The sequence below is a fragment of the Pyrus communis genome, chromosome 8 (genome assembly GCF_963583255.1).
Source record: "Pyrus communis chromosome 8, drPyrComm1.1, whole genome shotgun sequence".
In the NCBI taxonomy this organism is placed as follows: domain Eukaryota; kingdom Viridiplantae; phylum Streptophyta; class Magnoliopsida; order Rosales; family Rosaceae; genus Pyrus; species Pyrus communis.
The window spans coordinates 23,379,699-23,504,103 of NC_084810.1; the positions used below are offsets into that span (position 1 = coordinate 23,379,699).

The following is a 124,405-nucleotide window of genomic DNA, read 5'->3' on the forward strand; positions in this document are numbered from 1 at the left end:
GCGTCCTATATCAACCACTGATATAGGTAAGGGTTTTGTTTTTCAATAATTTGATTTGAAGTGTTCAAAGGGCGACCTCATTCCAAAAAAACTTCTCACTGTGAGAGGAACGGAAAAGAACGTCTATCGTTTGCAACCTTACTTTTACTGTGCTGCTTTCACTAACTAATTAACTGATCCCCAAATAAAGTTACAAACACTCAATTAATTACACGTTTGTAAGATGCATAGATCAACAACCAATCTGTATTGTGTTGCTTGATCAAATAAAAATTCATCTAATTATCAATCTCATCCATCTCTTTATGCGAAATTCCGAAAATACAACATAACTATATCGATTCTATTGAATGTAGAGAAAGAGTAACAATTGAAATTAAACGTTTGGTCACAAAGTAGATACAAATTAATAACCAAATATCATGATAGAGTGATAACATAAACTTTTTTTTTCTTTTTTTGACGAGAAATGATAGCGGTATTTCATTGATCACCACAAACAAATGCATGGGTGCCAATTTGGTACATTGCTTTAGAGACTAGCAAATATCTAGAGTAAATTTGCATAAACAAGCAATTAATTAAAACCCTACCATAGAATGATAGATGCGACAAACCTATACTAGTGCACACACCGATCTTTGTGATGTGTGAGGCCACACAATGTCATCATTGGAGAGCAAGGCCATATAAAATCATTGCTGAAAGGCAAGACCACATAAAATCATTGATGAAAGGCGAGATCACATAGAATCATTGATGAAAGGCGAGATCACATAGAATCATAGCTCAAAGGCGAAACCATATCAAGCCGTCGCTCAAAGGTAAGACCATATCACCCGCTAACGCGGTACAAACAAAACCTACCATTATCTGAGAAGAGAATCCATCGAACCAGGGCACAACCAAACTTACACTAATCCGCTAATGGTAGAGTGATAACAGAAACTTAAAGTACTTCCTTGAGTGAAACACAGAATGAAGCTTTGTGCTAATGTTGTCAATCTAAACGCCATATGCGTGCTTCTAGTGGTTAAACCATATAGTCTCAATCTTTCAATGATGTTTTAAAAGGTGGCATTATTTTTGTTTTTGAGGGAGAAGTAGGATTAAGTTCAAGTTCCAAGGAGAATGCAAAAATAAGTGTATAGTTTATGTCAATTCTGTTTTTTCTTTTGGTTTATTAGTAGAGAGATTAATGCAAAGGAAACCATAATTACCCAACTATATTATACAACACAAAGCTAAAGGTTTACAAATGTAAATCCTTGAAGAACCAAAAGTCTGGATTCCACCAATTTGGGAGAAATCTCAAGGAGTTATTTGATTAAAGACTGAACTGATGAGATTACATAGACAGCCAAAAAGCTTATACAGACACTAAAAGGAAAACCCTAGAGCTCTTTCAAATTTAAAGGTGTGCTATCCACACACCCTATTTTACTTCTCACACACCCCTTGATAATTTCTGTCCGTTGATCTTCTTCAATTCACTCGATCCGATGGTCGAAAATTAAAAATGTGTGTGAGAAGTAAAATGAGGTGTGTGGATATCACACTCCAATTTAAAAAAGATAATACAAACAGTAATTAAAAGGTCCGATTTTTATTACATAATTTCAAATGTTGTTTTAAAATCCTAAACGATATGACTAAAATCCATCATACGTTATGCATAATAAACCAAAGGTCATCGTCCTCCTCTCTAAAAGCCCATAGATGCACCTTCCCACATTGAACAAATCTCTCCTTTCTCAGTCTGTTTCCAACCATATGTTATGCAAAACCCATGATTTTCCAACTCGCGTAGGGTTAATCTTTCTTGCACAAGCGAAGGCCCCATGAAAAGTACTTCAAGTTTCTTGGTAATGTCTACACCACATAAGTATTCAGTTGTCGGGAGTAGCGTTATAGGCCAAAAATCTTGGAGTAGGATTATCTCTCCTCCTAATATCTCTCCCCTTTCCTCTTCTTTTATTTGAACGATTACGGTTTAACCACGTAAACATCTTATATTGATTTTTTTATAGAGACAATAAGACAAAAAGTAATATGTGAGAGGAGGGGAGGGCAGGAGATGAGAATAGGAGGGGAGATAATCTTACTCCGAAAATCTTAGCTTATATTGTCGCAACCGGATACCCTCCAGATCCATATATCATGAGTCTGCTGAGCAAACGATCCGGGTCGTTGAAATTTGATTCAACGGCTACAAATAGGGAGCCCTCTAAAAGTTATAATAATTATAGCTGTTAAATCAAATTTCAACGGTACGGATTGCCTACTCAACAAGCTCATGATATATGGATCCGGTTCCTACATCGTCTGCAGAAAATGTCACCTCACCGATGTACCTCCACTGTTGGGGACGCATCCCACAACCATTTAGTGCGTTGCAAATAGCTTGAGGGATGTGAGTCATCTTCTAAGTTAGGAGAGAAAAGTTACGTCTTGTGAAATCGAGTATAGGATGTATTTTTTTGTACCAGTGCCTTAAGGAAGAATCGCTAGAATAAAAGTTACGTCTTCTTGTGTAAGCTTTATTTATAGTAAACCGTAAAAAGAGAGAAATTTGTTACTCAATTAATACAAAATCTAATAAGAAAGAATTGTTAAAATAAAAAATAATCTTAACTCCAAATTACTTAAGATTTACCCAATCACACATGTGCTAAATATTAATTAAAAAAAACGATAGTTACAACAAACATATCTAATTTCCTGATTGCTTGAACTTCGTATCATGCATTTACAAACTTTCCTAATTACGGCAGACATCTAATATAATTACTCAAACTTTTCTAATTACATCAAGCATACCAAGGAAGACATCTAATAAAATCAAGACTTCGATTTGAACTAGGGCAAAAAGGGATTGTAATTGTTTGCTTGTGCATCAACCAGGGCAATTACTTTTACAATCATTTACTTGTATAATAAGTGCTCCACATCATTCAATATGTGTTGTTCATATTTTTTTACTTACTGTTGCTACATGTAAAAGGACTTGGGACATGTGAGTATGCACAGAGTAGTCTCGCATCAAAAAGTTAAAGAATCTTGTTTTGGAGGTGAAAATCTCAACTTCATTTTCTTTATTATTAACCTCAATACCAGGAAAGAAAAAAAAGAAAAGAAGAAAGAATAACTCGACAGCCCCAAACCCGGCACATAAAAACGTAAATCCGTGACGACATGATCCGACCCATTTCCACCTTTCAGTTCAAGAAGCTGTCAATTGAATTCTCCATTGAGCAAAACATGTCAGTCTATTTAATTGGCCGGGGTTGATATAACTGCATTCCATCCACCTTTACTTTAGTATGTGTAGTTGGAGATGACATAGAAGGCAGAAACTAACAGTGCATGGTAAAGTAACGATAATGAACGTGGGCCAACGTTTGGTTGGCTATTTCTTATATTTTGTCCAAGTGAGAGTGGAAGATAAAAATAAATGATTTAGGTAATTGAGTTACAAATTTCCTCGTAAATTAAATAATTAAATAGCTTCTTTCGTATCATGTTGGTCCAAACTATTTCGTAGTGATAGTGCTATCCAATCTTCAATGTAATCAAAACTAACAAATCCAAATTCAGATTATCATTTTCGTTGATAAATAAAATTTTACTTCTCGAACATGATGCAAGAACGATATATATTGTGAGTGTTTGGAACCTCTAGGTAGAATCATCTTACATGACTGAGATACAAGATATAACGGGCACAAGCTTTACCCTATCGCCCGATTGATGTTCACATTTTCGATTTCTTTCCTCTACTTCTTACAAAGATCCAAATGAAGATGTGATTACAACATTGTGCTACCCGGCACCTATCAACAATCATTTCACATTTCAAACTAAACATTATGCAACCCATGGCAGGAATTTTCTTTTCCTTAGCTAATTATAAAAGGGAGCAAATTCTATGCCCAAAGGGCAAGGATGGACATAGAGGTAGAGCCAAGAACAAGAGCGATGTACGATGTTTTTCGCATCCATGAATTGGAGCTCATCATCTTGTTGTGGAAGAAATCCAGAGCTATGAGATCGACCAGAGCCATGTAGATAAGTATGCCCGAGGAGAACGACCCTAACAAACCCTCCAAGATTAGGGCATTAGGGTTACTATCATCGTAACCTGTCACCGAGAACAAGATCATACCCAATACTATCCCCATTGGTGTTGTCACTGCAAACATGAAGCACATGTAGGCTGTTGTCCCGAACTTAAATCCTGCCTGCAACGAAGCACATGAAGCGCATGTTATGTAAGAGCACTTTCTTTGTTTGTCAAAAACATATAGAGAAGTCTTTACTTTATGAGAAATACTTATATGACACATGTAGCGTTTCGTGTCAATGAAATAAAAACACATATACATTTTAATTGATGTCTTCATTTTATTTACACGAGACGTTAACGTGGGTGCATGACGATGTTAGCCATGTCATATCATGTAAGTTGTTATCCTATTTTACTAGGAGGAATAGAATGCATGTCCAAGACAGATTTTTCATCTCTACGTGTGATAAACACTTTAGTTTGTTACGAATTTTATAAGCCACGTGTTCTAGGGACTGAGATTTTGCGCACTACATGAATATTCCTCGAATCATATGATAGCTATTTGCTTTGTTATTTTTGTGCATGCAGGTGATAATGTATAATATCGTTTGTGTACTTTATAAACCCACTTTTATATTACACTAAACTTCTGCTTTTAGTTGGTGCTTGATTTTGCAGCATTATCTAAAGTTACATTGTTTTTTAAAATAATTTAATAACTTATACCAATATCATCTGAATTTTAAGCCATTTAGCAAATCTACAAACGAAAAAAAAAAAAAAAAAAAAGAAAGAAAGTACGTGCCACCTCCATTAAAATAAAAGTTATTGCTCTATGTCACGTACTAATTCGATAAATCGTTCCGTTAAAAAAGTTGCAAGTGCTTCACACGCGACCACTAAACAAAAAATTGTGTCAATTTTTCGGACATAAAAATATTCATCAAAACATTCACGTACAAATAATGTGCAAATTTTCGAACAAAAAACAAATAAAGCTTACCCATACGAGCACATTGATTTGAAACATTTACTTCGCATATTGAATATGTCAGTTTCAGAATTAAAATCAATTTTTAAACCAACTGAATTTTAATCACAACGGAGCATACTAGAATTTTCAAACAATAATGACCTAGAACTCTAACAGTATGATCAGTCAAATGAGATATTTTTTAGTGTATAAACTACGACATGATGCATTAAGTATCCGACCAATTATTTTGTGGTGTACTGGGGCATTTTTCCGATATATTGAAAATTTCTCCGATCCACAAATGAAAATCAGAGACCCGTAAACTTAGAGAAAGTAACAAACAACAAAATCTGTGTCGTCAATTTTTGTATCTAAAATCATTTCATTTTTCTGATTAGCATGGATATGTTCATTAATTAATTAAGTAAAAAAAATCAAATTATTAAGATATTTGTTAATAAATTTACCTGAGCAATGCATCCCCCGAGTCCCATCCCTTCGAAAATCTGATGAAACGACAGCGCAGCGACCAGCGGCCGGATGGTGCACTGGTTCTGCGACATCCCCATCGTCACCCCAATTATCACCGAGTGGAAAATAATCCCGATTTCCAACACCTGCGAAACAAGCCGCTGCTTCATCCGGATCAACATTTCCTCACTACCCCCACCATTATTACTCCCCACACCCACCGCCACCGCCACCTCCGTATCCATCGACAATTTGCTATTCTTACCATTCAAATTGCTATTCTTCCCCACCAATTCATCCCGCGTCCCCACCGGCACGACCTCGTATCCGCCGTGACCGTGGCCGCCGCCGGCGGAGTGGGATTCCATGTGTGAGGTGGCCGTGAGGTCGACGAGGAGGGCAATGATGGCGCCGACCATGGTGACGAGCCCTGAGAAAGGGTAGTCCTTCCAGGGATGGTGGGAGGACACGTGGCAGTCGTTGAGGGCTAGGAAGGCGTCGGGGAGAACGTGGACGAGGGAGGTGGAGAGGATGACGCCGGCGGCGAAGCACTTGATGACGAGCGTTGCTTTGTCGTACGCTGGCTTGCCTTGGAAGTAGCGGGAGAGGAGGACGGGGGACGATATGCCGATGACGCTGGTGACGAAGATGACGGAGATTGAGATTAGCTTGAGGTGAGCGGCGGCGCGTCCGTCCCGGCAGGAGAGGGACCGAGCCGTGTCCGATACGCAAGAGGCCATTTTCCTGTATAACCAACAAGCAAAATACAACTGACTCTGAGGCCTCTTTAATTTGTGGACTTGTTGTCTGGTTGGAAGATGGACAGAGAGAGGGAGAGAGATGCTTGTGGGTTTAAATAGTGTGGGACCGGGTTGTGGGGCCGTGGGACTCCGTGAGGAGAAAATTTTCAAAGTAAGAAATACGGAATAAGAGGCTAAACTCTACGTGTTATTATAAATATTTTTTTTTAAGTGTTTAATTAATTGTACAATAACATGTGGTATTTTACTCTGTGTTCGAACACATTGAGAAATTCTCAGACTATAAAAGGAGAGATTTTTTAATGTGTCAAAAACACGGTCCGATACCCGATTTTTATAATACAATTGGTTAGAAACTTGAAAAACAAAGTTTCAACTAATTATATTACGGTAATACTAGGAGACTAAATTTGTAAACAAATTTGGGAGCATTTTTGCTTACCATCATTTAGTGTGGTGTATGCTCACCACCCTATTAATTACCTTTAGATGAATTTGAATTTTAAGATTCACGTAGTAAATAAGCACAAATCTCAAAATTCAAACTCATCTAACAGTAATAAATAGGGTGGTAAGCATACACCACACTAAATTGTAGTGAGCAAAAATGCACTCGACAAATTTAGCAAACTAAATTATTTATCATCAATAAGAATGAACACGTTTATCAACGCTTAAATAAGAATAGGGTAATACTAGGGAGACCAAATTTAGAGATAAAATGTGCAAACTAATTAATGTGTCACTAATGGAAATGAGTACATTTATCAAGGTTTAAGTAATAAACTAATCATCAATTTTCATGATCTTTTCCAAAATTTATCTAAAAATTTAATCTCTCTAACATTACCTATTATATTATGACATTTGTTATTCCACACTGCTCTTAGCAAACCAAAAATTTTCCCTCGTACGAGAGGACGTGGCCATTTACACGATGGATGGTGGCATGCGGCGGTATTGGATATCCGTGAGTTTCCATTGTTGTGAAGTGTGATGCGTGTGTGTTTCCACTTCCAAATTTTTTTAGGAGGAAAGTTAATTGCTTTTGAATACTAAGGGGAAAAAGGAAAAAAAAAAGTTGGCTACTTTTCTTCTTGTGTAGATCGATCGATGGTGAATTTAAATATTTTGATGCGAGTTAAATGTTAATCATTGGCTTTTGAAAATTTGTATATGAAGTTAGGAACTATATGGTTTAGTTTAGAAGGTAAATCAACATAAATATAAACTGGCGAACAATATTTGGTTACTAAAAAAATGAGTATAAACTCGTTTCAAAGTTTCTTAAAATTGTTCGTTGTCAATTTATAGAACTTTGTATTTATAATCAGAACCATCTATATTATAAATTACCCTATAAAGGTCGCATTTGCAAAAAATAATTAAGACTAATGTCGTTTAGTCAACAAACTGTTTAAAAACAAATGAACGGAATTGGTAAAAGTATTACAAACCGTCTATATATTTGCTACAATAGATTGACTAAATGACCTTAGTTTTAATTTATTTTTTGCAGATATGATCTTTACAGTGTGATTCATAGTATGAACGATTCTGATCATAGACACAAAGCTCTATGATTAAAACACTAAGAGTTTTGAGTAGGAATTCCTACTTATCTTTGAATAGCCAAGTATTGTTCTAAACTAGCAGCGCATGGAGAGATCTAAGATCTTTTAAACACATTACGCAATATTTTTGTATCTAAGATAGGGCATATTTTAAGGTTACTTTGTCCGGCTCTGTGGTTGTGCGATGAAAGTAGTGTTGTTTTCTCGACACGACCCTGACATGTGGTGTGTTTTGTGTTCAATGGAGGATCTCATTAAGACTTTAACCTTGTGGAGTCCCAAAGTAAAAGATCCAAATGAGGGCAACGCCCAAAATTTTTTATTTTTTCATTGAGGCATTTAATCAGGTATTTGGTGGGTATGTCGTTATCTTCCTAGTTCTATCAAGAACTTACAAGACCTGATGCTGAACATCATCTGCCAAGTCTTATCCCAAGACTTGTTGAGCATCACTTGTCAAGGACCGCCAAATTCTGCCTAAGAGACATTTCACTGAACGATTTATGGGCACTCTCAAGTCTCATACCAGATGGCCCCAGAGCCCTCCGGCAACATCAATTTCCCAACTTCTGCAAGTCTTGGAACCTACAAAACCCCTTGATCTGCCACGGCTTATGTATACATTTGCTCAATTTTTGTTGGCTAGTGTGAAAGTACGCCTGATCACTAGACTTTACATGTGAATAAATTATTTTTAGGAAGTTTTAACGAAAGGTCTGCGGTACTGTTTACTTTAACGAAAAATCATATTTTTACATTAAAATGTCAAACTTGATACTATTCATTTTACCCTTTATTTTGTCCTTATCGTTAAAACTCAAAGTTTTGAAACATTTTTCATTAGTTTTCCTTTATTTCTAATGGTATTGCTTAATGAGTAATGCTGATTAAATTTATTGACTAAATTTGCTGATCAAATGATATGTCACCAGTAAAAAATAAGTACGTTAAGTAATAATCAAATCATTAATTTCCATATAATTTAGTTTACAAAATTTAGTTAACAAATTTAATCGCTTTAGCATTATCCTAATTAGTGTCCATCTAACCCAGTGTAAGTAACTTAACTTTCACAGCGAATACATCTCAATTAGTAACTTTTTCTTCCCGACAGAGATGCATCATTTTAAATAGGATGGTCATGTATGAATTCCATTAATCTGTTGAATGAAGACGCTTTCACTCTTCCACAACCAAAATTAATACAACATTTTAAAGTGGTGGGGTTCTAATTTTATTGCTTTCACCAATTCAAGTAGGGAGTAGGATTCTCTCTTTTTTTTTTTTTTTTTTTCCTAAATTCCTTCATTTTCAGTTTTCTTCTATTTGAACGGTCACAATTAAACCACGTTAATATTTTATGTTGATTTCTGTAATAAAAGAGAAAGAAAAAGAGGAAAATGATTGATAAGGGGAGTGGAGGGAAGAACAATCTAACTCCATTTCGGTCAATTGATGCCACCTCAGTTATGATAATTGATAAACCATAGCACTCTGTAGGAATTTATTAGAACGTATATTCACTTTAATCTCCTTATTCACCTGCCTGCATTGATACTAAATATATATAGACGGTTTAAATTTAGATCTATTTTACCCTGAAGTTAACTACTAGCCTACTAGGCTCAATACTAAAGGTAGGCAATGGCTCATTGAGCCTCTAATTGTGAGTTTTATCTCAAAAAGCATCGGTACATTTAGAAGTGAACCATGAAATTGAAAGAATTATTTCATAAAGAGATAACAGAAGATATTCAATGCAGTTTTAGTTTTAGGCTTGAAGAAGCAAGAGGGCTGATTGGCTCGAGTCCAGCAAGTACTAACCAAGGCCCAACAATTCCAGTTCAGCTAGTCTGGCCTGGCCTAAAATGGTGGGTTGGGTTCCTTTCTGAAAGACCTTGGAGGTTAGAGTGAACATAGTTTGTATCAATGCTGGGTCAGTTGTTTAAGCATATGATCGACCCCCAAACCCAATTCTTGGTCAAATTGTAGCACTAAAATTCCCAACAACGGGTTTGCCCCTCTCCATTTCTTGGAGTCGTGCTAATGTCAGTCCCGTGTATCTTCACCAGGAATGTTATTCTAGTTGTTGATTTTTGTGGCACAAACATAGGGCCACAATCATTAGTGAATGTGTTTGCGTCCTGAACAACTGCGGCTAGCATAATCATTTTTCTTGTGATTTTATCAACATTTGTGTATCTCATCCAAGTGTGTGTCTCATATGAGTTTGCAAACATATATACATATACATATATATATATATATAGTGGTGGATTCAGAAATTTTTCTACGAGAGGTCAATGTATAAACATTTTTTGAATGACAAAAGAAACCTTACAAGATACAATTTTCCATCACGAGTTTTTATCTTAAGAAATTATCACATCAATGATAGCAACAAAACAATCTCGCATGATGATAATAGAAGTTTCTCATTAATTAAGCTGTAAAACTTGAAATGGTGGAAATTTGCTCCAAAAAGTTGAGATTTAGAGAACTTTAGGGAATGTTAATCATCAATTAACGTATTTAAAAACTTAATAAAAAATGCGGATATGTCAATACAGTGTCTTGAGAGTTAAGAGGTTATGATATATAACAACCAGATGTAAGAATATGAATATGAGATTAGATATTTTGGCATCGGCTGTTTGAGTCCAATTAGGAAAGCCTTATTAGAAGATGTAGGTTAATTCTTGTTGATAAAGAATTTTGTTGAAGCATTGGGACTGAGATATGATAGGAAACATAAGTTGTTTTCTATATGGATTCTAATAGGGAGTCTTCATTAAATTATGAGAAGGTTATATGTATCTGTATATATTGTGATCTCTACTCTCACAGAATTACGCTCTTTTGGAACTAAGCACTATTCTTAATTTGAGCATAAGGTATTCTGACAAGGAGGAGAAGAGTTACTGCCCATTTTTTTATTCAAGCATTCATGGTTCGTCGACTGAAAACTCTTCAGGTTAGTATATTGCAGCATTCATCTGGGTTGAGGTGTTGTGCTTTGCTCGGTTGTGATTCTTGTAACTGAATCTTGGTTGTGGTGTTAAGGTTTACACCACAAACCCAGGAGACTAACCAATCAGATAAAGAAAAAAGAATGCTGCAACATTGCACAATGCACAACAACTTGCTCAAGGAAGCAGCAACGTGCAGCACAAACAAGCCCATGCGCCATTGATCCGCCAGTGTGTATATAGGCTCAATCGGCAATGGATTTCGACTTTTCAACCATTGAATATTTAAGTCATTATTCATAGATTATTCTTAAAAAAGTTCTTCAAAATCGAAAATCATTTGACCACTTAATTAGAAGGTAGTCATTTTAGTGTTTATTGAAAAAACTATGTTCACCTATTTTTACATTCCACCAAGTTGACTTAACGATTTTGATGATTGTTTTAGGATGTTCTACGAATTAAGAGAGGAATATTCAATGGTTGGATCGTCAAAATCCATTGTAGATTTGGCCCCACAAGGTGTCCCTCAATGTAATGGGATATATAAAAACCAAGGAAAATACTATTGTACCATTCCATGCATAATTTTGTTATTGAACAAATGATATTATCCACACTAAGGGGGTGGGGGAGTGGCTAAACCTCACAATGGATTAGCAATAATGTAGTTCAAATTCGTCTTTGGTGAGACTCGAATTTAAGACCTCTCACTTACAAATGAAAAGTTGTACCACTAGATCGTGGTACAAAGTGGCATCTTCCATGCATAATTGAAAGAAAATATCATAAAAGAAAAATCAAGGTCATTAAAGTAGTGCGGGCGAGTTAGCTCTTGGAGGAAGGTGGAAGAAATTGTTGAAACGAAAGCTTTAAAGGAAAGTAGTTTACTTGCTTAGTGTTTGCGCTAAGGGATGACCATTACAACATTATATAGATATTTAATAGATTAAAATTTTTGCTCTTTTTTTTTTTTTTCTCTCACTCACATGTTATCAAAACATGTCTCTAATCTAAACAACATATTAATAGAACTCTCTTTGTGAACAAAAAAACAATGAAATACAATTATAACCTTTAATACATAACTGAAAAAAAATATTAAAAAAAATGTAGCTTTTAAAGTAATTTCATACAAACAAATTTTTGCTTTTTTTTCTTTTTCTTTTCTAAACCTCACAACCATGTCACTCAATCACTACCTCCAAATTCTCTCTCTCTCTCTCTCTCTCTCTCTCTCTCTCTCTCTCTCTCTCTCTCTCTCTCTCTCTCTCTCTCTCTCTCTCTCTCTCCCTCTCCTTAACTGCCAACCCCTTTTGTTTGATGTCCACCCACCAGTTAAAAACTAATAATTCCTCCCATCAAAAAATTAAAAAAAAAATATTTGAAAAAATAAAATCATTTCTCCTCCCTCCCACGAGAAAAACTTGTGTGGGGCTTGGCATGTCACTGGACTTTGCTAAGTGGCACTACAATCCACTAAAAAATCACCACGTGACAAGTCTTAAATATAATTTTTTTCTCATTCTTTTATATTTAAAATTCTCATAATTATTTTTTTCACTAATGAATATGCATCAATTTAATGGCTTATATTTTGTTCGTCCCCCCCCCCCCCACCCCCCCTTCTTTTCCCAAATATTCCCTCCAGTTTATGTTGCAGGGCATGCATGCCTTCTTTAACTTCCCAAACAATCTCATTGTGTAATATTATTTGATTTATCTCTTTGAATATGCTCTTTACGAAGAGTGAACCCTTTCCTCATAGCATAAGCATTGCGTACTTGAAAGGCTTCAATGTCAAAATTCACCACCATTCTAATTTTTACATCTTAAAACTCCATTGTCTCAATAGCAACCTACCAATTAAAAAAAAAAAAAAAGGACTACCACATTAATAAAATACTCATAGTAAAGAATGGAAAAAACTATTGTACAAATATGTGGGTAATTCGTATCAACATATTAACCATAACATTGATTAACATTTGAGCCCAAATATTAGATTAACATGTTAACGAAAACAAATAAAAAATTAGGCTAACCCTAATACACCTATATATATGGGTTATTCATGTCAAGTTCACATGATCAAATCAAGTATTGTATAAATAACGAAAAAACTTAAAGATTATTGATTGATTTCCATAACAAAAGTTGGAGAAAGTGATTTTGTTTAGGGTACATAATTTTTTCTGAAGAACAGTGAGAGAAAAAAGTTGGAGAGACAAAGAAGTGGGAGAGAGAAGAAAGTGAAAGAGTCCTGCAACATAAATTGGAGGGAATATTTGGGATGGATAATCGTATCTTGCCATCAATTGTCCATTTTTTTTAAAAAAAAAAAGAAAGAAAACAAAAAAAATATCCATTAGATTGATGTATATTAATTAGTGAGAAATATAATTATGAGAATCCTAAATATAAAAGAATGGGAAAAAAAATTACATTTAAGACTTGTTACATGGCGATTTTTTAGTGGCTTGTAGTGCCACTTAGCAAAATCCAGTGGTAAGCCAAGCCTCACACAAGTTTTTCTCCACTCCCACACTCTCTGTCCTTCTCTCATCCATATATATATATATATATATATATATATATATATATATTAATTTTATATATTTACACACTCATAATGTGTGTGCTTCATCTTGTATAGATACCTACATATATATATATATATATATGCATGTATGGTAGAACTCAAGCTCTAATTAGTTAGCAAATTAATATGGTTGTAACCGTTTTTTTATTTTTTATTTTATTTTTATAATTCCAAAATCTAACCTATCATCCAGCCCTATATACATACATACATACATACATATATATATATTTAAATATATTTACACAGTCATAATGTGTGTGCTTCATCTTGTATAGATACATACATATATGCATGTATGGTAGAACTCAAACTCTAATTAGTTAGTAAATTAATATGGTCGTAACCCATTTATTTTTTTTATAATTCCAAAATCTAACCTATCATCCAACCCTATATATATATATATATATTTTTTTTTTTTTAAATTTTTTATATTTACACAGTCATAATGTGGGTGCTTCATCTTGTATAGATACATACATATATATATATATATATATATATATATATATATGCATGTATGGTAGAACTCAAGCTCTAATTAGTTAGTCAACTAATATAATCGTAACCGTTTATTTTTTATAATTCCAAAATCTAACCTATCATCCAACCCTACGATCCAAACTATTTACCTTTTAATTGTTGTTGCAAGATCATTCCTGCGAAATTCAATCAAATAAAAAGTTGTTTAGTCACTTTGCTATGATTATATATATATGTATGTTTGTATGTGTGCGTGTATATAAATATTAACACAATATCTCCATAAATAATGAATTATTCATGATCATAATGGAATAGCGAATTAGTTTTGTTTTTTTTTTTTCATGAATGAAACTGAAATGAGGACCTACAAATTGAACGATTCAACTCTTATAATTACATGTCATTTTGTACTATGGTATACTTATATTCTTTTCACTTGTAACCGAGAGGTCTTAGGTTTGATTGGTGAATTCGAACTACATTATTATGTATAAAAAATGTTAAACAAAACCCTTAAATTGTTGAGTTATTCAAATCGAACTGTTTGTATTAATTTATTATACTAATTTACTAACAGCTAAGTGCTTGAGCGTGCTTCCCTCCCCCTCCTCAAAAACAAAAGGGATCCTGCCGCATTTAGTAAAAACGAGATGGGTTATAACTCATATATCATTCCTAAATCACATCTTCGAAATTTAGGTTTTTAATTAGACCCATATATAATTTACGGATACGTGGGTGATGTATGAATGATAATCTCTTACGTTTTTGCTGTAGTGCAGAGTGATTACCTTGATGAAACTCCTTCAGTTAGGACTTGGGAGTCGGGACATCCTATGGCAACAGAGAGTGGGTCGCCAACTTTTTGTTGTATCTCGTTTAATAGTCTACGAAATGGAATTTAGTTCTTCCACGTGTATAAACATTTGTTCATCTAAATGTAAAACTCTATGAACTTGAGAGAAATGATGTACAAGGTAGCGACATGGCAGCTCAATTACACCATGCATATATAAACTCAACAGCTTGATTATGGATTAACACGTCAACTGTAGTACAGCTAACCGCAGGGCGGCTCGAAGTTTAGTCATCGGTCCAATTACACTTGGTTTGATCATGATCATATTGTCCTACTGGAGAAATTTCCTTCCAAAAAGTGGCAAGTTTTTCAAAGAAACAGTACATGCATTACTCGTATGATGAGCACAGTTTTTGGCTTATCTTAGATCATAGAATTGGCTTTATGTTCAAATTCATGATTCCCGATTCACGATTCAACGTGGTCCAAGAGGCTGTTTTTTGTCAACTACTGTGAATACAACGTTGCTCAATCCTTTTGTTCTCGTAGACTAGCTAGAGAGCTTCAGAAGATAAGTGTTGAAAACTGGAGATGGGGAATGTGGATGCAAATTTATTTCTCCTTGTTTTTGGACAAAATTGTACCTATAAAACAAATAACACATTAGTTCAAGGCCAAGAATCTCATGCGTCCACAATGAATTTCGCCGGGGGGGGGGGGGGGTGTGCTTTGGCCGAAGGACCTCCGATGCCAAAATTTGAATTTAAAGAGAAAAAGTGTTTAGAGAATTTTGAGTATTTAGCAAGAGTGTAGACCTAGGTTTTTAGAGAAAATGGGGTAGTATATATAGGGCATGGGGGGAGAAGGTGGCCGGCCCTTTGTGGTGTTTTTGAGTGTATTTTGTAGTTAATTGGTAGTTTAATTAGCCATTAATAGATTAATTAGGTAATAAATCTATTAATTGGCTAATTTACATAATTTAAAAGGAATATTTTGGGGGTTACCTTGTGGAGAAGATAGATGAAATAGGTTTTGAATAAATACCTATTTTGGGAACTTTTGACTTGATTATGGGATGATTGTCTACTGCTCGCGTGTGGGAATTCCAGTGCTACTCAAGGGTAATTTTGTCATTTCTGCCCAAAAATCCACGTGTCGTCTCTTGATTATTTTTGGCTCCATAGGGAAATCTTGGGATTTCTCCGCATATTGTCAAAAAGTCTCTCATGACATATTACGAACTTGGATATTTTATATCAGATGGTTCGGTTGAGTAATGAGCATGTCACGCCCCAATCCAGACCTACGTCCAGAATCGACACGTGACGTCACCAAGTACCCGTATATCTAGCATACCCTGTCTTCGAGATATGGACAAAGCACAATTCAAGATTCGAATTGCGTAGTAATTTTCGTATACTTTATGGCTGCATCTAACCTCCTCGTTAAACTGTCTACGTACCTCAAATAAGGATCAAGTCATTCGTAGTTCACTATTTGTTAAACTTTGAACTCTTCGTAAAACACTTTCTAGCATAAAATACAGAGTATCACACTGCACATCAACCATAAGCCAAACAAAGAGTTATCATCTTGCCATTCACACACACATATGCTTTCCAACACCATTCAACAATCACATCAATCAATAACACATACAATACACCAAAATGCAGGGCTAGAGCAACACAGTTCGACCAAAGCCTACATCTCTGAAGAATGGGATTTCAGACCACTCAACGAAATCCAACAATATCAAGTTCCGGACCACTCAATGGAATCCAAACCAAGATACTATTCCTAACCACTCAACGGAATCATGGAGTATAAGGGATTATGGACCTCTCAACAAAATTCGAGTAGATACAATTCCAGACCACTTAACGGAATCACAGAGTGCAATGGATATCGGGGCACTCAATGAAATCCAGGGCATGATAAGATTCTGGACCACTCAACGGAATCGCAGAGTATGAGGGATTCTAGACCACTCAACGGAATGCAGACGGAGCAGGGAACTGGACCACTCAATGAAACCCCAACGGGACCCAGTTCCGGATCACTCAACAGAATCGAGCGGAAGTAAAACAAAACAACGACTCGAAGAAACAAGACATAAATCAATTTACTTAATTTACAAAGGCTCAACGAAACAACAAATGAAAAAAAAGCACAAATTACACAATTTAGAACAGTAAACAAAACAACAAATGAAATAATGAACAGGATATGAAACAAGCTTCGAAGCAACAAAACTCATGGCATTGGGTTAACGATCCACTACTAGCCCTCACATTTCATCACATCATACCAATCTTGCAAATCAAACCACATTTCATTTATGCCCATCAAATCATATTACATCAACAATTTAACAAGCACTTCAAATCACATTTCACAAATATCATCAATACACAAGTCAAATCACATTTACTAAACAGAGTTCAATAGCTATATATATATATATATATATATATATATATATATATATAATACATTTTTATCTTCTAAAACAATATCTAAAATTTCAGAACGATCCAACGGTCAGATTTCCACCATCTTTGCCAAATGCTAAAATTAGGAGGCAGTCAACATTTAGTTTTACAAACTTAGAAATTCAATTCGGGAAGATCCATAGGTCAGATTCCTGATCCTTAAGTTCCTAAGGTCCTCTAATATTACATATAATAACATATTAAAGTTTGGTAATGATCTAACGGCCAGATTGTCGTTTGCTACATTAATCAAGTGGCGGACCTAAATGGAACTAGGTTCAAACATTGGAATTTCATCAATCGGATGTCAAATATTGAATTGGGGTATCAAATCTAGTCTAGAAGGGTCAAGTGTGTCCTCGGGCCACGCGTTGCCATATGTGGTGTTCGACCGCCCCGACTTGCCGAAAAATTCACCTAACTCCAAAAATTACCAAATTTTACAAGAATGTAGAGCACAACAAGGGGAAAAACTTTCATGCTTGGGCCGAAGTCCAATTCGGCTGAGAAACACATGAAAGCACCCTCGATATGCCGAAAACTCTTGAAATTGTTGCACTTCGATTTGCCTTCTTTGGTACTCCACCGCCCCCAAACTTGTTTAGGCCTTGTTCCTATGTTCAAGGAGAGTCAATTATGGGTGGTGGTCGAAGATGGTAGTTGTAGGAACGACGGATCGTCGCCATGACACCTACGAAGCCCACGACTTCGATTCTTATGAAACGGTAGCCAAGATGGCTCGAACTTGAGTAAGAAATGAAGAGGGAAGGTCGGCGACTCATTTGGAGGTGATGGCCTGAAGTGATTTGCCGTAAAATCCTCTGAAAAAGTGATGGGAGGGAGAAGAGGAAACGGGGTCGGGTCGCAGAGACGAACTGGGTCAAAAAGGGGTCCAGGTTTCATCCTTCTCTCTTCCCCTCATTTCCTTCATTTTTTTCCCCCCTGATTGGTCTGTTTCCCTCATTTTCTCTCCTTGCCTTTCCATCACAGCCACACATGTGGTTTCACATATCTTTACTCCAACAAATCTGGAGCCTTCCAGATAATAGTCAAATGACTATTTTACCCTCAACTTTATTTGTTTATAACTTCTTTGTTATAACTTCAAATTACATTCCGTTTGTGCTCATGCATCCGTATCGACAAGTATTATCCAAATATGTAAAGAAATCTAGAAAATCATGAAAGGATCAAATACATCCATGGAGAATTCCATTTAGTCCATTAAGGGTGTTTTTGTCATTTTACTTATCGAAAAAAAAAATTATATGCTGTAAATACAGACACATCGAAACTAAAAATACGAAATACGTAATTTTAAATAGTGAAATCCGGAGACAGGGTTTTCACAGAATATTGTTCGGCTCATTGTAATAGCCATTCTTTCTAACTTAAACGGTAAATTACAAAAAGTTATCTCAACTATAGATCGAATCATAATCTCATACATCATATTTTAAACATTGCAATGTCATACCTTAACTTATGAATTCGTTGCAATGTCAGACATCTGTTAAATTTTTTATCAATTTGACTGTTAAATAATGATGTGGTAGGGGCCACTCATTTGCCAAATGGAATAAAATAAAAATAAAATAATGATGTTTTATTTAACAATTTAAATTCATTAAAAACAAATAAAAAACTCTCTTCTTTTTCCCAGACCCTGTTCGTCCTCCCCTCATCTCCGACCGGCGCTGGAACGCATCCAACCAGATACTCCCCGACGGATGCGTCATCGTCTTCGAAGGAAGAAAAGCCTTCTCCAACGAGTTCTACTTCCGGTTCTTGGCGGAGACCGACGACCATGCCAAGGAAAACAATCTTTACCCATCGTTGTACCTTTTGCCCGACGGCAACCTCTCCATCTGCGTAAACAACCAGTCATTACAATAGCAACCAGATCGTTAAGGAACTCCCGGGTATGCCCGTCACCGTCAAGTAGAACTACTCGGTACGAAGTCCTTCGTCCTCCTCCCGCTCAAATGAACGGGCTCCCAAATCATTTGCCAGCAATTTTTCCCTCTCAAAAACTGTTGATAAATTGGGAAATTTGGAGATTTCAGCCCCAGGTATGAAGGGGTTCTGCGGAGAAAGGAGGGGAGGAAGAAGGGGTTTCGGGAAAAGGGAAGAAGAGAGATTTTTTTTGTTTTTTTAATTAATTTAAATTGTTAAATAAAAACTATTAATTTATTATTAATTAATTATTATTTTATTCCCTCAAATTAATTAATTGTTATTTTATTCCATGGCAAATGAGTAGGCCATGTTTCTGACACGTCATCATTTAACAATCAAATTGACAAAAAATTTAACGAGGTGAGACATTGCAACGAATTCATAAGTTGAGGTATGACATTGTAATGTTTAAAACATGAAATATAAAATTGTGATTCGATCAATAATTAAGATAATTTTATGTAATTTACTCTAACTTAAATTACCAATACCGCTCAACTTCTTGCATTTACATTATCATAATTTTTTCTTTTTGATGGAAAGATCAAGTACTTCAATAAGAGATCATAATATCTTTGTTCAAAATAAATGATAGCCACAAAGGACCATCCCCCACCCAAATTATTAACTTCGAATACGACGAAGCAAAACCTCGTCAGTGCATGCACTGCATGGTTACATTAAACACTAAATATTTTCTATGTATATCTGTTAACTATCGGTCTCAATTTCTAATCAACTATTAAAACAAGACTTCCAACAAATAAATTATCCAATCTTATCACTGATGGAAAGTTGAAAAAAAATCATCTAATCATTGTTTTAACTCAACAGTTTGATTAGGGATTTTTCAATTAACAAGAATATTAAAGTCATGAATTATCCCCACCACTTCTGTTTAAAAAAAAAAAGCATGTCATCTAAATTTATTTATATGACAAATTACTTTTGTTTGCATTATGACCCTTGACGATCGTTTGAACTAAATTATGAGGTAGCAATAGAAAGGATCGATGTTTTTGCATTCTGCTTTGTTTTTTTTCAGGAGGATATCGTCATTGAAACTACTTAATTAATTAATCAATAATCATCACGATTAGAGAACTTCACTGCACCTAATCACCATGCACTACCTGACAATAACTGGTGCCACCATTGTCCTTCACTTAATGCAAGTTTTTCTATCAGGTTGAAAACAAAGTCTGAGAAAAACTGAATTCTACTGAACATGATGTTATAGCTTAGCAGGCTTTCCGTGATTTACTTTTCCATGCCGGCTGGACAGCTTTTTTACTCTGTCATCTTTCTTTCTAGTCCATGAGAAAGTGGAAGAACAGGGACAATGTGCCTCTCGATCTGTCAAACCCTACTGTTACCATACATTATCCTCATCTTAATTAAAAACCAGCATAAGAGGCTAATACACGTATATGCATCCTAATTAGTTCAAACCCTAATTTATTAAAGGGTTTTTGATCTTTAATTCTTGAAAAATATTAAAATTTAATAAAAACCTAGTATTAGATTAGATATTATTTTTAGTTAATTTAATGTGTACTTAATTTAAATTCATATCATATTTTTGTTTTAATATTTAATAGATATCTTATTTAATGTCATTACTTTAAATTTTATATTTATTATTATACACATTTTAATTCATTAATTTTATTTAACTTCTTCTAATTAGTGTACCTAAACGTCCGTATCATAATATATTTTACTAAATTAGTGTACCGAAATATCCGTATCTAAATATATTGTACTACCTAAATACATTGTAGTGAATTAGTGGCACATAAGAAAATATGCAAAAACGTAAGTGTACCGAAAATTCCGTACCTAAATATATGATACTAAACTAGTGGACCAAAATGTTCATACCTAAGGCCATCTCCAACCGAGGGCTGGCCAAATGGCTCGTTTTAGCTCTCTGGCCCTTCAATATATTAATATTTTAATGAACAGTACATGGTCATATTTGCCTCTGTCTCCAACCGAGGGCCAAAGGGCCATAGGCTCGTTTTAGCCCTGTCACAAAAAACCGTCTCCAACAGAGGGTCAAAGGCTAAACATAATTTATTATTTAGATTTAAAAACTACAACAACTTAAATTTAAAAACTACAACTTATATTTAAAAACTACAACTTAAATTTAAAAACTACAAATTAAATTTAAAAACAACGTTAACTTGAATTTAAAAACTACAACAACTTAAATTTAATATCCATAATCAACATCATCTTTATCATCCGCCATTGTAGGAGTATAGTCAGAGGTAAACAACTGCTGCCAGGTCATAATTTCTTCTTCTTTTTTTTCCTATCAAAATAAGCCTCACTCATTAGAGTGTAATTCGAAGTATTCCTTTCCATATTCTTATTATCCATCTCTTCTTGTATTTATTTGTCCCGTTCTTCATGCCTACTTTTCCTTTCTTCTGCCTCAAAGGCATTTTTCTCCGCCATTAATCGCAATGAGGCCGCCACTTCATATTGAGCGGCATAATCATCATTTGCCTTACCCTTTTCCTTCAACCTTCGCGCCTTGTTTCGTCCCATAGCCCTAGGTATGGAACCTTCACCCAAAGACAGATTTTCTACCCTTGTTTGTTGAATGGTCGGAGATCCATCTTTATCCATATCTACAACTGAGGATGCAGTTCCGAACATCGGCGTAGTAGCTCTATGTGGTGGACCTTCAAATAACACCCACTCTTTCAAGCTACTCTCCATATACAATTCCTCCGCTTGGCATGCCTAGAAAAAAATTAAAGGAAATTAATTTATGAAATTAAATGTAAAATAATTAAATATTTAAAATAAATTGTGAAAACACTGACTTCGTCGTAGTAATTAGCGCCGCTTTCATGTCTACTTGCGGCTACTAACAATGCTTGATGCCATTTGTTTAAACTTGGCTGAAGATGTTTCTTCATCTTGAAGAACAACTCTTGTGGTTTCAAATATTCATTGGAGTGGTGCCTTCACAGAACTCTAAGTATTTTTTGGACACACGAGTCCAAACATCGTCATTTGTTTGATAATTCCCACTCACACTGTCTTCCGACACCCATCTATAAGCCTTACTAAGAGCTTCATCTTCTTTTCGGGTCCAAGCCCTACCTTTCATTGCAGATGAGGCCATTGGAAAATTATTGAAAAAATTGAAGGATAGATTTTTGAAAGAGGAAAGAAAATATGAGAATTGAAATGGTGTAGGAATGGTGAAAATTTTGTGAGGAATGGTGAATGAATGGTTTAGGTATTTATAGGAAAAAAAATAGAATTTTTAAGAATTAAAAAAAAAAAAAAAAAAGGGCCCAAAAACCTATAAAAAAATAAAAAAAAAGTTGAATTCATCGGTAACTTGCGCCAGCTAGCCGTTGGATTCAGATTTGTTTTTAAGCATTCCTATCAGTTATAATATAATCTTAAAATTTTACTTATGAACACCATAAAATTATAAATAAAAAGAAGACATTAAATACATATACTAACATTAAATAGAATCTAGGGACTAAAATCAATTTTTAATCTTTAATTGCAGCCTGTAATGACCACCACCACCACACAAACAAGATAAGGAGGCTTCAATTAATTCCTCGTTGGGCAGGAGAAAGTAAGTACGGATAAGACGCTTAACTACTTCATGTTTTATATAATCTTTATCATGATCATGACTAATGACTTAAAACCTTAACCCTACTTTGGTCTTTTCCCCAAGAATGAGAGGGATGTGAATTTTGTAGGCTCCCCCCACATTTGCCTAGCTAGCGACAATATATATATTCCCCAAATAATATGGAAAACGAGCCTAAATTTCTAAGTACGTACGTGGGTCTACATTTCAAAAGTTGCATTGCATTATAGTTTATTGATAATGGTAGAAATATTCGTTCACGCATGAGTGATCGACTTCTAGTCGGTGCATGTGTTATGAATCTCAAATATATATATATATATATATATATATATATATATATATATGTGCATCAACGATTGAGAATGCTCCACTACTTGGATGACTACCTTAAATTGTTCATGTATTATTGTTTGTTTAATGTAGGGTTATGAATATCGTTGTCCAAATTTTATACAATGGCACGTTCTGGTGTCTATCCAAGAATTTGACAGGACAGAAAGCATTGGAGGGTCCAGCTAAAATCTTTACCTCATAAAGAGATGGTTACAAAAATTTGGACCACCATGGCCTAATTGATAAGTCTAAATCATGCAAACGCAAAATCAAGAACACAAACACACAAAGGAAACCGATGATGGCACCTAATTAAGGAAATCTTTCGAGATTTTATGTTCACGATGTGAAAGGAATAAGAGAAAAACTCCAAACACAATGGTCATGGAATGAAGGGTAAGACTTATATCAAAGAAAACAATATGAGGTGGGGTTAAGTTTGGCTTCTTCTCTCAACATTTCTCAATTCTGCTGCAACAAAGCAGCCTATGCTGCAAAAGGGCCAAAGAAGTTCAGTTCATCATGACTCAGGAGATTTTGCGTGGATGGAGATTGTCTGCAACACGAACACTGTCTGAACCGTTAGATCAACATAATTAATTGTTCAGACAGTGTTCGAACTCGCATGCATGGCAGATGTTCTGTCGTTTCATACCTCTCTTGGATCTACAAAGAGAGATTTTGTTGGGTGGGTTTTTGTCAATTCATGGAGGCTGTTAGTTCTTCTATCTTCATTTTTCAAGGCCTTTATGCACCACAAATCTTCATAGCATGAGAGCAATTTCCAATGTGGGATGTGATGTCTCACTGGATCACAGCCCCCAACTTCTGTCACTATAACCTTGCAATTCTCTGAAGTGGTAGCAGCCACGTTGTGCACAAACTGGCAGAGAGCCCTCACCAATTTCCCTGACAATGGTCCTTCATGGTGCAACCCATACATGAAGTAAAATCCAAAAGGGGTAAAAAAATCAGGCATGGAAGGCAGTAATTTAAAGCAAGGAAAAACCCTAGCCATCCATTTCCAACTTTTTGCATACATTAAGCAAGATAAGGGTGCATTCCCTAGCCTCAGGTTAAAAAGCTCCCCACTATTCCACACGCTAAGCATAGCCCAACTGTCAGGTAGATGACCATTAACCCCAAAATCTCCAACCTTCAACTCTCCTCTAGGGTAAGCCACCCAAGTCCCCAAACTCAGATTATTCCCAAGCACTTTATCTATATCATGAGGGAAAAACTCAGTATTTTCCATACACTTTCTGTAGAGATATTCAGCTTCTTCAACCTTCAACTTTGCAATCTCAACGCCAGAAGACACATGACGGGGACTGTAACAAACCGGGTTCACGAGAATCGCTGGCGTTCGGAACTTGACGTAGCCAAACTTGGTCATGAAAAGTCTGACTGACGCATGGTTATCTTTCTCTGTGGCCATGTATGCATAATCAGCATCATTGTCTGTGAACCATTCTTCTAATTTGCTCACAAGGCTTGACCCAATTCCTTTTCTTCTATAAAGAGGCGAAACCCTAAGGCCTAAGATGTAACCAACTTTGGCCTGATCATTAGGTGGTGACTTGCTGTTATGAAGTGTGACCACCTTTATAGAGCCTTGGATGACCCCAACCAGCTGGTTGTCCAACTCCGCCACCTATATGAACACAATCAGTCGATAAGACGTATGCTTGATTGGAAACTAAAGGAGATATTATCAGGAAAAAGAAAAAAAAAGAATGAATATTATTGTAGTAACGTACCAGCATCTTGTGCATCGGACTGTTTCGGATCCTACATATGGGGTCACCCAGCGTGTCTGTGAAGAGAAACACACGTTCGGATGGTCCTACTTCGCACCTTCGTTCGAGATCTTCCACTCTTCCTCTATCCGCCATCCCATCATAGCTTCGAATTATAGCCTCCTGAAATCCCATGCCAGAATTTAATCTTGTCGTCCAAGATATGTAAGATGATCTGTAATCTTGGGAGAGAAACGAAAGGGAGGGTTCGTAGGTTTACTAGAGAGGGGCCAAAGCTAGATGTATGTAACTTCAGGCACAAAAAATGCAGGGCCTGAATAATTTTCCATAATGATCAGGGAGGCATTTATATGGAGCTGGGGGCACTTGGGCAGCAACCTAGGCTTAGCGACAAGAATACAATTATATTAAATACTAGACAAAAGGGTGTTAAAACATACCAGTAGAATGTGTTTTTTGTCTTTAGCTATTTCAATTAAAGGAGTGGAACGAGTTTCAAGTTTGAATTTTGCTCCGTCTATAAAAAAAATAAAATAAAAAAAAATAAAAAAAAACCGATCATGTGAAAGTGATATATATATATATATATAAAGGGTAAATTATGTTTTACCCCTTTCAAGTATAGAGTGACTTGCAACTTCATACAACATCTTTAAAATATTTTAATTTCATACATTTAATTATATTTCTTTTCAGTTTCATACATCTGTTAAAAAATTTGTTAAGTTAACTATTAAATAATGACGTGGCAAATATAGGATCCACATTTGTGCTAATATAGATGTCACTTTGCAACATGTGAATTAAAAATAATGAAAAAAGGATTAGATAATAAAAAAGAAAAATTTAGATTATAATTAAAAACTAAAAAAAATTGAAAAGATGATCTGGGCAAAGCTTGCCCCAATAACCCCATCTCTTCCTCGACTCCATCCCATTTCCTCTGTGCTTGTCTGCAACCAAGAATTTGATTCTTGGTTTGGGAAGCTTCTTCTGCCGCCGCCACCTCCTTCATTCGACTCCATCCCCATCTGCTTGTTCATCTCCAACAAGTCCATCAATGACATCCCTACCGGCTTTGTTGTCCCCAACGTCGCACCTATCTCTCCCAACGACATGTTATTTCCTGTTTCTTCTCCCCCTTCGTCGACTTCTTCCGTCACAGAATATGTCGTCGCGGTAGACTCTTGCACTGCTACAGCTTCCCATGCTGACAACGATCCCTCCTCGTTCAGCGTTGCTGTCAATCACCATCTTGGCGAGTCTTTCGCGACCTCATCGGCCGCGAACCGCACAGAGCTCTAGCACGAGAAAATCAAGGCGAGGGGTTGTCCACATCCACCTCGTCGGACGAAATCGAGGTGTTGGGACTGAACCAGGTAGAGCCCCGCCACCAGATCTGACTCTCGCCCTACTGAGTCATGTCGAGATGAAACTCGGGAGTGACGGAATGGACCCAGCTGCAAATGAGTTGTGAGATCGTGAGTTCTGGTGGTGGTGATTGGAAGCGTATATGAGTGTGAACTGATGTAGATGACTGGGTTATTGGGAACGACGGCCAAAAAAAAAAAAATCCTTCACCAAGCTGCCCAAATCCTCTTTTCAAATTTTTAAGTTTTTAATTATAAAAATTTAAATATTACTTTTTATTCACATTGTGCAAAGTTGGCATCCATGACAGCACAAATGTGAGCCTACATTTACGACGTCATTATTTAATGGTTAACTTATAACAGATTTTTCAACAGATGTATGAAACTGAAAAGAAATATAACTAACTATATGAAATTAAAATGTTTTAAACATTCTTGAGACGGTAAAATATAATTTACCCATATATATATATGTTGCACGCATATGCTACTTCGAAACTTATTTAGTTAACAAATTTTAAGAAATTTTAACATAAGTTGGTAAAAAAAAAAAATTAGAATTATTGTACATTAGAAAAGTTTTTACGCACGCAGAAACTATGATTGATATGCCACACTCACCATCTGATAAGGTTCCGAATCAAACATCATTAGGCTTTCTGATAACCTCGGGCTCACGCCACTTTGCACGCCTAAGATATATGAATATTATGTCGTTGGCCTACCCCGATTTATTAACCTATTGTATTTACCAAAGTATTGGCCTATTGGGTATAAAATTTGTACCCCTTTGCCTAATATCACACAGTATTAGGTACCCCACTATGTCACCATCCCCATCGATACACCGTACAGTCGGCAGGGCCAATATTTATACAGATATTATAGATAATGTGGGCATGGATTGAAGTTTATATACAATTAATTAATTGAAGATGCAATATCACCTAATTAATTAATCAATTAATTGAAATTTGTGTCGGCGGGCCTACGTGTATGTTTGTATCAAAATTGTTGGTTTGCATGGTATATCATCTGATGTTTAGTTTAAGTTGTGCAAAGATTAGTTTAATTAAAAATCAGTATGAAAAGGAGGAAATGAAATCCCTTTCCAACCACACTAACTTTTTCTCATTTTTGGACTATTTTAACTAGATTTGGTAGTATATATGCTTGTTGTGGATGTAAATTTCTTCATCCTTATTCTTGGACAAAGTTACACCTACAAAACAAACAACACATTAGGTTAAGATCAAGAGCCTCACGCGCTCACGATGAATGAGGAGGGGCTTTGGCTAAAGAACCTATGATGCCAAAGTTAGAATTTTGAGGGCAAAATGTTTGGAGAATTTAGCAAGAGTGTAGAACTTAGGTTTTGGAGAAAAATGAGAGTGTTTATATAGGGATGTGGCCAGCCCCTTTGGGAGGAGGAGGACCAGCCACTTGGATTGTTTTTTGGGTCAGATTCATGATTTGTTAGCTAATTAATAAATTAATTAGGTAATAAATCAATTAATTAGCTAATTAATATAATTAGAAATGAATGATTTGGGGGTTACCTTGTGGAGAAGATTTAATGAGGATGGATGAAATGGGTTTTGAGTAAATACCTATTTTGGGCACTTTTAACTTGATTGATGGATGATTGTCCATTGCTTGCGCGTAAAAATCCTGGTGTGCCTCGAGGGTAATTTTGTTTAAAATCCACGTGTCGTCTCCATATTTTTCTTGATTATGTTTACCTCCACACTTGTGGTGTTGCGTAGCCCATAACCTCCTTTTCTAAGACACTTAGATTCGGAATTCGGAAGTGAAAGTGAAACCCACCTAAATCATGCTTAGCTTTCTGCTAATGAAGCAAATATTAATGATAATACTTACCTAATGCGCCTTAAGTGCGTGGAAATTAAAGATGTTACTAGACAAAATGAGAGATGAAACAAAACTTATTTGATGAAAGAAAGGTAAAAGAAATTGAAAACGCGATGGAAACTGATTAAAAAAAGCACAATTAGGAATTGCGGATCATATTCAATTATCTCACGATACACTATATACTAAGTTGGACTTGTATCTCAATTATCTCATGAATCAAATCGATCATTTTTACAATCTCAATAATAAGCGTTGGTTTAGGGTTTGGTATATAATATGAACGACAAATCAATCACTGAAAAAAAGAGCTATAAAAGAAACCCTAATAGAAAATAGCACAATCACTTCATAATATTGCACCAAGCACTTACATTCACACAAAAAACAAAACAAAAATGGCTCAATAAGCCCTAAACATCGCTATTGTGCTCTTTTTCATGCTTCCTTTTTCATTATTTTGTGGCCCTTTAATTATCTATTTAGTTCCATCCCAACTTACTCATTAACCTTTCTTCCTTAATCATTTGACCTTCCATTATATAACTAGAAAAGACACGTACACCAATTTGTGATCCATTCACCATCTGCAACATGTACAAGCGTGTGTAAATGCTAAGCTTTCCCACCCCACAAGAAAATCACTCTTTGCCCCAACCCACTACCACCAAGGAGGTTGTGATCTTTGCCATTACATGTTTTACATGAAAACTGAGCGTCCCTTCTCGAATGATTCAACTCTCCACAACAAAGTGCATCTTCCAATTGAAGTCTGCATATCTTTATCTGCTTTGTGTTTTTTCTTTGCATGCATTATGTTGTCCCTCTACATATGCTTTTTTTCTCAATGATAATTAGATGCTTTGAAGCTTGCTAATCGCATTCCTAATATGCTCAAAGATTAGGGGGAGGGATCCACTTTTTCTTGTGGGGGTCTGGGGAAAGATAGTGGGTCCTGTCCAAAATGAGTAGGGAGGGGAATTTGTGATTGGGGGTGCGGGTTTCTTGATTCTTCTTCAATATGGATCAAATGAGCACTAAAGGAATCATGTATCTTTTTAGTATTTTAGTGAGTTTGCTAATTGGCACTTTATATCTCATACTAAGAGTTTCTAGAAAAGTATAGATAGACAATTGATTTATAAACGCCTATGTTTTTATTGTCTCTCGATTTTTCCTATTTATTCAATTCAAATGTTAGAATTAAATAGAAGAGTGTAGTAAGATAAATATAAGTGTGCGAAACTTACTTTTCTATTATGTTCATATCAAATTAGACCGACGAGAGTACTCTTTTCTGGCAAAGTATATGCACCCAATGTGCTGGAAAAAAAATGTGATTTCTTATAACCTAATTAATTGGCACTTTAATTGTACATCAACTTAAATCATTCCCGTGCTAAAAGAAATATATTTTTTGTACATTATTTTTCAAAAAAAATACTTTTGAACCCAACTTTTTTAAGAGTGCAATTCTCATTTTTTTTCATGGTGGAACCCATAATATATTATAGCATATGCATGTAGAACTTATTCCATATGACGAGAGAGTTCGAAGAAAATGTCGAGAACAACATTAGAATCTATACCATCTTCCTTTAAAGATGTTTAACCGAAAGTTAACTATCGTTATCCAGATCTCCACGTCTAAATCCTAGATGCCATAATTTTGCAATTCGTCGCCCAGGGGTCTCTTTTCTAATTCTAATTAAGATGTTGACACGTGGATACATATTAATGTGACAAGTAACCGATGGCCATTTGTTTATGTTCGTTGACGTGTCCGTATTTGATGCATTTACATATGGAATATGAGAATGGAGTTGATATTTATAGCAGAAAGAAATTAGGATGGTGAGGTTTGATGTGTTAGAACTGGTGATGCTGAAGATAAATACGTGACTCATTAGGCAACAAGATGACCTACGTAACCAATTAGAACATTAAGTTACTATGCAATCCCTACCATAGACGATCACATAAAAAACAAGAAACATTTAATGTGTGACTGTAATGACGTTACATTGACTCGTAAATGTTACTTGATTTATTATAAGTAATTCAAACAATATCATATTTTGATATGAACTTATCGTCTCGTCTAATTGTGTTTTAAAGGCATTTATGACATCACATGACAATATTACTTGCGCATTTGGTGTGACGGAAATCTTTGTGGTTTTCTGGTCTTTTTTCCTCAGCTTAAAGAACCTTGAATTTAACTAGCTATAAGGCGAGAAAAACATTAAAAGCAAGCTACAAATGTTGTAACTTAGAACATATTGAAAAACCAATAAAAAAAAAAAAAATCAAGTTATCACGTCCTAAAATGGGCATGTATAAAGTTCAAACTCGGCAATATAGCACTATATTTCCAATAGAATATACATAAGGGGCATTTTAAGTGGAAAAATAGTTTTCTCAACAACACGGCGGAACAAAAATAAATAAATACGCCAAATATTATAATTCAATTTTATTTAACGTGAGAGTCAAAAACAATAAAATTTTAATTTTAATATGCCTAAACAAAAGAAAATACTGAGCGCAATGCCTCTTAATTTATAGGCCTTATTTCACTTTTCTTTCTAAACTTTCAATTTGAATTTGAGCCCTATAACTTTTCAATTTGTGCAGATGTCCCATCGGCCGTTAGTATTGTCAATTGTTCCATCAAATTGCAGGTTATTTTCATCCATTTATCAAAATTTTCAATTAATTTTTCTTGCGAATGTAGCATTTTGTTGGCGTATGTGTCACGAAAAGTTTGTCTTAAACGAAAGAAATAATCCCATTCCCATCAATATTCAATGTTTGATCAACTTTTTTTTTTTTTGTCAAAAAGGTTTGATTAACCCTTTTTTTTTTTTGTCAAAAAAGTTTGATTAACTGAGTTCGACAATCTGAAGTGTGGGTCTTTTGATGGCCCATCTGTAACTTCTTTAGAAAGGTTATTAGTCCACCTCTGTGCACAAGCTGCTATCTCAATTTGGGCCCATTGTCTACATGTCTTGACAGGGTGTGGCCCACGGCGACAAAGATGTTTTTTTTTTTATATGCCATATTTCCACCAACAATAAAATAACAATTTACCAAAAAAGAAACAATAATAAAAAATAAAAAACTCACTCAAATCAAAAGTGTCCAAATTTATGTTTTTCCGTCTTACATATTAAATTAATAGTAGTGATTTTCTCTACTACGATGATTTTGTTTAATCTAATTCAATTCAGACAAATATAACAACAGAGGTATTGTGTGAAGATAAAATGGGAGTCCAAAAATCATTTTCTTAAATAAACTAGCCTTATAAATTTATTTTTAATTTTAATTAAAGTCATTTCAATTGAAATTTCTATTAACAGATATTGTTTTAATAAGATAATTGATAGACAAAACATAAAAGTTTTTTTTTTTAAAAAGGAAATGAAATTTCATTACCAACATGAAGGGTTTGGAAAATTTGGAAAAGTAACCATATTTTGGACCCCATATAGAATTATAATCACCATTTTAGTTTTATGATAATTCGAACCAAAACTTGATGTAAAAGTACTAATATACCCTTAACATGAAGAAACAACTATTAGTTGAGATCTTCAAGCATAAAAGAGGTAGCCTCTTCAATACTACCCAATACCCCTACTCTCGAACCCCTTCATTTCCTACCTAATATATAACTAACCTGCTAGGGTTTTAGATTTCAGGTTTTGGTGGTGAAATGGACACCTCCATGATATACGGCGCCGATGCCAAAGCCTTAAGAATCCACACCAAGAAAAAGCTCCCCCACAATTCCAAAACCCACTTGCAGGTCCTCTCTTCTCCTAATTTTCTTCAATTTTTAATCTCTCCCTGTTTTCTTTTTCTTTTTCTTTTTTTTTTTTGTCAAAATCTCTCCCTGTTTTTCATTCTTGGTTGATTGCTGTTGATTTCCATGAAGGTTTTGTTTTTGTTGTGAGAAACCCTAATATTAAGGGTATATTAGTACTTTTACATAAGTTTTGGGTAGAATTATCATAAAATTAAAATGGTGGCTATAATTCTATATAGGGTCTAAAATATGGTTACTTTTTCAAATTTTCCGAAGGGTTTCTTGTTTGGTTGTGATTCATGCATAGTTCTTGTAATAACAAAATCACACACACGGAGTTTAAATGGTTCACCAAATCGACTACGTTCACTATGTTGTTTTTGTGTTTGTATTTCACTACATAAGAAGATTTACAAATTACATTGGAGATGGATTAAAAGCCTTTATATAACCTAAAAGAAATGGGCTGTATGAAGGAGTGGTCCGAGGAGGGAACTTCTTCCTCCTGCTGGTGTCGTCTTTTCTGCATGTTCTTTCCTGTAAAGGGGGATGATTGGAATTGCTTGTGCTTCACGGAGGCTCTATCTATGTAGCTTGAACCACGTCATGTTCCAGCTGTGAGAGTAAAAGCTTGAACGTAAGCATCCAGGTGTTCAAATCGTAAGGCACCAACAAGTCCTATACCAGCCACCTCTATATGTAGACTTCCGCCTCCTTATTTTAGAGTGGTGTGTAATCACATATGGCTTGAGTCCTAATGATTGCAAATGTGCCACGTATTCTTTGATGGTAAATATCAACCAACTTCAACCAAATCACTCTCCTATTCAAAATAAAAGGCATCTCAGATACTAATTAAGTGCGAGAATATATAAACTTTTGTGGTCAAAGGACCTCGTAAAGTAACTTACGTGCCAAAAATGTTAGTTCTTGAAACCTAGTAACATAATTATATTTGAAAGAAACATAATAATGTATATGAATATACATATATACTTTTAAAATACGGGTTATTACAAAAAGTCAGAGAAAAATGAGCAATAGGGCATGATATAAGAGGGAAGAAGGAAGGAAAAGAAGCAATGGAGAGGCTGAGGGGTCAGAGGGTGGAGGAACCATCACAAAGAGGATGGAGAGTCAACACAAACGGATGGAGGAGGTGCCGCTATCACCAGTTGAGCAAAGAGAACAGAGCTTTAGAGAGAGAGAGAGAGAGAGAGAGAGAGAGAGAGAGAGAGAGAGAGCTGTCTTCTCTTTTGGATAATGAGAAGAAAAAGAACACCACCCATGTAGACTTAGTTCGGAATAGATGTGTTGGATAATAATAACTTTTCAAATGGATTGTGAGAGACCTCGCAGACATATAAAGCGTTGATGGTGGGTATATGTAGTTCTGGTGGTAGAATTGGTAGTAGTGTAATACACCTTGTTAGTGGTGTTATCAAAGAAACGTGTTATGCACCTTATTAATCAATTGTGGAGCGAAGCATCCAAGTATCGTTAAGGATGATAATGCCATACAATATCTTTAAGTAGCTAAGTATTTGAAAGGTTAAATCTGACACAAATCACCATTAAGAAGAGTATTTTAAGTGAAGCTACCTTATCTGACAACTTTCTAAAAAACGCAAGAAGCCCTGCATTTGGGCCATACTCGATCCCACCCTTTATGATTGAGTTGCCACATAGAGCATCCTCACCTAATGATAAGGAGACCAACTTTTTAAACCAAATTTTATAAATTATATGATATGGTTGTTAATGATTAGATTATTTCTTAAGTATTAATTAATGTGCTTATTTCATTTTAGTGACACATCGTATAATTTATAAATTAATCTAAAAAGTTAGTTTACCTAACATTATTCAACTAAAAAAATGTAGGGAGTGATGGTTTAGGGGGTGTATTCAATTGGGATTTTGAGGGATTTTAATTCTTTTAATGAATCCAGAGGTATTCAATCTGAATTTTAAGTGATTATCTGAAATTCAATGTGTATTCAATCAGAATTTTAAGATAGTTTATTAAAATCCTTAGAAACCCGAGTGTATTCAATTAGAATTTTAAAAAAGTTTACAACATTCCAGGTGTATTCAATTAGAATTAGAATTTAAAGAATTTGGAAAAGTTGAGGAATTAGAGAGAATTGGAGAGATTTTGTAGTGTATTTTAAGCATCCTCAAATCTCACTTCTCCCCATGAGATTTTGAGGGAATTAATCAAAATTTTACATAGAATCTCTACAAATCAGTTAAACTTCATAAAGATCCATAAATTTGTAAATCCATTAAAATCTCTCAAATTCCCAATTGAATATAACCCCGTTAGAATAAACTAAAAAATGATAAGAACCCAAGTTGATTGTTTGGATAGGGAGCCCACGCCAACTTAAGAAAACACATAATCCATGTCATTAACACATTGAACAAAGTAGACCAATCAAGGTGCATTGGTGGCAAACACTTCTAAAACGTCCATGAACTTCAAACCCAAGTCCAAATTTAACAAAAAGCCCATTACTTAATCATCATATAAGTATGCTACAAAGCCCACTTAATCTCTAGCAAAACTAAACACAGTCGCACGAGTGCAAGTGTAAAGTGGTACTCTCCTGCATACCAACTTTTGAGTTGTGCCGACCAACCGCTAGCTGCCTTTTCTTTGCTTACTCAACCCGCCAAGCCATCACACACTCTCACCTCTCTCTTTCTGCAATTCCACCTTTTCCATTTTCCCCATAACTCTATATCTTTATTTTTTTATGATCCTCTCAGATAAATAGAATGAAAAAAAAATCAAGAGTTGGTGTGGAAAATGATGGGTTAAACAGGAAAATATATTGGGAGCTGAGGCCAGGTGGAATGCTTGTTCAAAAGAGGGACATTGGGGAAGCCAATTCTGGGATTATGATCAAGATCAAGGTTTCTCATGGTTCTTATTACCATGATGTCCTTGTCCATGCTCAGTCCACTTTTGGTAAATCTTCTCATTAATCTAATTTAAATTTGCTATCTGGGTTCTTGTTGTTCTCCTCGTAATTTTTCTGGGGATTGCTCTTTTGGTGTTGTAATGAGAATTTTGGGTAGCATTGCCCATTTACAATTTGGGTTCTACATATTATTTTTATTTTTAAATGTTTGGAAAATTTGAAGATTTCCATTGATGCCATTTTGTTTTGTTTGTTATTAAAAGCTGTAAAAAAAATTCAAAATGGACAATTCTAGGGATGAAGTTGGAGGTGATAAATGATTTATGTAATAGTTTGTGAAATTGTATTTGTTTTTTTTTTTTTTTTTTTTTTTACCCAAGTGTGTTTTTTAGCATTCTTATTGTTTAATGTTTCAATGTATGCAGTGGATTCTTGAAGTTTGCTTCTTGGGTTTTGTTTAATCTTCTTTCTTCGGGCCTCGTTTGCAATTGATTTTAAATGGTTAATGCGTTTTTTGTAAAAATATTTTTAAAATCAATTTTTAACAAAAATTCAAGTGAATTTTGAAAAAGTACTTATTGCAAGAAGCACTCTAAATCCTTTTTAGACCTAGAAGCGTTTTCAATTATTTTAAAATCAATCTTAAAGAACTCATATGTTCTGACACAAAATTTTTACTGTTCAAGAGTTGTCTTTTGCTTCATCATTTTGGTGTGATGGACTTGGCATTTGGAATTTATGTGGGGGATAGAATGTCAATCTTTTCGCACATCATTCAACATGTCGGAACTGTTTGGGGACTTATTTGTAATAGCGATTAAATGCAAGGTGATCTGAAAAGAGTTCTTTCCCATGAGACTGGATTGGAGCCAAAGGAACAAAGATTGTTGTTCAGAGGGAAAGAGAAGGAAGATAATGAATGTCTGCACATAGCAGGCGTAGAAGATACGTCGAAGATTGTATTACTAGAGGACCCGGCTAGCAAAGAGAAGAAGCTTGAAGAGATGAAGAAAAATCAAGGCACATTGAAAGCCTATGAGGAAGTTGCCAAAGTTAGAGCAGAGGTTGACAAGCTCTCTCAAAAGGTTTGTGTGTTTGATCAGGTCCTTTTTTCGTGCAGCGTTCTATAAGCTGATTGTGCTGTTAATGATTTGTTAGATTGTTGATTTGGAGACAAGTCTGTTAAGTGGCATCAAGGTTTCAGACAGGGAAATTGTTGTCTTAACAGAGTTACTCATGGTGGAGTTACTTAAATTGGATTCGATTGTAGCTGATGGAGAAGCAAAAGTGCAGAGGCGGGTCGAGGTTGGCGATGCTTCTTTTCGAAACTTTATAGCTAGTGTCGTGATTCATACGGTTTTCCATGTTTAAGGGAACCTTATCCACATTATCCTGATCAATATTGTTGATACTTGAGTCATTACTTAAGGTAAATGATGCTTGTTACTCGTGCTCTATAAAGTTCGAAATGCAATAGAACTTGAGAAATCTGAAGCCTAATGCAAGTATAATTGGAAGACTGAAAGTGTTTCAAATCGAAGACATTTCTTGGATCCTAAATCAAATTTTGATTTGTTGATAATACTTGAGAAAAAGAATCCTAGGACTCCAACATACTTGTTTCCCATGTGCGTATTTTGGATTGTGTCGTAGAAACGAATCCTAGGACTCCAACATTGAGAAATTTCAACTCTCAAGTTGTGCAACATTTTCTGTACCGAATGATGCTTTTTACATCATTCGCCCGTTTGTTTCATAGAAGTGCCTGCATGAGATTTTTGCTCGGAAACAATTGTCCAATTTACGAATATCAATGAGTATTTGTGTCAATGCAGAGTGACAATGGTTGTGTTCGTGCATACAGGTTCGACGTGTGCAGAGCTTTGTTGACACGCTCGACTATCTGAAGGCGAGAAACTCTAATCCATTCAGCAAGAAGAGTATCAACGCGGTCTCGGTCACTACAAATTGGGAGAGGTTTGAGTTGGGGGTTGGAAGCCTGCATGCCTCAACCCCATTGCCATCTTCTACCAAAATAACTCAGGATTGGGAATTGTTGGACTAAGCTTATTATGTTCTTCTAATTATACCGCTTTTGTATAAATACACACACACACACACACACACACACACACACACACACACACACACACATATATGTATCGTCATAGGACCCGAACCCATTTGATACAATTTTGTACACTGATTTTGATTGGTGAAAGGTTGTACTCAAAGACCATCACAATGGAAACAGAAATGATGAACCCAAGAAATTGGATGCTCAGTCTCCAAAATCTTGGTTGTTGCTTCCCCAAATTCAATCTAAATCAAATTCAAAATGAACTTGTTTACTGTTTATAAGCACAGTGTAGTTTCAATTTTGCCTCCGCTTAGTTTCCGTATTTCATGTCCGCCCGTCTAAGAAAATATAAATACTTCATTTTTTCTTCTAAGAAAATATAAATACTTCATTTTTTTTTTTCTTCCTTCTTCCTCTTCTCTCTTCACTCTGCTCTTCTCTGCGATACTCACCTAGGTACACAGTGGCAGAAAATGTAATTCCTGGAACTGTTCTCTGTGATGGAGAGCATGTTTTCAGTGTTGCTCATATTTTTGCCTCATTTAATGATACGTTCATTGTAACTACCAAGTTTTTCGTTTTGAATGTAATTATCATTTTAATTTGTAGTTGAATTTATTTGTGAAATTGTTGCTTTTGTTCATTGTAAATAGATTTTCAAATGTAAATAGTATTGACTATCATTTATATATTTAGAACTTTCGACATGTTTTATACGGTTTTAAAACCAACAGCAACACGCTGACACCCTTGCTAGTGTATAGTTCATCAAAAAACATGAGTTTCAACTTGGAGAGCCTCTCAAATGGTAACTACATGATGTGGCAGTTGATGGTTGAACTCATTTTTGATGATTCAAAGAAGGAATTCAACCAACCGCCACATCATGTGATTTATAAAATATAATCGAAAAAATGTCTCTCTGACATTTTTCTTTGATTAAAGTTGAGATCAATGAATGTGAGGTTGGTTAAGTTAATTAACTTTTCTATCAATGTTCGTGAGATTTGATCATAGCGAATTGAAAGACATTACAATTTTTTTTTTTAAACATACCTTATTAGCTACACTAAGGAGATGGGGAAGTGAGCTAAGCCTCACATTCGGCTAGCTGTAGTTCAAATTCGCCTTTGACGAGAATTGAATTTAAGACATCTCACTTACAAATAAAAATAAATATTTCTAGAAAGTAATACTAAGTGTCCATATCACCGTACACAAAATTGGGGGAGGGCACCCATCAATATTATACTATTCTAAAGAGGAGAATGTGGTCTATCTATTGATATTAACCATTGCGTAGTGCTATGTCAGCTAATCCGTTGTAGTCTAGTTGGTCAGGATATTCGGCTCTCACCCGAAAGACCCGGGTTCAAGTCCCGGCAACGGAATTTCCTTTTTCCCTCTCCCTCGATGGATGAAGTTTTGTGCCCTTTATGGTCTTTGATTGATCTTTGAAGAATATAGTCATGCGTTTTTTGTGCATGTTTTTAGAACAAAATACATTGGAGATGGATTGAAAGCCTTTACATAATCTAAAAGATATGGATTGTGAAGGAGTGGTCCGAGGAGGAGGGAACTTCTTCCTCTTGCTGGTGTCTTCTTTTCTGCATGTTCTTTCCTGTAAAGGGGATGATTGGAATTGCTTGTGCTTCACGGAGGTTCTATCTACGTAGTTTGAATCACGTCATGTTCTAGCTTTGAGAGAAAAAGCTTGAACGTAAGCATCCAGATGTTCAAATAGTAAGGCACCAACAAGTCCTATACCAGCCACCTCTATATGAAGATTTCCACCTCCATATTTTAGAGTGGTGAGTAATCACATATGGCTTGAGGGACAGAGATCCTAGCCGGATCTCACTCCACCAAATTCTAAGGATCAGAAGATCCGGACCGTTGAAATTTGATCCAACGGTTACAAAAAGAGAGGTCTTTCTAAAAGTGATAATAATTGTAGCCGTTGGATCAAATTTCAAGAGTTTGAATCTCCGGATCTTTAAAACTTGGTGGGAAAGATCCGGTTGGGCTTGAGTCCTGATGATTGCAAATGTGCCACCTATTCTTTGATAGTAAATATCAACCAACTTCAATCAAATTACTCTCATGTTCAAAATAAAAAGCATCTCAAATACTAGTTAAGTGTCAGAATATATAAACTTTTGTAGTCAAAAGACCTCATAGAGTAACTTACATGCCAAAAATATTAATTCCTCACACCTAGTAACACAATTATATTTGAAAGAAACATAATAATGTATATGAATATATATATATATATATACATATATACTTTTAAAATACGGGTTATTACAAAAAGTCAGAGAAAAATGAGCAATAGGGCATGATATCCGAGGAATGGTGGGTATATGTAGTTCTGGTGGTAGAATTGGTAGTGGTGTAATACACCTTATTAATGGTGTAATCAAGGAAACGTGTTATGCACCTTATTAATCAATTGTGGAGTGAAGCATCCAAGTATCGTTAAGGACGATAATGCCATATAATATCTTTAAGTAGTCAAGTATTTGAAAAGTTAAATTTGACACAAATCACTATTAAGAAGAGTATTTTGAGTGAGGCTGCCTTATCCGACAACTCTCTAAAAAACGCAAGTTAAAAGCCCTACGTTTGGGCCGTACTCAATCCCACCATTTATGATTGAGTTGCCGCATAGAGTAGCCTCACCTAATGACCAATTTTTTAAACTAAATTTTATAAACCATATAATGTGGTTTTTAATGATTAGATTATTTCTTGAATATTGAATAATATGTTTATTTCATTTTGATGACACGTCGTATAATTTATAAATTGATTTAAAAAGTTAGTTTACCTAACATTATTCAACTAAGAAATGTAGGGGTGATGGTTTAGAATAAACTAAAAGATGATATTTACCAAAAAAAAAAAAAAAAAAAAACTAAAAGATGATAAGAACCCAAGTTGATTGTTTGGATAGAGAGCCAGCGCCAACTTAAGAAGACACATAATCCATGTCATTAACACATTGAACAAAGTGGACCAATCAAGTGTAAAGTGGTACTCTCCTTCTGCATACCAACTTTTGAGTTGTACCGACCAACCGCTAGCTCTGAAATCTGCTTAGAGGTCCCTGTCTTCAAGTGCCATTTCTTTGCTTACTCAACCAGCCAAGCCATCACACACTCTCACCTCTCTCTTTCTGCAATTCCACCTTTTCCATTTTCCCTATAATTCTATATCTTTATTTTTTATGATCCTCTCAGATAAATAGAATGAAAAAAAGATCAAGAGTTGGTGTGGAAAATGATGGGTTAAATAGGAAAATAGATTGGGAGCTGAGGCCAGGTGGAATGCTTGTTCAAAAGAGAGACATTGGGGACGCCAATTCTGGGATTATGATCAAGATCAAGGTTTCTCATGGTTCTTATTACCATGATGTCCTTGTCCATGCTCAGTCCACTTTTGGTAAATCTTCTCATTAATCTAATTTAAATTTGCTCTCTGGGTTCTTGTTGTTCTCCTCGTAATTTTTCTGGGGTTTTGCTCTTTTGGTGTTGTAATGAGAACTTTGGGTAGCATTGCCCATTTACAATTTGGGTTCTACATATTATTTTTCTTCTTAATTAAGTTTGGAAATTTTGAAGATTTCCGTTGAAGCCATTTGTTTTATTTGTTATTAAAATCTGTAGAAAAAATTCAAAATGGACAATGCTAGGGATTAAGTTGGAATTGACAAATGATTTATGTAATAATTTGTGAAATTGGATTTGTTTTTTTTTTTCTTTTACTCCAAGTGTGTTTTTAGCATTCTTATTATTTAATGTTTCAATATATGGAGTGGATTCTTGAAGTTTGCTTTTTGGGTTTTGTTTAATGTGATTCTCTATAGAAAACGTTTCAGACATTTTAAAAGTATTTTCAAACAGCTTATATGTTCTGACACACATTTTTTATTGTTCAAGAGTAGTCTTTTGCTTCATCCCTTTGGTGTGTTGGACTTGGCATTTGGAATTTAAGTGGGGGACAGAATGTGAATCTTTTCGTTTATCATTCTACATTTAGGAACTGTTTGGGAACTTATTTGTAATCGCGATTAAATGCAAGGTGATCTGAAAAGAGTTCTTTCCCATGAGACTGGATTGGAGCCAAAGGAACAAAGATTGTTGTTCAGAGGGAAAGAGAAGGAAGATAATGAATGTCTGCACATAGCAGGCGTAGAAGATACGTCGAAGATTGTATTACTAGAGGACCCGGCTACCAAAGAGAAGAAGCTTGAAGAGATGAAGAAAAATCAAGGCACGTTGAAAGCCTATGAGGAAGTTGCCAAAGTTAGAGCAGAGGTTGACAAGCTCTCTCAAAAGGTTTGTGTGTTTGATCAGGTCCTTTTTTCGTGCAGCGTTCTATAAGCTAATTGTGCTGTTAATGATTTGTTAGATTGTTGATTTGGAGACAAGTCTGTTAAGTGGCATCAAGGTTTCAGATAGGGAAATTGTTGTCTTAACAGAGTTACTCATGGTGGAGTTACTTAAATTGGATTCGATTGTAGCTGATGGAGAAGCAAAAGTGCAGAGGCGGGTCGAGGTTGGTGATGCTTCTTTTCGAAACTTTATAGCTAGTGTCCTGATTCATACGGTTTTCCATGTTTAAAGGAACCTTATCCACATTATCCTGATCAATATTGTTGATACTTGAGTGATGTGCGTATTTTCGTCATAGAAGCGAATCCTAGGACTCCCAACATTGAGAAATTTCAACTCTCAAGTTGTGCAACATTTTCTGTACCGAATGATGCTTTTTACATCACGTTCGCTAACAGTTGTGCGTCCATGTGTTTCATAGAAGTGCCTGCATGAGATTTTTGCTCGGAAACAATTGTCCATTTTACGAATATCAATGAGTATTTGTGTCAATGGAGAGTGACAATGGTTGTGTTCGTGCATACAGGTTCGACGTGTGCAGAGCTTTGTTGACACGCTCGACAATCTGAAGGCGAGAAACTCTAATCCATTCAGCAAGAAGAGTATCAACGCGGTCTCGGCCACTACAAATTGGGAGAGGTTTGAGTTGGGGGTTGGAAGCCTGCATGCCCCGACCCCATTGCCATTTTCTACCAAAATAACTCAGGATTGGGAATTGTTCGACTAAGCTTATTATGTTCTTCTAATTATACCGCTTTTGTATAAATACACACACACATACGTATATATATATCGTCATAGGACCCGAACACATTTGGTACAATTTTGTACACTGATTTTGATTGGTGAAAGGTTGTACTCAAGACCATCACAATGGAAACAGAAATGATAAACCCAAGGAATTGGATTCAAAATGAACTAGTTTACTGCTCATAAGTACAGTGTAGTTTCAATTTTGCCTCTGCTTAGTTTCTGTATTTCATGTCCGACCGTCTAAGAAAATATAAATACTTTTTTTTTTTTTTCTTTCTCTTCCTTCTCCTTTCTCTCTCTTCACTCTGCTCTTCTCTCCGATACTCACCTAGGTACACAGTGGCGGAAAATGTAATTCTTGGAACTGTTCTTCGCGATGGAGAGCATGTTTTCATTGTTGCTCATATTTTTGCCTCATTTAATGATACCTTCATTGTAACTACCAAGTTTTTCGTTTAGAATGTAATTATCATTTTCATTTGTAGTTGAATTTATCTATGAAATTGTTGCTTTTGTTCCTTATTGTAAATAGATTTATACATGTAAATAGCATTGACTATCATTTATATATTTAGAACTTTCGACACGTTTTATATGGTTTTAAAACCAACAACATCGTGTTGGCACCCTCGTTAGTGTGCAATTCATCAAAGAGCATGAGTTTCAACTTGGAAAGCCTCTCAAAATGGCAACTACATGATGTGGCAGTTGATGACTGAACTCTTTTTTGATGATTCAAAGAAGGAATTCAACCAACGTTCAACCAACCGCCACATCATGTGATTTACAAAATATAGTCGAAAAAAAAAAAAGTCTCTCTAGCATTTTTCTTGATTAAAGTTGAGATCAATGATTGTGAGGTTGGTTAGGTTAATTAACTTTTCTATCAATTTTCATGAGATTTGATCATAGCGAATTGAAAGGTAATACAATTTTTTTTTTTAAACATACATTATTAGTTACACTAAGAAGGTGGGGAAGTGAGCTAAGGGCTGGTTTGGTATTGCTGTGCTTTGAAAAAAAACTGCTTCTGCTGTGCTGTGAGAATAAGCAGCTGTGAAATAAAGCAGCAGAGTGTTTGGTAAACTTTTTTGTAAAAGTGCTTTTGAAAAAAAAAAGCAGTATTAGAGTGTTTGGTAAACTTTTATGTAAAACAGATGTGAAAAAAAGCCGGTTTTTCAAAGCTAGGTTTTGCAGCTTCTTGTTTTTGGCTTTTTTTCATCCAAAACTATGAAAAAAAGCTGAAGCTGAGTGTTTACCAAACACAAAAACAGCTCCCAGCTTTTTTTTATAGCAGCTTTTTTCAGAATCACCTCAGTACCAAACCAGGTCTAAGTCTCACACTCGGTTAGTTATAGTTCAAATTCGTCTTTGATGAAAATCGAGTCTAAGACCTCTTACTTACAAATAAAGATGAATATTACTAGATAGCAATACTAAGTGGCTATATCGATCATGCACAAAATTGGGGAAGGGCACCCATCAATGTCTTACTTTTCTAAAGAGGAGAATGTGATCTACCTATTGATATTAGCCATTGCGTAGTGGTATGTCAACCAATCCGTTGTAGTCTAGTTGGTCAGGATATTCGGCTCTCACCCGAAAGACCCGGGTTCAAGTCCCGGCAACGGAATTTCTTTTTCCTTCGATGGATGAAGTTTGTGCCTCCGTTTTTTGTGCATGTCTTTAGAATAACGGTTAAAATCGTAGAATTTCAAGTGTAAAATTCTTGGAATTTTCAAAAGTTCAATTAATTGATAATCAATTTTCGTTGGACTAAAACATGAAAAGGGCTAGCATTTTTCCAACAACTAATTCAATATTACGAAGTTCTTAAAGAATTTTTATATTCATATCTAGCATAAGCGAGTGATGTTATTTAGATATATAAAATTAACATATTTGCTCATACAATTTCTAGTATGTAAGTACCACATATAGTAGTAGGCGTCATTTACATTAGAAAATATATCATCTAGCGTGTCGGTTTTTTTGTATTAAATAATATTATTGAAAATGAGATTCAAAAGTGAATTTAGAAGGTTGAAACTTTCCACTCTCGGTTCTGTCCATTGCAATAACTTTACAAAGTCAACATAGACCCTCAAGTCACCTTGATCACCTTATCTGTGTCGTTACTTTCCACTGGTTAAGACTTTTTCCTTCGATGGATGAAGTTTGTGCCTCCGTTTTTTGTGCATGTCTTTAGAACAACGGTTAAAATCGTAGAATTTCAAGTGTAAAATTCTTGGAATTTTCAAAAGTTCAATTAATTGATAATCAATTTTCGTTGGACTAAAACATGCAAAAGGGCTAGCATTTTTCCAACAACTAATTCAATATTACGAAGTTCTTAAAGAATTTTTATATTCATATCTAGCATAAGCGAGTGATGTTATTTAGATATATAAAATTAACATATTTGCTCATACAATTTCTAGTATGTAAGTACCACATATAGTAGTAGGCGTCATTTACATTAGAAAATATATCATCTAGCGTGTCGGTTTTTTTGTATTAAATAATATTATTGAAAATAAGATTCAAAAGTGAATTTAGAAGGTTGAAACTTTCCACTCTCGGTTCTGTCCATTGTATTAACAGATACTTAGGATTGATTTTACAAGAGTCTTGATTCTCAAAACTTTCAAAAACATTTCCTCTTCTCTGCCCCTCCCTTCCCACTCACTCTCTCCCTCCCTCTCTCTCTCCCTCTCTCTCTCTCTCTCTCTCTCACACATCAACAAGTCTATGTTGGAGATAAATAAAAAGAATGAAACCAAAAGAAACATCAGAGAACACACCTCGAAAGATTTATCTGCACACATCTTTCCATTTGTCAACTACGATTATATGAACGGAACCACAAGAGCATAAAGTATCTACGCAAGCATCAATCTGGTACCTGAATAAAGAAAACGAGACAGCCTGCCAATGGAGGAGGAGGAAAGTGTGGATGCAAGTTTGTGTAGGCTTCTGCAGACCAAAATAAGCAGTACTGATGGTTTTTATTATTTTTGAATTTTGATATACGAAACATGCATGCTTTCAATAAGAAATGAATGAAATCCAAAACCAGAATGCGGATGCAGAGACGTTAACATATAACAGCACCATTTTTCCCTAAAGTCCAGGAATAAACATATTCCAAAAGTTCTTGGTCAAAAAATTGTGAGTTTTCGAACTAGTATATATTCTATAAGTGACGCCAGGGATAAGGCTAGAGATTAAATAAGAGCAAACAAGACTTGACAAAGAAAATGGGAGAGATGAGAAACAAATTGCAAAATTTTGTAATTTCTGAAATGTTAATACATTATTCGGTTATGAAAGAGCACCTATACATGTTGCACTTTTGATGCTTACTATGCTGGATTGATCCTCTTCATACCATCCGAAAATGTTAAAGATGTAGCGATAATGTGTCTTCCTTCCTGCAAAGAAATATTTGATCAATATGCTATGATTCTTATTTCTGTTATGTCTTTTATTTTTCAAACTATTGAAGTTAATTAGATGCAAATTACCTGAGAGTGAAATGCCACAATTTTGTATGAGAGAGACAGAGCTCATATGATCACTTCGTCGTTTATCCATATGCAAGGAATGTGAGATATCTTGGCCCAATCTTCTCCTTTCTTATCCTCGTACCTTTTCTCCAGGGTGGAACAGGAGGAGATCACCAGGCAAGAAAGAGAGGGCGGCAAACCGTTTTCTGGCAGGAATTGGAGTTTTGGACACCCAGAAATTTCTAGCTTTTGAAGAGACGTGAGGTGTAGAAGTCCCTCTGCTGGAAGGAATTCCAGACTTGGGCAACGATCAATACTTAGATATTGAAGAGAAGTGAGGTGTTGAAGTCCCTCTCGTGGCAGGAATTCCAGACTTGGGCAACGATCAATACTTAGATATTGAAGAGAAGCGAGGTGTCGAAGTGCTTTTACGTCCACCACCGATTTCAGATTTGATAGTCCAACGATGCGGAGACCGTTAAGAGTAGTAGGGAGCAGCAGCTGTTCCTCGAGCAATTGTAAATTGTTCAAGGAAGAGAAGTCCTTGTAATCCCCACTCCACTGAAGGCTTCACTTTGTCGCAACCGAAAATATCAAAATATTGCAGGTTGGGAGGCAAACCCCCTTGGGCAAATGATACCAGATTTGGAAGATCGTATAAATACAATCGTTCAAGGGCGGTGAGGGTGCGAATTCGTTCGGGGAACGACTTCAAATTCTTGCATGCACGGACTGACAATTGTCTCAAGTTGGGAGTGGGCAATCCTCCGTCCGGGAAAGACGCCAGATTTGGACAGCCCTCGATTCGCAGGGAGTTGAGGTGGCTTAGGTTGTGATCGACTCCTTCAATAGAAAAGGATTCCAGATTCTCACAGCCATAGATTTCAAGAGTTGAAAGTTTGGGGAAAACGCCCAACGGGAAGGACCTCACTGAACGAAAACTATTCCAGATCTTCAAATCCTCAAGTGATGTCAATTCGGCCATCATCTCATGAGATAAGAACTCTAATGACGACACGGTTGGGCAATACCAGAGCTCCAATCTTCGAAGATATTTCATTTTGGGCAGGCACTGTATTGCATCAAAATTAGAAATTACAAGTGTGGACAAGAACTTCTTCTCTACTCTCTCTATTAATGGTAACAGATCTGGGCATCCATCAATATATAAGTAGTCCATGTTAAGACCACTACTACTACTGGCCCATTCATCATGCAGATGTAGATATCCACACCCAAACACGCTAAGTGTTTTCAAGTAGGGAAGACGATTGGGCAAGTATCCTCTCAGCTTCGGACAATTCCTTATTATCATCTTCTGGAGACAAGGAAAGGGCTGAAGTACAGAAGCTCCACTTGGACTTGGTCGCCAATCCTCCCACACTTCCCACTCTAGCATCTCCTCAAACTCCAGCGTCTTCAGAGACCGAAAGGGCTGAATTACAAAAGCTCCATTAAGATCACCATAGAATTCAACACCAACCGTCCTAACAAATTTCATTCTTTCGACACGAAGCTCTTTAAGAGTGGGCAGCTGCCCAAAACTTGGCAAGGACAAACAATACTTACAATCACTGATACACATGAACTGTATGTTAGAGAAGGAATTAGAGCTTCCTAACCAATTTGGGAAGCTGGTTCCTCCATAGAATCTGATAGTCAGTTTCTCCAAATTTGCAGAAGGTTGCAGCTTGTCAAGCACATCTCTCTCCTTTTGGGAATCATCGGCTTCCTCATCACCCCATGCCAACTCTAAGTCATTGAGTTCTTTCTTATTCTTCAAATTGGCTTCCAAAGCATCCACAACATCAACTACATTTTGCAGATTTGAAATACGAAGTCTTCCTTGAAGATGCTGCAACTCCCTTAATTCTCCAATGCTAGATCCGGTATATTTCCCCACAACAAAGGCAGTTAATGTTCTCAAACTCTTTAGTCTTCCAATTTCCACTGGCATCCCTTCTATCTTTGTTCCACTGACATCGAGGTTATGCAAACTACTCAATTCCCTCATATCTGCAGGTAATTTAGTAAGGGAGCTGCAACCTGCCAACGTTAACGTCCGTAAATTTATCAATTTTCTGATGTCTGCTGGCAGTTCAATGAGAGCATGACAACCTGACAGCAGTAACGTCTGCAAATTGTAGAGAGTGCAAACTGCACCAGGTAAGCTTACAATTGCCGTCCGGGAGAGATCCAGGTAGCGCAGGTGAATGAGATTGCCCACAGAATCAGGTACTTCAGCAACATTTTTATAACGGGACAATGATAAAACCCGTAAACGTTTCATGGATGGCAACAAATCATGTAGAAACTTTTTACTTATGTAGAAACGTTCAAACCAGTCATATGTTTCAAAAGAGGTAGGTAGGAAGGTCCGCAGACACTTAGCCCCATTTAATGGCTCAAATATTTTAGCAGCATCAAATTCTCCCCTAGCATATGACAAATGACGAAGTCTTTTAACTTCTTGTGATTCCCTCTCTTCCAACCTGAGAAAAAATCCCGTAGACATGAACTGACCCAAGTCGTTAAGAAGATCATGCATTGTGAAACCATCCTCCCCTGATTTTTGAAGTAGTGATCGTGATACAAGTTCATCAATGTAACTTCTAGCCGTCTCTTCCATTCTTTTCCCATTGAAACCTTGTGGAATGAAACCTTCTGCCATCCAAAGTAGAACCATATCTTCCTTCTTGAACTGATAGTCTTTTGGAAATAGTGAACAATACACAAAGCATCGTTTCAACTGAGCAGGAAGATAATGATAGCTCAACCGAAGGGCTGGAAGGATACCACTTTCATCACAAGGTAGCTCCCAAAGACTACTATTTAATAACATGTTCCATTCCTTGAAGTCTCTCTGGCAACGTAATAGACCCCCGAGTGTTTCTGCTGCTAAAGGCAACCCATTGCACTTGCGTGCAATTTTCTTGCCAATTTCTTCCAAAGTTGGATGTGCGTTGTGGTTTTTGTTTCCAAATGCATGGTTTGCAAGTAACATCCAACAATCTTCGTGCGACAAAGGCTTCAAGTGTTGAATGGGAACATTATTCATGTCAGATGCGACCTTTCCGCTTCGTGTTGTCACGATGACTTTACTTCCCCTTGCCCCGGAAGTAAAAGGAGCTTGCAGGCGCTTCAATTCAGAATAGTTGTCATTCCAAAGGTCATCCAACACAAATAAGAATTTCTTTCCCCTCAGTTGTTCTCTAAGTTCAACTTGAAGCAAATTCAAATCTGTCATGTTACAAGGTTTTGAAGTGACCGACTCGAGAAGAGTTTTAGTCACCGTAATAGCATTATAATCTTCTGAAACACATGCCCAAGATCTAAGGGTAAAGTGCTCGTTCACCTTATCATCGTTGTAAAGGGCTCGAGCAAGGGTCGTCTTGCCAACCCCGCCCATACCAACAATGGTGAGGATAGATACATCATCCTCGCTCGCATCATCAGAGAACAAGACTTTTGATAAATTTTCTTTATCTTCGTCTCTTCCATATACAAAAGGTTCATGAATCAAGGAAGTTGTTGGAGTTCTTTGTGAAAACTTCCTCGCAACATCTCCCGTCAGACCAAGGACAACCTTCTGTTGCACAAAGCCATCCAGCCTTTGCAATAACTTTTGTATCTCAACATTCATGCTTTGAGTAGGAGAAGTAGAGAAGAAGTTCCACACCTTGTCGGTTAATTTCTCGGTTTGACCTTCACCTTCCACCTTGCATCGCAGAGCTTCAGTGTCGATCTCATCCAGCAAGTCCTCCGCGTCCAAGACAGCATGCTTGAGCTCGTCAAGCCATTTTCTCACAGCACGGTTTGAAATTTGCTTCTCTTCTGCATCATTGAGGACTGCAGAAAGGGCGGGCAGCGTCACCTTCAGTTTCTCCAGGAGGGTTTCGTCCAGCTTATTCTGCCGGAACAAGTCAACAAACTCGGTTGAAGCAATTCTGTCACACAGCACCTCGATGGAAGCGGAGAGAAAAGCCTCTCCAATCAAAGCGCCAGCCATTTTTCTCTTGGTTTTCTCTTGGTTGCTAAGTCTGCTAATAGATCAATGTACTATGAAAGGCTTTTGAGACTGTAATTATGGATGCATCCCCCAGTTTGCATTGACCTTCTGATTGCGCAATTGACCAAGAATGAACTTGAGACCCAGAACTTTCTGTGTGGAGCCTGCGGCCCACAACATCCTTGTCGTTGATTCAAAGCGGAAGCAAATCGTGCGGCCAATAATTTTTTTAATTTATTTCACAAAAAAACGAGACCCTCTCTTTTCTGGGGAAATTGCCTACGAAGCTTCCCTCTCCTCGTCGTTTACTGGAAAATGACGTGACAATCCCAACTCTTCTTTTAAAATTGCAATTATACATGCACGTAAAGAACCTGTGATTGGTCACTCAATAGAAAATGAAGCTTGTGATGGGCGTGTAATAAGTCCTCTGCTTTCACTGCAAAAGCTCGTTTGGGGACAAACTTTTGAAAATTTCTACGTGCTCACATGGGGATGCCGTCCAGCGACAGCGACACATGTACAGTGCACATGAACAACAACTGATTTTTATTTTATTTTGTATCAAGAGACAAATTTAGAGCATCTTAAATATAAATAAGCACAATATAGAATAAGTATAAATAAATACAAAGACAAAATGAATATTTAATGGATTGGAAACTAAATTCCTAAAATATAGAAATTGTATAAAGACAAAACCTTGAGTAGAAAACGTAACTCATAACCTTGAATTTGTTGCTTTTTGCTTGATTGCTGCTTTTAATGTCCTGATCAACACCATTGAATTTGCCACTTATTACTACGATTCAGTGGTATTTTTCTTCACTTGTAAGTAAGACGTCTTAGATTCAATTCTCCAGGAATGCAAATTTGAACCATATTATTGCTAGCTCATTGTGAAGCTAAGCTAATCCCTCTCTTTAGTGTAAATAATATCGTTTGATAAAAAAAAATGTTGGATTTAAAATTTGTTAAATAAACATTTTTTTCTACTGTAATTGATAACAGTTTTTTAAATAAGTATTTTTTTTCTTTATCAAACACGTTTCATGTTTCTAATTTTAGCTTTTTATAAAAGTTGAAGTTAAAATTGTGTTTGATAAATGAAAAAAATAAATTTCCAAACAACACAATGTTATGTTATTGATATAGGATTTGGATTCTCTCCGGATCCCATCCTTAGGAATCCCGGGAATCAAAGCACAAGGGCGGTTCATTATAGATCGTGCGGTCACAATTAAATACTTTTTATATTTTTAAAAGTAAAGCAATCTCGTTTTACGTAAAAAATATTTAATTATGATCGCAAAATTTTTGATGAACGGTCCTTTTACCTTGATCTCCGAGATCCCCAGAGAGAGGATCCGGAGAGGATCCAAATCCATTGATATAAACCTAATTAATGGAAGTTCTCGAGGTTTGAGCTAAGACGACATAATGTTATATTATTGATTTGCTCTTGGAGAATATGAACAGACTGAATACTTGCGATAGAAAGAAGGATCCGGCTTCTTGCCCTCCTATTTTTTATACATTCTTATTCTTTTTTATTTTGTGTGAATAAAATTAAGTCACGTTAATATTTTATATTAATTTTTTTATAAAAATAATATGATAAAAAATAATAATAATTTAATTTAATCGTGATCGTATAAATATAAAAGAATAAAAATGTATGAAAAGAAGAAGGTAGAGAAGCCAGGTTCCTGTACAAGATATGTGTCGCTGTCGCTGGACGGCATGGCCATGTGCTCACATAGAAAGTTTCAAAAGTTGTCCCCAGACGAGCTTTGAAGTGAAAGCAGAGGACTATTTACAGGTCAATCACAAGCTTCTTTTTCTGTTGTGTGACCAATCACAGGTTCATTACGTGCATATATAATTACAATTTTCAAAGAAGAGGTGGGATTGTCACGTCATTTTCCAGTAAACGAAGAGGAGAGAGAAGCTTCGTATTTATCAATAGTTAATGAACTATTAATAAAAAAATATTGATTAGTGTTAATTGTCACGTGATACTACAGTGCCACTTTCTTATGAAATAGAGGGCCACAGTACGTTTTCGTGCTAATGACAATCTCTAAGTCTCCTATTTTATTTTCGAACCTCGCTTCTCTGTCCTTTTACTTCTTATATATTCACATTCTCTTTTATTTGTTGATTACAGTTAAGTTACGTTAATATTTTATATTATTATTGTTTTTAATTTTATTTTTTTTATAAAAATATTAATATAAAATATTAATATAACTTAATCGTGATCACACAAAATAAAAGAAAATAAAAATGTATAAGAAGTAGAAGGGAAAAAAGCCGGATCCTTACTGTGCACATGGACAACAACTGTTTTTTATTTTATTTTGTATCAAGGGACAAATTTAGAACGTGGAGTACTTTCGTAAACTTGTGATTGGTCCGTTGACCAAAAAAGAACTGTGATTGGTCTGTTGACCATAAAAGAACTTGTGATTGGTCGGTAATTAGTCTTTTGGTTCAAAAGCTGTCCCATGGATCCAGATCTGGATCTTTTTATGGGTAAGCTGCGGACAACAACATCGTGGCTTCTGATTCAAAATGGATGCAAATCGTGCGGCCATTAAAATTTTTAATTTACACAAACAACGAAGCGCTGCTTAATGGTTTCCAGCTAGTGCTTTTCGTGAAAAACGAGGTGCTCTCTTTTCTGCGATAGTGGCACTGTAGTATCACGTGACAACGGTCAATGGTGGTACTCACTAGTCAAATCAGAATATGTGAAATTGTGAGATAATAAAAAGGGAAATGAGGGCATATTTGGTATTTCATAAGAATTTTTCTTGAATTTTTTTTTAAGCTTCAAAAACTTAATTGGTTTTTTATTTAAAAATTTTAAATCTTACGATTTAAAGTAGATAAAAAGATCTAAAAATAGAGGGTCGCAGGAGAGGGAGAAAGAGGAAAGAAAGTAAAAGAGGATCGGATGAGATAGAGAGGAGTGAAAGAAATAACTGAGAAAATGAAGATAGCAAATTGGAAGTTAAACGAAAAATGTCATATAAAATAGGAAAGAGAAAGAAGAAAAGAAAGAGAGATTTGGAGTGAGTGACGATGAGGAAGATAAAAGAAATGAGTGAGTTTAAATTTAAAAACTTTTTAAATTCACTTTTTATGTTTTTAAATAATAGACTATATGTTTGAGTTAGTTTTTAGTTCAATTTTTTTAAATAATCCTACCAAATAAGTTTTCAAAGACTAAAACTAAAAAATTATTTTTTAATTTAACAAGTTGGATTCAAATAGAGTATTAAATAGGTCCTAATTGTTTAGAAGATTCTTTAAAATTGAAACTTTCTAAGAACTCTTCGTCATCTTACAATTTAATATTAATTTTGTGTTATTACAAATGATTCATGAAATTGATCCACTCTATTAAGATGATCCTTAAAATTAAAATTCACCATAAAAAAACTTGTGATTGGTCTGTTGACCAAAAAAGAACTTGTGAATGGTCTGCAATTAGTCTTTTGGTTCAAAAGTGGATCCAATCCGGATCTTTCTATGGATAGCCTGCGGACGACAACATCGTGGCCGACGTTTCAAAGTGGATGCAAATTGTGTAGTTAGAAATCATTACAAATTTTTTTATTTAAAATTGAATATAAACAATATGTAACAAAAATTAAATGCATAATATATAATAAACGAATGTGATTAGAGAATTCTTGAAATCATCATAAAAAGAATTCGATGAAAATCCTCCCTGGTAATTATTGATGCATCCCAATCAACTTGTTACTGGCCAGTTGACCAAAAAGAACTTGTGATTGGTCTGTTGACCAAAATAGAACTTGTGATTGGTCTGTAATTAGTTTTTGGTCCAAAAGTCATCCCATGGATCCAGATCCGGATCTTTCTATGGGTAGCCTGTGTACCACAACATCGTGGCCGTTGATTCAAAGTGGATGCAAATCATGCGGCCATTAAATTTTTTTAATTTACACAAAAAGCGTGGCGCTGCTTAATGGTTTCCAGCTGGTGCTTCTCATGAAAAACATGGCGCTCTCTTTTGTGGGTGAGTGTCACATGACAATGCTAAATGGTGGTAGTGGTACTCACTAGTAAAATCAGAATATGTGAAATTATCAGATAATAAAAAGAGGAGGTAAATGTTTAGAAGATTCTTTAAAATTGAAAATTTTTATGAACTTAATATCATATTACAGTTTAATGTTAACTTTCGTGCTATTACAAATGGTCTATAAAATTAACCAATTTCATCAAGATGATTTCTAAAATTGAAAATCAATCAATTTAAATCCTTGAAAATGGTTGTTATGAATTAATGTGGTTATTCCGTTACAATTTCGTTAAAAATTATGTTATATACTGATGTGTCACATATAAATGGATTATATAAGTCTAATTAAATATTAATATATAATTGTAATTTTATAATAAAAATAAGTTTTTAATGTCAAAATTAAAATTAAAATAAATTTTCTCCTATCGTCTTCGTCGAGCAGGCTTGGCTGCCATGGCAGCCCCTATCCACCCCACCATGGCTCGATTTTGGCACTCAACCCATTCAAACATAATCGGCGCCACCTTACAACCCAATCGAATTACCACGATAAAATACCCAGTCGAACCAAAACATCTTCTCCATTTCCGCTGAAACCCACCTTCTCCCCACCGTATCCTCCGATCAACTCTGCACCCGAGGCCTAGATTGACGGCCCCACACCAATATTTCCGACGAGTAGCAGAAGTTTTCGGCAAAACCCTTCACACCTATGGGATTTTTTTGCTTCTGCTTGGAGTGGGCAGGGCTGCCATGGCAGCCAAGCTTGCGGGAGGAAGACAACGGGAGAATAAAAAATTATTATTTTTATTATTTCAATATTTTTAATCTATATGCTAGTTTTTAATTAGATTTGCTGACTCACTTATGTGACACATTAACACATAATAAAATTTTTAACGATATTATAACAGAAAGACCACATTAATTTGCAATAATCATTTTCAAGAACTACATTGATCAATTCTCGATTTTCAGAAACCACTTGAAGAATGGGTCAATTTCAAAGACTATTGTTATAAAAACTATTGTATTGATACGGATGCATCCCAATTTGTAATGAACTTGTGATTGGTCAATTGACCAAAAGAAAACTTGGGATTGGTCCGTAAAAAGTGGAATCGGTTCCCATATCTCATTGATCGGCAATATCCCAAACAATACCGAAATCTTTATTATCCTTTAAGGCTTTCGGTTCCCACTTTCCAGCTCAAGACTGTAATTAGTCTTTGATCAATATCTTTTAATCAACCTTTGAATATTCCTTAGCTAGTGCGTTTATTGCACCGAACTATCTCGGACTGAACTAGCTTTAGGGACTAAGTTGGACTGGCTTAGACTAGACTAAGCTAGACTAACTTAGTGAGCGTTTGATGCAGTGTCGGACTAACAAGTAGGATAATTAATAAATTCTAATATTATATTAATTTCTCTACATCTCTATTAATATTTTATTCTTAATTCTCTCATTTTTTATCTTTTTTTTTTTCCTGAAAGCTCTTCCTCTTCTTCGAAACCCAATTCCACGCTTTGAGATCAAATCAAAACCAACTTCCTACAATTGCATATCAGATCAAAACCAACTCCCCGTAATTACAGATCAAATCGAAATCAACTCCCGACAATTTTAAATTCCACAATTTGAGATTAAATCAAAACCAATTCCACAATTTGGTGTCTTAGGTTGCTTACCCCATCTTTATCACCCGCGATCCCAAGCTGATGTCGTCCCAATCCAAGACCTTTGCCGTTTTCGTCGCCATCACGGGCGCTGACTTTTTGGCCTCCAATATTCCTTCATCGTCGTCGTGTTCCTCACCCACCATTAGGTTCACAACGATTCTGTGATTTGGGTTTCAACGGCCATTGTGTTCCTCACCCACCACTGGGTTCACAAAAATCCCATGATCGGGTTAGAACAGAGACCATCGGCGACGATCTGTGCCCACGACGATCGGAGGTGGTGCAGTTATATAGGTCTTGTTGGAGGAGGAAGAGACAAAAGAGAGTAGAGAAGGAAGACGGTCATAGCTAGTCCCCTCCTTTTCGAGGGCTCTCGCTAAGAACTTCTAGCGAGCCTATTAGTCCACACAAGTCCCCTTTAGTCTCATTAAACATAATCCCAATATCTAACAAACACTGGGCTATAGTCCAATCTAACCCAGTGAGAGTTAAGGAAGCCAAACAAACTCACCCTAAAGGTTTTTGGGGACAACTTTTGAAATTTTCTTTGTGCTTACATGGGGTCCAGTGACACATAACTTGTACAATACACATGAACAACAATTGTTTTTTATTTTATTTTATTTTTTATCATGAAACCAACTTAATTAAGATACAAGCTGCGATGGTTACGAAAGAGTGACTTCGTTAAAACCTTGCTTAACGAGAATAGGGATTAAATCCCGAACCCAAAGAAAGAAAAAAAAGTACCACAACTCAGTGCCAATATCATAGTTACTCAATAATGCGTTATTGCATGTTACCAAAAAAATAATGTGTTATTGGAAATCTAGTCAAAAACAAAACAAAAAGTAACAGATATTAATGGCAGTTCTCAAGGCTTTAAGCTAAACAACACAATGTTATCATTCACAAAATGGAGGAGAATGAGTAAGTTGCCGATAACTAATTAATTCAGCAATTAATCCCTTCTATTCGGTATCTTTCTAGTGTTTGTTTTCATATTTTTGATACCTTATATAGAGCAAACAATTACATTCAATTTGAGACATAATCAACTTTTTTGAGATTTAGAATTATCATCCAAGATGTGGTCAAGAATGTTGTATACAAGGCACTATTCTTCATACTGGAAAAAAAAATGTCACCACATAATTCCTCCGGTCATATACTAAACCAACATACTGCTATTCAAAATCGGGCATCACTTTCCACAAACATCATGAACTAAGCAAGTATGCAAGATCCATTGCATCCAAGTAACTTGGGGAGCTCACCAGTGCTTCAACTGTTTCATGGCTCTTCCAATGCACTGTTCGAGTACTCCTCACCAGCAACACCCGATGCTTCATTTGATAACCGGCTTGTGCTGTTGGAACATGAATATGTAGAGTATGTGGAAGCAGGGTTTCCTAGAGAATTCCGAGTTTGTGCAGCAGTGCTAATTCTTGTCACCTTAAGGCGAGCCCTTCTACCCTGTGGTCGAGCAACAATTCACAATGTCTATTAGTCTCTCGTTTAAGGACTTCACAAATAAAAGCTGGGGAAATGTCTACTATATGAAAAGATGACGGATAATTACCTTTCCCATACACTTCTCCAGATGAGGAGCAAACCTCCCAGCCACGGTAGACCGACCACAATTCATGCACTCAAACACTTCGCTGGTTACAAAAGGATGATTCTACCCAAATATGTCAACCACGTACTTGCTATTTGCATCACCACTATTACTAGGATCAGCTACCCTCACCCGTGCTTGGGCTGACAACCTTAGTTCTTCTTCCTCTTCTTCAAAATTACGATCAAGACCCTTCGCTATTCGATGACTTTCATATGCAACATCAACAATGATCGAATCGAGGAGATCCCCAAAACATGAGATGAAAGCTGCAACCACAAGCCGACAAGTTATGACAAAGCAAGAAGTCTACAACTTACTAGTACAAAACCACTTACCGTTAAAGTCATTAGACCTAGTAATGTGTGATTCCAAAAGGTCAAGAACAGATAAATGTGAAATCATATCCATATGGACAAAATGCATCTCCTTGCAATTTTTTATTTTAATTTTCTATTGACAAGACATTATTCTAAACTACTCTAATTTACAAGGTGGAGGATACGAACTAGGTTGCAAAGAGGAGGCACAATGTTGTAAGTTTGTAACCAACTAGCTTAACCCACATCTCCATCTCAATGCATCTAAAACCCATAGCAACTCAAAACCCACAAAAATTTTCCAACCCATTACTCAAACAAATTCAAACCAAAAGTTCAAAATCCTTCAACTTATTCCAGGTCCGAAACCGAGCGAAACCCAAACGCAAAAAGAAGCAAAGGGGAGTTGCCTTAAATGTGAAAGTGGAAATACCCCGAGCATCGGAAGAAGAGGACATATCATTTCTTCAATTGGAAGCGACTTGGCGGAGCTAAATTGGTTTTATGAACCTACCCAAAATACAGAAAACTTATCAAAATTCATCACCAACCAAAAGAAGAAACCGTATTTGCAAAACCAAATCTTGATATAAATCCATGGAATTGGAATTGATTGAACTGAGTAGTAAAACGCTGTGTTTGAGAGAGAGAAAGAGAGAGAGGGACTTACTGATTGTTAAGGAGGGAGAGAGGGAAGTGATCGGAAGCTGCTCTGAGACTGAAGGTAGGGAGGGAGTGATACCAAATCGATGGAATTGGTATTTTGGGAAGAACGGAGAATGATCCACTGCACCGTGTTTATTTCTGTTTATTGACTTCAATCTGTCATAGCATGCCGTCTAGTCCCGAAGAAATAACTTGCACCTATCGTATGTATGAATATATATTTCCGAAGTTATATTCAAATTAGAATCATCAATTATCTAAGGTATATATTCTCAATTTCTTGTGCGAAGAATGATGATAAGAGAGAATGTAATATGCAGTAATCCACTAAAGATCTATTACCAGTTCGCACTCGTAAAGAAAAACATAGATAGGCCAACTTGAAGATGATAATGGCATTGAAAGAAGACGAGAAAACATGCCACCGTATTCAAACCATGCCCGTATGACAAAGAACTATATCATCCCGGGGTTCCATCATCTTCCTTTAGAGGAGCATCATCATGCCAAATATGCTTAGGAAATTGATGTGAGCAACATCTATTGCCCCTTAAGTTCCACAATAAGGACTCTGCACCAATGAAGCCACCATATTCAAACCAAATAAGTCAATGGAGCACATATATATGTGAATGACACATTTTTGTTTGTAAAGAAACTCATCCGCACCAACATAAAAGCCACCATATTCAAACGAAATCAGAATGATTAAAAAATAAAAAATAAAACCATCCTCCAAGGGTTTACCTACATGACACATCTCTTGCGCCAACGTGAAGATCACTATGACATCAGAAGAATACGAGAAAAGCATGCCATGGCTTTTTACTCATGCCAGAAAGGCCCAGTAATTGATGCAAGCTAGCAACTGTTCCCTTAGGTAATTCTACTTTACAGTTCCACACCACAGCTCACCACTGAATCCATGAAGGCCACAAATGAGTCTGTCCTGGCACATTGTACTAACAGCTACTTAGGATTGATTCTACAAATGTCTTGATAACTAATGCTGATTAAACAGAAAGCTTCTTTCCAGTGATTCACGCAACCGAGAAATGGTAAAACGGAGGATACAGACCAGTTGAATAATGCATCAATAATACACAAAGAATTGATTTTTCTTTTTTGTACAGCTAATACATTTAAACTGACATCATGAAGTACATGAACTATTGAGAAACTAATCAGCAACTTTGATTCTCAAAACTTTCAAATTTTTTTCTTTATTTTCTCTGCCCCTCCCCACTCACTCTCCCTCTATCATTAAAAAGCTTATGTTGGAGATAAATAAAAAGAATGAAACAAAAAGAAACATCGGAAAACACACCTCGAAAGATTTAATTGCACACATCTTTCCATTTGTCAGCTACGATCTTGTGATCGGAACCACAACAGCTTAACGTATCTACGCAAGCATCAAGCTGGTATCTGAATAACTAAAATGAGACAGCATGCCAATGGAGGAGGAAACTGTAGATGCAAGTTTGTGCCTCCTATGTCGAAAGTAGGCTTCTGCAGACCAAAATAAGCAGCATGGATGGTTTTTATCATTTTTGATATAAGAAACATGCATGCTTTCAATAAGAAATTAATGAATCCGAAACCGGAGTACGGATGCGGAGACGTTAATATATAACAGCATCATTTTCCCCTTAAGTCCAGGAATAAAACATATTCCAAAAGTTCTTTATCAAAAAATGTCAGTTGCCAAAGTAATATATGTTCTATAAGTGATGCCAGGGATAAGGCTAAAGAATAATTCAGAGCAAACAAGATTCAACAAAGAAAATGGGAGAGATGAGAAACAAATTGCAAAATTTGTTATTTCTGAAACGTTAATACATTATTCGGTTATGAAAGAGTACCTATAAATGTTGCACTTTTGATGCTTACTATGTTGGATTGATCCTCTCCATACCATCCGAAAATGCTGAAGAGGTAGGGATAATGTGTCTTCCATGCTGCAACGAAACATTTGGTCAATATGCTATGATTCTTATTTCTATTACGTCTTTTATTTTTAAAACTATTGAAATTAATTAGATGCAAAATACCTGAGAGTGAAATGCTGAAAAGCACAACTTTGTATGAGAGAGCTCATATGATGACTTCGTCATTTATCTGTATGCAAGGAATGTGAGATATCTTGGCCCAATGTTCTCCGGTCCTTTTCTCATACCTTTTCTCCAGGGTGGAACAAGAGTAGATCTCCAGGAAAGAAAGAGATGGTGGCAAACCGTCTTCTGGCAGGAACTGAAGATTTGGACACCGAGAAATGGATACCTGTTGAAGAGAAGTGAGGTGTTGAAGTCCCTCTGCTGGAAGGAATTCCAGACTTGGGCACCCATAAATAGATAGCTTTTGAAGAGAAGTGAGGTGTCGAAGTCCTTTTCCGTCCAACGATTTCAGACTTGATAGTCCAGCGATGCGGACAGAGTTAAGAGTAGTAGGGAGCAGCTGTTCCTTGAGCAACATTGCCCAGATCTCGCCACCAATGCTAACTTCTCTAAGCGAGACAAGTCCTTGCAATCCCCACTCCACTGAAGGCCTCACTCTGTCGCAGTTTCTAACATACAAATATTGCAGGTTGGGAGGCAAACCCCCTTGGGCAAATGACACAAGATTTGGAAGATTGTATAAGGCCAACGTTCCAAGGGCGGTGAGGGTGCGAATTCGTTCGGGGAATGACTTCAAATTCTTGCATCCATTGACTTGCAAGTGTCTCAAGTTGGGAGTGGGCAGTCCTCCGTCGGGAAAAGACTCCAGATTTGGACAGTCGTAGATTCGCAGGTGGTTGAGATGGCTGAGGTTGTGATCAACTCCTTCAATAGAAAAGGATTCCAGATTCTCACAACTACTGATTACAAGAGTTGAAAGTTTGGGGAAAACGCCCAACGGGAACGACCTCACTGAATGAAAACTCTTTTCTATATCCAAATACTCAAGTGATGTCAATTCGGCCATCACCTCATGTGATAGGAACTCCAATGAAGACACGGTTGGGCAATTGCTGAGAGTCAAGCGTTCAAGATATTGCATTTTGGGCAAGCACTGTATTGCAACAAAATTAAAAATGCCAAGTGTGGACAAGAACTTCTTCTCTACTCTCTCTATTAACGGTAACAGACCGGGGCATCCATTAATATGTATTTCCAATGAATTCTGTAAGTAGTCCATGTTAAGACTACTGCTGCTGCTGCTGCTGGTAGTGGCCCATTCATCATGCAGCTGTAGAAATTCACACCCAGACACCCTAAGTGTTTTCAAGCAAGGAAGACGATTAGGCAAGTGTCCTCTCAGCTTCGGACAATTCCTTATTCTCATCTCCTGGAGACACGGAAAGTCTGAACATTGACCTCCACTTGGACTCAGCAGCCAATCCTCCCACTCTGGCATCTCCTCAAACTTTAGCGTCTTCAGAGACTGAAAGGGCTGAATTACAGAAGCTCCATTACAATCACCATAGAACTCATAACCAATCGTCCTAACGAATTCCACCCTTATGATACATAGCTCTTTAAGAGTGGGTAGCTGCCCAAAACTTGGCAAGGACAAACAATACCTACAATCACTGATACACATGAACTGTATGTTCGAGAACGAATTAGAGTTTCCTAACCAGTTTGGGAAGCTGGTTCCTCCATAGAATCTGATAGTCAGTTTCTCCAAATTTATGCAAGGTTGGAGCTTGTCAAGCACATCTCTCTCCTTTTGGGAATCATCGGCGTCCCCATCACCCCATGCCAACTCTAAGTCCTTGAGTTCTTTCTTATCCTTCAAATTGGCTTCCAAGGCATGCATGACATCAACTACATTTTGCAGATTCAAAATTGAAAGTTTTCCCCGGAGATGCGGCAACTCCTTTAGTTCTGCAATACTTGACCCGGTAGATTTCCCCACAACGAAAGCAGTTAATGTTCTCAAACTTTTTAGTCTTCCAATTTCCACTGGCATCTCTTCTATCTTTGTCCCATTGACATCGAGGTAATGCAAACTAGTAAGTTCCCTCATGTCTACAGGTAATTTGGCAAGGGAGCAACAATCTGCCAACGTTAATGTCCGTAAATTTATCAATTTTCTCATGTCTGCCGGCAGTTCAATGAGAGCGTAACAATTTGACAATAGTAGTGTCTGCAAATTGTAGAGAGTGCAAACTACACTAGGTAAGCTTTCAATTGCAGTATGAGAGAGATCTAGAAAGCGCAAGTGAATGAGATTACCAATAGAATCAGGTAATTCATTGACATTTCTATAACGCGACAATGATAAAACCCATAAACATTTCAGTGCTGGCAACAAATCATGTAGAAACTTTTTACTTATGTAGAACTTTTTAGACCAGCGATTTGTTTCAAAAGAGGTCGGTAGGAAGGTCCGCAGACACTTAGCCCCATTTAATGGCTCAAATTTTTTAGCAGCATCAATTTCTCCCCTAGCATATGACAAATGACGAAGTCCTTTAACTTCTTGCGATTCCATCTCTTCCAGCTTGAGAAAAAACCCCCTAGACATGAACTGACCCAAGTCATTAAGAAGATCATGCATTGTGAAACCACGCTCTCCTGATTTTTGAAGTAGTGATCGTGATACTAGTTCATCGAAGTACTTTCTAGCCATCTCTTCCATTCTTTTCCCATTCAAACCTTGTGGAATGAAACCTTCCGCCATCCAAAGTAGAACCATATCTTCCTTCTTCAACTAATAACCTTTTGGAAAAAATGAACAATAAACAAAGCATCGTTTCAACTGAGAAGGGAGATAATGATAGCTCAACCGCAGGGCTGGAAGGATATCACTTTTATCATAAGGTAGCTCCCAAAGACTACTATTTAATAATATATTCCATTCCTCGAAGTCTCTCTGGTAACGTAATAAACCCCCAAGTGTTTCTGCTGCTAAAGGCAAACCTTTGCACTTGCATGCAATTTTCTTGCCAAGTTCTTCCAAAGTTGGATGTGCATTGTGGTTTTCATTTCCAAATGCATGTTTTGCAAGTAACATCCAACAATCTTCATGCGACAAAGGTTCCAAGTATTGAATGGGAACATTTTTCATGAGAGATGCAACATTTCGCTTCGTGTTGTCACGATGACTTTACTTCCTCTTGCCCCGGAAGTAAAAGGAGTTTGCAGGCACTTCCAATCAAAATATTTCTCATTCCAAAGGTCATCCAACACAAATAAGAATTTCTTTCCCCTCAGTTGTTCTCTAAGTTCAACTTGAAGCAAATTCAAATCTGTCATATTACAAGGTGTTGAAGTGACTGACTCGAGAAGAGTTTTAGTCACCCTAATAGCATCATAATCTTCTGAAACACATGCCCAAGATTTAAGGGTAAAGTGTTTTTTCACCTTGTCATCATTGTAAAGGACTCTAGCAAGGGTCGTCTTGCCAACCCCGCCCATACCAACAATGGTGATGATAGATACATCATCCTCGTTTGCATCATCAGAGAACAAGACTTTTGATAAATTTTCTTTATCCTTGTCTCTTCCATATACAAAAGGTTCATGAATCAAGGAAGTTGTTGGAGTTCTTTGTGAAACCTTCCTCCCAACAACTTCTGTCAGACCAAGGGCAACTTTCTGTTGCACAAAGTCATCCAGTCTTTGTAATAACCCTTGTATCTCAACATTCATGCTTTGATAAAAATGACTACGAGAAGTAGAGAAGAAGTTCCACACCTTTTTGGTTAATTTCTCGGTTTGACCTTCACCTTCCACCTTGCATCGCAAAGCTTCAGTGTCGATCTCATCCAGTAAGTCCTCCGCGTCAAAGACAGCGTGCTTGAGCTCATCAAGCCATTCTCTCACAGCAGGGTTTGAAATTTGCTTCTCTTCCGCATCATTGAGGACTGCACAAAGGGTGAGCAGCGTCATCTTCAGTTTCATGAGGAGTGGTTCATCCAGCTTCTTCTGCCGGAACAAGTCACCGAAGTCGGTTGAAGCAATGCGCTCACACAGCACCTGGATGGAAGCGGAGATAAAAGCCTGTCCAATCAAAGCGGCAGCCATTTTTCTCTTGGTTGCCAAGTTTGCTAATCGCTCAATGAAGAATGAAAGGCTTTTGAGATTGTAAATATATATGCATCCCAATTTGTAATCTCTTGTAATCAACCTTCGAATAGTCATGAACAACAATAACTTTAAAAGGTCAACGGGGGACAACTGGGGACAACTGTTGAAACTTTCTTTGTGCTCACATGGGGATGCTATCCAGTGACACATAACTTGTACAATACACATGAACAACAATTGTTTTTTATTTTATTTTTTTACCAAGAGACAAACTTAATTAAGATACAAGCTGCAGCGGTTGAGAAAGAGTGACCTCATTAAAATCTTTCTCGAGAAGAACACACGGGATTAAACCCGGAACAAAGAAAAAAAAGTACCACAGCTCAGTGCCAGTTTCATAGTTACTCAACGTGTTTTTGGAAGTTCTCGCGGCTTTGAGCCAAAGGACACAATGTTATATTATTGATCTGCTCTTAAAAAATTGAACAGACTGAATACTTGCTAGAGAAGGAAATAGGAGACTATTAATGTAGAAACTGTAGTTAACACGAAAACGTACTGTGGCTGGTCCTAATGGAAAAGCTGTGGTTGGAGACTGAGAGCTTGATGTTGTATTGCACCACGCATTCCACTCCCGAGTCTAAACATGAGTCATTAACGGAATGGAAAATCAGTAAGTTTTCGGTACCTCCTGAATTCAGCAATTAATCCCTTCAATTCAGGATCGTTCTCGTGTTTGTATACATGATTTGATAGCTTATATTGAGCAAACAATTAGATTTAATTTGAAGACAGAATTAACTTCTATGAGATTTAGAATTATCATTCAAGATGCGGTTAAGAACGTTTTATACAAGGCACTATTCTTTGTACTGGGAAAAAGAATGTCATCACATAATTCCTCCAGTCATATAGTAAACCAACAGACTGCTATTCAAAATCGGGCATCACTTTCCACAAACATCATGAACTAAGCAAGTATGCAAGATCCATTGCATCCAAGTAACTTGGGGAGCTCACCGGTGCTTAAACTGTTTCATGGCTCTTCCAATGCACCATTTGAGTACTCCTCACCAGCAACACCGGATGCTCCATTTGATAACCGGCCTGTGCTGTTGGAATTTGAATATGTGGAGTATGTGGAAGCAGAGTTTCCCCGAGAATTCCGAGTCTGCGCAGCCGTGCTACTTCTTGTCACCTTGAGGCGAGCCTTTCTACCCTGTGGTGGAGCAACAAATCCACAATATCTATTAGTCTCTCGTTCAAGGACGTCGCAGATAAAAACTGGGGAAATGTCTACTATCTGAAAGGATGACGGACAATTACCTTTCCCATACACTTCTCCAGATGAGGAGCAAACCTCCCAGCCACGATAGACCGACCACAATTCATGCACTCAAACACTTCGCTGGCTACGGAAGGATGATTCTGCCCAAATATGTCAACCACGTACTTGCTATTTGCTTCACCACTATTACTAGGATCAGCTACCCTCACCCGTGCTTGGGCTGACAACCTTAGTTCTTCTTCCTCTTCTTCAAAATTACGATCAAGACCCAACTTCGCTATTCGATGACACTCAGATGCAACATCAACAATGATCGAATCGAGGAGATCCCCAAAAACATGAGATGACAGCTGCAACCACAACCATCAAACTATGAAATTATATTGTCAACTGATTTCTATATGCGCACGTGAAATCCTTCAAACTTTAAGACCAAGAAAAAATTTAATCATCTTTATTCTAGGCATTCCCTACACAAGAACATTCGTCAACAAAAAGAAAAGCCCTATACTGCTTTGAAGTAGAAAATTATGATAATACTAGAGGGATTGGCCTTCAAACATCCCGTATCTAAATACTTATTGAAAACGTAAAATTCACCATTTTCTTCCACTATGATAACCAAACTCATATCCTTAGTTCCATGAATTTGCTGCAATTTGACAACGAATTTGGTAACCGGCAGAAGACAACCCTTGAATCATGGGCATTTTCTCTTTCTCGAAAAGATGTGATCACCAAACCAAAGCAAGAGATCAACAACTTACTAGTGCAGAACCAATTAGCCATTAAAATCCTTAGTCCTAGTAATGTGTGATTCTAAAAGGTCAAGAACAGATAACTGTGACATCATCTACACATGGACAAAATGCATCGCATTGCATTTTTTTATTTTCATTTTTCTATTAACAAGACACTATTCTAAACTACTCTAATTTACGAGGCCGAGGATACGAACTAGGCTGCAAAGGGGAGGCACAATGCCGTAACCAACTGGCCTAACCCGCGTCTCCATCCCAATTCATCTAAACCCTTAACAACTCAAAACCCACAAAAATTTTCCAACCCATTTCTCAAACAAATTCAAGCCAAATGTTCAAAAGCCTTCAACTTCTTCTGGGTCCGAAACCGCGAAACCCAAACACAAAAAGAAGCAAAAGGGAGTTGCTTTAAATGCTAAAGGGGAAATACCTGAGCATCGGAAGAAGAGGACATATCATTTCCTTCGTTTGGAACCGACATGGCGGAGCTAAATTGGTTTTATAAGCCTACCTAAAATACAGAAAATTTATCAAAATTCATCACCAACCAAAACAATAACTCGTTTTTGCAAAAGCAAATCTTGATATAACTCCATGGAATTGGAATTGATAGAACTAAGTAGTAATACGCTGCGTTTGAGAGAGAGAGAGAGAGAGAGAGAGAGGGACTTACTGATTGTTAAGGAGCGAGAGAGGGAAGTGATCGGAAGCTGCTCTGAGACTGAAGGGGAAGGGAGTGACTGATACCAAATTCGATGGAATTGAGTTTTGGGAAGGAGATCGGGGAGTTATCCACTGCGACGTGTTTATTTCTCTTATTGACTCCATCGTATAATACCACGCCATCTGGTCCCGAAGAAATTAACTTGCACCAATCATTGCGTGCCATCTGGTCAAAAGCAAAAAAATAATACGAAAATACAAAAAGTTCCGTTGCCGGGAATCGAACCCGGGTCTCCTGGGTGAAAGCCAGATATCCTAACCGCTGGACGACAACGGATTATTGTATATAACCTGACAAAATAACACACAAATTTACGTGCCTGACCTAACTTCTAACAAAACATAACCTTTTAGGGTTCGTCTGGAAGAGCTTTTTAAATTATTAAAAGTAATTTTAGAAAAATGCATTTCTGTGATTCACTTACATTTTTATTAAGGATTAGTATCAAAAATGTTTTTATCAAAAATATTTTCAACCAATTTAAAAATATTTCCAAATTAGTCATTAGTTATTCACAATACTAGCTAACAAACTCAAGCCATGATGATTATCCACCCAACTGCCAATTAATTTTGTTTCATAAATTTCATTGTCTACCCAATTCAATTTTTTTGGATTAAGATTTTCTTGTTCAACAAGCCACAGTAAGGGAGGCGAGGTATGAAAAATAAAATCCCAAATGCAAAAAGTTATTTTTAACCACTTCAGCTACAAACTTAACATGTTTTGTGAGTTAAACTTTATGTCGAATCAAAATCCGTCGAGAAAACAAAAAAATTAGCTAGAGTGTGAATTGATTGCCCAATCATAAAAGTAAGCTTGCATATGTCACATTGACAACTAATAAAGGCCTAGAATGTTAAAAAGAGAGTAACTTGAATTTCCAAGGTTTAATTTTTTAAGTAGTAATGTGAAAAATTAGATTGGAGTGTGAATTGCTTCTATTAATAATTTTAACTAAATTCCATCCAAAAAAATCCAAAGTATAAGAATAGAAAAAATGGTTTTTCATTACAATTTCCCTATATATTCAAAAATCTGCAAACAAGTATTCTGGTATTAGTTCGATTTTCATGATTTTTCTCATTCCTAGCAATTAACTATTTAATTAACTCACTACTGCTATCACTCTACTGAAAAAAAAAAAAAAAACGAGTATCCAGGAGACTTAATGGGTATCATTTATTTAGATATCACAATAAAAGTGTAAATTTAAGATTCGTAACATACATTGGATACTACCCCTTTGCCATATACCGCAATCATAAGATTGATAACTACCAATTTCCGACATCAGGGCCTTATTTTGATATATAGTTGTATTAAGTTTTGCTCACCCGATTTTTTTTTCATAGATGAACGGTTGAGATTTAATTACATAAACTAAATCACTGGTGAAGAAAAAAGACATGACAAAGTAGATCGAGTCCGACAGAGTAAACGCCAACTAGAAGAAAGTTATTGGGCTAAGAATTGGTGGACCCACTAACCCATAAAATCCAACATAAAAAACAACTGTTGGGAATAAGAAATCCTGGCCCACCTGGGCCGAATGTCCCGGAATGGTTGTTACACTTCCTCAAGGTTTTCGTTCTTATGTGCAATCGTCAAACACTAAACACTTCCAAACAAAAAATCAAGGCCGAAAGCCGCTTCAAAACTTTCTAATAATATGTTTTCAACATTCCCCTTTGTTTATGGAGGAGCTTTATTTTTAGTTACCCTCTCTTTTATTCCGTTATTTGAAATTTAAAAATTGTCATTTTATTTTTTTAGACTCAAAATTCGTTTCTTATTGTTTTATTTATGTTAGAATTAATCTCAGTTTACTACTTTTAAGTTCCGTGGTTTTCAACATTTGGTACATAAAAATTTTTTGGTCCTAGAGTCATACCTAAAGTGTTAATTTTGAGACAATCTTATACATTTGTTAGTCTGACTGTTAAGTCTCCCGTCAATTGATGACGTTGTACCCATGTGAACAATGACTGGACGGCACGTGTCACTAAGGGGTCCACGTGAAAATTTAAAATTCAAAAAAAATTTAAAAATAAAAGAATATTAAAAAAATTAAAAAAAAAATCCCAAACCCTAATATTACAAAATTTAAAAAAAAATCCCAAACACTATTGCCTTCCTCACCACCATCGCCCAAATCCGGACCCTCCAAATCCAAGCCCCTCCCCCTCCTCACTTGGCCCGGGTCTCACCCTTCCTTCCCCAGTGCTCCTTCCTCCTCAACTCCCACCTCGACTCCGTCTACGTCGAACCCGACAAGTGGACCTATTCCTCGACCTCTTCATCTTCTTCGCTGATCAACGGTCAGATGATTTCGCGCTCTTGCCCTCAGCCTCCTCGTTCTACAACTTGGGAGGTGGACCCAGGTCCCGATCCATGACGCCAAGTCATGGGCACTCCAATTCAATGTCGTACGGTTCGGGGGCTACAATGCTCACTCGTCGGTCAGGTTCAAAATTCTTGGCACTAAGAAAAAATTAGGAAAAAAAAAACAAAAAAAAAAACCTTTTTTCTCCATTTGAAGATTAAGCTTGTTTTTTTTGTCCCTTTTGTGATTTTCTCTTTTGGTATTGAAAATCGTTGAATTTTCCATCTGGGTTCTGGAGAAAAATCTTTATTTTTTTCTCCATCTGTGCTTCATTGATGCTTCCTCCTTTAAGGTACTTTTGGAGAGGGGAAGGGCCTGGGTTTTAGGGATGGGGAATAAGCTTGGTGGCGGGATGGGTATCAGTGAAGGGGGAGGTTAGGGTGGGTGAGTGGCGGGATAGATTGTCCCAAAATTTGGGCGAGATTTTTTTTTTTTTTTTGAATTTTTAATTTCCACCTGACTCCTGGCATGTGGCGTCTAGTTGTTGTCTACGTGGGCGTCATGTCATCATCTAACAGATGTATGAGACTGTCTCAAAATTAACACTTTAGTTATACCTCTAAGACGAAAAAAACTTCATGTACCAAATGTTGAAAACCACAAAACTCGAGGGTAGTAAACTGAGATTAACCCTTTATGTTATTTCCATCCAAAAGTAGTCAAATATATTGATATGAATTAAAAAATACATTTTTAGAAGGCTTATTCTTATTTACGCTCTCTAAAACTCTATTTTGATACCACTTGCTTCTTAAAAATTAAAAGGCATGATTTTACTCTCTGAAACTCAATATTCACTCCACTTTTGTTTGTTTCTGTGTATTCTGTTAAATAACCATTAAATTTAATTATGTTGCATAATTAGAGCCACTTATGTTTGACGTGGCATAAGTATAAAGCTTACATATAGTTGACACATAGATTAAAGCAAAAAATACAATAGAAAATTTAATTTTCAAACGTTATATAACATATTTATACAAAAAAAAAAAAAAAAAAAAAAGAAAGGAAAAGAAAAATAGCAAACACAATTCTTGGGTTCCATCTCTTCCCGACCCCTCTTTGTCCATACATTCATCCTTTTTCCCTCCATCTCCAGCCACCTTGTCATTAGTTCAATTGATTTCAACATTCTTATGTTCTTAATGGATGTGACTGGTGAAGAGAGATTGTGGGTTTTTTTTTTTTTTCCTCTTTTACTATTCATTTTTTCAGAGGGAAATTTGGCATTTTACTAATTACAAATTTTTAATGGATGAACTTGTTCTAAAAAACATAAACAAGGTAATGTGGAGCGAATTTTGAGTTTCAAAGATTAACGTGATGACTTTTGAGTTTAAGAGAGCAAGATGAGATCAAAATCAAGTTCTAATGAGCATTGCTAGAAAATAAGCCTAAACTTAATGGTAATTTAACGGAATACACAAAAACAAGCAAAAGTACGGCGACTATTGAGTTTCATGGAGTAAAGTGGCAACTTTTGAATTTCATGAGACAATTGCGATCGAAATTGAGTTCCAGGGAGCATAATTAAAAATAAGCCAAAAAATAATTTACAATTGTTGTTTTCTTAGTACTACGGTCTAATAATATTCTTTACTAAATAAAGTTTGTAGATTGACTATGAATATGGTAGATTCAATAAAAAAATTATAGTTGATTTATTGTGCATCTCAGTCTATCATTTAGGGTAAATATATATCGTTGTATTCAACAAGAAGAAAATAGTTCCCACTAAATGTAACTAGAAATTTTTATGTACAAGTGCAACCATAAAATTGTCAAATAATTACCGAGAGGGATAAAATAAATAAATAGTTCACTCTAATTATGATTAGAAATTTGTTAATTATGGCCATAAATTGGCAGAGAATTCTCGAAAAATTCCAACGTGTGACTGTAATATTGTCAAATATTTTCCTTATATTATATGTGAATTGGTAACAGCATACGCATGACCGTACAGTTATGCTCCAACTTATTTCATTACAGTCGCAATAACTTAGCAAGAGAGATTAGACATTCAGAGATGAGGACGGTGGCAGAAGCAGCAGCATGGGCACCTGCCGTGGCTCCTACGGCTTCTTCTCCACAAGACCAAGACGGGATTCGCTTCTTGCTCGACAGGCACTACGCCTTGCATGGAGAGGTCATGATGGTGGTTGTGATTTTTCTGTTTGCTGCCTTCATTTTCTGCCTTCTCGTGTTTCCCTGTCTCCGGCGAGCGAAGAATCGTCATCTACGATCTTCACCCGATGAAGACTCCGACGCCGTTGGGAAGCCAAGTAGTTGTTTTTCATCATGGTTTATGAAAAGGAGGACAGATGGAGATGGTGCAAGCTCAACAGAGTTGCCATTGAGGAGGTATATTAGCAGTGAAGTTACAAGAAACCCTAGTTCATAACATTACTGTGATTTCAACGCACCTCTTTTTCCCTCTTGCACGTTCTTGTTTTGGATTGAATATATTGAACCACAATAAACGGATAGAAAAAAACAAAAAGTTGCAGAAGGAGAAAAATGGCGTGTGAATATCATAGGGAAATTTGTATGGGAGATTGAGTGTCTGGGCTTTGTATGGCTAACATGAAATCTGGGATGTGGTTGTAATAAGAGCCTTCCATATCGGTATTACTGTCAAATGTCTTTTTCATCCCTACAGCTAGTCTAAATTAGGTTTATATTTCTGTGTATTTACATGGTTTGAATTGTCAATCACACACCTAATATGTTTCTATTTTCATTCATTATTTCTGCTAAATTCAGTTGCCTCCCTCGAGTTAGTAATATGATTGACATCGAAAAATTAGCTAGAGTGTAAATTGATTGCTTAATAATAAAATTAAGCCTGCATTTGTCGCATTGACAACTAATAAATGCCTAGAATGTCAAAACAAGAATAGCTAAAATTTCCAAAGTTTAATATTTTAAGTAGTGATGTGAAAAATTAAGATTGGAGTGTGAATTGCTTCTATTAATAATTTTAACCAAATTCGATCCAAAAAAACACAAGTATGGGAATAGGAATAGTGGTTTTTTAAATTACGTTTTCCCTACGTATTCAAAAACCTGCAAACAAGCACTCTGGTATTAGTTCTATCTTCACGATTTTTCTCATTCCTAACAATTAACTATTTAATTAACTTACTATTGCTATCATTCTACTAAAATAATAGAAAATGAGTATCCAAGAAATGTAAATATCATTTATTTTGATATGACGATAACAAAATGTAAATTTAAGATTCGTAACTACATTGGATACCCTTTTGCCATACACCGCAATCATAAGATCCATAATTAACAATTTCCGACATCACCGCCTTATTTTGATATACTCATTATTAAGTTTTCCCGCCTGAACAGTTTTTTTTTTTTTTTTTTTTTTTTTTTTGTCTTTCCCTTTCATGGATGAATGGTTGAGACTTTATTAAATTTTTTAACTAAATCACTGGTGAAGAAGAAAGACATGACACAAGTCGGTTAGTCCGCAGAGTAAAAGCCAACTAAAAGGCTCAAAAAGTTATTGGGCTAAGAATGATGGACCCACTAACCCATAAAATCATACACAAAAAACAAGAGTTGGAATAAGAAATCCTCACCCACCGGGCCCGAATGATATCCCGGGATGTCTGTCACACTTCCTCAAAGTTTTTGTTCTTTATCTGCAATCGTCAAACGCTTCACATTTCCCAACAAAAGAATAAGATTTATTTTTAGCTACGCTATCCTTTACTTTGTAAGCGAAATTTAAAAGTCGTTATTTTATTTTTTGGAGTTCAAAATTCACGTTACATTACTTTGCTTTGGTTATTTCTGTTAAAAAACAATCAAATATGCTAATGTGGATTAAAAACTATATTTATAGAAGGCTTTTTATATACGCTTTTTGGAACTCGGTTTCAATCTCATTTTGCTCATTGAAATTTAAAAATCGTCATTTTACTCTCTAAAACTCAATATTCGTTTCACTTTGGTATGTTCATGTGTATTTGTTAAACGTAAATTTGACTTATGTGGCATAAGTAGGGCTCACTTATAGTTAACATGGCACAAATATAAAATTCAAATATTCAATCAAATGATGCCACGTAGATTGAAACAAAAACAAAAAAAGTGAGAAACGTAAGCACATCTCCGACCCCTCTCCCTAATCCTTGTCTGTACATAAAGCTCAAATATCCAATCAAGTGTTTATAAGTTTCACATCTCTGACCCCACCCCCCACCCCCTCTAATCGTTGTCGTACATTCATCCCCTGTCCTTCTATCTCCAGCCACCTTGTCATTAGCTTCATCTTTAATTATTTCTTATATTCTTTATGTGGTGCTGGGGAAGAGGGACAATGGTTCTTTTTGTTTTTGTTTTTTTTTTACTATTCATTTATTTCAGGGAGGAAATGTGGCATGTTACCAATTATAAATTTTTAATGAATGAACTTATTCCAAAAATATCATAAACAAGGTATTGTGGAGCGAAATTTGAGTTTCAATGAATAAAGTGATGACTTTTAAGTTTCAGGGTGTAAAATGGGAGTCAAAATTAAGTTCTAATGAGCATAGCTAAAATATAATCCTAAACTTTACGGTTATTTAATGGAATACATAGAAACAAGACAAAGCATAGCGAATATTGAGTTTTAATGAGTAAAATGACGACTATTAAGTTCCAAAGCACAACTAGGAATAAAATCGAGTTTCAGTGAGCATAGCTTAAATAAGCGAAAAAAACAATTCATAGTTGTTGTTCGCCTAATATTACAGTATAATAATATTCTTCTTCATTAAGTAAAAGTCTTTAGATTATATAGCAAATTCAATACAAAATATTATAGTTAATTTATTGTGTATCTTAGTCAATTAATCTAGCATTTAGTGTAAATAAATTGTTGTATTCAACAATAAGAAAATAGTTCCCACTAGTTATATCGTCAAACAATTGCCGAGAGTTAAAATTTAATAAATAGTTCACGCTAAACATGGCTGGAAATTTGTTAATTATGGCCATAAATTGTCAAAGAATTCTCTAAAAATTCCTACACATCGTCAAATATTTTCCTCACATTGTATGTGAATTAACAATAGCGTACACATTACCCTACAGTTATGGTCCAGCTTATTTCGTTACTGTCAGGCATAGAAATTAAACCACCAGCACAACTGTCAGTCGCAATAACTTAGCAAGAGAGAAGAAGTTCAGAGATGAGGATGGTGACAGAAGCAGCAGCATGGGCACCTGCCATGGCTCCTACGGCTTCTTCCCCACAAGACCAAGACGGGATTCGCTTCTTGCTCGACAGGCACTACGCCTTGCATGGAGAGGTCATGATGGTGGTTGTGATTTTTCTGTTTGCTGCCTTCATTTTCTGCCTTCTCGTGTTTCCCTGTCTCCGGCGAGCGAAGAATCGTCATCTGCAATCTTCAAACGATGAAGACTCCGACGTCGTCGGGAAGCCGAGTAGTTGTTTTTCATCATGGTTTATGAAGAGGAGGACAGATGGAGATGGTGCAAGCTCAACAGAGTTGCCATTGAGGAGGTATATTAGCAGTGAAGTTACAAGAAACCCTAGTTCATAACATTGCGATTTCAACGCACCTTTTTTTTCCCTCTTGCACGCTCTTGTTTTGGATTGATTATAATGAACCACAATAAACGGATAGAAATAAACAAGAACTTGCAGAAGGAGAAAAATGGTGTGTGAATATCATAGGGAAATTTGCATGGGAGATTGAGTGTCTGGGCTTTGTATGGCTATGACATGTAATCTGGGATGTGGTTGTAATGAGAGCCTTCCATATCGGTATTACTGTTAAATGTCTTTTTCATCCCTACAGCTATTCTAAATTAGGCTTATATTTCTGTGTAATTACATGGTTTGAATTGTTAATCACACACCTAATACGTTTCTATTTTCATTCATTATTTTCTGCTAAATTCAGTTGCCCCGTTTGAGTTAGTAAAATGATTGACATCGAAAACCTTTTTCAAAACTTCGCCTCGAGGAACAAAGAACAACTCTTCATATCGATGACCTTTGTTTCGGTTTTTTGTGCTCCTGTTACATGTATCTGTGATCTAAGCATTTTCTGGAACTCAAACATGCTTAAGTCATAGTGGAAGATTGTGCAGCAAACATTTTCCGCCGGTTTGTGGGGTAAATTAAGACTGTAAATAGAACAATATATAGAAAATGCATTGAATGCTTCAGATTACAAGAACAAACACAGTTTTCTTATTCATGCAGGAATGGTAAGTGATTTGCATTGCCATGAATATTCACGAAAGAGAATCGCGATTTGATCGTTTATTGATACATCATTGGTGTTACATAGTGTCAAGCTAATAGACAATGCTAGAGTACACATACAAACCAATCAAGTTGGCCAACGGCAACTGATGATTGTTCCGCGAACTTGGCTTCAGCGATTTTCCTTAATTTGGCTGCTATTTGCAAGGGTTCCCCAAATCAGAAAACCAAACTGCCAATTAATGCAGAAGTAAGTGAAACTGTTAGGTTGTCATCAAGCTCGGTGCTTATGGGGAGCGATTCTACCAGTGCCGAGGCAAGAGACACAACCAAGAAACCCAAAGCCATGCCCCAACTTTCCTGAACATATCCAAAGCTGGAGAAATAGTACATGTACCTGTCACAGCATTACCAATACCAACTGTTAAGAAACATGCTAGATTCTGATATTCAATCGAGGTCTAAAAGAGCAGAAAAGTAAGCCAGCAAAAGCTACCCAATAGATGTTAAAAAACCAGCAGATGCCATTGCAACACTACCGGCTATAGATTTGTTTCTGTTGTATGGAAGTTTCTGGGTACCAAACCGCCTACCAACAATGTCGGCTAAACCTGAAGCAATCACATATAAGAAGTTTGAGAGGAGTCCTGAGAGCTCTGCCGTGAGATCTAGTGTTTTATTAGAAAAGATAAAAGTCAACCTAAATCAAGACAACTGAATGGACAAACTGAATCAATTAGATGTACCATCTCCAGCACACAAATTGCATATAAGAGCAATTGCAATAGGGGAAGTTCTCCAATAGACTAGACAAGCCAAAGTTATTGTCGTGGCATAGTACAGTGGTCCCTTAAGAAGTTCCCTGATGCACAAGGCAAAGTAAAACATCATATTAATTTAGGTAATAAAAAAAATGGAAAGAACCAGAACAACAAAGTTTGATTTTAGTCTTGCTCAAGCATAGCCAGCTGCCTGCTTGTACAAAATTGTTTCCCACAAATGATATTGGAAAAACTAATGAGAGATTTCTTTTGGGATTGTTCTGGAGAAGTGAAAACACGTCATTTGGTAAGGTGGGTTGCATCAAACCGTTGCATTTGTACTCATTTTTCTATTGTAATAACAGAAATTACTTTGTTTCTCTTAAAATGTCAAGCAGCTCGGTAACTTTACTGAAACTTAGCAATGAACTCTATAGGTGAGACCAAGTCCAAGAACAGACAGTCAAATGTGGGTTTATGGCAGGCATATTCAATATCGACATCTTTGAAGTAATAGGTCTTGCAAAATAACTACCTGTGGTCTCCATATCTGCTCATTGATTTCACTGTTGCCTCATCTTTCCATATTCCTAGTCCCAATAGAAGCATTCGGAAGATATTGAGGCCTGGGGTAAGAGATGCAAAAAATGCTCCTTGAAGGCCAGAACTGCAATTGTTCTTAGTAGCTATTATCGAGCAGATGCATGAAAAAGGTATCAAAACAACTTCTTTAGTCAAGAGAGTACCTGAATAGTGGCCAGCAAAGCATGAAAACTAGGCCAATGCTCATGTGGACAAGCTTTCTATTGAGTTTCTACAAAAGAAAAGTAACAGAATTTAGATGGGCAGGCTTCTAAGACAAGTTACGTTGAGAAGGTTATGATCGCCCACTTTAAATTATAGTAAAACGAACTTATAATGATTCAATTGAATCCATGTAAAGATTTTGCCCATCACAATACATATACTGAAGCAGAACCCACATTAGGATCACATTACCCTTCTCCTCTATTTGAACTGAAGAAGGCAAAAAAGCCAAGCAAAAGTTGTAAAGTAATAAATTTGCAAGAGCAAATCATAATTAGGTTCCAACATGATAATTTGAAAACATTGCTAGATATGTAGTATTATGTGCACACTTATGCTTAGAGGTCCCTAATAAAGCTGAGAAGTTGATCAATGACGTACTGCATCAGACAAAACTTAAAGCCCGATACAACTCCTGGATTGTAAGACGATCTAGTACATCCCATTTCTAAACAGATCACTCCCTTGTTTGGGGTATAATGATCCATAGCAGAAAAACAATATTTCAAAACTAGTTGCAATCATGTTACCAAAAGATGGTAAAAGATAAGAAATCTGAAAGCATTTTCAGCATGGATACATACCACAGAGGTACGGAACCCCAAACGCTAACTGATCACGTTTTTACAAGGTCATTCTTTAGTCTCAACTGTTAGAATGTGAGGAACGTCCCAAAACCAATTGGCAATAGGCAGAGAGGCTCAAGATAATTTAAACTATCATCCAAGACAACAATCCCCGGCCGCGGGATCCACACTTTCAACATTAGCTATTGCTTATACTAAATACATTCACTTTTGCTGCATGAGGCATCCTTTTGATACCTTTGTGACTGAAAGGTCACAAGGCGCAACGAAAAGGTTGCTCCTTTGTGACCGAAAAGTTACGGATTCGAGTCGTGAAAACAGCATCTCTGCAAAGTAAGGATAAGGCTGCGTCTGTATACGTTCCCCGACCCTTGCAAAGTGAGGAGCCTTATTTGCCTCCACGACCTCTTTGCAAAGCAAGGGTAAGGTTGTGTAAGATAGACGTTCCTCCGACCCTCGCACAGCGGGGAGCCTTCTTGGCTTGGGTCGCTCTTTTTTTGGGCATGCTGTTGATCCACACTCTTCGCATCAATGGCGGCTTTAGTGGAACAACCAAGTACACTTCTTTGATACTCAAACAGCCTCATTTGGAAGTGATTAATCATTAGTGCACTAATTCAAAAGAGTTTTACAAATGTCAACTGTTAACCAATTTGTATAATCTCTTAGTTATAGTTCTTGATTGTCAGCAAAAGGATCTGTACTTTCCTACAAATCAATCAAAACCCACCAAAGCTAAGAAAAAAATTGCGTTCCCAAATATGAACCGTACAAACTACACATTATACGATAAAAGATGGGATTTTGACCTGGTCGAAGATCCCACGCTTGGCGGTTTCTTGCCACAACAGCAGGAAGAAAAGAGCAACGCCGCCGGCAATGAAGGCGGCGCAAGTGTCAGCAACCACCGGGTTTTCTGGAAGCATAGTGGCGGGAGTTGACGTCAGTTGGCGGCGGCGACTCCGAGGCTTGGAGATTGTTGTTGTTGTGAGTGGGAATCTGAGTGAAGGAGCGAGGAGAGATAGGGTGGAAGTGTCCGCAATTGAATTGGAAGGGAGAAGAAGAAGACCGAGTCTAGAGGTAGAAGACGATCTTGGTAGGTGGCCTAACTGGTAGAGGAAGGAACATGGCTTGCCCGTGCCTTTTATGGCTACTGGAACAAAGGCAAGGCAAGAGTGCATTTCTGCTCCTATGAAATGCTCTGAGCTTTCCCTTCCCTTATTGGCACTTGCTTTATTTTAAGTTTTTTTTTTTTGTCCAAATGGTTGTTGTGATTGAGTGATGTTATTCATACCATATTTTTGTATTACATTTTCATATAATTTTAAGTGATATTTGATGTGGACAGCCACATTATTTGAATTAATCATATTTTTAAATTTAGTTCATTATTTAATAAACTAATCATTAAGAAAAACTAGTTAATTAAACGATGATTGTGGTATACGAGGAGTCTTTCTCCTTCATTTCTTTGGGTTTTGCAAATTTTTCAAATAATGTGGTTGTCCACATCAGATGACACCTAAGATGGTATAGAAATGTGATATAAAAACATGGTATGAATAGCGTTACTCGTTGTGATTACCATAGCGTCTCACTTGGATCATTGAGATTTAATATTAATATAAGTGGTTCCTAAATTTGTCAACCATTAATTATTTTGGTCATTCCATCAGGGAACAACCTAAATTTGTCAACCATTAATTATTTTGGTCATTCCATCGGGAACAAAGTAAAGAGTTATGATAATCTCAAATACCATTTTGACTTAAAAACCTTCTTTTAATAATAAATTTGTCTTTTGAAACATTAGTAGTTGTAAGATTATACAATCAACTCCTACAAACTAGTTAATTGATTTGTTATATTACATGATAGGAAAGTAATCAATAAAAATACTTACCCTATAATACTAATTGATATGAATATCTTCATACAATCTTTAACTTTCTCGGTTGAAAGCTTCACTCAATCTTTGACTTTCTCAACGTTGTCCCTCAAGTTGGTGAGTGAATGTTGTGAACACCCAGCTTGCCCAGCAAAGAATGAAATCCCTTCTTTCAAAGAGCCTTAGTGAACAAGTCGGCTAGTTGAGCAATAGATGGAACAAATCATGTTACAATCTTTCCTTCCATAATCTTATCATGAACAAAGTGGCAATCAATCGCAATTCCCAATGTCTTATACATTCATGAAATACTGGATTTGCTGCAATATGAAGGCTGAAGAGCGACTTTGATTATTGCAAAATAAGGTGGCTGGCCTTTTGTCTTGGATGTGTAGATCATGAAAGATTTTGTAACCATGTGAGTTCACAACGAGCTTTGACAGAGGGTAAAGATACTATCTTCTAACGTTTTTCTTTTCCATGAGAAGCGAGTTTCCAAAGAAAACACAATAGTCAGTTATTGAGCGTCATGTAATAGGACAACCCACCCAATCTGAATCACATACATGCCTTCAATTGTAAAGATTTTTGAGATGGAAATATAATACCTTGACCTGAAGTACCTTTCAAATACTTTAAAATATGTAAGGCTACTTTGTAGGGAGGCTTTCGAGGAGATTGCATGAATCTACTTAATAAATGAACTGAACAAGGTAATATCCGGTCGTGTAATGGTAAGATAAATCAAAGGGCCAACCAATCTTCAATACTTGGTTGGATCATCTAGTGCATCACCATCATCAGATGATGATAGTATAAAGCCTTCCACAGTGTGCCAGAAAATTGAGTTTGATTTCATTTTTATAGGAATACAAATCTTACACAAGGTCAAAAGATTTGAGTTTATGAGAGTGATTCTAATTCTTGAGTTCAATATTTTGAATTTGTAGTTTGATTCATGTATAAATAGATGACCAATCGTTTGAGAGAGGAAAGAGACCACTCAATCATAATTTCGGGAAAAAGAAAAGGGAATTCACATCTACCAAACTCATACCACTGTGGCAATATTGTTATAGGAATCAAGCTCAAGTTGTTTGGTTTCTATATATAATAATAAAATTCACCTAAATTAATGTGAAAGGCTTAAATACTTGTAAGTGTTTTAGCTAAATTCTAAAATTTCACCATGTGTTCGATTATATGGTAGAATAATACTTATCTACTCAATAACGAGTGGGAACCCTACTCAAATTCTTTGTAACCAATTCACAAAATTTTGTGTTTACGATCGGAAAAATGGCATATTATAAAACACTTCGTAAATATTATCTTTATAAAAAAATCAATTAAAATTAAAATTATTTAGTCAGTCGACTGTAGCAAATAGATCAATTTCCCTTAGTTAATCTATTTTGAACCGTCTATGTATTTACTCCAGTTGATTGACTAATCAACTTTAGTTTTAATTGATTTTTTTCGAGAATTTTTATGTAGTGATTATAACATAAATGATTTTTATGATAAGCACGAAACTTTATAATAGCTCATTTGGAAGTATTTTAAAAATGATTGAAGATATTTTTGGTAAAAATGTTTTTGAAACCAATTCTTAGTAAAATACAAATGAATTCTAAAAAAGTACTTAAAATACTTTATGCAAAAGTATCATGCAGTAAGCATTTTAAGTGCTTTTAAACTTCAAAAATATTATCACTTAAAACGAGTTTAGTTATTTTAAAAATAAGAATTTCTAATGATTGAGAAGCCAAAGCGGTAAAAAGGTACCGAGTTTTCTTAATTCACACGTGGGAGTTGCGCGCCAGATTCCGCCGAGTAGACTGTCTTGGGACACGTCAGCAGGCGCAACGGTGAAAAATCAGAGGAGGTTTGGTTGTCAGTGTCACCCAGGACAGTGGTGGCAAAGGTTCGGCCATTGCAGGAGCACCTCACGAATCACAATCAATCCACAAATTCCCAAATTTTTATTAGGGTTTTCAATTGGATGATACCACTTAAAGCGCATGTCTTTCATATTCTTTACACTCCTCAGGAATTCGCTCTTGGAGTTCAGCTTTTCCAGCTGAAAATCCCCAAATCCTGTTTGGCTCCCGAGAAAATTTAGGGATGAGAGAAAGAAAGGTGAGGACTTCGAATCTCTGTTCTGGGTTTTCTCGAAACTTCAATTCCAGACAAGGGTAGGTTCTACTTCGCGGATATTTGACGTGGGTTGTACTTCACAGAAATTTTCTTTTCTTTTCTTTTCCGCTTTCCTTGATTTTCTCGGCATCCAAACGGAGTGGAAACTGGGTTTTCTTAGTTGAGAAGTATTGGGATTCGACTGAAGAAAATGGCCTCTGCCCAGGGGATTGTTTCGCTGACTCGGTTGTGTTTTGCGGTTAAACGGCAGCGTTTTATCGGTCGCCAGGGGTTCTCGGCTCAATCTTGCGCTAGCGTTTTTCCCATAATCTGCAAACATCAAAAACCCAACTTGGTCGTTGCGAAATCAAGCAAACTTCGAGACTTCAATTCGGTTCAATTGGACCAGTTCCTGACCAGCGACGACGAGGACGAAATGGGTGAAGGTTTCTTCGAGGCAATTGAAGAATTGGAGCGAATGGCAAGAGAGCCGTCCGATGTTCTTGGGGAAATGAACGACCGGTTGTCGGCCAGAGAGTTGCAGCTTGTGTTGGTGTATTTTTCCCAGGAGGGGAGGGACTCGTGGTGTGCCCTTGAGGTGTTTGAGTGGCTCCGAAAGGAGAATCGGGTCGATAAGGAGACGATGGAGCTCATGGTTTCCATAATGTGTAGTTGGGTCAAGAAATTGATTGAGGGGGAGCATGACATTGGGGATGTGGTGGACCTCCTTGTAGAATCGGACTGCGTGGGTTTGAAGCCGAGTTTTAGCATGATGGAGAAGGTAATTTCTTTGTATTGGGAGATGGGTGAGAAGGAAAAGGCGGTTTTGTTTGTGAAAGAGGTGTTGAAGCGTGGAATTATGTATTTGGAGGAAGATGATACGGATGGGCATAAGGGAGGGCCAACTGGCTATCTTGCTTGGAAGATGATGGTAAGTGTTTGTTTACTATTGTCCTCAATAATATGCTATTCAATTGCGAAATGCACCTGTGAATTTAGAAGCTTTTTCAATTTGAACTGCCCACATGCCATTGGTAGTGATAGAATTTTTGGGTTGTGGCTTTGGCTTTGACTTGAGTTTACATTGTCATGCTGAATTATTAGGATGGTGTGGCCATTTTTGATGAATTTAGTGGGTTCTCCAGTCATATAGCTAATTTTAATACTAGAGTATACACATTTTTTAATAATTATTGTTAGACTGGTTAGGTAGCAAAACATATATCAGTGGAAGGCAAAACTGTTAGCATTGGTTTGGGTTTGTATTCATCTGTCTTAACATATATATTAAAAAAACTTTTAAGACTTTCCGAAGTATATGATAATGAAACTATTGGATGTGTTTCTGCAGGTCGAGGGTAACTATAGGGACTCTGTGACATTTGTGATTCATCTAAGAGAATCAGGGTTGAAGCCAGAGGTCTACAGCTACCTCATTGCAATGACAGCTGTGGTTAAGGAGCTAAATGAACTTGCGAAAGCTTTACGCAAATTGAAAGGTTTTGCAAGGGCCGGGCTGGTAGCTGAATTTGATACAGAAAATATTGGGCTTATTGAGAAGTATCAGTCGGATCTTATAGCTGATGGAGTACAACTGTCCAATTGGGTGATTGAGGAGGGAAGTTCGTCACTCCATGGGGTGGTTCATGAGAGGCTTCTGGCTATGTATATCTGCTCTGGACATGGACTTGAGGCTGAGAGGCAGTTGTGGGAAATGAAACTTGTTGGTAAAGAGGCGGATGCTGACCTTTATGACATTGTTTTAGCTATCTGTGCTTCCCAAAAGGAGGCTAATGCATTAGGACGGTTGCTTACTAGAACAGATGTTTCCAGCTCTCTGCGTAAAAAGAAAAGCCTATCGTGGTTGCTAAGAGGTTACATTAAAGGGGGACATTTTGACGATGCTGCAGAAACAGTAATAAAAATGCTTGATTTGGGTTTGCACCCGGAGTTTTTGGACAGGGCAGCTGTGCTGCAGGGACTACGGAAAAGGATCCAACAATCTGGCGGTGTAGATACTTACCTCAAACTTTGCAAGCGCCTCTCAGATAGCAATTTGATTGGGCCGTGCCTTCTATATCTGTTTATAAAGAAATATAAGATCTGGATCATAAAAACGCTTTAAGGGTCATTGGCAACAACTTACGAGAATTCAAAATATAGTTTTGTTGGTAAATATTTTGTAGCACCGGAACCTAAATTCCGGGTGCTTTTTACGTGTTAATTTTGTATAGTTATGGGTTGGTATGAGATTTGGCCGTGATTTGGGATGGCCGAATCGCAGAGGCAGGTTAACTGTGATGTCCGAAAGTTTCTCTCGGGGATCTTTCACTCGTGTATATGGTCGCTGCTGTAAACATAATTATGAAGCTACAACTCTATCTAATTAAGTAGCCGTGGTATAAATCCTACAGGTATGTTTCACCGGTTTCTTGTCTTGTTCTGCTTTTAGAATTTCAAATTTCTCATGCAGATGCATCTCTGCATCTTACTTACAGTAGCATCATGAAATTAAGTTATCGAATATGCGTTTCACACCTGTTTTGTAATTCGGATAGATGTCTACCAGTAAATGGAAGAGAAGTGTGTTTCTGTTAGAATTATATTCCTTTTGTTGCATTTGATCATCACCAAGTCAGTAGTATTTCATACATCTGTGCATATCCTGCCAGGATGATCCTCGCCGGATTCTCCAATCACATCCGTTCATCGTATATCGTGCGGTCAGAAATCATTGTAAATTTTTTTATTTAAAATTGAATATAAACAGTACCTGACAAAAACTGATCGCACAATGTATGATGAACGGATATAATTGGAGGATCTCCGGAATCCTTACAAAAAGAATCTAGCGAGGATCCTCTCTCCATATCTGGGGCCCAAAGTTCTCACTAAGACCATTTAAACTCCCCCAACAACTACTAATGTTGTTTGTAGCTATTCTGATTTCAACTAATCCTTTTGTTTTTGTTTTCGTTTTATTTAATGAAAGATTCCAACTCCTCGAACTTTATTATGCTTTGCTATTCAATCAATTGTTGGATTAGGGGAGGCCTTTTCTTTTGTTGTGTGGTGGGGTGGGTTTGGAGGGTGGGATTCTTAAGTTACATGTAACTGAGGAAATATAATCCTATCTCTACTCATTAATCACATGATGACTGAGATACACGTAGGAATATATATTCTTGGCTGCACCAAAGTTTTCTTCCGTTGGCTATATATATAATTCAGAGTTTTCTTTCATTGGAGCAGGCATTTTTTTAATATTATTTCCTTTTTTTGTTCCTTTCTCTAATTATTGACTTTAATTATATATTAAGAAATTGCAAGAAGTCCTATTAGTGAGTGGGTGCAATTTCTTCACGTGTAAATTATGTGATGTGATGGATTATATGAAACTTATAATTTGTATCTGCTTTTTGTGATGGTGCTGAATGCTGATGTGCGCTTCTCTGTTCATGCTGTCTGAAAGATGTCTGCTGCATTTGTCCCCTTCTTTTTTCTTTGAGCCACACATCTGCTTCTTAAGCTAATCTGAATTCATCTATAGGAGATGGGAGGAGCCATCTTGTTTGACCTTTTCTTGCATAATTTGCATTGAACCTGTGAAACAACATGACCCCAAAAGTACTGTTGAATACAGACCACGTATCTTGTCAATTTGCACTCACAATCATATAGACAAGTCAACTATGCAATCGAAGCATACGAAGTACTAATAATATGAACATGTTGATAGTCGTTAACTTATCATCATAGGGTGGTCGGATAAATCAATTTGATTAGGCGGCTTGATCTAAGATTTTCTCATGTTATACGCGTAAGCTATGAGGATTTTATAAACATTTACCTAAAAGAGTTGTGCTAAAGCGCTTTCCTTCTGATCCGACGAGGATCCTTTTTTTGGAATCCTAATAATTCTGTAATCGTGATTGTTCATCGTACATCATACGGTCAGAAATCATTTTAAAATTTAAAATTTAATATGAATAGTATTTAACGAAAATTAACCGCATGATGTACGATGAACAATCACGATCATGAAATCCTTAGGATCCTCTGAAAAAGGATCCAACGAGGATCCTTTTCCCAAGAAATGGTATCCATTAAACCGTTTCATATGATATGGGCAAGCATCCTTGCTTGTTTGCACACTTGAATCACTTGCAGAAGATGGTGCAAAATTAGTCTGCTCTGTAAAGAACCACTGAGAACAAAGGGTTTCAGAACACTCACATGGTCCTTTAGACCAACTTCACAGGCACGTGGTCCTTTTTTGGCTCTTTTCTATACACTGTTTGTGATCTGATTGGTCTATTATTATTCACCTTTTGAACTTTTTGAGGTATGCAGTAGCATGGAAGTAATGATCATGACATAACTTCTTCAGTTTGATCTTGACAATGAAAATGATAGAAGTAGTTTCTAAGTTTGTACATCGTAGATCATTTTAATCCTACCGTGAAAATCTGTCAATATATTTATTAAGTGGAGCGGTTAGTTTGATAAAAATACTCTTAAAAAGGTAATCACATGACAATTGAATGAAAGTAGTGGCAGATTTATCACGGAAATACCAAAATGTTTTACGGTAAACAAACTCATGAACCATTTATATCAATTTTCATTGTTAATAATTAAAGTGATGACTTATGTCAATCTCAGAAAATATTTTGACAATAACCCAATTTGAAATAATAGTAATGTTATTATTAATATGCTCTTTTGCTTTGTTATTTTTTGATCAAGATAAGCATGCAAGTTGTAGAGATGTGCTAGACAGAGATGCTCACCAACTACCAATAATTTTTTGCAATTGAATATTTAAAGGTATATAAGCTAGTGGTGGCAGGAGAAATACCACATAGATGTAACCCTAAGTTTAAATTATGATTTTTATCAAAAGCGGGAAAATGAGTGTTCTTAGATCTAATCTCCTAATCCCATTATTAATTTGGTCTTTGAGTTTCCTGTATTATGTATTTATTTATAATGATAGTTAATTGATAATTAGCTCCTTATTTTGATTATTCATGCATATTTTGGTACTTAAAAATGGCAATGCAAAATCTAGAGTTGAGATATTTGATTGGGTGGTGCCTAATGTATGGTCATTAAAAACCAATTGGTTGGACCATGCATGACCATGATGTACACATTTTAACCACTAATTGAAACAACCACAAGATTAAAGCTCAACTTGTACGATTTTTTTTTTCAGCATTAACTACTTCTTTGTCTAGTTTAGTTTATGTCTCGACATTAAAAGTGTAACATCTCACATTGTCTAGGGGAGTGGATCTTGTAAGCCTTATATATATATTCTCATCTTTACCTAACACGAGGCCTTTTGGGAGCTCACTGGCTTCGGATTCCGTAAGAACTCCGAAGTTAAGTGAGTTCACACGAGAGCAATCCCAAAATGGGTGATCCATTGGAAAGTTCTCGTGTGAGTTCCCAAAAACAAACTGTGAGGGCATGGTTGGGGTCCAAAGTGGACAATATCGTGCTACGGTGAAGTCAAACCCCAGATGTTGTGGGGGCCCGGGCGGGGATGTGACAAAAAGAGGTTCAAAATTTGAATAATTCTAGTTGGCTAATTGATCAGAAGAAAAGAACGTCGGATGATAGAATGATAGTACTTAACGTAATCAAGTTTAGTAAGGTAACTAATGTTTTGGTTACATGTAAGGTGACTAATTTAGTTCACATGGTAGTGGAAAAAAGAAGTTGCCTATCCTTAAGCTGATAAGGAAAATAAAAGAGGTTGTATTCAATTGGGGTTTTGAGGGATTTTAGTGGATTTTATAAATCTATGAATTTGGATAGAGTTTAATTGGTTTGTAGAGATTTTAGGTAAGGAGGAAGGGTGTATTTAGTTGAGATCTTGAGAGATTTAAATTTCTTAATAAATTTAGGGGTGCCCAATTAGGATTTTAAGTGATTATCTGAAATTCAAAGTGTATTCAATCAAGATTTTAAGACAGTTTATTAAAATCCTTAAGAAATTCAGGTTTTTCAATTAGCATTTTAAATAAGTTTATAATATTTCAGGTCTATTAAGAATTGAATTTAAAGAATTTTAAAAAGTTTGAGGAATTCAAGAGAATTAGAGAGATTTCGTAGTGTATTTTAAATATTTACAAATCTCACTTCTCTCTGAGATTTCGACGGAATTGAATCAAATTTTTTTACATAGAATCTATACAAATTAATTAAACTTCATCAAATCCATGGATTTATGAAGAGAGCAAAAATGCTCCCTCCCTAAATCTTGGTGTATGCTTACTATGCATCTAATCATCTGTCATGTGTCATTTCACTTAACCTTGATTTATTTTTTTTTAAATTGAAAAGGTAACATATTTATGTGAAAGTTAATTAGAGTTAGTTGAAATGATACATGACAAATGATTAGGCGTATAGTGAGTATACGCTATAGTTATGGTGGTAAGTAAAATTGCTCCAATTTATGAATCTTGTAAAATTCCTCAAAATTCCAATTGAATACACCATTTTGATTCAATTCTTTTGAAATATTAGGAAAATATGTGAGATTTGTAAATGCTTAAAATACATTATGAAATCTCTCAAATTTCCTTATAAATAACTTACAATTTTGATTGAATACATTTTAAATTTCAAAAAATAACTTACAATTCTAATTAAATACCACTAAATTTATTAAAAAAAATTAAAAAATCTCAAAATGCGATTGAATACACTTCATAAATGTTGTCTATTAAAAGGATCCATTTGGTGTGATGTGACTCATCAACTTTTCTTCTCTAAGTCACATTTGTTTAACAAGCTCACTCCATGCCAAATGACCTTTACTTAGAATTCAATTTCTCCTTAATCAACATTTTATAGTTAATTAATTACTAATTAAGCTTACAATAAGCTAATGTAGAAAATTAACCAGTTGACCAACTTCATCACTTGGGAAAGGCTAATTTTCCCACTTGAAAAGCCACATGTCACTATTCTAGTGGTTGACAATGGTGGGTGCTGCTGAACTGACTCCGATATGCAGAAAAAAACTCCTTTGCTTCGAAGTTAGCCACCTAAACAACAAAAACTTTCCGGTTAACCAAAACCCCTTCGAGAGCAGTGCGAGAAAGACAGAGTCTTTAGAGAGAGAAAGAGGAGATAGAGCACATAAAGAGCACAACCCATGAAAGAAAAGAGAAAACCCAGAAGCAGAAACCATTTTCCTCCATTTATTTTCTTGGGAAACAAACACCACCTTGGCCTATAGCCTGCTTCACCACCTCTCCCTCTCCGGAGCTAAAAACCGAAAACTCAAATATTATCCTCTGTTGGTGCAAAAGCTCAGAACTTTACAAGTCTTATTCTCTGTTTGTTTTTGTTCATATATATATATATATATATGCAGAAGATTTATTGCCATTTAGATATGCGAGGTCTGAAATTTTTAGACCGGTTCACAAGCACACAAGTCCATGCTGTAAATCCCATAGAACCCTCCAATGGCAAATCTTATGGCGGTGTTTCGAGAGCTAAGTTTAATTCCCATCTGATTAAGTCTTTTGGGTCGAACTCAAAGCCCAAAAAGTCGAGCTCAATCTCTGTGGCTGAAGCTCTTCTGCTTCCCTATGGAGTCCCAGCTACTGAACTCCTTGAGCCCTCCATAGACCCCCACCTTAAGCCATCTGATTTCGTCGAAAACTTGGCTGACTTGTATCGCCGGTTGGAGGGGTGTTCCTCTCATTCTGAGAGGTCATTGTTGTGTGTTCAGCAGTACTCTCTGTTGGGTGGGCTTGGTGATCCCAAGCTGCTTCGCCGGTGTCTCCGAGCTGCTCGACAGAATGCTGCTGATGTAAATGATAAGGTTGTGCTCTCGGCGTGGTTGAGGTTCGAGAGGAGGGAGGATGAGCTTGTGGGAATGGCTGCTTTGGATTGTGGTGGGCAAGTTCTTGAGTGTCCTAAGGTTGCGTTGGTAAGTGGGGTTGATCCGAATTTGGTTTCGGGTCATTGTCAATGTGGGGAAGACGCTGCAAAAGCTGTTAGCGTGCCATTTTTTGAGGGCAGTGAGTGGGTGGGTTTAGATGAGGAGGAAGGTGATGTTTCATTTTGTATAGGAGATGAAGAAATTTATTGTAGAAGGTGTAAAATTGCGTCACTTTCTAGCCCTTTTGAGGCTATGTTGTATGGATGTTTTAAAGAATCGAAAAAGGGTAGGATTGATCTTTCGGAAAATGGGATATCTGTAAAGGGAATGAGAGCTGTGGAAGTGTATAGTAGGACCAGGAGGTTAGACTTGTTCAGTCCCGAGATTGTTGTTGAGTTACTTTCGTTTGCGAATGGGTTCTGTTGTGAGGAGATGAAGTCTGCTTGTGATGCTTATTTAGCTTCACTGGTTGATAATGTCGATGATGCGTTACTTCTTCTTGAATATGGTTTGGAGGAGATGGCATATCTTCTTGTAGCTGCCTGCTTGCAGGTGCTGCTGAGAGAGCTCCCAAATTCTCTGCATAATCCAAAGGCGATGAAATTTCTTTGTAGCTCCAAGGCTAGGGAGAGATTGGCCATGGCAGGGTATGGTTTCTTATTGTATTATTTTTTAAGCCATGTGGCAATGGAGGAAAGTATGGTGTCAAACACAACTGTAATGTTATTAGAGAGGTTGGAAGAATGTGCAACACAGCGGTGGCAGAAGACGCTTGTGTTACATCAGTTGGGTTGTGTTCTGCTCGAAAGAAGACAGTACAAGGATGCACAGTTTCGCTTTCTGGCTGCGGCTGAGGCAGGTCATGTTTATTCTGTGGCTGGTGTTGCAAGGACGAAGTACAAACAGGGGCAACGGTATTCGGCGTACAAGTTGGTGAGCTCTATTATCAATGAGTATAAACCAGCGGGGTGGATGTACCAGGAGCGTGCCCTCTACAATATTGGGAAAGAGAAGATTTTGGATTTGAGCACTGCAACTGAATTAGATCCCACTCTTTCATTTCCATATAAATATAGAGCCGTTGCAAATTTTGAGGAGAAGCAAATTAGAGCAGCTATTTTGGAGATTGACAAAGTTGTTAGGTTCAAGTTGTCGCCCGACTGCATTGAATTGCGGGCTTGGTTCTTCATTGCACTTGAAGATTATGAAAGTGCTCTTAGAGATGTTCGTGTTTTATTAACTTTAGAACCCAATTACATGATGTTTCATGGAAAAGTTAGCGGGGATTACTTGGTGGAGCTCCTCAGCCTTCGGGTTAAGCAATTGAGTGAAGCTGAGTGCTGGATGCAACTATATGATCAATGGTCGTCTGTTGATGACATTGGATCTCTGGCCATCATACATCAGATGTTGGGACATAACCCTCGAAAAAGCCTCCTGCAGTTTCGTCAGTCTTTACTCCTTTTACGGTATGTTTTTCTGATTGTAGCTATCATCTTCTGTGTTATCCAGCTATAATCTTTTTGTATTATCCTTCCTGTTATATTGTGCTTATAAGATGTCATCACATAGTCATGATGTGTGGATTATTTGAGGGCCTAATTTGATTGAAATGTTCGATATCTGTAGAATTAGCAATTTTTTCTTATGATATGATATAAAACCTACCGCAGATTTGAACCACTTCACATCAAAATGCAGTTGGATTAATGAAATCATACATGCTAATTTATCAATATTCAATAATAAGCGAATGTGTAGGCAATGTAGAACTTTGACTTCACCCACGAAAGCTTCCTAACTTATGAACTTTATTAGGTTAAATTGTCAGAAGGCTGCAATGCGCAGTTTGCGGTTGGCAAGAAATAATTCTGGCTCTGAGCATGAGAGGCTGGTTTATGAAGGGTGGATTTTATATGACACTGGGAATCGTGAAGAAGCTCTTGCAAAGGCGGAAAAGTCCATACACATTCAGAGGTCATTTGAAGCTTTTTTCCTTAAAGCGTATGCACTGGCAGATGCTAGCTTGGACTCTGAAGCATCATCTCATGTTATTCAACTGCTGGAGGAAGCTCTCAGGTGTCGTTCAGATGGCCTTCGTAAAGGACAAGTGAGCATTCTTTCATTATGCTTGCATTGTTCATCATTCTACATTCACATTCTTGTTTGATAGCGTATTCTGATAGAATATTACGCTTGCATTCTTTGTCGTTGTACCGTCACATTCTTGTTTGATAAGTTATTCTGAATATTATCAGGCCCTAAATAACTTGGGGAGTATATATGTGGATTGTGGTAAGCTGGACAAGGCTGCGGACTGCTACAAGAGTGCTCTTGACATCAAGCATACAAGAGCTCATCAGGGGTTGGCGCGTGTTTATCATCTTAAGAATCAAAGGAAAGCTGCATATGATGAGATAACCAAGCTCATAGAGAAGGCACAAAGTAATGCATCAGCATACGAGAAACGGTCAGAGTACAGTGATCCCGAGATGGCAAAGAATGATCTCAATATGGCATCACAATTGGATCCATTAAGGACATACCCGTACAGATACAGGGCAGCAGGTAACCATTCTGACCCCTTTTATTTCCCAATTTTCCACACTTTGTTGTCAAAGAAGTGGTTAAGAATCCAAATTCCAATTGTAAAACACACATCTATCACTCATCTAGCACTCGCATTCCCAAGAACACAAACTTTTCATTTTGTTTTAGGCTTGCTAATGGTCCCCGACTAGTAGGAAGAGTTTTTCACTTGTGAAACCGAAAAACATTGTCTAATATATGGAATCCCATGTCAACAGTGCTGATGGATGAACAAAGAGAGACCGAAGCTATAGAAGAGCTTACAAGGGCCATATCTTTCAAGCCTGACTTGCAAATGCTTCATCTTCGAGCTGCATTTTATGAGTCCATCGGAGATTTAAGCTCTGCTCTCCGAGATTGTCAAGCAGCTCTCTGCATGAACCCCAACCACACAGACACTATCGAATTGTATAATCGAGCCAGGGACTGAGATGCTATTTAGCGTGTTTATATGCTGCTCATGACTCCAGTGAGTGGGAGACTTCATCTTTAGTGTTGAAGAGGTAAAATTACGGGGGCTTCATTGTTGGAAAAGTCTCCCAGAAACCATAATCTCGAAGCTGTTCAGCTGGAAACCGGCCCGGCCACAAGAAGGTATTGGTTCAATGGAAAAAGATCGCCAGTGTAATGCTTTGTATATATGGCATTTTCGATAGATTGCGATGAAACTTGAACTGCAAGCCGCAAGCAGCCTTCTTGACCACTCTAGTTGGAGATGGTTATGCAAGAAAGAATCACATAGGAGCACAGGTTGAAGATTAGCATTCCATTGTCCAACTTTTAATTTTATTTTTAAAATTCTCAATCATATTACCTTGAGAATTGTTTGATGTCAATCGATGAGAAAACGGATTTCCGATACAATCCCATTGTACATTAGCAAAGTTGAAACATATTTGAGATTTTCCTTTCTTTTGTATCTGTTTAATTTCACCAGAAAAACAATGCAGAGAATCTGCCAAACGATGGTTGCCCTCGGAAGGTTTTACGGTAACTTTCAGGCTCTTGAAGATGAAACTAGAACACTAAATCCGGAGACCGCCCGATGGGGGCCTTTCTACTCAGAAAGTTGAATTTTATTGATCTCAGACGTATATTTTCGAGTATACAAGCTTAAAAATCTCACTTTCTCAGTTATATACAACACAATATCTCTAACTTAGTTAGATACAATACAACACAATCATATATATCCTATTTGCATCCTGCTGCTATAAATCAATAGCAAAATCAGGTAAAAGAATAAAACTCATACAAAATTAAATAGATTTCATGATCAACTTCCTTCTGTTGACATAATTTCAAGCTCTGCCCACCAAAGTGGTGATAGTTTCGGTGTGGCACCGTCAGGTCCCATGGCTGTGATTTTCCTTAACCTGCCCGTGATCTCTGTCATTGTCGGTCTCTGTTTAGGGTCAGGATGGACGCAATCCTTTATCACTTGAAATAATTCGCTTAGCTCTTCTTCTTGGTAAGAGTTTAGGGTAGGATCCATTATTTCTCTTAAGGATTTATCTCCTTTTAGATAGTGTGACGCCCAGTCTTCAAGAGAACCGTTTTCCACGGAGTATGGAATCCTACCTGTGATCATTTCAAACAATATTACCCCAAAGCTGTAGACATTGCTTTCTGGATCTGTGGACATGGAATCACGAAGCTTCTTGTTAGCGGGTCCCATCTTCGCTGCTGTCACTTCATTCAAGAAGGTGAAATCGGATATTTTGGCTGCGTAGTCTTCGGTCAGGTAGACAGAAGATGATTGCAAGTTCTTCTGTACTAAAGGTGGAGTCAGCTGGTGCATATACTCTAGACAATATGCCATCCCCATGGCTATTCGTAGTCTCATTCCCCAGTCCAGGTGCTCAGCTTCTTTTACTGCAAGACACAAAAATTCGGCATATCAAAACTCTGTATCCTAGCTACATAAGCATTCCTTTTGAGCTAACGTAAGTTGGTCCGTGTCAAAGCATTTTGATTACGAAAATGCTATTGAAGTACAGATTGACTACTTTTCATTACTTTCTTCACAACATGGAGAGAAAGTACTCACTGTGTAGATGCTCAAAAAGTGTTCCATTTGGAGCATACTCGAAAACCATCATTCTTGTGAATGGTTTCTCTTCTTCACAAAACCCGATAAGGTTTACAAAGTTCTTGTGGTTCACTTTTGACAATGTTTCTATCTGTAAAAGCAGGAAAAACACATGTTTATATTAACTATACATCAAAAGAAGTGGCAACTTGGGACTCTTGGACTAAATGGTGCATAAAATTTGATAGAATGTTTGCTGTTTACCTTCTTTCTAAACTGAGCCTCCAAATTTTTAGTCCAGTCTGCAGAAGATTCCATTGTGATTGATGTCACGGCTATTTCAACCCCACTTGAAAGAGTTCCCTTATAAACCTTGCCATCTGAGAGGGATCCAATTACATTACTGAAATCTTCACAAGCTGCCTCAAGTTCTGATCGGTTCAGCTTTGGTACACCTGAAACACAGTTCATCAAGCTGAGCACTTGAACATTGTCGGAGTCTAAGCGAAAATTTGACCGCACCAAATTTAAAGGAATCAGATGTGAATATAAACATACAAATATACATGCATAAGTGTTTAAGTTTGTGTGTTCAGGCTGCAGTGGCCTGAATATTCTCACAAATCTGACCTGTTACAAATGCTTTCTGCAGCTGCCCACTTAAGCCGGTGGCCCAGGGCTTGACGGTAACAACTTTAGTGCTTCGGGCCACAATAATGCCAACAACTGAAAGGAAAATCAACAATGAACCTCCAACAATGCCTGCGCATATCATAACTACACGATGCCTTGAATTGGAGCTGCTTTGAGCCACCTGACTTGGACTTAAAGAAGAGGAAGGAATTGGTTCTGGACTGGACTCTGATGGTGGAATAGTAGTTGTTGGGGGATTTGTTGGGACTGGAGAGGCAGGAGTCGGTGCTACTGAAGGCGAAGGTGAAGGAGCAAGAAAACTACTTGGGGGAGATGCCAAAGGAGAATTTGTTGATGGTGATGGTAAAGGGGAATCTAATGATGGTGATGGTGATGGTGAAGGTGAAAATATTGAGGGTGGCAATGAGACTGAAAATGGCTGTGGAGATGGTGAAGAAGGCTGATGAAGTGGTGGTGAGGAAGGTGAAGAAGCTGATGTTGATAATGAATTGCGTTTATTTTCTTTAGCCCTTCCAAATCTGGATGGCGCTTTTTCATCTTCTACCTGCTGCAGCCTACGGTAAGCTACATCTTCAGGTTTGGCAGTGCTCCTACCAAACAAACAAAAAAAAAGGTCATCATGGACTGAATGAAAGAAATTATATGTTACAACGTACAAAATTGTTTGTAAATTGTAATGCTTCCCATATTTTTTACAATGCCGAAACATAAAGAACTTTTTGAGAATGAACTAGTTTTTGGTAAATTAGGTCGAAGTTTAAATTTCTTACCAGCTGATAGATCTGCTCATACATAAAGCAGCATCTGTTAGCTGATCCTGATCTACCTGGCATTCCGAAAGCATCTCCAAATGTTGGAGTTCGGCAGGTATGGAACCAAGAAATCTGTTATTGTCAAGTAAACTGCAAGAAGAGTCACAAGATGAGTTTAGTGAAACTGTAAAATCCAAGAAGCAGTAAGATTCGTGAGTGGAAACGTCTTGAAAAAGATCTACATACAGAGTAGTAAGAGATGGATTCTTGCTGAAATCAGATGGGAAAGGTCCAGTAAAGTTGTTATATCCCAAGTCCAAAACTTCCAGCTCCATTAACTCTGCAATCTCTTTCGGTATGTTTCCAGTAAACGAATTATTGCGCAAAATACTGCAGTAAAGAAGTACCAGATTCAGATTAATGCCTTGAAGCAAAACGTTGAAAATAAATAGATTTTGAAGAAAAATCATTGGACATGGAACCAGTTATATTCGTACATGGATTTTATGTAAGCTAGCTTCCCTAATTCAGGGGCCAACGTTCCTCCAAGACAAAGATCTTTCAAATTCCTGCAAGTTGATCAATCTTATTTTATTAGGCTAACAAAACCATGAATTAATATAGGAGATGAAAGAGTCTCCTAAATATATATGATTTCAAAATATAATTGGTAGAAACTCATAGTTTCCATTGATAGATCTTTAAAGATTCGCGCTTTTCCAATCACTTTGAAGCTTCAAGCTAGAACATGGTGAAATGATTTATTCGATGATATACGAAACCCCTCTACAAATCAAGTTATAATCAGTGCAGAAGTACTTATTCACATTGCAGATTGAGAAGTAAATTATTACTCTAAACACTTGACAAATTCACAAAAATCATTTTCTATTTTGGCATGGTAGAACTTCAAATGATTTGAGCCGTGTTCCAGTACTCGAAGACAAAGATGCAAGCAAAACATGATGAACAAAATAGAGATTTATCAGCAAGTGCCACTCACAAGATGATAACTTTTCCATCCGAGCATTCGACCCCGAACCACGAACAAGGATCGTCATCTTCTCCACCATTGTTGTTCCAATTCGACAAGGCCCCAAAAGGGTCTGTCACCACCCTGTCCCTGAACCTCAACAACACCACACCTGCATCCAAGCACCACGCATTTATCAGAAACCAAAACCCATTAAGCAGCTGGTTAAAAAAGCCAAATCCCATGAAGCAGCTGATTGAAAACTGTATGGAAATGCAGAAGAACAAGTACTACTAGCTCGTATACCTTCAATGTTGAGAGACCAACACGGGCTCAGATTCTGATGAAACAGTAAAAGAAATACCACCATCACCACCGCCATCCGCCGGTGCTCCAAAAGCCCAGAAAATCTCGACCATTGATTCATCCCCACGTCAAACAGAATCAAATATTCCCAAGCTGCAACCTTTATACACACAGTAAGAGAAGAAATGTTTTTGAGGGAGTCTCAAGAACGGCAAGAGAAAAGTTGGACAGAGGTGGAAGAAAGCGCGTGCAATCAGAGACTTGTTAAAAATCATTTAACAGTTGGAAAGTTCCATTTTTTTAATGCTTGACCGAAAACTTACCAAAATGGGAACCCGAAAAGGGGATCGAAATATCGGGGAAAGACGACGGAAAGTTGAATGTTTCGGTTCCGCGGCAATTCAGCAACGTTTTGTTTTGCTTGCTTTGTCTTGTAGCCAGCAACCAGCGACTGGTCTCGGGGACATATTTATAGCGCCGTCCTATCGCAGCCACGTGCTGGCCACGTGATATTTTCGGTGAGGCTTCCTTTTCTTTCTTTGTACTTCTTGTAAGATCGAAGATATTTTTCAGTGTAACCGAAATAAAAGTTAGTATACCATGTATTGCGATATATGTATTAAAAAATTAATAACATATAAAAATTTGTAATGTATCATATTACAATAAAAAATTTTCCCTAGGGTTGCCACTTTTTCAGCTAGGATCAATTTGTAGTATTTTCCTAGAAATATCATGACCGCCCGTTTGATTTAATCAAAGAGTCCATTTTTCTTCCTTCTGGTATATAATATTCGAAGGGATTTGTTCTTCTTTTTTGATGGTGAGGGTAAAATAAAAGATTAGCTCATAATTTAATCACTTAATTAATATGTATAAGGTTTAGTTATCATATCTCTCACCTAAATGAAATTTCATAAGCTCGTATTTATTTTGAAAATCAGTTTAACGTGAAGATATATCATATGAAGATTTAGATTAATATTTGTTTTTAATTATTGTGAATGAAGATGAAATAGTTATAATCATTATCTACATCCTCGTTTGGTGTCTCTAGTTAGCTTGACTTGAAGTGATGAAGAAAATTTATCACTCTTAATCTTACCATTTTTGTAGAGATTATAAGGAATAAGTTTTCTTCATGAGTTCTCCATCTTCTAACTTCACTTCAACAATGCATACATTGTACATATTTTCATTCAACATTCACATAATATATTGAGTTGTCTAACCCAAACTAATCCTAGACAACGATGGATATTACCATGAAACTTATCTCATACATAAGCATTCTGTTACATAATAAATTAAATAAAAAACCCTTCATTTTCGAGATCATTCCTCTTGTAGTTATCTAAGTTCATACGTTTCTAGGAACCCACCCTGCATTTTACTTAATTGGATACACGTTCGTATCCGTTTTTTATCTTTTTATTAAATCCCTTTGGAATTAATATAGTGAAAATTCTACGTAATTTCCTTTCTTTTGGTCTCTTCCATTCTGCATAGTGCGAGCCATATTTTTTTCTGTAAGACCGAGCAACCTTCGTTGACTATTTACACAAGACTCATACCCCAGCTGGTACGTACGTAGGGGGCCTCAATTTTATAAATTAAAATCGATCATCTGGCATCATGCAATTGGTCACAAGGTGGAAATTACATGTTCTCTGCATTTTTTATGTTTTTGGGGCAAGGGTTTGGGGGAGAATCAGTAACTTGAACAAGTCCACATTCCAGTTTCCATCACACGTATTTCACGAACCAGCTTGAGTTCTGGCCTGCACAAGACAACCATTTAACAATTAGTAGCTCATAACGGTTGTATTATTTTGTCTCCACACAGAACAATGATTCAGACCAATTTGTCAAGTTTCGGAAAAAGTGGGCTCTCAATGATCACAACAATAATAATAGTAATAAAATAAAATAAAATTAATATCTTGATTCCTACTTGGATATGCTTCATGTGGATCTACATTATATATATATTTGAACATGAAAAAAATAATATAAAAAATAGAACTATATATCGTAGAAAATATCAGATAATTAGTGCCCTAATTATGAAAAGAGTTAAACTGTACAGCTCAAGCAGATACAGTGGTGTTTGGTCAGTAATTAACAGATTTTTTTACAGGTAGGGGAAAGAAGATAGTGAAATATAATCTTTCTGAAAAACTAAGTGGCTGATCTGTAGTGGTTTTCAAGTATCCAAGTTTTTAGTGGATTATTCTTCTTCACCCAGCAACATCTTCTGCAAGTTACAATGACCTTAATGGGGTCCGTTAGGTCTTACTCTCTTTTGAGTGTGTAGCTACGCTGGAAAAGATAATCGCGGCAGTTTGATGTTTGCGTTCTCGTGAGCGACTAATTATAGCATTCTTCGTATTCAAAATACGCAAATATAATTAATTTGACATACTTTATGCATATTAATAAGAGAGTTGAAAGTTTCAGGTTGGGTTTATAGTGCACAAGCCATTTGGAGGACAATCCATAACGCATACGAAAAAGTGCTACCAAGGGCCTGCCCTCTTATTTGATCAACTTAGATTAGGGTTTCCTCGATCGGGTCTTTTTCCTCTTGAACTAATTTTTATTTCGTATAACAAACTCACGGAAAAGAAAGGGAAATTAATGCAATATTTATACACATAAAATATAAAATTTTGTTGTACTGATAGAGGCTTTTGGGTTTTCGACCCCATAGCCGGACCACATTAACTTGCTGCTAAAATTTTCTAGGGTTTGTGCATGATTGAGTACTTAGTGGAATTAGACCCATCACCATATGTGGGGCTTTTCTGGTCTCCTTCCTTTAAAAATAGACAACACAACCACCTGTTTTTAATGGACAATGTTGGAGGACCTATATTTCCAATGACGTTGGATCAAAATGCAGGACTTTTAAGCCTCTTAGATGAGCTTTGGAGAAGCCAGTTGGTGCGGTCTGGATAATATATCAGTATTCAGTACCATCTTAATTTAAATTACTCTTTAAAAATCAACTTAATTTGAAATCGTTTAATCAATAAACTTGGATGCAATCATGCAAGGGAGTTGGAAGACCAATAACCCTTGGCTACTCAAGGATGAGTAGGAACTCCTTCTCAAAACTCTTCATGTTCGAATCACAAAGTTTTGTGCTTATGATTAGAACCATTCATATTATAAATCACTATGTAAAGATCATCTCTGCAAGAAAGGAATTAAAACTAAGGTCGTTTAGTCAATCTATTGTAGCAAATACATAAATGGTTTGTAATGCTTTTACCAATTAATTTAGTTAATCTGTTTTTATACATTTCGTGGACTAAAGGACATTTGTTTTAATTAATTTTTTGCAGAGGCAATCTTTATAGAGTGATTTATAATATGAACAGTATTAATCATTAAACATGACAACAAACAATTTTGAGTAGAAACTCCTACTCAAGCTTTGAATAGCAAAGTATTATTCTAATTAGACGATGGATTATCTAGGAGTCTATCCTTTTGATATAGACTTATAAGAATACATAGTGGAGTTGTTGGCACTTGGTTTGCGACACTATCATCTATGACGATGGATTATATGGAAGTACAATCTTTTTGATATAGACTTAACACCGAGAACTCTTGTGGAATAAAGTAAAGACTGAGTATCACGAAACTAAATGATCTTTAAACACGTCGTCTTTACTTGAAGAACAACACCAAAACACTTATAATACTTTAAAATCATTTATAAAAAAAGAAAAAAAGAGAGAAGAATAATGCTATTTTAACATGGGAATTGCACATCATCCGGCGTGTACAGCTCCACTTTGATATCAATGGCAAGCCCCTCCTTCTCAAAAGTAAGACCTTTGCCCCCATGATTGAAGTGGTATAAGGTACTATATCACATACATGTGATGTGAGGTGGACCTAAATTTATGCCTGTTTCCCGAAGCTTACGTTTGTTTGTTCAAAATGGCAACCATGTCACATGTGCATTGGTCAGCCTACCCAAACTCATGGGCATATTTGTAAACTGATAAGGTTCGTGTTGGATATTTAATATTATAATATTTAATATTAGTTTGAATGAAAAAAATAGTTTGTAAAGTGTTTCATTCAGAGAATGCAACACTTGCCGTATAGTATTCAAAACACATTAGTTGTAACCTTTTCCTAATTTACTTACGGTTATGTCATAGCTAATTGGTTGTCATGGTTAATGAAGTGGTGCAAAATGCAAAGCATCTGTATAGAGTTAGTCATGCTGTTTAGAAAAAGGCACTTGGGTTCTATATAAACCCAATAACACTAAGCCATGAGAGAAGTAGAAAATAACAGAATTAATTACTCTTGAGAAATAGGGTTTCCCCACTCTATTTCTTTCATTCTTCGTTTGTCTTCCGAGTCCTGTCTTGAGAGTACGGAATATATAAAGTTCACCAGAGTCCGAAGATTGAGGTACTTTGACTTCGGATTATAGATTGTTGAATCCTAGAAGACGTGCCTACCGAACCACAAGCACAAGAGTAGGGGTGAAATTCTGTCTTTAGGACATTGCATTTATGCAAGCCTCAATCTCTAAGTTTGTTAGTATTTCTAACTTTCTCTCTAGTTGTTTATATTAATCTTATATATAATTGATGTTGTGAATTTCTTTATGATTAATATTATTGAAATTCTTGTGTTATTTTCATATTTTTTTTATTATTGCTCCAACAATCTAAAGACAGAAACTTTATGGAACAATTAGAAGATATGGATGTGAGAAATCTCATAATGTAGAAAAACTGACATCATAAGATATTGAACGAGTCTAGCCATCAATTGGAAGAATGAAACACTTCTCTAATATATTTGTAGGTCCCTAAGATCGATGTGCATATATATATATATATATATATATATATATATATATATATATATGTATGTATGTATGTATGTATGCTGTGCTATAAATACATTTCGAGAAAAGGTAGTTATGATTCTATGTGGCTTCCTTTTATTGATCTGGTTTGAGACACACGGTTAGATAAACATATATGATACTCGTTGTGTCAATTTTGTCTACGTTAGAATCAAGATTAAATACTTGAGTTTCAAAATGAGTGGAAATTGTCTAGAATTAAACTCTAAAATTATAATTACGTAGTTAAAACTTTTCAAATTGAAAAGTTGGTTACTCAATGAAACTGTATGCGACTCTCCTACTATGCTTTGATCAGTTTACAGTTTGTATCTATGGCCAGATAAGAAAACAAAATGAGAACCCATGTATGATTTAAACTAAGTTCGTACGGAAAGGCACGATCGTTTCCATTGTAGGGTCATGGATTTGGTTCATTCAAACTGTAACAATTCAATTACTAGTTATGGAGATGATAGTTCTTTCTCATACTGTAACCTTCGGTAATTGTGATGGTGCCCTTTGAATATCATCATTTTGGCTTCGTTACTTGAGTAGATGCACGTATCTTTGGGTGAAAAACCATCATATGATGTTTGTTGCCAAAACCGCAAAGACTACCACAAATGCTTGAAGCGGTGCTTCATGCATACAGTTGTTCTGATGTAACAGAAAGGCAAGCAGAAATATGACAATAGTTAGGATGTCTTGTCCTTGTATATAGTCATGGGAAGTTCTTGATCTTCGATATGCGAAGATAAGTACGCTTGTGGGCATTGCATGTATATATAAGTATGCATTTTCCCTTTTTGAGTTTGCCTTTAAGGCGCTCTTTTGATAGGATTTGCCTACGGATGCGAGTTTGATATTTAATTTTTGTTTACTAAACACAATTTCATGAAAAGGCATTTGGTGCTTTTGACCAATATAATCATTTTTTATTGGTGTAGTTGGTGGTTCTAGCAAGTTCATAAGCATTGTTTGGTGTGATGAAATGAATTGATTTGCATATACCAAATGTCTATTAGGCCATTTCATATGAGTGTGAATATGGGCGTTGCAACATCAAGTAATTCAACAAGAGTTTTGTCATGAATTACCACATGACGTTGTATCAAGAAGCTTTCATACATGCGGCATCAGAAGTGATGTTCCATTAGTCAAGGCATAAAGCTTCATTATTTGGGATGAAGTTGCTCTCTCTCAGTAACATGACTATTAAATTGTGGGGGTCAAGACCTATGTTGAAGGAAATAAAGAGACTTCGAAGATATTAGAATACTTTGCATAGTCACTCTGATGGGCCAAAGCCTAAACTCAAACAGGGATGACATTCCCTTTGTGAAGGTTCCAAATCCGTCATCCATGGCAATTTGAAAGTAGGCTTAGGATGAAAACCAAGAAGTGATTTGCCTAGAACTGAGTAGTGAGACATATTAAGGCCTAAAATGATAGATAGAGTCTAATATAAGAAGATAGAGTCTATATCTTAATCATTTCCTACTTCTTAAACTACAAAATGTGATCAATTCAACGATAAAGTTAAGAATTAACCACAATTATGAATGAATTATGGGGGTTCACTTATTTATCTTTGAAATATGAGATTTGCATAAGAAGAATGGAAATGTAATTTGCTAATTGAGCGAGACAATCAAAATGTCATCTCTTGTAATGAGTAATTGTTTAAGGTATGACAAGGTTAGAGACCATCTTACAAATACCTTAAATGTGGGGGAAGTACTTCCTCGTGTTAGCAAATTACTTACAAAAGTCCCAACATATATATACTTTTGAGGACTTAAAATTAAGAAACAACTACTCTCATATGAAATATAATTTCATAAGATAGATTGTGCACACCATTAAAGATAGTCAACCTTAGTGGTACCAATTATTAAAGGTTTGACTAGAGAGTAAGTTGATCATCAAGGGGAATGAGGCTAAAGCCAACATAACTAATGAATCAGCTGGGTAGAAATCTAACTTAGTAGATTGGAGATCTCATGGTCTAAGTTCAATAGGCAAACTGGTTAGGCATGATTTAAAGAAGTTAACACACTATATACCTCATTCCTATGGTGGAAGAAGTGTGTTGTCTGCAGAAGTTTTAGTGTGTATATTTTTACTTATTGACATGATATCTTATAAGTAAAAGGAATATAGCAAACTATTCTTAATCAGTGGTCACCTATGTGAGAGTCGAAGTGGGTCGCTTATATGAGAATTAGATGGCTAAATTCACTAAAGCTTTCATGAATCCGGGATTTGTTTAGGATCAAAATGAACACAACCATATAAACCGTAATATATTAGGATTAGTGATGTGTGTTGCTTATTGTCTCGGTTTACTGCTGTGGTGAACAGTTCAAGATCTTCCACATCCATTGCGTCACCAAGTAAACCCAATAAGTATTCACTAGGGTAGGTTCAAGTCCAAAAGACACCTCTCCCGATGCATCTTTTGTCTGCCTGTACTCTCAAATTCTTCCTAAATTTTCATTCATGTGGGGGGATTGTTGGATATTTAATATTATAATATTTAATTAGTTTGAATGAAAAAATTAGTTTGCAAAGTGTTTCATGGAGAGAATGCAACACTTGCCATGTAGTATTTAAAACATAATAGTTGTAACTTTTCCCTAATTTACTTACAGTTATGTCATAGCTAATTGGCTGTCATGGTTATAGAAGTGGTGCGAACCGCAAAGCATTTGTAGAGTTAGTCATGCTGTTTAGAAAAAGGCACTTGGGTTCTATATAAACCTAGTAACACTAAGCCATGAGAGAAGTAGAAAATAACAAAATTAATTACTCTTGAGAAATAGAGTTTTTCCACTCTGTTTCTTTCATTCTTCGTTTGTCTTTCGAGTCGTGTCTTGAGAGTACGGAATATATAAAGTTGGCCAGAGTCTGAAGATTGAAGTGTTTTGACTTCGGATTATAGTTGAATCCTGGAAGATGGACACGTACCGAACTACAAACATAAGAGTAGGGGCAAAATTCTGTATTTAGGACATTACATTTATGCAAGCCTCAATATCTAAGTTTGTTAGTATTTCTAACTTTCTCTCTAATTGTTTATATTAATCTTATATATAATTGATGTTGTGAATTTCTTTATGATTATTATTATTGGAATTCTTGTGTTGTTTTCATATTTTTTATTATTGCTCTTCAGTTTTGTTTGCGGCTAGCTCGAAACGAGGAGAAAAGAACCGAGCTTGAGCTTTGGTACGTAGGATCACAAAGTTCAATTCTTGAACATAAGGGATGCATTGGACTGAACTATACCACATACCTCATCTTCTACCTCAGTTTTTCCTAAAACTTAAGCATACGCTATCAAAATTAATGGAGGTTCATTATACAATTTGTATACATTTTTTTTCTATGTTAACTCCTTAATCACAACGTATACCGTATATGTACGTTCAAAGATTTCTAAGGTAAGAAACAAAGATGGGTATATTCCTAAAACGATTTACCCATTCTCTCATAGTCCTTTATTAAACTAGTGATATTTGACCTAATAATTTTCAAGAGAGAGAATAAGGGGTGAGCATCAAATGTGCAACTTCTCCAACATACATCTACTAGTACTTATTCCAACCTCATGTTAATACAAGCAAAATGCGCCTTGGGCTTTGTATTTTTGGGCTTTGACTTTTGATTTTAATGAAATTCCAAATGCATGATCATCTATTGTTAATTCGCAATTTCTAGTGCGGACAACACTTTGCAGACCGCACGTGCGGACGAAACGTAGTTCGCTGGATGAAAATTGAACAGCTGAAAACGAATTCATCATAATGAGCTTAGGATAAACCACAATTAATTGTTTTTTCTTGTGAGAAATTAGATCATGTAACCAAGATTCTATTAGTGTAACTATCCAACGAGTGCATATCACTTGTCCAAGTATCCAAAGTGAGATAAAAAAAATCATTTAATATGGTGATGGGCACTGTGTGGCCCTAAAAAGAGCAATAAGTCGGTAATAAGCAGATACTAGAGGCCACTATGGAACGATGATGCCACTACGATGGTGTCTTCATCAGAAGATAGATTTAGACTCCATTTTGAGCCTTGTTCTTGAGCCCAAATCTAGGATAGTTGGCATGAGAAAAGGGCGCATGCTATGCCTGAAGTTTGGAACTGTTGTGATAGAACCCTAATACGTAAAAGGAAGAAAGTGCAGAAAAAGGAAATAAAAGCAAAAAAATTAAAATTCATTCATTTCATTCATGCCTTTCAGTGAAGGTTCATAGTCTTATATCATATTTGGTAGAAGCCTAGAAGCATCTAATTCTCAAACCAAATGTCATTAGATTCAAAGATTGTCTAACATGATATCGGAGCTCTAATTACATTCAATCTTCTCCACATCTAAAATCTAAATGTCCCTTCACGCACAAAACGAGATATGGACATAGGAAGGAGGATGCTGGCTTTGGTTTAGGGTCATAGCCATTCTACCAATCACATGCTTGAATCACGCAGCGAAGTTTTAGTCATTGATGCATTTCGTCCAACACGCGGTTTGGTTTTTTTTTTTTTTTTTTTTTTTTAAGTTTCATGGTGGTATACTTAAGGAAATGGTGTACCTAATTTCCAAAGGATGGATTTACTACAAGTTCATCCAATTGTGAAATGAATTGGAGCACTTTTGAGAGGATACATACAAAGAAAAAAAAATAAATTAGATACAACAAGGTTAAACAATTTAGTCTATATCCAATCCAATGCAAGGATCATGAACAAGAAAAATATAGTTTATCATCCAAGAATACTTATCGTTATGATTATATGCTTACTGTTTTTTAAATATTGAACTTGTTGGATGGACGTACTTGGTGTATTCTTCTACTTCTATTTTTTCATTTTATCATTCTTTTATTATCCATATAAGTATAGTTTTTTTAAATGTAAATATGCACTTATTCACAAAATATATAATAAATTTACATAAATCCGCCTAGACGCCTGCCTAGACCCCGCCTAGCTGCCTAGGCCCCTTGCCCGCCATCCGACTAGCTAGCGCCTAGCGGTTTTTAGGACCTTGTCGCCAGCTAAAATGTGTTGCATATATGTCAACAAATATTAACATATGTCGAAGTAAGATGATGGGTGTTATCAAGAGAATTTATCTAGTACTCTCGAAGCAACATGCCGAGTGCTACCAAGATATACCTAGCATGCATTACAACAAACACTCAATGGGCACAAAAGACTCATACCAACATTTGAAGGGTTCTCGAAAGATCTTCCCATGTATGTGCATCCACCACTACGTACATACATATACAAAAATGAAAAATATAACATCGGACTCACTTATCTGTCTAAGGTTTTTATGGTTTTGATAGGATGTTGGTTTATTATTTATGGTTTGGGTAAACATATTGAACTTGTGCATGCAAACCCTAGAAGATCATCCCTTTTAGGCAAATAATAATTCCACATTCAAAAACAACAACAATTTTTTGGCCACCGAAGATAATTTTGCGCGCCAAAAGTTCATAATTCATGCACCTCAAAATTTCTTAAAAATTATAAGAGAGTAAATAATAAAATTCAGGAAGTAAAAAATGTACTTCAACTAAGCTCAAATATCATAATCAAAGTTAGCTGACATTAACCTTCATAATCCATAATTAGGGTGGCAACTTAGCCACACCCCCACATGCGCCGGGCCTACACATTCTTACAGGCCCAACAACATTTTTTAATAAAAAAACTACAAAAACTCCTCTCACCAACAAAAAAAAAATAAAAACGAAAATTAAATTCCAAATGGGGCTTTTTGCCCTTCTCTTTTTTTTTTTTTTTTTTTTTTTTTTTTCACATTTTCTCTCCGATTTTTGTTATTTCTAATTTAGATGTAAAATTACTAAATTAGAGTGGCGCACACGAACAAGAAGGGCACCTGATGAGACCGTTTTCGTTGCACGACGTACAACTCTTGAAGGCGTTCTTCCCAGAGTACAACTTGTGACTGCCGCTACACACGTCGCACAGAATAAATCTGTACCCGCCGCACGTGTCGCATAAGCCCGGTTCCTGTGCGGGCAAGCCTTCCACGAACTTCTTGAGCTCGCCGGCCTCGTGCAAATTTCTCACCTCGTCGGCCCCACCTACGTACCTCCCGCCAATGAAAACCCTCGGCAATGTCAACTTAGTTTGTTGACCGAGAATCTGCTGCAGCTCGGTTAAGAACCGGTGGTCCATCGCTAGATCTCGTTCGTCCAATGACACGCGAAGCCCTCGGAGAATCGATCGGACGGTCTTACAGTCCTCGAACGTAGGCCGCACGACACGTAGGCTCGTGAAGTAAACGACAATGCGCTTCTCCGCCCCCGGGATGGAGCTGATGGACGGCTCAGATTGTTTTGTGGAGATTCCATCGTCGGGTTGGGGTTTGGGCTGGGGCTGGGCGGGTGGGCGAGTTGACCAGGCGCGGAGGAGGGAGTTGGCGACCCGGACGCGGTGGAAAATAGCGGAGGCTTTTTTGGTTGCGGCGGCGGTTGTCGGTTGTAGAGAGTGGTCGTTGGTTTCGTCGGCGCAGAGGTTTTGGATGTCTTTGAAGGAGGAGAAGGAGAAGGGGGAGGATGGGGATTGCGTGTCGTGAATCTGAACCGTTGATTTGCTCCACGACCGCCACATTTGAGGGTTGGGATCAGAAGTTGGACTTTGGCTAGCAAAAACCCAGATGAAGAACTGATAAAAGATAGAAACTTTACGAATCGGGTTGAACAACAGAAGAAATATGAATTGGGTTTGCTCTGTCTTTTGATTTTATGGGATTTTTTGGGGGGTTTGATGTTGGTTTCTGGGTTTTGCTTTGCTTAAAGCAAAGGCCTTGGTGATTGAAATTTGAAGGGGAGATCTGCAAAGTTGTGGAGAGCTTTCTATAGAGAGAGAGAGAGAGAGAGAGAGGAGGGAAGGGAGGGATTGGATTGCATAGATAGGTAAAATGATGGGGTTGTAGGGTTGGGGGGTTAGGCAGTTGGTTAAGTTAGTTGAGAGAGGTGGTGTGTTTTGTTTATTGCCTTAATGGGGGTTTAGGGGGGAAGGGGAGGGATGAGAGGTTGTAATTAGTGAGATGGGTAATTGGGATTTAGAGCCTAATTATAGATGAGAGGTCCTGTGTTTAGGAGATGGGTAACTTTTGCCTAATTTTCCATAGAAAAATTTTGTATGTGGACCTGGTCAAGATTGTTCCTTGTATGTTTTGTGTCACACAACTATGGCCTATATTTGGGGACCTTTATTTATCTTGGGTGGATTCAGAATGAGGTTTAGAGGGAGAAAATTGCTTGAGCAGACAAGAGTTGGTAATGACTGATGACTGATGCTAAGACATTTTTAAGCTTGAGTTGCGCTTAACATGACTGAAAACGCTTCAAAAATATTCTGAGATTTGTTTTGGAGTTTACTATTTAATCAAGCTTGTGCATTTATTCTTATTCATTTATCAAATTTGATGTTTATCGATTCATTTGCTTTTACCATGGTAGACATGCGTGAATTTTACAAATTTATAGTGAATTTTACACTGAGAAGTACACAAGTTGAGGATAAATTATGGTTCGTTTGGAATTACTTTTTAAAATGACTGAAAACGTTTTTAGAGAAGATGTTTTTAAGTTTTAAAAGCACTTAAAGTGTTTCCTGTAAAAAACACTAGTTTTTCGAGTACTTTTCTAAGATTCACTTGCACTTTTGCTTAGAATTGATATCAAAGACATTTTCACTAAAAAAGATTTCAATCATTTTAAAATACTTTCAAACCAGCATTTAGTATAGATGTGTGTGAATGTTAATGTGAGATTTAAGGTACATGCCTATGCCTTAAAAGCTTTGTATCAAAAGCATGTGCTTATTTATCTAAATGACCAGCACAAGATCCTGCTAAGCAACAGCTTATTTAGATTATTCTGGAACCATATGTTTGGGTAGGGTGGTGGTGGATCACGCTTACTCGTAAGCTTAAATTATTCAATCACAGGAGCGTGCTGATTTTCTTGCCAGCCCATTAATAGCAAGCAAAGCACATTTGACATTATCTGCTTGCCAAAATCTTCACCTGTTCACATTAGCACAACTAAAGCAATTGTGTTGCAAGTGGTGGATTCATTCGATTGCTGAATAGAGTTTTTTTCTTTAATTCATTGTAGTTCGGATTTAAATTCTTTTTTTTCTATTTATAATTTAAATGAATTTAGTGTAAGTTATTTATTGTTTGTCCAAAGAAAAAACTAAGAACAATTACGTTGTACACTCTTACATTTATGTTTTTGTTTCTATTTTCATTACATATCCACATACAAATATATTTTTTCTCAAAACACAACGTCTGTTATACTTTGAAGGCTTGTCGAATTGAGAAAATGTCATTTGTAGTCAATTTTTTTTTTTTTTTTTTTTTCACTTTGATCCATTTTATTGCCATGTAGGGTACCCTAAAGTCTCTAAACTTTACATGGTGAGACTAACCCTAAATATCAACTGTGTCAATAAATAAGATCAATGTTGTAGAAATTTAATTATGAGTGAGATTGTCTCAGCGCATCCATCCGACATCGAGAATAATAATCTTTGTCTATATAAACGATTTGAAAGGAAATCGAATGAAGGACATCAGATACAAGGTTAAATATAGTTTGACACTAAGCTTGAAGTTATAGGAGAATAATAATAAGAGAGGAGAGGGTGAATGAGTAGCAATGATACATCCAACATGTGTAATGAGGGACCATATATGCATAATTAACTGCAGACTGTAGTGGAGACAATACATGTTTGGTAGTTCTGAAAGGCTGAATAAATCTGGTGTTTCCTAAAGCAAAAGTTAGAAAAGTAGAAAAGCCACCAACTTGGTGGATTCTGAAAAGTTCATATGGGGGTAGAAGAAGTGAGTAACAAAGCTATGGACTTCACATGCTTGATTTGATTGAACATTGAAGAAGTTATAGAACAGCCTAGAGATCCGCTTTCATGTGAAACCAAAACTCTGAGTTTATAGGGTTTTTGTGCACCCAAATTAAGGTATGTATTTCATTTCTTCTGTCTGGGAGTCTGAGAGCTGGCAAAAATTCCTTGCATGGTTTTGGTCCAAGTTCTACAGCAACAAATGACCAGATCTGGTTGACCTCAACCTGTCAAAACACTGTCATATGTGGTACTTTTATTATATTATTGTCAATACAACTGATTTAATTAATGTATTTTTATTAGTTTAGTTTCGTAAATTAAAAAAGAGGGTTACCTTTTTTTCCTAGACAATTTAGTAACGAGTTTGTTGATTGCATGTTCTTATAGTCAGTATAATTCCTTAATTTATTGTAGAAAAATGTGTTGGAATATACCCGTGTCCGTGGATGAAACAAGAATATCATCAAACGACAGAAAAACCCTCAACTGTTACTGATGGTGGGTTTTTATTGATCAAGTGAAGATTATATCCTTGGCACAATTAAACTTCATAAAAGTAAGGCTTTCTCTAGGCACACATAGTAAAGATTAGTGTTTGAAATTTCTTCGATATAGTTGATATTTTCAGCTAAAATTGACAGACTTCGTCGATATTATCCAACATATCAGTTAAATATCGACAAACTGTTATACGACATTCCTTAAAGTTTCATTTTAAATTTTCATATTTTTGAACAAATTTTCATCATTTCTATTTAAGACAATCCATATCGATATTAATAAGCTCATCGGTATTTTCATAAATTTGCATATCGATATTTATACTAATACCGTTATTTTAAACAATGGTAAAGACTAAACCCACATATGGTGATATAGCCAAGGTCGATTAACAGAAAACAATAAAAAACAAAAACAAAAGCAAACTTAAAACTACAAAACTCTCGTATAAAGAATCCACAAACTCCGCAAAACAATCTCAAATAGAGTGCATGCAATTTATATGAGTCGAACTACAAGTACAAAATGCATAGAGTCGGTCTTATCAAAACACGACGGTCTTTCCTCTTTTAGCTCACACTAGTCAAATTTGTATTACGTGTGGAAAATCCGTAAATTACTTTTGTACCCTTCCTAAAAGGAATTAATCTCAACCTCTCTGTATAATCCAATTCGTTTACCTTATTTGCTTCACTCACTCTCATCGGTTATATAATTGGGTACTCATCGTCCTATCCATTCACCCATTATCTCAATTTTCTTTCATCCCAGCTCAAGTTTTTCAATCCAATCTTATCCCATCACAACTTTGCTCATCATGATGATAGCATCGATGTGACTCGACTTCGTGGCAGAAATCCAGTTCTGCCGCTAGTTTGAATCTTAACCATGTAAGTCGTGAGGGCGGTGAGTTGATGAGCTCATCCTTTTGTCATCAATGTCACTCGTCACCTCACTGCCCCTTGGTTCACACACAAGCCCTTAACCCCAGCGGCATGAGTCTTCTTCATTGTCATCATCATCACCACGGCGCCTCATGCCTAGTTCTGCTCCCGGCGGCTAGTTTAGCCCAAGCCGGAGGCTAGCGGTTTCTGCGAGGCAGTTGCATATAGGGTATGCATCCATACCATGATTTGACATTGATCCGGTCCAGTGATGCCTAACTTATCTCTTGCAGAAGCAGCAAGCCTCCTCTTCTTGGTGATCTTGGTCATGAGGTTTTGAGAACCTACATATCAAAATGTTGTAAGAACTGATTATCTTCTGAGAGGAACCACAAAAGTTGATTTTTGGGTCTTTTTTCCCGAAATTTATTTTATCATTTTTTGTTGTAGGTTTAAGTTTAACTGGATAAAAATGGCGTTGGCTCTTGGCTGGTAATTTGGAGTCACAATAATTAAAGCATTCAACGTTTGTGGTTTATTTCATTACGTGGATCACCAAAAGAGAAGGGCCTGCTGAGGCTGCTGGTGATCTGTTTGGAATAACTGGATTAATGTCAAACAGGGCGTGGATGCGGACTCTACGTGATAAGAGCCCCATCGGATTCGATAACCTCTGGCTTAGACATTAGACCAAGCTGGCCGTTTGAAGCGGAACTAGGCATGCAAGAGAGGTCACGGTGATGGTTATGGCAATGAGAGGAAGACTCTTGCTGCTAGTGCTAGGTTAACAATGTGTTGTGTGTGTTTCCTAACAGGCAGTATGGTGGGAAGGTGCAATGATGACAAAGGGTTGAGTCCATCAACCCAGTGCCCGCATCATGACTTATCTGATCGATTAAGATTCAAAGAAGAGAAGAACTGGAATTTCTCACAGGAAGTGGAGTCACATCAATGCTTTCATTGTGGTGATGGGTGGCAAAGAAACAAATTAGTGATGGGATAAGACTAGATTAAGAAACTTAAGAAGTTGGTTGATGAGAGAAAATTGAGGAAGTATGGGTGCATCGGGAGGAAAATGAGTACTCAATTATGTTTGGATTTTGTGATTTTAATTAAAAAGTAGTTATACTTATTGAGTATTACTATTGTGTTTGTTCTTTTTATTTATGATTTTTTTTTATCGCAATGGTGTTTGAATTTGACCGAATTAACTTCTCATTTTTGGTCCACTTTTGAAAACGATTAATCTTATCCTTGAGTTTCAATGCCACACATCAAACTTTGGATTGCAGTAACTGTGGAGATTTACATACATTTTTAAGTGTTCTTTCAGAACTGTTGAGTTAGTACAAATGGGTTATTAATAATGTGGTATTTCGGAATCCAATCAGAATGCAATGTTGATATTTATATAATTTGTTGCCAACTAATATTTTAGAGGACCTAAGTTCTTTCAATGCTGACATCTTCTTGTTGGTCGAATTTGAAAAGGCTATGCCGGATGAAGTGTGGGCTTCTGGAACTTCCGCAAGAGCTATTGAACTCAGCAATAATTCTATTCGAAATGTACCTGCAAAGATTGGTTGTCTAAGCTCCTTGCAGGTACAGAACCCTCTGTTTCTTTCTCGTATTTCGCTCTATCGCCATCAAATTTGTGCCACAACTTTTACTTAGTTTCAAATCATTCTCAATATTTTGTAGAATTGTTGCTCGCTGCAAATGATATAGTGAACAATTCTATTAGCTTGGAAGGACTAACCGTTCTGTCTCTGGAGCAAAACCAGTGTCTTTTGTGCTTTACAAATGTAGCTAACTAATCACGAGTGGCTTTCATTTTCTATCTCTGCACATTGTGTTGGATACTTGATGAATTGCATGATATATGCAGTTTAACGACGTTGCCATCTTCACTGGGCTTGTTGACATCACTCAATGTTGCCAAAAACAAATTATCTAGCCTTTGAAGTTCTGAAAGCCAACAACAACAGGTAATTTTGAAAGTAATATGAGCCAGGATGCCGAGGGCATGTGTCTTTCCTATTGAGAACTAGAGGATCAAATTGAGGTACCTCTTGTTTTTCCTTGTATGTCTTTTCATCTGAATGTGATACGATTAATAAATTTTGAATGCGAATGCTTTTGTGTTAGGAAAGTTGTTTCCCCTTCACGCGTCGATGATATGTTGATGAAGTCACTGTTGCTTAAAGATATCTGTGTTATGTTGATAAATGATAACATATATTGATTAAACACGCGTGTCTATGTTGCAGGATAAGCACCATCCATACATGTATAGGCGACTGCAATGCTCTTACTGAGGTACTACTTCGGCGTTTTCCTATTTTTTCTTTTGGGTTATCTGTGGTGGGTGGAGGGGCGACTAGAGTGTTGGTTCGTTCCCTCACTAGGTAGTTTAGTTATACATCTGACTTACTTTCCGCGTGGTGCAGGTTGATGTTTCGTCAAATCTTCTGTCCAAGTTGCCAGAGACAATGGGAAGTTTGCAAAATCTGAAGGTCCCTACTTAATCTACTGTTTTGAACTTATTATCCGTCTCTCTTCTGTTTTACCCCCTTCAAAGTTGAGCAGTTCAGTTAATTAGTTAATGTTCCGTATCACACTAATTCACTGTTATAAAAATCCCCGTCTAGACCCCGTCTAGGCACTAGGTGGCAAGTCACCACCCCGATTAATGCTTAGATGTTTGAAAATTAAGAAATAGCACCTAGACCAGCTAAGGCATCCGCCTAGACCGCCTAGCCCGTCTAGACCTACCTAGGCATCTACCTAGGTTGCAACTCACTTAGACAGAAAATAAATAACTTTCAATTTGCATTTAATTTTTTTCAATAAATTGTAAGAGACTTGTTGAATACTTAAATGAACACACACTATATGCTTGTTTCCCATATTTTCATTATGTTCAATACTTCATAATACATGTCATTTTATTTTGTCGTTTATGATGAAATTATATATATTTTAAGTATAAACAGACACTTATTTACACGAAATATAATAGATTTACTTAAATTCTCCTAGGCGCCCACCTAAACCCAGCTCACCGCCTGACTAGCGCCTAGTGTCTTTTAGAACTTGGTGACTGATTACGTTTTTGCTGTAGTAGAATTTATTTAGTTCTTCGTACGGCAGAAACCTCATTCGTCTTGTGCATTGTTGAGCTGATATTCACCCGAAGTTTCTACTTTAGTGCAGTCTTTGTATCTCAGCAACAACGGGTTGAGAGCCCTTCCCTCTGCGTTATTCAAAATGTGGCTACAGCTCACAACGCTTGATCTGCACAATACAGAAATAACCGTGGATGTCCTTCGTCAGGTACGTACTAGCAGCAAATGTCATTCCGTAAAGTAGTCTAATTTTTCACTTTTAACGGTGTGATACCGACAACGGTGTGTTCGCATTTTGAAGCTGGGAAAGCTTTGATGAACGCCGCCGGTTGAAGCATCAGAAGCAACTGGATTTCCGAGCTGTAAATTCCGGTGCGTTTGATGAAGGTGCCCATAAGAGCTGATGCCGCTAATTTCGGGATTACATGTCGCAATTGTGCAAAGTTGTTGTCCATACTTGGTGACATTTGTATCTAGATTTACAAAAGCAAGCTCCGATCTGATGTCTATGGTACTTGAATTGTTATAGAATCTAACAACGTAAGTATCTTGTTATCAAAAGTCGAGCACGAGAATTTACATGCCTTTTTTCTGTCTATAAGCTTGAGTGTGTTCAATGTGCAAATATAAACAAGGGCCAAATCCTAAAAATGTAGTGTTCGCATCCGAGAATCACACACCGACGATCACCGGTGGACTCAAGAACACAACCTAACGGAAGTAGATGGATACCAGAGGGATGTCAACTTCGTTCCCCTCATCGTCCTCACAAGCCACAACAACATCGAAGTGGGAGCGGTTTGGAGACAGTTCCAAACCCCCCACTTCCCTAGCCAGATCCACCATCTTCTTGTCCATTCGGTCTTGGTGTCGTGCAAACATGGTATTATAAAGCAGGGAACTGGCATATGAGATGCTATAAGCATCCAGTCCTCTGTCCTTGAGCCACTGAATAAATTCTCTCAGAGTGGGATTGCCCCTCACGATCCACCTATCCCAAATGGTCCAGCTCATGTTACGGTGCTTGATGACCTTCACCGGAACTGGCTCTGCCATTGCGAACAAAGGTAGAGCTAGATTTGCAAACGTGTTTCTATAGTCTTCTAGTTTGTGGCCTCCGTCCAAAACTTTGTAAAGCTCCAGGCACACCAGTCCTGTGGCCATTGCCGTGGTGGTAGCAATTGCGGGGATAATCTTGCCGGCAATAAACTTGGCTTTCAGCTTGTCAACCTCAGGAATGCCGTAATTTCTAGCCCTCATATTGGCAAGCCCAGCTATCAGATCCATATGGTAATTTGTATCATCGTCCTTCTCGAACTGAATTGGTTTCATCCTGAACCCTGGTGAGAGTTTCTCTCGACAATGCTCTAACTTGATGATCAAGTCATCAATGACCTGTGCATCATCTGTAGATTGAGAAGTTAAATTGGTAGCATTATCGTCGGTCACTATGTTTGCATCTCTCCGGGGCTGAAATTCTGGGACCATCACCTTCTCAACAGCTTCAGCAAACTTCTTAGAGTTTCTAACCCAGTGGGGGATTGGGATCCCAAATGTTTCTGCCCTTAGTATGGATGCTGCCATAACAAAATTAAGGTGACCAGGATCAGCAGTTGAGAACTGTAGAGGATGGGGGAATCGCTTAGGGGCAGACCAGAATGGAGTCCCACTACTGGTTGTAGCATCTTCAGGAAAAGTATAGATCAGCTGTTTGATGCGGTTGTAAAAATAATCTTCAAACCTGTGTAAACAAAAATCAGGTGGGAATTAATGAACCACACCATCATTATAATTCAGGATTACAAAAGAAGGGAGGAGCAAAAGGAAAAGCGTATAATTTATTTATGTCAAGTAGCTAATGACTTACTTCAGGCGTGCCCATGCAATGCAATCTTGAAATGTTTCACATCTTTCTCTATCAAGGCACTCAAGAATGCGCTCCAAGGTATCCCTGGCCTGTGCGTCACCAGCATTCCTCTTCGAAGCAGCATACTCACTTGGCTTGGCTAAATATGCATTCACTTCAGCTGGAGTTTTGCCAAGCAAGCCCTCAAACTCAGATCGAGCCCATGTCAAGCAGTGGTCAATGTTGTGTGGAAATGAGTGCAAAGTGCACATGGGTGCTTGCTTCTCCGGTGGGTCTCTTGAGGCACCATAGTTTTCTGTTAGGAGAGGAATAACCATCTGAGTGTTGCATTTTGTGCCCAGTGTACCTGACTCGAGAAGTGGCTTCTGGAAATATAAGCACCTCTGATCAACATAGAGCCTAGCATTGACATTATCGAGTGCATTGATAACAACACTTAAATTCTCCCAGAAGGCATCATCAAACACATCCTCAGTTTCAGAGCTAACTCTATTCTGCAAGGCTTCGACATTGAGATAAGGATTTATAGATGCAGCAGCGGAGGCAGCAGCCGTGGATTTGGGCTGCCCAATGTTCCAATCACGGAAGAGGAACTGCCTACTAAGGTTACTCTTCTCAATTACATCATCATCAGTGACCGTTAGCTTCCCTTGCTTGCCACATGAAACTCCCATCAGGGCCAAATTTTTTAAGAACTCACATCCTAGTGCCCCAGATCCAACTAGAAATATTTTCGCATCCTCCAATTTCTTCTGTAGCTTGGACCCAAAAACTGAAATTTGTGCATCATAACGGCTATTTAATGGTTTCAAATCACTGGATTCCAGTGGCTCCGTAGGAAGTGATTCTACTGAGTCGAAGTAGAAGAACTGGTGGGAACAAGTTAAACATCAAGTTACTACAAGCAGTGAAAATAACTTACGTGGCAAAAAACTTTTTGGCTCTCAAATAATAGTCAACTCCAAGGGAAAGTATGAATGAACTCTTAAAACAATGGAGAGAGAGAAGAATGTGTAATGACCTGAAAGAGTGGATGGAACTTTCCAGAGCAAGCTTTTACAACCTCTTGACCCACAATACCACCAAACATGGCAGCCATGGGATTCAGTACCGCCTTTGCACCAAAGGCAAAGTGCCGCAAAAGTTTTGGATTAATATCTTCCATCTTACCATCTCCCAATTTTTCATTAATGTTACTAGCAATAGATACAAGCTTCTGTGCATCCTCTTCTGAACCAGCAACAGGGAATCGCCCAAGCTCAGACACAACTTTGTCCAGTGCTTGAAATGCCAAGTGTAGGAGTGGTGGCCGATCAAACTTGGAGAAATCACTAGGAAGAAATTCACCAGGATCATTGAGTGCTCCTCTCAATGGCTTAAATTTCAAGACTTTTGGCTGCTTCACCTGTGTGACAATACCACCTTTCTCATAGGCACCAAACCTCGTGGTATCCTCCTCAAGAGTGAATGAGTAAGCCCTAGCATTTTTTATCCTTCTTGGTTTTCCATCATTTAGTTCTGTCATTCCATGAACCTCTGAGAACATAACAAGATCCCCATCCTGAAATTCAAGTCTCTCGTCGTCAACACATGACACTATAGCAGGGTTGTCATTGCTGATGGATGCAATTATACCCATGTGTGGTTCCTCCCCATCAACATCAAAAACAGTGAACTCAGGTCCAAAGTCACAAAAGACAGAACCAAAAAGGCCTCTAGCTTCAGTTTTAATGAAGGCGATTGGGGGCTGATGATCATGTGTATAATCATCGAATTCAATGGCTTTTTCGAGACTGATGTCAGTGAATACAACAACCTACAAAAGAGTTTACAAACACACGATTTTTACATCCTCAAGCAAAGTACACGATCACTACAATATGAACTGCAAGCTAAATACCTTGAATAACTTCGATAATTGGCATACTAACCAAACAGTAATAATTAAATGAAAATGTACCTGGAAATTAGAAAGCTGCTCTTTGGTCAATTCAGTTGTCAAGGTATTAACAACCACAGCATTGTTGAGTTCCTGCAACTTTTGAACCGAAGCAAGTGCTCTGTTCTTACCCACATCGTCCTCGGAAAAAACAAAGTTACTAGACAAATCCCATAGCTCCACATTCCCTTCATCGTGCAAAGTCACGGACTTGACCCCAGCCAGAATGAGGTTCTTTGCTGCAGAAAGCAAAAGCCCGCATTAAAAAAACACCAGCAAAAGCAAAGACACACAAAAACTTGAAACAGGACAATCTAAACAGAATACATATTGCATTTACAATAGATAAGCGCCTCCAGAATACGAGAACAACTTCCATGCAACAGAAATGCCGCTATAGAGATTCTCAAGCCAATCACTACCGTGTGAGAAAGCTAAAAAAGGCATTGGCTTCGGAACCACCACAGTGGCATCCGTCCCGGTGTAGGTAAGTTTCTCTTCAAGAATACAACAGGATTCTAAATATGGTAAATTAAACCTACAACCAGATAATAGATAAACACCTCCAGAATTCAGCATTTGTAACTCGCTAATTACAAAACCGATTGAAAACGATAAATGTGAGGGTTTCCGAATTCCGTACCAATTTCAGCACCTAGACCTTGAATCCCTGAGATGAGAACATTCGACGCGAAGAGCCGCCGCATCGTCTCGCGGCCATAGACCGCGAGCTGCCGGCTGTGAAGGTCCTCGTCGATATCGGACTGGTTCGAATGGCCCAAAGCCATGATCGGCACGTCCTTCTCAACCACGCTACCGTGGTTGCTGCTTGCGAGGCTGCTGTTGTTGCTGACAGTAGATTCGGCAACGAAGTTGCCGATGCGATGCTTATTGATCGACGATAACGGGGCGGAGCTGCCGGTGTCTCCTCCTACTTCTACTTCTACAACGACTCCGTCCCCGGGTCTCTTTTTAGGAAGCATACAGTGCAGCAATCTGCTGAAAACGCCAGAAAAGGCGACCATCACCGAAACCAGCAAGCTCCAAACGAGAAAACGAGTGGTGAAAATTGAATTGGCAGCGTCGTCGGCGCCGGAGTAGGTTCGGAGAGCCAGTCCGAGAAGGATTGGGGCCGCCGAAGCCACTATGAGAAAGCGTAATTTGGGCATGATTCGATTCCAAAGCAAAGCAACAAAAGCGAGAGAGATGAATTAAAAAATTGGAGAGATATTAAACGTAGCGATTACTACTGTAAAAGGAAAAAGATTGGAATTTGGAATCAGAGAGAGAGAGAGAAGGTTGTGGGTTTATGCTTTGCTTGAGATTTTGGGTTTGAAAGTTGAAAGTACTGGTTTTTTGTGGAACGATGAATATGTTAATTTCACGGTTTTTGGTGAAATGAAGGGTGTACAGTAAAAGCCGACGAAAAATCAACGGTCGGATTTTGTCCGTAGAAATAAGATCATTTTTAAGTTGTGTTAATGTTCGCCGGTTTACTCATTATCAATATTTAAAATTATCAATATTATCGAACGAGATTAAGATTTGAAATTTGTGCATATCCATTATATATATCTTAAAATTTATAAATAAAATGATGAGTAAAAATATTCCTAATAATAAGCACCGTTGTAGGCTATATGTTCTAATAGAGTGAAACAATGGATTTAAAAATAAATAAAACAATGCATTGGGAAGAAAAATAAAATAATGCAATGGATAATTGGACTTTGACACGTTGAATGCAAGAAGACGCAAAATTGTCACATAAGTCATCAAGTTCAAATTTGATGCTTGCGTTTGATATCTAACTTGAAATTTGGGAGATGTTATATTGGTTTAAATTTTCACATAGGTAATCTTTGTCATTTGTTGATATGTAATAAGTATATAAAAATAAAATTATAGTTAAATTTAATAATATGTGTCAATCAATAATAATAATACAGGCATATAAAATGGGTGGAGAATATCTAAACTTGTGTTTGAGGCATTTGTTGTAAGATTTTGATTGATTGATGGTTAAATGTCGGTTGCTTTGGTTTAATTTTGTGTTTTTATTGTCGAAATTATGATTCTTTGTTAATGAGACCCAAAAATAACATGATTAAATTATGGGAGTTTTAACGAAAAATCTGTGGTACTATTCACTTTAATAAAAAATCACATTTTTACACTAAAAAATCAATCCTGATACTATTCACTTTACCTTTTATTTTGTCCTTATCATTAAAACTCAAAGTTTTCAAGCATTTTTCATTAGTTTCCTTTAAGAGGTATTCATCAATTTTCCCCCTAAACTTGTGACCATTAGCCAATTTCCCTCATCAACTTTAATTTTGGCCAATTTGCCCCCTCAACTTTCATAATTAGTCAATTTCCCCCCTCAACTTTAATTTAGCCAATTTCTCCCCTCAACTCTAATAACTAATCAATTTGCACCCTATTGTGAATTTTTTAATTTGATAATAATTAAACAAGTATGTGTAAGAAACTAAATAAGATGTATGTTAATCATGTTCCTATATCTTTATCCTATTGCTAATAGATTAAAATTTAGAATTTTACAATTTATCATAAATAGTGTTATTAGTCATAATAAATCAGTATGGAGTAATTTTATTTGATTTTTGACTATACAAAATTGATAACGAAAAGGATTGATGTGTAAATTTTTGTATGTGAATACAATTTTCTTTATAAAAGTGAAAGCTAAGTTCAAGTAAATTGCGGAGAATCGAGCTTTAGTGAAAAAATGGCTAGTCTATTCATAATTTTCGACTCCTTATTAAGAATAACCCATTTTATTGAAATATGTTTGATCCATGAGTTTAGGATTATTATTTCTTTTTGTTATTATTTCTTCTTCTACATGCTTTAAACCCGATTCATAACTTTTTCTTATAATCAACCCATATCACATACTAATTGTATTATGTTTTTGTACATTTTACCCTATATTATGCAAGTGAGTTTATATTAATTTTAGTACTTTGTTGGAAGTTATTAGAAAGATTGAAAATTAAAAAATATATATATATATGGAAAATTATAAATAAATAAAAAATAACAGTATGGTGCAAATTGACTAATTATGAGAGTTGAGCGGGAAATTGGCCAAATTAAAGTTGAGGGGGGAAATTGACTAATTATGAGAGTTGATGGGGGAAATTGGCCAATGCTCACAAGTTCAAGGGGGGAATTGGCCAATGCTCACAAGTTCAAGGGGGAAATTGAAGAATACCTCTTCCTTTAAATTATACATACACTCCAATCCTGATTCAAACTGCGGGATTCTAGAGATCTTCACATCATAACCATCTATCATACATTATGCGATCAAAAATCAGTTTGAATTTTTTTATTTAAAATTAAACATAAATAGTACTTAACAAAAATTAACCGCACAATACACAAATAAACGATCATGATGTGAAAATTCCTAAAATACCATAATGAGAATCGGGGGGATCCTCATCCCTCCGTTTTGGTCCCTCCCATAAACATACCAAAGGAAAACAAACAAAAACAAATTCCATCACTCTCACAGCTTGTAGACCCACCACCAGACAATTCCTTTCCCCTTATATTTTTGGGAGTTTTAACGAAAAGCCCACGATATTGTTCATTTTAACAAAAAAATCATATTTTTACACTAAAAAGTCAAACCTAGTACTATTTACTTTACCCTTTATTTTGTCATTATCATTAAAACTCAAAATTTTGTAATTCTTTTCATTAGTTTTCATTATATTTTTTTGTCAAAACCACAATTTTCCTTCCAGTTCTGTCTAAAAGTTGCAAGAGAGTCTCATGCGCAAGAAAAAAACTTTTGCTTGACTGGCCTATACCATATACATCTTAGCAGCAAATCGGTGTGACTGTACAACCATGTGATCTAATAAGTAGATTTTAGAATTTATCCACATACAGGGATAAAAAGTACCTGAGCCTGTGGAATTAACAAATTTTACCCATATGCTACTTTTAGACCGAAACTTGGACGAAAATTGCAATTTTAACTGCGATTGGTGACAGACTTCACCACATGGATAGTGTTAGTATTTGATTTACCGCGTGGGTCACCTTGAGACATGCCTATAACCCACCTACATGATTTGACCAATTTCCAGCCTAATCTATTATGTTACCTCATAAACATACAATAATCTTAATCTTTAATTAAATAATCTGAATTGCCTAATCAATCATCATGACACTGTTGAGAGTTGTCTTCACATCGATGAAGGACAATGTTTATTATGTGTTTATATGATCTTGAGATGCTCTTTATATTGCCAATTGGATTTATGGTGAAACCTCAATTTCATCATGATATTAGAGTGGGTTGTCCTTGTATGAAGTCAAACGGCCACACGTGCTCCACGTCATCCAGTTGTTGTCCACATCTAGGCTTGAAAGTCCGCCACACGTGCAGGAGTGTGTTGAGAGTTATCCCACATCAATAAGAGATAAAGTTTACTATAATGCTTATATGATCTTGGGCTATTATTTTACCTCATAAACATACAATAATCTTAATCTTTAATTAAATAATCTGAATTGCCTAATCAATCATGATGACACAAGGAAGGCAAATGATTTGAATATTCTCATTTCCCACCGCTAAAATCATAACAACATTGAATCATAGTGCGTTTGGTAAAGTAAAATTCTAAAGTGACCGAATAAAATATCCAGTTTTTCTTTCGAGATAATTGAAGCATTCATCATTTAGCACAATTGGAGCTTTGGACCCTTAAGTAAAAATTCATGAATATTGATCCCTGAACTAATAATTTGGAGCAATGGTTCTTTTGACTAACTCTGTTAGAACTTTTATCCATTTTTTGCCCCTTTAAACCCTTTATTTTGGAAGGAAGTTCTAACAACGTTCGCGAAAATGATTACTACCCCACATTATAACAAGTTAAATGCTCAATACTCACGGATCTTTGGTTGAGGAACCAAAGCTCGAATTGAGTCAAAATTGAGAGACCATAGCTCCAATTTTTTGTTTTCTTTCTCTTTTTGCCCTTTTGTAGAGAGAGAGTTGAAAGAAGATTTTTTTTTTTTCATTTCAGTTGCATAAGCTTTTCTTTGCATCTAATAATAAGTACCGTTGTAGTCTATATGTTCTACTAGAGTGAAACAAGGGATTTGAAAGGAAATAGAACAAGGGATGGTAAAACAAGGGATTTGAAAGAAATAAAACAATGCATTGGGAAGAAAAATAAAATAAAACAATGGTAACAGTGGATAATTTGGACTTTGACACATTGAATGCAAGAAGACGCAAAATTGTCACATAAGTCATCAAGTTCAAATTTGATGCTTGCATTTGATATCTAACTTAGAGTTTGGGGAATGTTATATTGGTTTAAATTGTTACATAAATAATCTTTATCATTTGTTGATATGTATTAAGTTCCTGATAAT

General features: G+C 36.6%; 13 protein-coding genes, 3 non-coding genes and 3 pseudogenes across 21 annotated transcripts; 8 read left to right on the top strand and 11 right to left on the bottom strand.

Annotated features, from left to right (window-relative positions):
- Positions 1–3,652: 3,652 nt before the first annotated feature.
- Positions 3,653–6,323, bottom strand: LOC137743650 (zinc transporter 6, chloroplastic-like). Its single transcript, XM_068483581.1, has 2 exons — positions 5,513–6,323; positions 3,653–4,241 (listed from the first exon to the last, which is right to left on the bottom strand). The coding sequence occupies exons 1-2, from the start codon at positions 6,254–6,256 to the stop codon at positions 3,927–3,929; spliced, it is 1,059 nt and encodes a 352-aa protein (XP_068339682.1). The 5' UTR covers positions 6,257–6,323; the 3' UTR covers positions 3,653–3,926.
- Positions 6,324–23,247: 16,924 nt separating this feature from the next.
- On the bottom strand, positions 23,248–25,344 carry LOC137743494 (probable N-acetyltransferase HLS1-like). Its single transcript, XM_068483396.1, has 2 exons — positions 24,904–25,344; positions 23,248–24,797 (listed from the first exon to the last, which is right to left on the bottom strand). The coding sequence occupies exons 1-2, from the start codon at positions 25,075–25,077 to the stop codon at positions 23,793–23,795; spliced, it is 1,179 nt and encodes a 392-aa protein (XP_068339497.1). The 5' UTR covers positions 25,078–25,344; the 3' UTR covers positions 23,248–23,792.
- Positions 25,345–34,653: 9,309 nt separating this feature from the next.
- On the top strand, positions 34,654–37,008 carry LOC137741313 (BAG family molecular chaperone regulator 4-like). The gene is made up of 4 exons (XM_068481033.1): positions 34,654–34,939; positions 35,721–35,977; positions 36,051–36,197; positions 36,757–37,008. Exons 1-4 carry the CDS (start codon positions 34,747–34,749, stop codon positions 36,955–36,957), a joined length of 798 nt encoding a protein of 265 aa, XP_068337134.1. The 5' UTR covers positions 34,654–34,746; the 3' UTR covers positions 36,958–37,008.
- A 1,282-nt stretch (positions 37,009–38,290) lies between these two features.
- On the top strand, positions 38,291–38,363 carry TRNAE-CUC (transfer RNA glutamic acid (anticodon CUC)). The gene has a single exon. It is a non-coding gene; the product is annotated as a tRNA-Glu (tRNA).
- Positions 38,364–39,892: 1,529 nt separating this feature from the next.
- LOC137743894 (BAG family molecular chaperone regulator 4-like) lies at positions 39,893–42,285 on the top strand. Its single transcript, XM_068483825.1, has 4 exons — positions 39,893–40,419; positions 41,059–41,315; positions 41,389–41,535; positions 41,899–42,285. Exons 1-4 carry the CDS (start codon positions 40,227–40,229, stop codon positions 42,097–42,099), a joined length of 798 nt encoding a protein of 265 aa, XP_068339926.1. The 5' UTR covers positions 39,893–40,226; the 3' UTR covers positions 42,100–42,285.
- Positions 42,286–43,685: 1,400 nt separating this feature from the next.
- Positions 43,686–43,758, top strand: TRNAE-CUC (transfer RNA glutamic acid (anticodon CUC)). Its single transcript has one exon. It is a non-coding gene; the product is annotated as a tRNA-Glu (tRNA).
- A 1,176-nt stretch (positions 43,759–44,934) lies between these two features.
- On the bottom strand, positions 44,935–49,834 carry LOC137742069 (putative disease resistance RPP13-like protein 1; annotated as a pseudogene).
- Positions 49,835–56,368: 6,534 nt separating this feature from the next.
- LOC137743174 (SAGA-associated factor 11-like) lies at positions 56,369–58,923 on the bottom strand (annotated as a pseudogene).
- A 659-nt stretch (positions 58,924–59,582) lies between these two features.
- On the bottom strand, positions 59,583–64,098 carry LOC137742070 (putative disease resistance RPP13-like protein 1; annotated as a pseudogene).
- Positions 64,099–64,408: 310 nt separating this feature from the next.
- LOC137742071 (SAGA-associated factor 11) lies at positions 64,409–66,831 on the bottom strand. Of its 3 annotated transcripts, XM_068481818.1 has the most exons (5): positions 66,736–66,831; positions 66,493–66,569; positions 65,340–65,651; positions 65,034–65,232; positions 64,409–64,653 (listed from the first exon to the last, which is right to left on the bottom strand). In XM_068481818.1, the coding sequence occupies exons 2-4, from the start codon at positions 66,541–66,543 to the stop codon at positions 65,050–65,052; spliced, it is 546 nt and encodes a 181-aa protein (XP_068337919.1). In that variant the 5' UTR covers positions 66,544–66,569; positions 66,736–66,831; the 3' UTR covers positions 64,409–64,653; positions 65,034–65,049. The 3 variants fall into 3 exon arrangements, with proteins under 3 accessions (XP_068337919.1, XP_068337917.1, XP_068337918.1); XM_068481816.1 differs by lacking the exon at positions 64,409–64,653 and having other exon boundaries at positions 64,795–65,232; positions 66,736–66,827; XM_068481817.1 differs by lacking the exon at positions 64,409–64,653 and having other exon boundaries at positions 64,795–65,232; positions 66,493–66,573; positions 66,736–66,791.
- A 159-nt stretch (positions 66,832–66,990) lies between these two features.
- Positions 66,991–67,062, bottom strand: TRNAE-UUC (transfer RNA glutamic acid (anticodon UUC)). The gene has a single exon. It is a non-coding gene; the product is annotated as a tRNA-Glu (tRNA).
- Positions 67,063–71,032: 3,970 nt separating this feature from the next.
- Positions 71,033–71,843, top strand: LOC137743849 (uncharacterized). Its single transcript, XM_068483782.1, has one exon. It carries the CDS (start codon positions 71,127–71,129, stop codon positions 71,574–71,576), a length of 450 nt encoding a protein of 149 aa, XP_068339883.1. The 5' UTR covers positions 71,033–71,126; the 3' UTR covers positions 71,577–71,843.
- Positions 71,844–75,387: 3,544 nt separating this feature from the next.
- On the bottom strand, positions 75,388–78,808 carry LOC137742506 (farnesol kinase, chloroplastic). Its single transcript, XM_068482388.1, has 6 exons — positions 78,384–78,808; positions 76,927–76,994; positions 76,716–76,847; positions 76,166–76,281; positions 75,916–76,030; positions 75,388–75,816 (listed from the first exon to the last, which is right to left on the bottom strand). The coding sequence occupies exons 1-6, from the start codon at positions 78,753–78,755 to the stop codon at positions 75,639–75,641; spliced, it is 981 nt and encodes a 326-aa protein (XP_068338489.1). The 5' UTR covers positions 78,756–78,808; the 3' UTR covers positions 75,388–75,638.
- A 2,556-nt stretch (positions 78,809–81,364) lies between these two features.
- On the top strand, positions 81,365–84,025 carry LOC137741716 (pentatricopeptide repeat-containing protein At2g30100, chloroplastic-like). Its single transcript, XM_068481424.1, has 2 exons — positions 81,365–82,532; positions 82,953–84,025. The coding sequence occupies exons 1-2, from the start codon at positions 81,813–81,815 to the stop codon at positions 83,724–83,726; spliced, it is 1,494 nt and encodes a 497-aa protein (XP_068337525.1). The 5' UTR covers positions 81,365–81,812; the 3' UTR covers positions 83,727–84,025.
- A 4,505-nt stretch (positions 84,026–88,530) lies between these two features.
- On the top strand, positions 88,531–92,994 carry LOC137741714 (ethylene-overproduction protein 1). The gene is made up of 4 exons (XM_068481422.1): positions 88,531–90,985; positions 91,335–91,626; positions 91,775–92,084; positions 92,324–92,994. The coding sequence occupies exons 1-4, from the start codon at positions 88,995–88,997 to the stop codon at positions 92,533–92,535; spliced, it is 2,805 nt and encodes a 934-aa protein (XP_068337523.1). The 5' UTR covers positions 88,531–88,994; the 3' UTR covers positions 92,536–92,994.
- Positions 92,995–93,016: 22 nt separating this feature from the next.
- On the bottom strand, positions 93,017–97,253 carry LOC137741715 (probable inactive receptor-like protein kinase At3g56050). The gene is made up of 10 exons (XM_068481423.1): positions 97,146–97,253; positions 96,823–96,982; positions 96,547–96,688; positions 96,041–96,112; positions 95,790–95,933; positions 95,562–95,693; positions 94,768–95,381; positions 94,402–94,592; positions 94,156–94,288; positions 93,017–93,980 (listed from the first exon to the last, which is right to left on the bottom strand). Exons 2-10 carry the CDS (start codon positions 96,941–96,943, stop codon positions 93,382–93,384), a joined length of 2,148 nt encoding a protein of 715 aa, XP_068337524.1. The 5' UTR covers positions 96,944–96,982; positions 97,146–97,253; the 3' UTR covers positions 93,017–93,381.
- Positions 97,254–107,160: 9,907 nt separating this feature from the next.
- LOC137741717 (uncharacterized protein At5g39865) lies at positions 107,161–108,756 on the bottom strand. Its single transcript, XM_068481425.1, has one exon. It carries the CDS (start codon positions 108,374–108,376, stop codon positions 107,609–107,611), a length of 768 nt encoding a protein of 255 aa, XP_068337526.1. The 5' UTR covers positions 108,377–108,756; the 3' UTR covers positions 107,161–107,608.
- A 3,109-nt stretch (positions 108,757–111,865) lies between these two features.
- On the top strand, positions 111,866–115,744 carry LOC137741718 (LRR repeats and ubiquitin-like domain-containing protein At2g30105). 4 transcript variants are annotated; one of them, XR_011069331.1, is made up of 5 exons: positions 111,866–112,393; positions 112,483–114,097; positions 114,303–114,351; positions 114,483–114,548; positions 115,244–115,379. XR_011069331.1 is itself a non-coding variant. In XM_068481426.1 (5 exons), exons 2-5 carry the CDS (start codon positions 113,965–113,967, stop codon positions 115,402–115,404), a joined length of 327 nt encoding a protein of 108 aa, XP_068337527.1. In that variant the 5' UTR covers positions 111,866–112,393; positions 112,483–113,964; the 3' UTR covers positions 115,405–115,744. The 4 variants fall into 4 exon arrangements, 2 of the variants coding, with proteins under 2 accessions (XP_068337527.1, XP_068337528.1); XR_011069330.1 differs by having other exon boundaries at positions 112,483–114,020; XM_068481426.1 differs by having other exon boundaries at positions 112,483–114,020; positions 115,249–115,744.
- LOC137741713 (ubiquitin-activating enzyme E1 1-like) lies at positions 115,681–120,335 on the bottom strand. Its single transcript, XM_068481421.1, has 5 exons — positions 119,610–120,335; positions 118,988–119,205; positions 118,049–118,843; positions 117,028–117,896; positions 115,681–116,901 (listed from the first exon to the last, which is right to left on the bottom strand). Exons 1-5 carry the CDS (start codon positions 120,133–120,135, stop codon positions 115,872–115,874), a joined length of 3,438 nt encoding a protein of 1,145 aa, XP_068337522.1. The 5' UTR covers positions 120,136–120,335; the 3' UTR covers positions 115,681–115,871.
- Between the last annotated feature and the right edge of the window lie 4,070 nt (positions 120,336–124,405).

Coding starts and splice junctions, on each gene's coding strand:
- LOC137743849 (XM_068483782.1), top strand. CDS start 71,127: ATGACCGTACAGTTATGCTCCAACTTATTTCATTACAGTCGCAATAAC.
- LOC137741715 (XM_068481423.1), bottom strand. CDS start 96,943: ATGAATCAATGGTCGAGATTTTCTGGGCTTTTGGAGCACCGGCGGATG. Junction 95,934..96,040: donor CTAGCTTACATAAAATCCAT/GTACGAATATAA, acceptor TCTTTACTGCAG/TATTTTGCGCAATAATTCGT. Junction 95,382..95,561: donor ATGAGCAGATCTATCAGCTG/GTAAGAAATTTA, acceptor TTTGTTTGGTAG/GAGCACTGCCAAACCTGAAG.
- LOC137741313 (XM_068481033.1), top strand. CDS start 34,747: ATGAAAAAAAAATCAAGAGTTGGTGTGGAAAATGATGGGTTAAACAGG. Junction 35,978..36,050: donor TTGACAAGCTCTCTCAAAAG/GTTTGTGTGTTT, acceptor ATGATTTGTTAG/ATTGTTGATTTGGAGACAAG. Junction 36,198..36,756: donor AAGTGCAGAGGCGGGTCGAG/GTTGGCGATGCT, acceptor TCGTGCATACAG/GTTCGACGTGTGCAGAGCTT.
- LOC137743650 (XM_068483581.1), bottom strand. CDS start 6,256: ATGGCCTCTTGCGTATCGGACACGGCTCGGTCCCTCTCCTGCCGGGAC. Junction 4,242..5,512: donor TCGGGGGATGCATTGCTCAG/GTAAATTTATTA, acceptor GCTTCGTTGCAG/GCAGGATTTAAGTTCGGGAC.
- LOC137742071 (XM_068481818.1), bottom strand. CDS start 66,543: ATGTCGGTTCCAAACGAAGGAAATGATATGTCCTCTTCTTCCGATGCT. Junction 65,652..66,492: donor CCTCTTCTTCCGATGCTCAG/GTATTTCCCCTT, acceptor TTGTGGTTGCAG/CTGTCATCTCATGTTTTTGG. Junction 65,233..65,339: donor TGGAGAAGTGTATGGGAAAG/GTAATTGTCCGT, acceptor GCTCCACCACAG/GGTAGAAAGGCTCGCCTCAA.
- LOC137741717 (XM_068481425.1), bottom strand. CDS start 108,376: ATGTGGCGGTCGTGGAGCAAATCAACGGTTCAGATTCACGACACGCAA.
- LOC137741714 (XM_068481422.1), top strand. CDS start 88,995: ATGCAGAAGATTTATTGCCATTTAGATATGCGAGGTCTGAAATTTTTA. Junction 91,627..91,774: donor ATGGCCTTCGTAAAGGACAA/GTGAGCATTCTT, acceptor GAATATTATCAG/GCCCTAAATAACTTGGGGAG. Junction 92,085..92,323: donor GTACAGATACAGGGCAGCAG/GTAACCATTCTG, acceptor CCATGTCAACAG/TGCTGATGGATGAACAAAGA.
- LOC137741718 (XM_068481427.1), top strand. CDS start 113,965: ATGTTGCCAAAAACAAATTATCTAGCCTTTGAAGTTCTGAAAGCCAAC. Junction 114,021..114,302: donor CTGAAAGCCAACAACAACAG/GTAATTTTGAAA, acceptor TCTATGTTGCAG/GATAAGCACCATCCATACAT. Junction 114,352..114,482: donor ACTGCAATGCTCTTACTGAG/GTACTACTTCGG, acceptor CGCGTGGTGCAG/GTTGATGTTTCGTCAAATCT.
- LOC137743894 (XM_068483825.1), top strand. CDS start 40,227: ATGAAAAAAAGATCAAGAGTTGGTGTGGAAAATGATGGGTTAAATAGG. Junction 40,420..41,058: donor CCATGCTCAGTCCACTTTTG/GTAAATCTTCTC, acceptor ATTAAATGCAAG/GTGATCTGAAAAGAGTTCTT. Junction 41,536..41,898: donor AAGTGCAGAGGCGGGTCGAG/GTTGGTGATGCT, acceptor TCGTGCATACAG/GTTCGACGTGTGCAGAGCTT.
- LOC137742506 (XM_068482388.1), bottom strand. CDS start 78,755: ATGCACTCTTGCCTTGCCTTTGTTCCAGTAGCCATAAAAGGCACGGGC. Junction 76,848..76,926: donor CTTTGCTGGCCACTATTCAG/GTACTCTCTTGA, acceptor GAACAATTGCAG/TTCTGGCCTTCAAGGAGCAT. Junction 76,031..76,165: donor CAATTTGTGTGCTGGAGATG/GTACATCTAATT, acceptor TGATTGCTTCAG/GTTTAGCCGACATTGTTGGT.
- LOC137741713 (XM_068481421.1), bottom strand. CDS start 120,135: ATGCCCAAATTACGCTTTCTCATAGTGGCTTCGGCGGCCCCAATCCTT. Junction 118,844..118,987: donor AGCAGCTTTCTAATTTCCAG/GTACATTTTCAT, acceptor ACTCTTTTGTAG/GTTGTTGTATTCACTGACAT. Junction 117,897..118,048: donor AGTTCCATCCACTCTTTCAG/GTCATTACACAT, acceptor TGTTCCCACCAG/TTCTTCTACTTCGACTCAGT.
- LOC137743494 (XM_068483396.1), bottom strand. CDS start 25,077: ATGGGATTTCAGGAGGCTATAATTCGAAGCTATGATGGGATGGCGGAT. Junction 24,798..24,903: donor GTCCGATGCACAAGATGCTG/GTACGTTACTAC, acceptor GTGTTCATATAG/GTGGCGGAGTTGGACAACCA.
- LOC137741716 (XM_068481424.1), top strand. CDS start 81,813: ATGGCCTCTGCCCAGGGGATTGTTTCGCTGACTCGGTTGTGTTTTGCG. Junction 82,533..82,952: donor ATCTTGCTTGGAAGATGATG/GTAAGTGTTTGT, acceptor GTGTTTCTGCAG/GTCGAGGGTAACTATAGGGA.